This window comes from Nelumbo lutea, chromosome 1 (genome assembly GCF_056320005.1).
Source record: "Nelumbo lutea isolate HS-2025 chromosome 1, American lotus-T2T, whole genome shotgun sequence".
NCBI lineage: Eukaryota > Viridiplantae > Streptophyta > Magnoliopsida > Proteales > Nelumbonaceae > Nelumbo > Nelumbo lutea.
Window position 1 is genome coordinate 126529999 of NC_142684.1, and position 125900 is coordinate 126655898.

General features: G+C 39.6%; 3 protein-coding genes across 7 annotated transcripts in view; 1 reads left to right on the forward strand and 2 right to left on the reverse strand.

Moving 5' to 3' along the window:
• LOC148877407 (LIM domain-containing protein WLIM1-like) overlaps positions 1–919 on the forward strand; it is a 2418-nt gene extending 1499 nt beyond the window's left edge. The window contains exons 3-5 of the mRNA XM_088986634.1: positions 1–7; positions 148–237; positions 361–919. The exon at positions 1–7 is cut by the window's left edge and continues 37 nt beyond it. Coding sequence (XP_088842760.1) covers positions 1–7; positions 148–237; positions 361–555 — 292 coding nt within the window. The 3' untranslated portion in view covers positions 556–919. The remainder of the gene's footprint in view (positions 8–147; positions 238–360) is intronic.
• Positions 920–3084: 2165 nt separating this feature from the next.
• Positions 3085–88282, reverse strand: MEE13 (myosin heavy chain-like protein). The gene is made up of 18 exons (XM_088969874.1): positions 87771–88282; positions 71773–71835; positions 59503–59596; positions 59280–59388; positions 59149–59187; positions 48302–48385; positions 48078–48139; positions 47851–47953; positions 46260–46409; positions 37512–37580; positions 37365–37421; positions 37018–37281; positions 19055–19138; positions 18814–18924; positions 8199–8269; positions 5712–5936; positions 3970–4063; positions 3085–3240 (listed from the first exon to the last, which is right to left on the reverse strand). Exons 2-18 carry the CDS (start codon positions 71831–71833, stop codon positions 3085–3087), a joined length of 1833 nt encoding a protein of 610 aa, XP_088826000.1. The 5' UTR covers positions 71834–71835; positions 87771–88282.
• A 4348-nt stretch (positions 88283–92630) lies between these two features.
• LOC148877409 (telomere repeat-binding factor 1-like) lies at positions 92631–114786 on the reverse strand. 5 transcript variants are annotated; one of them, XM_088986644.1, is made up of 9 exons: positions 114056–114786; positions 113030–113715; positions 112774–112920; positions 111744–111939; positions 111275–111498; positions 103836–103920; positions 101200–101283; positions 96960–97310; positions 92631–92878 (listed from the first exon to the last, which is right to left on the reverse strand). In XM_088986644.1, exons 4-9 carry the CDS (start codon positions 111891–111893, stop codon positions 92861–92863), a joined length of 912 nt encoding a protein of 303 aa, XP_088842770.1. In that variant the 5' UTR covers positions 111894–111939; positions 112774–112920; positions 113030–113715; positions 114056–114786; the 3' UTR covers positions 92631–92860. The 5 variants fall into 5 exon arrangements, with proteins under 5 accessions (XP_088842770.1, XP_088842775.1, XP_088842781.1 ...); XM_088986649.1 differs by lacking the exons at positions 113030–113715; positions 114056–114786 and having other exon boundaries at positions 112774–112987; XM_088986655.1 differs by lacking the exons at positions 113030–113715; positions 114056–114786 and having other exon boundaries at positions 112747–112798.
• Positions 114787–125900: the final 11114 nt, after the last annotated feature.

Here is a 125900-nt window from a genome sequence, read left to right on the forward strand (position 1 = left end):
CAGCCAGGTAATCTACCTACAGTCTAGGGTGCATTATATGTACCAGTTCAACAGATGTTAATTTGTATAGATTTCCACGTTTAGAGTTGATTTGAGATAACAGTTTCCAAGTATCTTGACATATATATATTGGTTTGGCTTGAACAGAGTGTTGGCTCGAATAGGGTTTCAAATATGTTTGGAGGCACCCAAGAAAAATGTGTGGGGTGTAAGAAGACTGTATATCCGCTTGAAAAGGTAAATTAAGATATATAAGATAGTATTCCTTTTACCTTCAAATTAGTTGAAAGAGGTAGATATGACATTGCAATTGCATAGAATAAGAATAAGCAGGGTGTAGTTGTTTAATTCTACATACAGGTAACGGTGGATGGAAATGTCTACCATAAGATCTGTTTCAGATGCGTACGTGGAGGCTGTGTTCTTAGCACATCCAGCTACATTGCACACGAGGGTAAACTCTACTGCAGGCACCATCACACCCAGCTATTCAAGGAGAAAGGCAATTACAGCCAACTTGAAAATGACAAAGGCAATAAGGAGCCAGCAACTTGAAAAGCAACATACAACTTCCGTTGAAGCTAGTCGCTGCTGAATCATCATCTTCTTTTCATTTAAGTCTCATTTTGGTCTCCCTTCTCCATTATTGCTTCACTCACTTAATCCTTTTCTTTCCCTATAGTCAAATGAACTTCAATTCTACGCTTATTTTCCTGTATTTGTTTTTTTTTTCTTTTATGTTTTCTCCTTGGGTTTCTTTCACAGTTTCACATTGTGGAAGCCAAGTTAAGAGATGGGTTTGGCCCATTTTCTTGTCATCATAATATGGAAAGTTTTATTATGAAATATTTCCATTAATTTCTTGACAGGTCTCTAGATTTTTAATAAAGATGAGTGGTCCGAAATGGCTTAATTTGTATAATCTCGTCCCCCCATCTTCTCGGTCTCTTCTATTCATTAGTTTGTTTCTTGGTAAAAAATCAATGACCTGGGTCAATCAAGAACCATTTTTTGTCATTAATTAATACGATCAGAAATGATTTTGTTATCTTTAACTTATAGTAAATGACTAATAGCATAGAGATGAAAGCAAATGAAGGCAGCACAGTTGCTAGCTGATAACTCCCTGTACCAACCTTCAACTCTGCCCTCTATCCAAGGAAAACATCTTATAAGCACCTTAAACTACTTGCGGCTTGTGACTAGTTGGACTCAGTTTGGAAAGAGTACAAATACAAGTACTTATATACAGTGCGTACTGTATATGTTGTATTGTAAACCTTGTATTTGCACTGGGCATGTTTGTATTTGTACTCTTTCCAAATTAAGCCTAGGCTCAATATGAAAAGAGTACAAATACATATAATATAATTCTACTACAAGATTTTGCACTCTACATATTTATATTTATATTCCTTCAAAACTGAGCCTATAGTTACAGTTTATAAACCTACAACAACAAGATGCAACCGCTTTGAAGAATATGGGTATTTAGAATTTAGCTTATCGGAAAGGCTTCTGCTGGAAAACGATGAAGGTTTTATATTAGATGGTCGGAACGTATATCCATATTCGATACACAATTCTATTCGCTAGACTTTGGAATCGAGCTGCGATTAATTTTAGCTAGTCAATAATCTAAATTATATGGAACTTACCATATTGAAACATTATCCTAGTTGAGTCTAATAATTGCCAAGTTTATTGAAAGAATTTTGCTCCTCTTCAAGCTCTATTTTCATTCATGCAAACTTTTCTACTCAATCACCTAAATTCTTTGACAAGTTCTTGGACTTGGAGGATTAGTAAAATGTTGATATTTTTAAAGAAAAAAGAGCCTTGACTTTACTTTTTTTCTTTCTTTTATAAATTTCAGAGAAATCATTATGAAGAAAAGTTTGAAGAGCTTTGATTTTATTATAGGCATAGCTCATGAATCTGATGACCTGACCAATAAGATATTAAGATTTGTGGGCCGCGCATACAACTAACAACTTGATTATATAGAAAATTCATTAGATGGAAATAGAATGGGACAAAGTTTTCCTTGTAGCTATTAATAGAAATGCCTTGTGGCTAAATATGCTTTGCAGTCCAAAATGAACAATTGCAGTTTAGAATTCAAAGACTGAAGAGAAGTTTGAATTATTACTATAGGTCCGAATCTGAAGCCCTGCATGCCCAGGATCCTAGGCCAATTAGACAGAGAGCGTGGGAATTAATGGGACAAATCAGGATCTTTTAACAACCCAGTCATTTTTCGGGTAGCTGAACACTTTTTTCGTCTTGCACTTTTCCCATGCAGCTCTAGGATTTGTATTTCTTATGTTCCGTCAAAGGCAGTATTCTTGATATGGAAAAGATTGAGAAGAAGGGAGCAAAGACACTCCGGATTGTGTGCTATGCTCAACAAGCACAGAGACAGCAAACCATTTGTTTATACATTTCAATTATCTAAAATTTTTGGAATGCAAGTATAGTTAACTGATTTACATGTGGAAGTTTCTTTCTCAGATATGCCGCACTTGTTTGCACTGTATTTGTCGTGCACTTCCATTCAGTCTGTGATAGGTGTGGTCTCAACTCTCATGTAAGGGGGTGCTCTATTTTCTTGTCTGTCCATTCACATGGCTTCAGTTCAGCCTTCAAGGAAATATCACACATTTCCTTTCTCAATTTGATAGTATTTTCGTGAGCTCTTACTCTTGATATATTGTCAGCAATTGAAAATTGAAAATGTCCAGTGCCTCGGTGTGTACGGGTACCGATCCTTCTATGATCACTCTTGGCCACACCATATATAGTAATGAAAATACAATATTTGTTAAAAAATAAATAAAGGTTTTGGAAGGTCCCATGAGCAACTAGAGCTCAGCTAGAGATAGCTGAAGAAAGGAGAATGGGTGGGGGGTCGTAGGGGAGGTCTTCTTCCTCGATGATTTGGGTTTCTCACCGCAATGATGTGGAAGGTCTGCACAAAGCTTCTTTACTTCCTAACTTATTAAAAAATGTTAAAAACTGTTTCTGTACAATAGTAGGGCGTTCTCCAGACTATGAGTCATGACACAGAGCAAGGACACATAATCACGATAATAAATGGGCAAGAGCATAAAGACTTGCAATTTTAACAGGAAGCAATGGCAACTGTGTTTGAATTACATGGCCCCATGAAATGAAAAAACCTGACTCTGCCCCTGCCAAATTATTCCTTCGCTCTTGGAATGTTGCAGGGTCTTTAACCTAAAATGAATTTTGGAGGAACAAAACCTGTTAGTGAGCAGCAGCTTCTAAAGAGAAAATTATTAAAGTATGGCAAATATTTTGATCTCTAGTGAAGGATTAGCTAGTTGCTAGCTTGCAAACAGGGGAGACACCACAATAAAATTTATTCTAAAAACCAAGATGCTATAGTGTTAAGGTAGAACAAACCCAAAACCAAAATCGATTGGCAAATATTAGAGAACACAACTCAAAATAAAGGAACTCAAGAAAAGCACACAGATTTATGTGCTTCAGCTTATAGCCTATGCCCACGGGTGAAGGAGGAACAGAAATCCACCATGAAAACAGCAACAAAGAATACAAAGTTGTGCAAGCACTCTCTCTCTTTCTCTCAAAAACCTAAACCCCTATACACATGAATTCTCTCTAACAGGTTTTTTCCCTCTATTTTCTCATGCAAGCCAGAGAGATAAAAGAGAAAAGCCCCAACAACATAACATAACGTATTTGGGTCAGACTCATGCAGGTTGGGACATGGATCAGGCCACAACAAAGAAATCAAGGTTCAATTCAACGTATAGCAATAGTAATAAAACAAGAGCTTATTGAGAATAATAAAAACACTGAACAGGATCCCGGAACAATGGGTCCTAATAGGAGGATAAAACAATTTTACAATTTAATGAAGGGGAAGTAAAGGACCACTACCACTATCACCGAGTATTCTTACAAAGTGTAGAAGATGACCTTTAAAAGTGAGATACGGAGTCTGTGAATCAAAGAAGTCAGATGATCCATACTTTCTAAGCTTTCTTTAAGGCTTGCATTTTCAACCTTCATCCTGTAACACGGACAACAGAGAATGAGCAAAACTAAGTTTTGCATGGAATTTTTTTTTTTTTTCTTTTGTTTCTTTCCTCCCTCGTAAATAATCAAGGAGTGCATGAAACAAACATATGTTATCCTCATATTAAAAAGGTTGGGCACATTATTGGAGAAACCTTATAAAAAGGAGAGAAGTTAAATGATACAGGAATAATCCATGTTTAAAATGATTTTGGTTCTGAAATTCAGTGCCAAAGAATTGTTAAAAAAATAAAAAGCCTTGAGAAACAAGAAATAACAAAAGATTAGTGAAAAAACAATTTGCCCGAATGAACATAGACAAAAAGAAATGTTTGTACATGTGCTAGGCAACTGCATCAAAACGATCTTTTTTTTTCTTAGTCTGATTATGATACTGGAAAGGCAGAATATCTAAAAAACTGACAACCAATCAACCTGTACCATAGAAGTGGTAAACAATCAGCATGTATGCATCAAAATTCTCCCACGAGGGGGGGAGGGGTCTGATTGGTCAAGTTCTTCCAGTATCATACCATTCTGGCATCATAGAAATTGCCCTAATATTTAATATACATCTTAAAATTTCCCTTTGATCAATCTTCTTTCTACCTCTTCTCTTACCTGCATAAAAGCAATAAGAGGACCTAGTATTGCTGTGGACTAGTGTTGAAAGGAAAACAAGGATATTGGGAAGAAAAGTAACAATGTTAGTATTTGGATTGATCTCACAGTGGTGAGAGTAGCATATTGGGACCATACATAGGAACTTAAGAGTTGATAAATAGATGCAGCTTGCAGGAAGGTGATTCTAGATTGTTTACAACCTGATAATGAAAGATAAAACTAAATTCTGTTGGCTGCTCTTCAGGTAATCCAGGGTCATCTGCTGTGAAAGGTGTATTTTAGAGATTGTAATGGATCCATTGTTACAGTTAACACCAGAGCAATAGGGGATGGAAATTCAGTAAGAGCTAGATCCTTTCTTTATTACAAGGCCTCATACTTGCATCTGTTGCAGAGTGGAATATCTTAGAATTAGAAGGGGCCTTTAAAGTTCTTATTAGATGAATAATAACCAACTCTGAGGCCCCTTGGACCCTATGGCATCAGGAGTGAAAAATAAAAGCCCCAGGTGGCTGGGTATAAACCAACTCTGCGGACTCTATGGCATCACAGAGGTAAGTTTCAAGAACATTCAATGACACAAGGGAAGAGTAGGAAGACAATCCCTCGAGTGGGGCTCCAGGCCATCAAGCCCCAGGTATAACTTTATAAGCCAAAATGCTAGATTTAAAGTTTTCCATTAACTACAAGTCAGCATTTGCTGCTCTAGTTTCAGGTGTTCCCTAATGTTTTTCTTCCATCATTGATAGAATTGTTATGATCTTGTTTAAATAATTAAAAAAAAAATTATGGAATAGGTTAAAGGACTTTTTATCAGATCAAATTCAACTCTCCTATATGAGATTGTTGATATCATCAACTATCAAGGTTTCAACATAGTTTTTATGTTTTGGTTTCAAAGTTCAAAGCTAAAAGAATGTTTTTTGAAAACAAGGAGCTCTACACAAAAATTTGGTAATAATAACAACACATCATGCATTTTCTAGCAGCCATCATAAACCATTGATACTTCCCCAGACCTTGCAAAATCCACAGCTTGGTTAGATCTTTTATTGGTGAAAATGCCTTGATTATTTATGCTATCATCGGCTTCATTTCCACTTGCTTCAAGTCTACCAACCCAACGGCGCAGATATGTTTTCTTCAACAAGTTTCTCAATCTTCCATCTTTTTCATGAGTAGCAATGCTTCTATGCCCAATGTTAGCCAAATGACTTCCCTGATTCATTTCATGACTGATGTTTCTGCATGAATGCATTACACAATAGAAGCATCACAAACAAAAGCAAGAACAGTAAACTCCATAGCTTACAAATGCAATGCTTATCATTCAAAATTTTAATGGAAGAATAAAATCATGAAAAAGAAAGAAAGAAATGGGGGGAAAAAAGAAAAAGTTCAAATATGCGAATAAAGATAGTATCTCAGAATGTAATTCTACCATGCAAGTTGGGGAGATATTTCATGTAAGATAAATAGGAAATGTTTAGAACAAAGAAACAGTTAATTTTGATTCCCACTACAAAGGATGGTATGATGGCAGACAGGGTCTTCTGTGGATTTTATGTTTTTACCAAGTAATTAGAAAGTATTCCTTAGCTTTGATGTCAGAATATGTAATACTTAACCTCCCAAATATAATGAGGAGGTTATCATTGTCATTCTGGTTTTTTGTCATTTCTCGCTCCTTTCTCCTCTCCAACTTCCTTTCAAGTCATCATCTCAGGGCAGGAAAAAAACAGAAGATGCTATCGATACATACAGGGGTGTATGTGCACACGTAGAGATAGAAGGAAGACAGACAGATGTATCAACCAGCTACAGTTTCTCCTTTGTTTTAGGTACTCTACGACATCATGTTTCAAGCTATCTTTTTTTTTTATACATAAAATTCACTTTTATTATCAATGAGAAATAAAAATTACAAGCAACCCATTGAGAGGCACAAGATTCTTCCTCTCCCTACAAGAAAGTTAAAACATTACATTTTAGCCCAATACAAACAAGTCCTAGTCACTCCTTGCTTAACTAAAGTATCCACCATCCCATTAGCTGATCTTCTCATCCATTGTATCCTCAAATTCATCCATCTAGTGAGCCATTTAAACTTTTTCATCTTATTCCTAAAGCACCAAATTATGGATTCTTGTATAAAGTTCATGCATGCATGACAATTTTATACAAAATCAGCAAGAGGTAATGGGCTGGGCCAGGCTGGGCTTTGGGCCTATAACTTCAACTATGAAATATTAAATGTATAATATAAAACATTGATATATTTGAAGTTACAAATAAAGTTTATGTTATACTTTATAATAATATGAAATAACACATACATATATATTATAATAATATAACAATAATTGTGGACCAGATGCCTAGACACAGAACCTAGGCCCAAGCCCAGAAACTTCTGAGTTGAGCTACAAATGATTACCCCTAGCAAGAGGCAATTAGTTGCATCCTGATTTCTCAAGGATAATCTTCCCCATTCAATTTAGTAGGATTTTTTTCTTGATTCTCCCCAATATCTTTGCCCTACAAGAAAATAATATATTAAGTAGCTGATTATCTTCAAAAAAAAATTGTGTTAAAAACTTTCCTTCAAGGTAATTACTACATTTAATGACATTATGTATAATGTTTTCCCATATCCACCCCTTTATTGAACCTTTAATAAGTGTATACTATGATTTAATATATAAATTTTCAAAACAAAAAGGATCCACATGCCGTACTCATGGAGAGCTTAAGATCCACTTGTTAAATTGATCTAATTTGATCTGTGATTATTTCAGTTCCACTTTGAAATTTGAACAGATGAAGGGGAAAAAGTTATAAAATAAATAAAAAAAAACACTGTGGTCATTATGCTTGCAATTAAATAAAAAGGTCAACAGTGTCCCCATTGTGTCAGAAATATTCAGAGCCTTGTATTCAACTAGAAAACACCAAAGCCAATAAACACTTGGGGGAGGAAATCTTTTACGTCCATTTTTTTTTTCACCTGGACTTGATTCAGTGAGAAAATCTCACTTAATCATGATAATGCAATTATTTAAGGAAACTCTCAAATAATCAATAAAATTTTGCTCAAATTTCCAAAAAATGTCATAATTGCAATTCAAAAAAGAAAGTCTCAGGTCTACTTGTCAAAGAAGAAATGAAAGAGAAAGCCTCAATTGAGCTGCATTGACTGTTTATAAGCATCCAAAAACTTGGAGAAGTTGAAGACAAAAATGCAGAGTTTAAAACAGTAGAATGACAAAATCAATCAAGGTAATTTATTCATTGTTTTAAGTTCAATGACACAAATCATCCAAATCATGTTGTTGCTCTCTTCTTATGGTTATCAATTCATTTCAAATTATAACAGAATTTGTCAACACACATCACTTCTAGGAGCCACAAAGTTGTTTTGTTATAAAGATGAAAGGATTACAACTGGCTAATAGAACTAAACACATACAATAGTGTCATATTCCTAAACAGAAAAAGATACATACTCCTGAAGTAGTTGATATTCCTGCCTCAATTGAGCCAACTCCATAAGAGCCTTCACCTTCTCATTAGTCACCTGGATCAATCAATTAGGTGCTCATCAAATAGAAGATCCAGTTAACCAACTGGAAATGGTGGTTCTGTAGGGTTACATTTTTAACATCCAAGGCATAAGCAACAGGCAATTTGAACCTCTGTGCATAAAAATTACATAAATAGCATAAAGCAACTAACATGTTAAATGTGAAAAAGAACAAGACTAAACTTATTCATTTTTTTATTGGTAATTAAAAAGTTTCGTAGGAATGTAGGATAACCATAGGAATGATGAACAAAAAGAGGAAGAATAGTTATTATCTAAGTGATAATGTGATATACGATTTTATGAAATGTGACACAAAAATAAACAAAATATATCAATGCATCACTAGATCCTTCCTCCAACCTGTTGTGCTATCAATTTGAGACCTTGAATAACAGCCAACATTTCTGCTCTCAGAGAATTACCAACACATAAAGCTCCTGAAGAGCTTAGCAGAATGTCTCTTCCCTTGTCCCCACCATCCTTCCCATCTCCGAATCACCTGGGTTGCCCAAACAGCAACCATCAAAGTTGAACTTTTTTCTTCCAGCTTTTGGAGGTAGTCAATTTATGGCCACCAGAGGTTTCCAATTCAATACATTAGCCACAATATGCCACCCCCTTAACAGGTCACCATTTTGAATCCTTGAAACTCCTTACGCACCAACACCTAGTATGCAATTTTCACTTTAATCAGCTCAATTAATATTTCCACCTCAAGTTCTTTATTTTCAAACAACCTTGCATTTATTTGCCCATATTCTCTGTAGCAATGTTTTCAACCCGCCGTTGACCCAGTCGGTCGAACTGTTCGAACCGTCACCCGGTCAAGATTCTGGGTCCGATTCAGTCAAGACCCGCTAGACGGTCAAAAACTATTGACTTGGTCAAGAACCATTCAACCCAGCAGCTTCGACCGTTGACCTGTTCGACCCGATGACCAAGTCACGGGTTGCACACTCAATGCATGCAAACTTTCAGAGGCCATAACTTTGCACTCCAATGTCTAATTGGGGTGATTTTTTTTTTATTTTGGGTAACTTTTCGAAGTCAATGCATCCCAAAGGGCCATAGACGCCTTACCCCACTGTTTTCATGAAAAAAAACCCTTTTTTTACCTCAATTTGCAATTTTAATATTTTTTATAAATAAATAAATTAAAAGCTGAATTAAAAAACATAAATTAAATATAAAATAATACATACAACATATCTAAAACATATTTATACATTATTTATGTCTAAAACATATATTTATACACATATATACATATAATACACATATATATATGTATATAAATATATATACTTAATACATATATGCACTGACGTGGCATGGTCTGAACCATTCGACCTGGATAGTCGAACCATTGACCTGTGACCTGGAGGAAAAAACGATTCGACCTCCAGGTAGGTTTTTAAAACATTGCTTTGTAGAATCGCAGCCTTAGCACTATGCCATATGAAGTCATTTGTAGGAACCTAGGAGTAGATAGGTGATAAAATGAGAGAAAAATAGACTAAGATGAGCTGGTAACGTGCATAGAAGACCATCAATATCACCAGTTAGAAGAAGTGATTTGTTACAAGTTAAAGGGGCTAGAAGGGCTAGGGGTAGACCAAAAAGGACATGGGTATAAATAGTAAGCAATGATTTAAGCACTCATAATTTAACAGTAGATATGGCATTAAATAGAATGGATTGGTGAAACAAGATTCATATAGCCGACCCCAAATAGTTGGGATAAGACATAGATGATGATGATAATGACGATGTTGATCTCAAAAAATCTTGTGAGAAGAGATCCACACCTAGCAAGAAGGGACAAGCTAGAAAAAGATTATTAGAACTTTCTCCACTCTGAAGACAGAACATACACATGCAAGGATAGTACTATGGCTTTATTTTCCTTTGGAGTCTGTCACAAGTATTGGTGATTTGCAAGGAGGCTTCCCAATAGAAAACCTTAACTTTCAAAGGTGAAGTACCAATCCAAATTGCTTACCATGGGAAAAGAAGAAAGAGAAGATTGAGAGTTGGTGAATTCTAGTTGTTTAAGGAATGAAGGAATTGAAAAAAGTGCCACTACGACAAGAAGCCCACAGCTTTTCATAACCCCAAAAAAGAAGGAAAATAGAGCTCAATTTTTGGATAAGGTCCATAGATTCAGATACTTCCCTCTCTTCCAAAACTCTCCTCAACCTAGGGTTCTAAGAAAGATTTCCATCAACTAAGGATACCAAGTCCACAATATATTCATTTTTAAGCAAGGAGAGATTGGACAATCTAGGATAGGATTGGAAAAAAGGTGAGTCTCCCCAATAAAGATCTTCTCAAAACTTCACCTTTCCCATTTGAGGATCATATCTAATGTGCCAAGAGAAAATAGTTAGATGCCCTTGGGAATCTAGAGATACCTAATTCCCAACTATTAGAATTCAAACCATAAATTTTCTTGATAACCAAATGCCACAAAGCAATGTTGGAAGACTTGGACTGAAAACAGAATCAGAAAACTTGGCAGGTCACAAAGTTGAACAGTTTGACCACAACTCATAAATAATATAATAATAAATTTTATGATTTTTACCATGTGTCTAAGAGGTGGTCAAATGGTTAAGGTGTTGTATTTTGATACAACTGCCCAAAAGGCATGTAGGACATTGGTAGTACATTAACTCACATGACCAAGAGGTTTCAAGTTCAAATCTTCCTATTGGCATTTTGAAGTTTGTAACAATTTAGTGACCCAAGCTGGAAAGCTCCTAGGTCTCACAGTTGGACTGACCAGTCCAATCCAAGTCTTACAACACTGCCATAGGTTTTTTTTCCCCTTGGGAGAATCTCATAATTCAATGTACATATGTTGTTATGCTGTCTGCAAGTAATACTTTCTAGTCCCCTATAAAACAGAGAGACCCACAATCCCCACATAGAAGTTAACCCTTCTATGCAACAACTTTCTAGCTTCATTCTTTGCTTGAACTAAAGCACCAATCAGCATTTGCCTCCTCAACAATGGGGGGCGGGGTGATTAGAGGTAAGTTTGCATGCTTCTATAACTTGATAGGTCCAGAAATAGAACCAAGCAATAATGACTTCTGACCAATAACCTTAATCAGCAAGATGGAGGTTGTAGATGCAGCAGCAAAGTACGTTTAGTGGGGAAGATGGAGGTTGCACTGCATGTGAGAAGGATGGGGAAGATGGAGGAAAGAATGAACATGTTGAAGGCGAGCTTGGTTGGAAGAGTGGTTGGGAAAGACATGGAGGTGGTCCAAGCAAAGAAAGTTGGAAAACTGGGTGGTATTGGAGTGGGGGAAGGTAAAAAAATAATGGGGGTTAGGAAGCTGAGTGGAGGTCTACTGTTCATATTTCATAATGGACAATTGGAGTGGGTCTTAGAGTCAGAAACATCAAAGAATAGAGATATCAACCTAAGACTAGACTGGTGGTTCCTAGCAACAGGGGAAATTTCTGCTAGAAGGTGGAGGCATGTGGTTTGGATTGGAGTGGTTGGCATCCCTCTGCACGCATGGAGCATCTTAGCCTTTAAAGAAATTGAAAACCATTGCAATTGATTCCTAAAGTTTGACAAGAAAAACAGGACTTGGGAAAAGTTGGGCCTGGTGAGGATAATGATTGAGGTGGTGGAGACATCTACTACCCAAATGTGATGGTTCTGGTTTTTGCGAGGGAGAAATATATTTGAGGTGGTGGAGACATCTACTTCCTCAATTCCTCAATTTTATCAGGTATGAAGTTTGTTCTGGCAACTCTGTCCATTTTTAGGAGGATATTTGGGTAAGAGACACACCTTTAAAGGATCTGTTCCCTTCGCTATTTTCTGTTTCTTTGTACAAAAAAGAGTTGGTCTCAAAATTTGTCTCACCTTTGGGAACACCCTTAGATCCTACTTGGGATTTTGGGTTTCGTAGAGGACTTAGGATGATGAAATTGAATCTCTTTCTGTTTTGCTTGGTTGTCTTAATCAGGTTTGTTTGGATCCCTCCAAGCCAGATAAGAGGGTTTGGACTCCTAGACCCAATGGAACCTTCACTTGTGCTTCTTTCTTCAAGTCCATCTCTCAACTTTCTACTCACCAACCCTTTTCGTCAAAAGAAATTTGGTGCAGGCTAGTTCCCCAAAAAATTATGGCGTTTTGTTGGGAAGTATTCCATGAGAAAGTAAACACTCTAGATAACCTACAAAAGAGAAGACCTTTCCTCTGTATTTCTCCTAATTGGTGTATCCTCTGTAGAGCTCACGATGAGGATTGTTACCACCTATTAATATCTTGTCCCTTTTCTGCAGACCTTTGGGCTTGGCTACTTTCGTTGTTTGGGAGTAGTTGGAGTCTACCAACAGAAATTTACATGCTCTTCAACCACTCTACCTTTTATTGGCCTACAACAATAGGGAGAATTATGTGGAGATGTGCTCGTGCTGCCTTGATTTGGACTCTTTGGGAAGAAAGGAATATTAGAATTTTTCAAGAAAAGGAAAGGAGCAGTCAGGAATTGAAAGACTGTGTGTTAAATAGGGCAATACCTTGGAAATCTTTCATCAATTCTCCTTTAATGACCTTTGGAGAAATTGGTCAGCAGTAGCGAGGTGTTCATCTCTAAAGGACAAATCAATTACAAGCTGGTCTCCTCCATCCGAAGGCTCACTAAAGTTGAACTTTGATGGAAGTAGCATGGGTAATCCAGGATTATCCGGAATGGGGGGTGCTTTGAGAAATGAGAAGGGAGAGATTTTGTTGCTCTACTCAGGTCCCTTGGGAATTGGGGACTCCATCAGGGCAGAACTTTTAGCTTCTGTACAAGGGGTGCAATTTGCAAACCAGATAGGGGTACAATACCTAACAATCGAGGGGTGGGGAGATCAGCAAATACTTTATCAGATGTGTTAGCTAAGCAAGGGGTAAATAGGGAAGAATTGTTTTGGGCTCAGTTGTGATTCTTGCTTTTCTTTCCTAGTTTACTTGTAAGATTCAAGGAGGGGCTGCAGTTCGCGCCTCTCCCTGGGATGTTGTATGAACTCTCTAAATCTGCTTCTGAATTAATAAATTTATTATCATTCATCAAAAAAATATATTTGAGAATCATAATAGAAGGTGAAGATGGGGCATTTCCCTTTCGAGGAATGGAAGGGAGGATTGGAGTGGAGTCGGAGAAAAGGAGGACGAAGTAATAGGAAAGGAGGCAGTGGAGAGGAAGTCAAATAATTGTTCGATGAAAGAAGAGGGTGAGGTGGCTGTTTTGAAGGGTAGAAAAGCTGACATGGAGGTAATTGGGTACAGTGGGTCAATGGATGGAAGGCATGTGGCAAATGATTTGGGTTTAGATTTGGAAGTTCAAGAGTCGGGTGAAGAGGTGGGGAAAAAAGATAGGGAACAAGTGTTAACCAATGATCTTAAAGAAAAGGGGAGGAGTGGGGTCCACTTTTTTAAGAATTTGTGCAAGGATTTTAAAGCGAGAAACCGATGAAGAAGGTTGTAAGTGGTAAGGGGCATTTTTGGAAAGTTGAAGCAAGGAGTAATGGGATCTAGAGTCCAAAGAGTTAGAAAGTTTCGAAAAAAGAGAGGAAGTTAAGAAGACCAATGGATATGGATTGTAACAAGGTCTGAGAAAGGAAAAAAGATCTGTCATAGAAGAAAGAAGATCGAAGGTCCTTGCAGAGTTGCAGCTGCTTCCCCTCAAAGTGAAGATGTTCATCAGGTTGGAAACACAGACCCTGAGGCGGAGATGAGTTCATGGGCAGTTGACAAGGAAGACCAAAATCAAGAACATAGTAAAGCAATCCAAGGTAGAATGTGAAAGACTTCCGCCTGGTGAAAAATCTCTCGAGATAGTTGCATAGCTGAATTCGTAGGTAAGTCCCAATCCTTCTCTTTCTTTGCCTTCCAACAAGGAGGGGAGGACAGGTGCAGGGGTGATGAAGAGAGCATTTTTTTTTTAAGAATAAAAGTAAAATTTTATCAAAACAAAAACAGTTAACAAGCTGTACATGTGTCAAGATAACACCCTAAATCAAAGCAAACATACATCAAAAACTTCAGTTCAGATTGAACTGATTCACATTACAAGTTTGAATCTCTAAAATGTCCCAAATATTATCAGCAAAGTATGAAGGTCTGGTTTGCTCAAATTCTGGAAGAGAAATGACCCAGCTTGTCATGAGTTTGCCAACTGAAGCCACAATCTCTTCAGTGCTTCTTTCCTTTCTTTCAAACAGCCTCTTGTTTCCCTTTTTTTTTCTCTTTTGATTAGCAACACAAAAAGATTCATTAGATTAATGTGTACAACAAGAAGTTGTGGGTAGACATAAAGTCCACCTAAACCCCACTAATTACAATACAGACCCAAGCTTTAACCCAACAAAGAAATTCATTAGTTACAAACAAGCCCCAAAAGGACCTAAGGGATATCCCACTAGCTACAACATAGCCCAGAACATAGATTGCCTTTGGACTCCTTGCTTAGCTAGACCATCAGCCATGCTATTAGTTGACCTCCTAATCCATCTTATGTGAATTTCCATATCTTTGGAAACCTGCTTAAAGCGCCTGAACTCATTTCTTAATCTCCAGATTGCTCCTTCCTGTTTTTTCAGCCAGTTTACACTGACTTTTGAGTCCCCTTCAATAATCAACCTGTCAATCCCCAACTCTTTAGCTTTCTCAACACCAAACACTGCTGCCTTCAATTTTGAATTCACCACATCACCATGTTGAGTAGGGCCTGAGAACATGGCAATGATATTTCCATTCTCCTACCTTATTACCCCACCAATTCCCAATGGGCCAGGGTTTCCCAAACAGCTCCCATCAAAGTTTAGTTTCTTTCACCCAACATCTGGAGGGGACCAAAATTCAGTTACCTTAGGACTTCTAGAAGCCATATTTGCAATTGTTCCACATGATCTGAAGAAATCTTCTGTCTTAAAATCTGCAAATATTTTTCAAAGTTTTCACTCAATGTGCCACCCTTATAGTTATCACTTCAATCACAGCATCTCTACCTCTTTCCTAATCATCAAATATCCTTAGATTTCTTTCCTCCCAGATTGTCCAGGCCACTGCTGCTCTAGTGCATTTTTCCATCACTTTTCCTCTCCTCTTAGAACACCTGAAAATGTTGGAGCTGAAAAGATCTTCTAGATTAGCAGGAGGATTCCAGCTGCAACCAAACAGAGAGGAAAACCACTCCCAAATAGAATTAGCAAAAGGTAGGAGATAAAGAGGTGAAGAGCAGTCTCACCATTCAGCTTACATAGGGAGCACCAGTTTGGGGACAAGCATCACTTTGGTCTTTTTCTCCGAAGCAAGTCATAAGTATTGATGGAACCATGGAATACTTCCAAACAGAAAGCACTGACTTTAAGAGGAATGGGCCGAAACCAAATCTCCTTAACAGGGAAAGAAGGAGAGGAGGAGGTGGCAACAAGAGAGTTCAAGAAAAATTTGCAAGAAAAAGAACCTCACTCATTGAGGGCCCAAACTCTAGAATCTGAAACACTATCCCCCAAAACTACTGAATTCAACAGGTTAACCAAGGTAGAGACACTAGAGATTTCAGATTCTCTTAGATTTCTAATAAAGCCCAAATTCCAACTCAAGTTTGAAGAGGAAGAAGAAAAGCTGATAAAATCACTAATAGGTTTACCCTTGAGTCTGGAGAGAGCAAAGAGGGAAGGGAAGACCTCTGACAAGGGGGAGTCCCCAATCCAGATGTTCTCCCAGAATCTGATTTTCTGACCCAAGCCAAATCATACCTTATATGGGGAAGAAACAAAGGAAGAACGTCGTGGATGGCCTTCCAGGGTGCAGCCAAGGTAGCTCTCTGCAGGCAGCCCACATTCCAACCATTGCTTGATTGCCCATGGATACTTGGAATAACTCTAGTCCACAATTTCTCATTTTCTTTGGGGAACCTCCAGAACCACTTACTCAACAGAGCCACATTCTTCAGTTTTGCATTTCCAATTCCCAAACCCCCTTCTCCTTTCAATTGCTTCACCTTCTCCCACCTAATCAAATGATCCTTTTTCCCTTCCCCAGGCTCCCACAAAAAATCCCTCATAATTTTCTCAATTCTTCTTACCACAGCTTGGGGCATTCTAAAGACCAATATGTAGTAGACTGGAAGATTTGCCAAGGTGGATTTGATCAAAGTGATTCTCCCTCACAAAGAGATATAATTCCTCATCCAACTTGCCAATCTTTTTTCAAACCTTTCAACTACTGGATCCTAAAAACTGACCGATCGAGGGTTTCCAGCAAGGGGCAATCCCAGATAACACAAAGGCCAATCTCCAGTCTCACACCCCAACAATGCAGTCAAATCTCTCAACTCACTCTCTTCCAAATTGATGCCAACCACTAGACTCTTAGACTAGTTAATTCTCAAGTTGGAGATCCTTTCAAACAAGTTCACAACTAATTTTAGGTTTTCCACATCTTCACTGCTCTCCCCTTCATAGAAAATCAAGGTATCATCTGCAAACTGTAAATGTAAGACCAAAACTCTATCTCTCCCAACTGACCAACCTTTGATCAATTGCATAGAGTTAGCCTTTGAAATCAGTTTACTCAATACCTCAGCTACCAAAGTAAAAAGAAAGGGAGAGAGTGGGTCTCCTTGTCTAAGGTCTCTAGTCCCTTCAATGAAATCAACTCCAGTGCCATTCTTCTTAAAACGGTGCTCCCCTCTCTCATTTCCCAATACCAAGGGGACTTCATCCAAAATAGACAAGTTATTGATCAAATTCTAATTACAAGTGAGTGTTTGGAGGCTCAAAAAAGGTTAAAGAGGAAGGGAGTGGCAATCAAATTGGACTTGGAAAAAGCCTATGATCTTGTAGACTGGGATTTTTTAATCACTATAATGAGAAGGTGTGTCTTTGGGGACTTATGGTGTAAGTGGACCAAAGGATGCCTGTAAACAAGTCACTACTCTGTTTTAGTGAATGGCACTGCAGCTGATTGGAGTTTTGAAGGGACTAGAGGCCTTTGCATGACCAAGATCTGGAGGAATGTGTTCTATTGCTGAACAGATTGGAGCAGACCAAAATTTCTAAGGGGCCTTCGTCCAAGATAGAGTTTTGGTCTATCTTGGAGACCCACTCTCCAAGATTCTAGTCTGCTCCAATCTGTTCAGCAATAGAACACATTCCTCCAGCTCTTGGTCATGCAAAAGTGCTCCAATCTGTTCAGCAATAGAACACATTCCTCTAGCTCTTGGTCATGCAAAAGTCTTCTAAACTTAGGAGTTAGGACTCCAAACCACCTTGTCACCACTAACTTCATAACATTGGGCCACAGAAACCTGATGATCTATCAGCCTAGATGATACGCTTGAGAGATAGCATAAAGTCGAAGAGGAAGACATCTGGCGAAGATGATAAGCTTGAGAGGTAGCATAGAGTTCATAACAAGAAAAGGAGGATTTCAATTCAGGGGAGTGGAGGGGGCTTGACAAGAAGAGGGGGAGAAAATAAGGGAGGAAGGGGAGACGACAAAGGGTCTTGAAGAAGGGGACTTGACAAATAGTGAGCACACTAGTGAGGGGAGAGTGAAAATTAAATAGCTAGTGGATAGGCAGGTGGAAGTTGGGAAATCACTTGGTTTATTTTTCCCGGGTGGGGAGAGGGTGGTTATAAGGGCAATTGAGCACTTTGAAAGGAGCAGGAGGGAAGAATATAATAAGAAGAAAGTTGCAGGGGAAGGGGGAGAGGTGTGGACACTAGTGAGGGGAGAGTGAAAATTGAACAGCTAGTGGATAGGCAGGTGGCGGTTGGGAAATCACTTGGTTTATTTTTCCTAGGTAGGGAGAGACTGGTTAGAAGGGCAATTGAGCACTTTGAAAGCAGCAAGAGGGAAGAATATGATAAGAATAAAAAGTTGCAGGGGAAGGGGAAGAGGTGTGGGAGGAAGGGGAAAGGCAAGAAGAAGCCTAGTAGAGGAGTGAAGGGAGAAGTTCGAAGGTGCAAAGGGGGGGGGGGTCGAATGCGAGGATGAAGTTGCCATCTTGGAACATCGTCAAGGCTTTGAGAGAAGGAAGAAGTTTTGGCTGAGGAATATATTGAGAAAGTTTAATCCATATGTGGTGTTACCACAAGAAATGGAATTGGGATGGAGAGGCTGGTGGCAGTCATTGGCAAAGATTTACCAGATTGGGTCTTGGTTTTGCCAGAACTTGATCAAGTCAATAAAGAGGACTTAGGGGACAGACTTGGGGAAATTGTAGGACTGCAAATTTGTAACTTGGATGATATGTTTTGATTTTCTCCTTGCTTATGTTATGTGTTACGTGTCAATACCTGACAAGATTGTTCCGCTTTTTTCCTTTTAATGAAATTCTTTTTAAATTTACTATAAAAAGTTAAAGTAGTTTAACTAAATAAAAGCATACCAAACCAAATATCTGTTAAAAGATTTTTTATTAGCCAAAAATAAAAATTAAGACAAGAAGATATCCAGTGAGGATCTCTATGGAGTTGAAGTGCATAAGATAACAGTCAAGTGAATTTACTTGTAATAAGTTTCTCTGAAGCTCCTCTATCTTCTTCTGGAGAGCTACATTTACATTCCTCTCCAATAAATGCCTTTCTTCCTGTTGAGATAGAAGCAATAGTGCAGCAACCTGATACAATGGGAATATAAAATCCACTGAAATTGGAATCTTTATATGTGCACAACCAAGCCATATGCATTAATTGTTGAACAAAACCAAGAGATAGCCAAACAGAAGGACAAGGAAAGGCATGTTAAACCTTCTCTCTAAGTGCCTGTGCAAGAGCATCTGAGGTATTAAGTGTCTCATCAGCTACAATGTTTGCTTCAACTAGATCTTTCTTCTGCAAAACACTAAGAATATCTAAAAATAAATAAAATAAAAAAGAAAGCTCAGTTTAAGAGCCAACTGAAGGGGAAAAAGAGTTCAGCTTCCTTCTGAAACAATTCCTCTTGTCAATGCTAGTTCATTGTTAATTTCATAACAGATATTATGAATACAGAATCATAAATGTACATGATAGAGGTATTAGACAATTGACGCAGTTTAAGATTTACTCTTTTATTGCAGTAATAACTGAATAATATCGTGATTGAATTATTTTTTGTAATAAATATGAAAAATTATTAATAGGAGAGACAAAGTACATCAAAAAAGGGTTATGAGAGATCACCAATATACAATCCAAGAACATGAGAAAAAAAGAAACAAAAAATCAGATACAAGACATCAGCTTCTTGAATCCAGATCAAATAGTGATCAAAAACCATTTCCAAATGCTTCTTTTGAAATCCCTTCAAATTCTGGTAAGATGATAATCCAATTGATAATCGTTCTTCCACAAGTCATAGCAATTTGTTCCGTTCCTCTAGCTTTGACTTCAAAAGATTCTTCTTTTTCTCTCCTTCCAGACTTCCCAACAAATGGCAAAAGGTACACAACTCCACACAATCTTTGCCTTGGTATTCCCTCCTAATGTAGGTCAATGAGCAAAAATTCCTCCCAAGGATCTTAGTTCACAAATATCAATATCAAAGAGATGAAAAAAGAATCCCCAAATATACCTTGAGTAGCAACAACTAGACCTATTCATGGGCCAAGTAGCACAACACGCTCACCCGGCTTGGCCCGTTCTTTATCAGGTTTAGACAAAATTTTAGACCCACGAGCTCAGGCTTTCTCAAATAAGCCTGGCCCTTTCTTTTAATGAATTTAACTTATTCTTCAAAAAAAAATAATATTATATATAATAAAAATATATTAATAATATACAATAAATATATAATATTAGTTTTATTAAATTATTACCAAACTAATATATTAGTAGTTTATTAAATTACATCATAGGTGTTTACATTCATCCTTGAAGAGTAGAATAAGAAGAGAAGAAAGGTTTGAAAGAAATGGATGGCTCAATCTAACCAATCCCTCAACTATCTTTTATATTAGGGCATTAAGAAAGAAAATACAATGACAAATCTGCCCTTGATTAGTAGGCAGCGGGCAACATAAGAAATACAAATATAAACCCAAGCCCATTAGGCCAAATAAGGAAGAAATAGAGATAACTAACATAGTATAAACATAAGAGAGCCCAAGCCCATCATAATGTTAGTCTCCACAACATTCCCCCTCAGGCTGAGCATGGATATCTATCATGCCCATCTTGCACAACAGCTCCATAAATCTTGACTTCATAAGCAAGCCCTCTGTAGACCTGTTCATGATCTGGGTAGCCCAACAGGCTGGCCCGATCTAAGTCGGGCTTGGACAGGATTTCAAGCCCATGGGCTAGGGCTCGGGCCTAAAATATCAGGCCTGGCCTTTTTTGGGCCAGGGTCATGCTTTCTCAAAAAAGCCCGGCCCGAGCCCAACTTGATAATGTATTATATAATAAAATATAGGAAATTTGTCTAAAACTCACCATGAGTTTTCAACATTTCTCTTAAACTCACCACAACTTTTCAAAATGTCTAAAACTCACCATGTCAATAAGTTTTTATTTTCCAAAACTCACCTTTCGTGAGTGCACTGTTAATGCTTCTTAACAGAGGAATCCATGTCAGCATAAATAACAATTTTCATGACCAAATTACCCTTGAATGGTAAGTTAGAGGAAAAATGGTCTTTTTCAGTTTTCAATTTTCTTGTTTTCTTTGCATTTTTAGTGTTTTGTTCTAATTTCTATTTTTTTATAATTTTTCTATTTTCTACAATCTATAAATTTTCCTGTATTTGTGTTATTTATTTACAATTTCTATGTTTTTCTATAATTTTTGGTGTTTTTCTACAATCTTTATTTTCTGATTTTGTTTTTTCAATTTCTATAGTTTCTATAATTTGAAAATAATTTTTTATTTTGTTTGCAATTTCTATAAAATTTTATACTTTTTGTAATTTCTATGTTTTTATGTATTTTATATTTGAAAATATTTTTTTGAACTTTTTCCTTTTGTCATGTCTATATATTAAAATGGTAATATATTAACACCTGTTAATTTATTTTGTATATATTTTGTATTTTTCTATGAAGGTTAAAATGGTAATATATTAACACTGTTAGTCTGTTTAACGTCAAATTAGTGACATTGTGAGTTTTAGACATTTTGAAAAGTTGTGGTGAATTTAAGTGAGATGCTGAAAACTCATGGTGAGTTTTAGACAATATCTTTTATATAATAAAAAAGCTATATATATATATACATATATATATAATATTTGTTTCTTTATTTTTCTTCTCTTTTTTCAAGTAATAATGAGATCTTTCATTATTTTTTTAGGTTTTGAGGTCTTTTAATATAAATAAAATAGTTTTTAATTGAATTAAAAAGGAAAAAAATCTTTTTCCCAAATTTCTAGTCGGGCTCAGGCTCGGGCTTAGGCCTGAGCATATTCTATTAGTGTATAGGCAAACCTCGTCTGGCCCGTGAACAGGTCTAGCCCTCTAGTGAAACCATCAACTAGTTGTCTTATTGATGGCACATAAGGGATATAGAGGTCTCTAGAGACAATCCTTTCATGTACAAAGTTTCTATCGATCTCGATATGTTTTGTCCTATTTGTAGTGTTGATTCAAACCTGATTGTCACAATAAATCTTTAGGGTCCAGTTACTTCTATAACCAACTCTCGTAGAAGAATCCTAAGCCAAAGTACTTCAGCAACTCTATGAACCATATCCCTATATTCAGATTCAGCACTTTTGCGAATTTGCCACATCTTTTTTTTTTTCTTTTTCTTCTCCAAGTGACTAAATTACCACCCACAAAAGTGCAATATCTAGATGTAGACCTCCCATCTCCTCAGGAACTTGCCCAATCAACATTAGTGCATGCTTTAACCTCTATTTTGTCATGCTTCATAAACAATAATCCCTTCCCTAGACATGAATTGAGATATCTCAAGATTCTTTATACTGCTTTCATATGTGAAACTTGTGGAACATGCATAAATTGGCTAACCACATGGACAGAATATGCAGTGTCCGGTTTGGTGAGAGATAGATAGAGCAGTTTTCCAACCGGCTACTAATATCTTTCTCTTTCAGGATAAGGCTCTTCATCACCTTCTAGAAATCCGTGTTTTTGTTCTATAGGAATGTCAATAGGTTTGGCCCCTTCTCTGTCTCCTTAAGCAAATCTAGGGCATACTTCCTCTAACAAATATAGATCCATTCTTTGGATCTAGCCACTTCTATTCCCAAAAAGTATCTTAGGGGTCCCAAATCCTTTATTTCAAAATTTGAGGCTAAGAAACCTTTCAACTCCATAATCTCCTTTGCATCATTTCCAATAACCACCATATCATCAACATAAACAATTAATGTTGTCAATTTTTCATCATTTCTTTTATAAAATAAGGTGTGATCAACACTACTCTGTCAGTATCCTATAGCCTTCATTGCTCTGCATAATCTCTCAAACCATGCTCTTGGGGATTGTTTGAATCCATACAAGGCCCTTTTGAGTTTACACATCTTCCCTCTCATGTCGTACCCTAGAGGAAAGTCCATATAAACTTCTCCCTGCAAGTCCCCATTTAGAAAGGCATTATTGGCATCCAATTGATGTAGTTCCCCAAAAAAGTTGGCTGCTAGAGATAGTAACACCCTAATAGTCTCTTTATAAAGCATTGTTTAGAAATCAGGTGGTGCCTAATTCAATCAAAGTTATTTGGGGGAAGCATGTTCTTCCAAGAGTGGAGGCATTTTCTTGGCTGATATCAATGGACTATATTCTCACTCAAGATAATTTGAAGAAAAGGAGCTTTCAATTCCCTAGTAGATGCACATTGTAAAAGGGTGATGAGAACATGCATTTTCTAGTTCAATGTGGCTATGTAAGAGGTATTTGGGCCTACTTCAAGCTCTTCAATATGGCTGGGTGGGTGCCCAATGATTACGAGGAAATCTTTGGAAGCTAGCCAAGAGTGCATGGGAACACCAAAGCAAAAAATTATATGGAGTTATATTCCCTTTGTTGTGTGTTATCTTTGTGGAAAAAATGAAAAGCAATGAAGAGTTAGGCACATTGATCAGCTCAAGGATTATCAGCTGGGTGTTACTTCTAGAATTTGAAGCCCTTAATAAAGAAAATTTTGCAACTGACTTTTGGTGTACTTTGAATGCTTAATATTGGTAGTTGGATTTGTTTTAGTTGTTGGGATACAAATTGTATGTTGGTTGGTGACTCCTGGTCACCTAGTCTATGTACCTTTCTTTCTTTTTCAATGAATTTTCTTTATCTACCTTTGGAAAATAGTATTTACCTTGGCAACTGAAGCAAAAGTTTCCTTGTAGTCAATACCTTCCTTTTGGGTAAACCCCTTCGCAATCAGCCTAGCTTTGTATCTTTCAATCAAACCCATCAGCTTTTTCTTTGATTATATACACCCACTTACACCCCATTGTGTTCTTCCTATCTAATAGACCCACTAGCTCCCAAGTATTTTCTTTCAATAATGCTCTCATTTCTTCATCTATAGCTTCCTTCCATTTGGGGTTAACACCAACCTCTGAGAACCTATGAGTAGAGACAAAAGACAAAGCACAAACAAAAGAGTGATACCACAAAGCAATAACAAGATCCGAATCAAAACTAGAGGTAGTAGGAAAAGCCACACCTTGGTTGGCCTCAGGAGCACCCAATTAGTTGCAGTCATAAACTAACAAGCTTCTCTTTCTTTTCCTTCAATAAACACTAACATCATAACTAGTGATTTAAAAGGTGCGCCTAGGTGCACAAGCGAGGTGCATTTTAGGGTAGGCACCTTGCCCAGGTCCTAGGCCCAACCCTTTCAAAAGGCGCACGCCTGGTGCACCTCAACCCAGGCTCCACTCCGGCTCGCTCGCTCACCTCCGCTTCAACAAGACCCCCCACTTTTAACTAGTGATATGCATCTTCATTCTTCTTAATATAAAATATTTTTATTAAAAATAAAGAAAAATGAGATTCTTCTTCTTCCTATCTAATAGACCCACTAGCTCCCAAGTATTTTCTTTCAATAATGCTCTCATTTCTTCATCTATAGCTTCCTTCCATTTGGGGTTAACACCAACCTCTGAGAACCTAAGAGTAGAGACAAAAGACAAAGCACAAACAAAAGAGTGATACCACAAAGCAATAACAAGATCCGAATCAAAACTAGAGGTAGTAGGAAAAGCCACACCTTGGTTGGCCTCAGGAGCACCCAATTAGTTGCAGTCATAAACTAACAAGCTTCTCTTTCTTTTCCTTCAATAAACACTAACATCATAACTAGTGATTTAAAAGGTGCGCCTAGGTGCACAAGCGAGGTGCATTTTAGGGTAGGCACCTTGCCCAGGTCCTAGGCCCAACCCTTTCAAAAGGCGCACGCCTGGTGCACCTCAACCCAGGCTCCACTCCGGCTCGCTCGCTCACCTCCGCTTCAACAAGACCCCCCACTTTTAACTAGTGATATGCATCTTCATTCTTCTTAATATAAAATATTTTTATTAAAAATAAAGAAAAATGAGATCCTTCTTCTTCCTCCTCATCCCCCCCCCCACCCTCCTTAAGTAGGCTTACGCCTCTTTGTGTTGGGGAGGCTTACGCCTCATGCCTCAAGGTAGTGGAACGCCTCGCATCATGCCTCCGCGTTTTAAAACATTGCTCTCAATTGACAAATGACCCAATATGCCATGCCAAAGATAGTAGCACTAGACTCCTTGCACCGCTATGATTGTTGAAGCTTTAAGAGTTGAATTGATATCTTCATTGAGATAGTAGAGACCGCCAGCCTCAAGACCACTCCTTGAAGTTGTATTCATCTAATTTCACATTTGTGATTTGAAGAATAGGAAAACTAGGGCTCTCCATGTTAAAGAAACCCTCACTTGATTGATTCTCTTTTAGAAGTTAACTGACTAGAATTCGAGGACATGATGCACTCTTGCTGACTTGAAACTCACCCAGGAACGGCAAATACAATCAGTACCTTTCGGCCTATAAGTTGGGAAACCACTCCCAAAAGACAGCTCGAGAATGTGAAGAAAAACTTGGGCCACAAGGCCTGCAACACTAACCAAACACCTAGTCTGCAACTCCTATACTACCAACAGCAATGCACTTCTTGACTTGCAAGTTGCAACCTGTTACAGTTCAGCCTCTAAATACTTTAAGAAATAGGTCAACAAGCAATCCTTCAACTTCAGCCAAATAGAACTCAGCACAGGGGAAAACCCTAGGAAGAAACTAGTTTTGGAGTACAACGAGAAAAACTAGGGTTTCTTTGACAACCCTAAGCAGAAATAATAGAAACAAGAAGGATGAAACTGCAAAAGGATCAGCTTTTGAACCAGTAGAAATTATAGTATCAATGCTCTGGTACCATGTTTACATTCAGCCTTAAAACAAGAAGAAGAAGGTTTGAAGGAAATGGGTGGCTAAATCTAACCAGCCCCTCAACTATCTTTTATATATTAGGGCATTAAGAAAGAAAATACAATGACAAATCTACCCTTGATTAGTAGGCAGCAAGAAACTTAAGAAATACCCAGGCCCATTAGGCCCAATAAGGAAAACATAAGAGGGCCCAAGCCCAACATAATGTTAGGATCCACAACAGTAAGTAGGACTTTTTATGTCCAGACTAGGCTTCAAGATCGAGCTCAAGATCTAGGCCCAATGGTTGGCCGGGCTTGGGTTCAGGCCTGGACATTTTCTGTTAATAAAGAGGCAAAGCCCAACCTGGCCCTACCTGTGAATAAGTCTAGCAGCAATCAAAGCAAAGATAACTCTCCACCTCTGTTTCCACCTACTTGTAGAGAAGACAGGGAGTCTCCACCTCCATTTCTGCCTCATAGAGAAGATAGGGAGCTTCGGAATCGAAAAAGAAGAGCATAGGAGCTCAACCATCAACTCTCTCTCTCTCTCTTTCTCTCTCATACACACACACATTAACTCTCACTCTCACTCTCACTCTCACACACACCTCTCTTGCACATGCACTGCCCTCATACAGCCATTACACCTAATCCAAATGAAACAAGTCTGATTTGAAATCAAATAAGCTGATATCCATTCAATAGCGAAAGATGGCTCTCACTTACACAACTACTGCTGTCATTGGTCAAATCTGCACAAAACCTAGCCAGGCCCCTCATCTCCAAATGCCATGTCGGACTAGCTGGATTAGATCCAACAATTGAATGTTGGGATTGAAGCTTGAACTCCCTTGACTCCCCACCCAACACTATGTTCACACCATCTACAGCAGCACCAATCTCAAATACACCACCGTTTCATTGGCCCCAACATATTAGTCACATCAATGGAAAACGAGGGAGGCAACAAGGAAGAGGCTGTGTTTTGGCTACCCCATGTCTTGGAATTTCAGCCGATGTTCCATTTCCTGCCCCTGAAATTTGGTCTATAAGATCTGCTCAACAAGGTGTTGTTACTTTTGGAGCCCCACCACAACTTGACTTTCAGTAATGACCACAATGATGGTGTCATCAACATATGCTTGTGATCATGATGTTAGAATGCTCTATCAGTTTCTATATTTTTCTACAAATTTTGTTATTTTTTGGGTGCAACTTTTTTCTTTTTGAAATTTTTATGAAGTTTCCTTTTTTGCATTTTTTATTTCTCTAGCTGATATATATATATCATTTTATGTGTTCTATGCAATTTGTGCTATTTTCGGCTGTGATATATAATTTTCTTTTTTAGAATTTCTATCATTTTTTTCTGCATTTTCTATTTTTGTCTGAAATATATATTTTTGCAAAATTTATTATTTTCTGTGTTGGGTGCAAATTCAGCTATTTTCTGGCTGTAATATATATTTTTCTTTTGAAAATTTACGTTCTTCTACAATTTCTGTTTTTTGGATGAAACATATAGAAAGTTTGTATCCTTTTCTATGTTTTTCACAATATCTTTTTTATATGAAATATATAAATTTATTTATTTTTTAATCAATTTCTATGCTTTTCTGCAACTTTTGCTTTTTCTTTTTCTGAAATACGAATAATTTTGACTTTTTATCAATTCCTATGTTGGTCAATTTCGGGTTACAGGTTGACCCAACCCGGTTTTGCAACATGGCAGCCAGAAAAAGGGACAAAAAGCTTGTTCTCTCAAATCAGAATTTTTTGTGTAGAGAGACTGGGTCGATTGGGCCCCAGTGCATTATTACCTTGTTATTAGTGCTTCTTACATGTTTTGTTTGATAATGAGCATTTTCTTTATGGGCCTGTTAATCTTTTTTTATTTCCTTGAAGTATGTTAATAAGCTGGCTGCCCACATAAGGGCAGACTTGAAATTAGTTCAGGTTAAGTGAGATTAATAAAAAGATAGAGAGGTAGGAAAGAAGTCATTGGACTCTCTTCTCCTCCTTCATCTTCTTCTTCCATTTCTGTTGTTTTCTTCTTCTCCTTTTCTCTTTTACTTGCTATAATCAGAGATTATTCGTCAGATTTGGTGTACTGAATCACATCTTTTTGGTATATGACTTGACAGAACCTGTCTGGTTATGGCATTTGAAATAAAAAAAAAAGTAAAAAAATGTTGAGTGTGGGTAAGAGGGTCAAAATGGGTAGAGTGGGTTCCAACCCACTAATATGCAATTTGTCTGGATTGCAAATGGGTGTGGGTCATTAACAATGTTTAGAAACAGAACTAGACCGGCCAGTTGTGCGTGACCTGAGACATGGCCACTTTGGCCATGCCCTAGAAACCAAAATTGATAGAAAACCGGTCTAAACCAGCTGAGCGGCCGGTTAAATCAAAGAACAGTGAACTGGTCCCGGTTTCATAAAACCACCCGGTCACTAAATGAGATGAAATTTCAAAATGGCAATGGCAAGACTTGAACCCATGATCTTTTAGTCATTGTATTGCCTTGTCACTTTTGATCCATTTCTTCATTTGTGTTCATTTATGCTTCTTTAATGGATATATTGCTTTCATTCACACATATTTTAAAAAAATGTAAGTGGAGAGGCTTGAACCCTAATCATTTGCTTTAAAAATTAAGGAATTAGCCATCTATCTAATATCATTTGCAAAATTATTTATATAGAGTATTCATGTGACCTACAAAATATACATGTATATGCCATATCACCACGGTTGAACCTCTCCCTTTTCCAATTCTATGCCTGGTCCAGTTCTCTAACATTGGTCATTAATGGGTGGATTGGTACTCAACCCGCACCCAACCCAACCCACCCATTTGCCACCCCAATTGTGTTTAATTAACTATCACAAAGAAATAAAACAAAGGCTGGAAAAGAAAAAGAAAATACAAGAAACAGCAAAAAAAAACATGGCGAAGACACCACAAACAAAAATCCTAAGTCCTAATAACCTTTATGCCTTATCTAATTAAGCCTAATACCCAAGAGCTGACCAACCACATCAAGACACCCAACCATAACCCCCCAAACCAAGGGAGCTAACCAGAAATACTGCAAAAAGATTCAAATAAACGTCTCTAGGTCCCAAACATTTATAGAAAGAAATTTCCTTCTAGTAATTTGTCCCTAGGTTCCTTTTATTTGCCTAGGGGAGCATAATGGTGGAAAAACTAATGATTTGATTCATAAAGAACATAACTCATAATGTCAGAGGGAGACTCTCAGATTGCCATTAACTGGATACAATATTTTGAAAGGCATTCACAGGCAAAGCTCATTCTGTAAGATGCACCTTTCCTGAACTTAGTGCACCTCAACTGCCTTGTTGCTATTTTTTGATGAACTAACCTTGCATCTGATATTGAATAAATAATTTATTACAATGCAGATACTATGACACTTGGAGTTTAAACTTTAAACAAAATAGCCTATGTAGGACTAGAATGTACCTTTGTGTTCACAACATGACACTTTAACCAATTGAGCTAATGGGCTTTTTGAAGTTCTTTCTTCAGAGTATAGATGCACATATTCTTGTATGTTAAGTTTTTTGATCAATAAGAGAATGTAAGTTTTTCATATTCTCTTTTTTTTTTCAAAGTAGTGTCTCACTTCTTTCATCCGTGCACCTTGCACATTAGGTTCTGGTTCTGGTTCTGGGAACCCCTTTTCACATCTAAAAGACTGTCTGAATAGGAAGTTCTTCTTCTAAAGATCCTTGGATATCAGGTCATACATCAGAGAGGCTAGATTTGCATATTCTTGTATGTTAAGTTTTTTATATTCTCTTTTTTTTTTTTTCTAAGTGGTTCCTCACTTTTTTTCAGTCATGCATCTTGCCTTGCACCTTGCACCTTAGGCTCTAGGAACCCCTTACACTTTAGTTGCTCTCTTCGCTTTTAAAAGAATGGCTGAATAGGTTCTTCTTCTAATGATCCTTCGATATCAGCTCACCACATCAGAGAGGCTAGATACTTTAGCTTCAGGATTGAACATCTCAAGCAGATGGATTCCAAGGTTGAACAACTTAGTGGATGATTGCCTCACTAGATGTGATTTTTCAAAGAAAGTTTGCTTGGGATCTTATCTTATTAGTCTAAAGTATGCAATTTATATTTGATTTCAGAAGACAACATCAAGGTATCAGTTTTCCACCATGCCTAAAACAAACTAAAACAAGAAAGTAAATGCATGCATAATACATCAAAAAGGTAACAATCATCTAGACAGCCATGTTTGATTATGTGAATAAACCCTAGTTGATTCTAGGTCAAAGTAGAGAAGAAGAAAGAAGAAAGAAAAGAGAAAGAAGAAGAAGGAGAGAAGAAGTGTTCGGCCAGACTAGAGAGAATGTGAAAAAATCACTCTCCTAGCCGACCCACTTGAATTTTATTCATAAAACTTAGAGTTACAAGAAAGACAATTTTGTCCCTCATAGAAGATGGGACACATAACTTAAACTCAGAGACAATAGACCTTTCACTTTCAAGAAGATACACCAGAATGACCAAAATACCCCTGACTCCAGCATTCTAGCACTCTCCCTGAAGCTGGAGAGTATATATCATATAGTCCCAGCTTGTTACAAATGTAATCTATTCTTCCCCGAGACAATCATTTTGTGAAGAGATCTACCCACTAATTTCCTGAGCTCACATGAGATGTAGTTATTACCCCACTTATCACTTTCTCTCTCACAAAGTGACAATCCACTTCAATATGTTTAGTTCTTTCATGAAAGACGGGATTGGATGAGATGTGAACAGTAGCTTGGTTATCACAGTATAGTTTCATGGGTTTGTCAATTGAGAAACCCATCTCCTGTAGGAAGTTCTTCAGCCATACTAGTTCACATGTGGTATGGGCCATAGTCCTGTACTCTGCTTTTGCACTACTTCTTGCCACCACTGTTTGCTTCTTGCTCTTCCAAGTTACAAGATTGCCACCCAGGAAGGTACAATACCCTGTGGTTGACCTCCTGTCTGATATAGAGCCAGCCCAATCAGCATCTATGTACCCTACTATCTCAAGAGTTCCTCCCTTTTGGTATAACAAACCACGACCTGGAGCACCCTTTAGGTACCTAACAATTCTCAGAACAACTTCCCAGTGAGGAACCCGGGGATGTTGCATAAATTGACTCACCACACTCACAGCAAATAATATATCTGGTCGGGTAATGGTCAGGTAGTTCAACTTTCCCACCAACCTTCTGTATCTTCCAGGATCATCAAACTCTTCACCTGCATCCACACTTAACTTGGCATTGAGTTCCATAGGAGTCTCTGCTGGTTTAGCACCTAACAACCCTGTTTCTTCAAGTAAATCAAGAACATATTTTCTCTGACAGGTTGATCCTCTGTTTTGACCTCGCAACCTCTATTCCTAGGAAATACTTTAGCTTCCCCAGATCTTTCGTATTGAAGTGGTCCTGTAAGAATTTTTTCAGCCTGTCAATTCCATTGTTGTCACTTCCAGTTATGACAATATCATCCACATACACGACTAGCAAGATTTTCCCATCCTTTGAGTTATAGCTTAACACAAAATGATCAACCTGACACTGTTTCATCCCAAAGGCCTTCACCACTTCACTGAACCTGCCAAACCATGCACGTGGAGATTGTTTCAGTTCATAGATTGCCTTTTTGAGCCTGCACACCTTACCAGCCTCCCCCTGAGCAACAAACCCTGGTGGTTGCTCCATATACACCTCCTCAACAAGATCACCATGTAGGAAGGCATTTTTTATGTCAAGTTGTACAAGAGGCCAATCATACATAGCAGCTAATGAGATCAACACCCGAACTAAACCAATTTTAGCCACAGGAGAGAATGTCACCATATAGTCCACACCATATAACTGAGAATAGCCCTTGGCCACTAACCGTGCCTTCAATCGTTCCACACTGCCATCAGGAAGATGCTTCACTGTATAGACCCATTTACACCCAATAGTGTGCTTACCAGGAGGAAGGGTGGTGAGTTCCCACGTGTGATTATATTGTAGAGCAGAGAGTTCTTCTTCCATGGCTTGCCGCCAACCTGGGGAGGTAAGGGCTTCCTGTACAGTCTTGGGAATGGGAACCGATGAGAGTAATGATATAAACTTGCAATGAGAAGCAAAAAGGTGAGCAGTGGAAACATAGTCCGAAATGGGATGAGAAGTACAAGTACGTTTACCTTTCCGCAAAGCAATAGGGAGATCAAGATCTGAGGGAGAATGAGCGGTAGCAGGATCTGTCGACAGGTGCTGAAGTGGAGGAGGGGCCGAAGCACTTCTGTGGGTATACACTTGAGTAATTGGCGGCCTCTCTGTAGTAACAGGCATATGATGTGCATCTGCAGTAGGAATTGGAGCTACGGGAAGAGGGTCCACAACCGGTACAGGAAGAGGAACCACAGAGGGAGAAGAAGAGGCCCCGACATTTGAGAAAAATGGAACTGATTCAAAGAAGGTGACATCAGAGCACACAAACGATTTATGAAATTTTGGGTTATAACACATACCCTTTCTGAGTCCTCGAGTAGCCAAGAAAAATACACTTCGTAACTCGAGCATCTAGCTTGTCTACTCCAGGCCCCAAGTGTTGAACAAAACAAACACAGCGAAAGACTCTTGGGGTGAGAGGAAATGGAGACAAAGTGGGAAACAACACGGAGAAGGAGATTGACTTCCAAGGATTGACATGGGCATCCAATTTATCAGAAAACAAGATGTAAGAACAGCATCACTCCAAAAATGCTTTGGGACATGCATATTGATCATCAAGGACTGAGTAGTTTCAAGAAGATGTCTATTTTTCCGTTCAGCTACACCGTTTTGTTGCGGGGTGTAGGCACAAGAAGTTTGATGAATTATTCCATGATGTTCTAGGTATTGCTGAAATGGTGAGGAGATGTATTCTTTGGCATTATCGGAGCAAAGTATTTTCATATGAACACCAAATTGAGTGCGTATTTCAGCATGAAATTTCTGAAAAATAGAGAACAACTCACTACGGTCTTTCATAAGATAGATCCATGTCATCCTTGAAAAGTCATCAACAAAGATTACAAAATACTTAAACCCATTGTATGACACCACTTTAACTGGACCCCATACATCAGAATGAACTAAAGCAAAAGGACTTGAGACACGACTATCAATTCTTGGACTAAATGAGACTCAATGATGTTTTCCCAACTGACATGACTCACAATCTAATGATGAAAGATGACTCAAGGAATGAACTAGTAGCTTCAAAGCCTTGAGGGATGACCAAGTTTGCAGTGCCATTGGAGAGGAGTAAGAGATGACTGAAAAGCCACTGGGGGGCCACCACCATCAAGGTAATACAAACCACCTGCTTCATGCCCTCCACCAATCTTCTTCCTCGTCTTGAGATCGTGAAACACACAAGAAGAAGGATAGAAGGTTACAGAACAATTAAGGGACTTGGTTAATCTGCTAACAGACATAAGGTTAAAAGGGAACTTAGGAACATATAAAACAGATGCTAAAGACAAGGAGGAGAGATCAACATCACCAACACCACAAATAGGAGATGTAGAACCATTAGCAAGTGTAACTGTTTGAGATGTGGAGGAGCGAGAAAGGAAAGAAAATACATCAAGAGTCCCAGACATATGGTCCGAGGCTCCAGAATCAATGATCCAGGGTGAGGCTTTGGAAGCTAAGCAAGTCATACCTGAATGGGCAAGTGTAGTTGTGTTATGTTGAGATGTTTGAAGGAACTACTCATATACTGCCCATGGTACACTCATCATTTCCTGCCCGGAAGCACACGCGGGTGTGGAGGAGGTTGGGGCAGTTTGCTGGCTTTCAGTAATTGTGCTACTACTCTTAGATGTAGCATGGTTAGCCCAAGTGTTGGGTGGACCACGCAAATCATAGCAGAAATTAACTGTGTGCCCCTCTAAGCCACAATGTGTACATTTTCACTGAGCAGTACTCCTTCCTTTTCCACGGCCTCCCCCTGACTCTCGGCCTCCAGTCCGGCCACTAGCCCGGTTAAATATGTGTCCACCACGGTTGCTTGAAGGGCCACTGCTGCCACCACCATTTCTACTTCCACGGCCACTTCCTTTAGTCACTACCAAACCAGATCTATCAGAGAAGGAAGAATGTTCCACCGGCTCAATGGATGTCCTCTTAAGACGGGCAAAAACTTCTTCAAGTGAGGGGAGAGCTGATCCCCACAATATCTGTGCTCTGACAGGCTCATACTTAGCCTTCAAGCCCACAAGAAACCTAGTCACATCAAGTTGTTCACGTTGCTTTTGTTGCATCTGGACATCTGATGTTAGAGGGTGATACACATTGAGCTCATTACGAATGTTCCTCAAACTTGCATAGTACTCTTCCAAGCTTTGACTCCCTTGCTTCAATTGAAGTACTCTTAGTATAACTGATACACCCTAGTTGTATTGTCTTGTCCAAAGTACAACTTCTTAGCATGATCCCAGATTTCCTTAGTTGTATCTAGGAACATGAAGTTCACACTAATCTTTGGTTCCATGCTGTTCTAGAGCCATGTCATTATCTGTGCATCTTCTTGTTCCCAGTCACAAAAACCAAGGGGAATCAGAGGAAGGTTTCTCCTCTCTTACATGTTTTACCTTCCTCTTGGCCTTCAAGAACACCTCCACAGATTTTGCCCATGGTACATAATTCTCACCATTCAACTTGATGGATGTCATTTGAACACTTAGATAGTCTGGAGAAAGCATGACACCTGTCTTGTTATCATTCCCATTTTCAAATGAAGCCATCTTAATTATTTCACCTTCAAATATACAACACAACCTCACACTCTTTCACAAGGCTTATCTCACTTATAACACCACTAACTCCAGCTTCTTTAAATACACATTACACACCACACACTAAGGCTGAAATCACTCAGTCTTCACATCAAACACCTGGGCTGCACACTGCAGAACCATTCACCATCAACACACTAAGACGGAAATCACACAGTCTTCACATCAAACACTTGGACTGCACACTGCAGAACTGATTACACACAAGGTCCAGGAGATCAATTTTTAAATATTTAGAAACATAGATACACCAATCACCATGACACAACCACCACCAATCTACTGCTATTGTGAACTTCAGCAGTCGACAACTCTTCTTTCAGCATACATATGAAGAGAAATGCAGAGGAACACGACTGAAATGCATATCAGTCACACCGAGCATCACCACAACCAACTTTTGAAGCAAAAAGAAAACATTCAGTCCCTTACTTGGACAAGCAACAGTAGTGCTCATACCTGTCCACATTAAGCCCTCTTCGATACTGAATAGAGGGTTTAATATACCACTCCAACGACCACCACAGCAACGACCGGAGGCATTCTCACCTCCAGGCCCACAAAACGACAGCTCCTTTTCAGCCCCTTATCGAACCTCCACTCAGGTTAGTCGGAAAAGAAGAAGATGACTGTGAAGGTTGGCGGCGAACCCAGAAAGAGAACAGCAGCAAGAAAGAAGTGAGGATACAACCTTACAGCTCTGATACCATGTGAATAAACCCTAGTTGATTCTAGGTCAAAGTAGAGAAGAAGAAAGAAGAAAGAAAAGAGAAAGAAGAAGAAGAAGGAGAGAAGAAGAGTGTTCGGCCAGACTAGAGAGAATGTGAAAAAATCACTCTCCTAGCCGACCCACTTGAATTTTATTCATAAAACTTAGAGTTACAAGAAAAACAATTTTATCCCTCATAGAAGATGGGACACATAACTTAAACTCAGATACAATAGACCTTTCACTTTCAAGAAGATAACCAGAATGACCAAAATACCCCTGACTCGAGCATTCTAACAGATTACATACCACCAATCATCTTATATCTAAGGGGACACCATTAGACCACCTGTATTATTTTATTTATGTGGTTTAGAGAGCGAATTCAAAATTTATTGATTCATTACAGTTTTATTTTTTATATTTGGATCCATTTTCTTCAGCTATTCAAACAGAACTTGGTGGTTTCCAAAAATCCTCCTAATCAAATTTCATCATGGACAGTAAGTGGTTTTTCCCAGCAAGGAAGAATCCCATGGAATCTGCTGCATTTGCACTAGAGTGGTCAATATGGACGGAACAGAACAGCAGAATTTTTTATAGAAAACAAGCTACAAAGGAAGCTGTTATAGGGAAATTAAAGGAACCCTGCCATGGGTTAGCATTCTCAAACAATTTTCTGGTTTCAAACAGGATGGCTTTAAAAGGCACTGGGAACAGATTTTTTTTTCTTCCTTTGCTGCATAAAGGTCATGTTCTTGTATTGATAAATCTTGGTTATAGATGGCATCCCTGTTGATTTTCATGCTTTAGTTGTAGGGAACCTCTCCCTCTTTTTTTGATCAATATATTTTTTATCAATAGAATCTCTCCCTCTTTTATTAATACAAATTTCATTTATCAAAAAAATACATAAAAAGTAGCAATATCTGCATGCTATATAATTTTTTAATGTCCTCTAAAAAATCTGCTAATTAAATATTTTTATATGTTTTAGACTACTATTAGTTATAATAGTAGACATTTCTACATTTAAAGAGCTACATGCATATGCTGAAACATAGGAAAAGCACAATTTTCAGAATCATCTAATACTCTTCAAATCAACAATTACCCACTATTAGTACACTCAAGTCTTTTTATGCTGCCATGATTAGATGCCAGATCAAGGAAACTGATATTAACAGTTTGTGGGGAGATAGGATCATGGACGAGTCTTCATGATCAAAAATAGACATATAAGTTCTGAGGAAACTCACAAATCATAGATTTGCTTCAGGACCTTTCTTTTCTATGAGTTTTGATCAAGTTCAGAAGAATGTTAATTCCTAGATTGTTCTGATGGCTTTATCCCAGCTAAGCCCTCCAAAACCTGATCAACACTTGATATTTGTTATCCAATCATTTGTACCACACTATCTATCATTTCATGCACATATAGTGTGCAAAATCATCCAACTTTAGATGTTGAATCACTTGGAACTTCCTTTTTTCACTTGCCTATATGTTTAAGTTCAAGGAAGAAATAAGTTAACTTAAACTGTTCTCAAAGCATCAATTGATTGATTAAAGGTCTGTTTTTCTCTTTTGTTGCTCATTCATCTTAAGATGATCAGAGGACACATGATATTGTCCCAGAGGATCAAATACAACCTTCTGTTTGAGGATGTCCCTCCACAATTATATAATAATGTTTCTCTTGAGAAAAAGGATAGATAAAGTAAAATTATCAAATTTGCAACCAAAAGGAAAAAATGGATAAACAAGAAAAATTAGCAATGTGGGGCCTGTTCTAACAAACCTCAGCCACAACATTGGGGTGAGCATCATTAGTTATATGAACATCTCGATATTCAATGTCATCGAACCTTTCATCTCTCCTGGGAGACTCAAAAGTTTGAATGCTGCTCATGTGAAATTGGCTCAGCTCTGCTTTTACCATATCAATCACTGAAGTAAACTGAGCATTTTCTTTCTCAAGTAAATTCTTAATGTCAAATCGGTGCAGAGTGTAAAAATGGCGCAACTCTGATATTCTTTTCATAATCACGTCATCCGAAAGAATCTGCATTCAAGTAAACAAGACACAAGATTAAGCAAAAGAAAGAGAGATTCAATTATAAACTTAAGATACCATTATGTTCTTACCCTCTTCTTTTCCAATTTGTGGATTTTCTTCTTTAGGTGATCTTCAATCTCCAATCCCTAAATACCAGTTATATTATCTTAGTATTGATAAGCCAGCCCATGAAAAAGAAATTATCACCCATGTTCTTTTGAAGAATAGATCCATACCACTCGAAGCTTGTTTTGAAGATTATCCACTGAGCATCTTAATCTTTCCAGCTCTTCTTCTAAAGCACCCTGCATTGCAAGTCACTTTAAGTGCAGACAGAAAATAACAGAATGAAAGAGCTGCTTCATCATCACTTACAATGTCTCCTTTTCTTCATCAGTGCCAAATTCATTACAATCAGAAAAGAGTTTAACGTTAGTTGTGAACAAAAAGGTTTTGTTAGGACAAGTCCTTGATAGTGTGGAATAGCAAGAGAGGATCTATGTGGATAACCTCAAATAGTTTGGCTAAGGCAACAGTTAGTTGAGTTGCGCACAGAAGGAGAAATCATACATATAAGTAACTTTTATAATCTCAAAATGCTGAGTGCATTACCAAATATTAATAGCAAACAAACCTAAAAACAATACCATGGTAAAAGCAATAAAACAACATATGACAAAAACTTATTGTATATAAGTTGACTGGCTTCAGAAAGAGGAGAGGGGATGGTGGGCTTTCATGAATGAGAAAAGGAAATTTAGATACTTGATGCAAGGAATGGATGTCAAGCTGAATTGGGTTAAGAGAGATGCCAACTCCATGGCTGATGCTTAAGCTAAACAAAGGGTGGGAAGAAACTCTAATTTTTTGGCTATATTGTAATTCATTTTATGGCTTCTATATGGGGGAGTTAAGAGAGTTTTTCTCCTCCTTTTTGTATCTTCCTTTGGCTTAATAATTAATGAACTTCAGTTATTGATCTATATATATAGACCAAGAAAGACATGGACTAATGTATTAAGAAATTATTTAAGTACTCATAGTCTAACAATAGATATGGTACTAAAGTCTAAACATAATAAAATGGTGAAACAGGACTCATGTAGCCAAATCCATATAGTTGAGACAAGGCTTAGATGATAATGAGGAGGATGAGGATATAATATATCTTTAAATGAAAGAAAGAGCATCCACACATCCTATAAAGAAATTATGCTTTTTTCAAATTTCCATTTTATACAATTATCTCTCTCCAAAATATGATAGGATATGGATGCACTTATTGGGACAAAGGACATTGATGTGATAACCAATTACTAGCTTGACACAGTAATACTTGTATCATTGTGCTCAATTCTAGACGCTCCAATATGATGACATATTGTACAGGAGATGGGCCGAATGGCCCAGAGACTGACATTTCACGTTATGTTATGTTTCTCTCTGTTATGGGCCTTATTCTGGGCCCATACTCTGTAATGATCTGTTTTTTGTATTTTCCTGCCCACTCAAGGGCCTCTCTGTAATTTGTCAAAGATTAACTTCTTAATAAGATGTTTAGAGTGTTAGAGAGAGGTTATGTTTGAACCTCTTACTCTCTAACACTCATTGCCGCCAGCTCTCTCTTCTCTTCTTCTCTTGTTTGTTTATTTTCTGGTTTGCATCTAATCTCAAACAGTTCCATACATCAAGTGGACTGTTTTTCAACTTGGTATCAGAGCGGGCCATTGCTTGGCGTGTCCCTCATGTGGTTCTAGTTCAGCCAACTGCATGAGGAGGTTCTAGGGCTGAAAGTTTACAGTCATCCACCTGGTTCTTGGAGGTCATTGGAGGATGCCCAAGTTTCTACACACTTGGAGAAGGGTTCGGTGACCAGGAAGAATCAGAGAGCAAGGTGTTCGGCCTGATTTGAAATCAGAGAAAAGGATTTCGAAGTTATCTCAGAGAACAAGTGTTCGGCCTAGTTTGAAGTTCAAACCAGAGACTCTCTTACTGTAAGTTTTTTCTCAGTCCTTTGCTGGGTTGTTTTTTGTTGTTTGGGAGGACTGTTAAAGCATTCAAAGCCCACCTCCATTCGGCCCAATGTTGCTGGACTGATTCTACTCAGAAATTTCTGGGTTATTTTGGAAGTGCTATTCAGCTGATTATTGGACTGCCAAGCTGCTGAAACTGATCTAAACTAAGTGGTACTAGTCTCATCTTCATCCCAGCCTCTTCTTGGACCTATACTGAACACTTTGAAGTGGTTTCTTCTAGTTAACAGTAGGTTGTTAACTACTGCACACTGAGTGTTCGACAAAAGGTCTCTTAAGGACTATGGCCTTTTTTTTCTTCTCTTTGAGACAACAGTTGTTGGGAACCTGAAATACCTTGTGATTGGAGGTTTGCTGGGTGTCCTTTGAAGGCTGAAAAAGTATAGAAAGAGCTACCACCGAGCTGGACTGTCACAGTTATCAAGATTGAACTGATTCTGTGAGCTAATTGTTGTTGCCTATTCAGCTCAAACTAAGCTCATCAAGACCCCCAGTACTTTGGGAAACCTATTAAAATCCTAATTGGAGCCTTTACATGATGGATTTCTCAAACCTTGAAAACAAGAATGTTGTTGAATATGGACAGATTTTGGGAACCCCAGCCGATTCTATGCTGGTTGTAACTACAGTTAAACTTCATGGGACCAACTACTTGGCTTGGTCACAATCAGTGAAAATCCATATTTGTAGCAAAGGAAAATGGGGTTTTATTTCTGAGAGCAAGAAAGCTCCTTCAGAGGATGATCCATCTTATGAGAGATGGGTGCAAGAAAACTACACAGTGATTGGGTGGCTTGTGAACTCAATGCAGCCACAGATTAGTCAGCATTAAAGCTCCTTCAGAGGATGATCCATCTTATGAGAGATGGGTGCAAGAAAACTACACAGTGATTGGGTGGCTTGTGAACTCAATGCAGCCACAGATTAGTCAGCATTATCTGTGGATGAACTCGACTAAAGAAATCTGGGATAGTGTTGCAGAAACTTACTCCCAAAAGTTGAATGTTGCCAGAGCTTACAAACTGAGAAGTGATGTGAAGAATCTAAGACAGGGGGAGGTCACTTGCAGCATACTTCTCAACCCTAAAATCTTTATGGCAAGAGATTGATTTGATAGAGGCTGTGACATGGGATACCCCTAAGGATGCTGACACATATAGAAAATTGGTTGAAAGGAATAGGGTCTTTGAGTTCTTGACAGGGTTGAATTCTGAATATGACATTACAAAGCAAAACATCTTGTCTAAGGAAGATGTTTCATTGTCTCAAGCATATGCTTTGGTCAGCAGTGAAGAAAGTAGGAGGCAAGTGTAGGTTCAAGGAGTCAGTATCAATGATCATTTTGCAAATATGGGAATTAAACCCAAAGGGGTTACAGGAGCTCCCAGTGGCACAAGAAAGAAGGAGGTGGTGTGTGAATATTGCAAGAAGCCGAAACACACCAAGGACAAGTGCTGGAAATTGCATCCCAGTCTTGTCCCTATCCGATTCCAGAAGAAGAATGATAGTAGAAAGACAAGAAGTGCACATGTAGCCAAAAATACAGATACAGAGGTTGAGACAGCCAGTGCACAATTGGCAGCCATGAAAACTGAATATGAGAAGTTTGGAAAGATGATCAGCTAGCTTGAAGGTGTAACTTCATCATCCAACCCTTTTGGAAGTCCAGCCACCACCGCATTTGCTCACTCAGGTATAAGGGCTTCTGCTAACCATGCATCCACCTCAGGTAATCCCAAGACCCCTTGGATCATAGACTCAGGTGCTTCTGATCACATGACCAACCTCTCCACTTTGTTTGTTTCATATGATTTGCTTCCTGGTCGTGACAAAATCACCTTAGCTGATGGTTCTCTTGCCCCTATTTCTAGCAAGGGAACTGTCAAGCCTACAGACTCCTTACTCTTATCTTCCACTCTTCATGTACCTAAATTAAATACTAACTTATTATCTGTAAGTAGCTTGACCAAGTCATTGAATTGTTGTGCAACATTTTTCCCTTCTCACTGTGTGTTTCAGGACCTGAAGTCTCGGAAGGTAATTGGGAGTGGCCATGAAGCGAATGGAATATACTTGCTCGACACCCCTAGCCAATGCTTTGATCATCCCAAGAATGTTGCTTTTGGTTCTACTTCTTTAGAGTCTGTCAGTCAAATTATGTTGAGTCATTGTCGGTTGGGTCATTTACCTTTTTCTGCTTTAAGTCATTTGCTTCCCAAACTGTTTAAGGGAGTCAGTGTGTCCAGTCTCAATTGTGAGTCATGTCAGTTGTCAAAGCATTGTAGAAACAATTACCCTATGAGCAATAAAAGATCTTCTTTTCCTTTTCATATTGTACACTCTGATGTGTGGGGGCCTTACCACTTATCCTCTATGGAGGGTTACAGATATTTTATCTTGTTTATTGATGACTTTTCTAGATTCACTTGGATATACTTAATGAAATCTCGGGATGAAGTCCCGAGACTTGTGAGGCAATTTCATGAGCTTGTTTTAACTCAATTTGATACCAGAATTAAGGTTTTCAGATCTGACAATGCAAAAGAGTATTTTGATAAGAGTTTATCCTTGTATCTCTCTGACATGGGGGTTATTCACCAAAGCTCCTGTGTTAGAACCCCTGAACAAAATGGAGTTGCTGAGAGGAAAAAAAGACATATTGTTGAAGTTGCAAAGAGCCTTTTGTTTGCCTCACATGTTCCCACAAGATTTTGGGGTGATGTTGTACTTACTGCTACCTATCTCATAAACAGTATGCCATCCAGGGTTTTAGAGTTTAAATCCCCCTTCAGTCTTCTTCATCCAGACAAGGATCTCTTCCCAATTCCTCTTCATGTGTTTGGTTGTACCTGTTATGTTCACATTCCAAGTGTACAGAGACATAAGTTTGAACCAAAAGCCCACAAATGCATCTTCCTTGGTTACTCCCCCACACAAAAGGGTTATTGTTGTTTTGATCCAAAGACTGGCACCCGACATGTCTCTATGGATGTTACCTTTGATGAACTTTCTCCTTTTTATGGTTCCTCTCAAGAAGGACATTGTCAACAGGGGGAGAGTCTGCCACAAGTCTTTGCTCTTCCTCTTCCTGTCCTAGTTGAGTCTCTTGACAAACATGTATCCTCACCAAATGAATCAAAGGAGGATCAGCCACTTCATTCCTCTTGTCCTAGTGCCACTATTTCTTTACCTCCTCGTCCTACCCATAATCCCAAAGTGTATCAAAGGCAGAGATCCAGGAATGAGCAAGTAGTTTCCCTTACAACAGATGAAGCTCATACATTCCCAATCACAGATGAGATAACAAGTACTGCTTCAGCTCCCTTGGAATCATCCTTCCCAGATCTTGATGTCCCCATTGCTGTTAGGAAAGGAAAGCGGAAATGTACTACACACTGCATTTCCAAACACCTTTCTTATGACCTACTTTCTCCTTCATACTATGCCTACCTCTCTTCAGTTGCTTCTAACCCCATTCCTAGGTCTGTATCAGAAGCTCTTGGGATTCCATAATGAAGAGATGCCATGCATACTGAAATGGATGCTCTACATGAAAATGGTACTTGGGAGGTGGTGGATTTGCCTGAAGGGAAGGATCCAGTTGGGTGCAAGTGGGTTTTTACCCTTAAATACAGGGCTGATGGGACTATTGAGAAGTACAAGGCCAGACTTGTTGCAAAAGGCTACACACAGACATATGGGATTGACTACCTGGAGACTTTTGCCCCTGTTGCTAAGATGACATCTGTAAGGGTTCTTTTATCCCTGGCAGCTCACTTTGATTGGCCTCTCTATCAGTTAGATGTAAAGAATGCATTTCTGAATGGTGACTTACATGAGGAGGTCTACATATGTCTTCCTCCAGGAATGTATGGGAAAGATATGCAAGGAAAGGTATGTAAACTGAAGAAATCTCTTTATGGCCTCAAACAATCTCCTAGAGCCTGGTTTGAGAGATTTAGAGCTGCACTTGTTAAATTCGGCTATGTTCAGACAAAGTCAGATCATACTCTTTTTGTGAAGAAAAGTGGATCTCTAGCAGTGTATCTCATTGTGTATGTTGATGACATTATAGTGACTAGTGATGATGCCTCAAGCATTCTGGCCCTTAAGTCTTTCCTCCGTACAAAATTTGAGATTAAGGATCTGGGGGAGTTGAGATACTTCCTTGGCATAGAAGTTGCCAGATCCAAGGATGGGATTCTTATTTCCCAGAGGAAATATGTCCTTGATTTGTTGTCTGAAACTGGAAAAATGGGTGCAATACCAGCTGCAACTCCTATTGATATGAGTCACAAACTTTCAGCTTCAGATGGAACTTTGTTGGAAGACAAAGGGGTCTTTCAGAGACTTCTTGGGAAGCTTCTGTACCTATGCATGACTAGGCCAGATATTGCGTATGCTGTCAGTTGCATTAGCCAGTTCATGCATGCTCCTAGAGATACCCATATGGCAGCAGCAGAACAGATTTTGTGCTATTTGAAAGGCTCTCCAGGAAAAGGAATTCTATTTACCAAGCATGGTCATCTGAAACTTGAAGCCTATATTAATGTTGATTGGGCTGGAAATATTGATGATAGAAGATCTACTTCAGGGTATTGTAGTCTGGTGGCTGGTAATGTTGTCTCTTGGAGGAGTAAGAAACAATCAGTTGTGGCCCGATCCTCCGCAGAAGCAGAATATAGAGCCATGGCACATGGAGTCTCAGAATTGTTGTGGCTAAGGTCCTTAATGGAAGAACTTGGGATTGATCATGACAAACCCATGATGTTGTACTGTGATAAGCAGGCTGCCATCAACATTGCTCACAACCCGGTACAACATGATAGAACCAAACATATTGAGAATGATAGACACTTTATTCGAGAAAGTGTCTCCTCCGGTGAAGTGTGTCTTCCATTCATTACTTCTGAAGGACAATTGGTAGATTTCCTCACCAAGGGCATTTCCAAGGCAAGGCTTCAACATGACACTGGCAAGCTGGGCATGATTAACATCTATGCTCAGCTTGAGGGGGAGTGTAGAGGAGATGGGCCGAATGGCCCATAGACTGTCATTTCATGTTATGTTATGTTTCTCTCTGTTATGGGCCTTGTTTTGGGCCCATACTCTGTAATGTTCTGTTTTTTGTATTTTCCTGCCCAGTCAAGGGCCTCTCTGTAATTTGTCAAAGATTAACTTCTTAATAAGATGTTTAGAGTGTTAGAGAGAAGTTATGTTCGAACCTCTTACTCTCTAACACTCATTGCCGCCAGTTCTCTCTTCTCTTCCTCTCTTGTTTGTTTATTTTCTGGTTTGCATCTAATCTCAAACAGTTCCATACATCAAGTGGACTGTTTTTCAACTCATATCAACCTTGGGTTCAAGTTCAATGGAATTCCAGTAATTCATCCATTATCACATAAGAACCACCCTCAACCTCCACTTTCACAATCTCAAAGGAGAAAAGAATTGAGGCCATAAAGGAGGGGCATGTGCTTTGCAAGAATACAATCACTATGCCAAATCAGACCAAAATGTACCACGACAATTCTCTCTTTAAGGTGTGCTTCTTGCAACTTGAAGATTTTTACTGTGGATTGAAGTTGAGATTGGATAACATGTTATCATACTTCAGAGAATGATGGATCTTACTTCCTTTAAGTGGGCTTAGAAAGCTTGATCAAAAGAAGAACCTTGTAAAACTCCAAAGAGTTTTGTAGATTTTCTTGAGAGAATGATGTGTATTTCTCTCTTGGCCAAAAGCCTTTTTTCCTTCACCAAGTCTTCTGACCAAAGTCCAAGGTTCAAAGTATCAATACCATACACCCCATATTGGGCATATCACACCATATCTTTGGGTTACTGATACACTAAATTGAGGGAATTAGGACATATGGCCAGCTTTAGAGGTTAATACCCCTCTTAGAGATGTCTTGACTCAATCCTTGAACCTTGGTTATTTTTCCAAGTATTTTTGGCTATTTGAAACTCCGAGCATATCAATACTTTGAACCATGCAAAAGTCCCCTACCTCTTGACAGGAGCATGCATTTATAGATTGTATGGTCCAACCTTTTCATGCCCTTGATTGGAGATTTTATTAGCCCTTGTTGCATCTTCTAGAGAATAGGGTGTTGGCCAATTACCATTTATAGGGAGAATAACATTTCATCAAATATTCTCTTGTCAATCATTAACTAAATGTGAGATATGTCTTAGTTGATTGGAGATTTGATTAGTTCTAGTTACCTTTTGTAGGGAGGAGAATGTTGGCAATTTTCCATTTATGGAGAAAATAATATCACATCAATTATTCTCTTTTTCCATCATTGATTAGTTGGATTTAATTCCATAATCCATTAGAGACTTGAAATTTGAATCGTACTAAGGTCCCATGTGGGCCCCCTTTCAGTGCCAATGGATTTCTAGGGTGGGTCCCAAATAAAAATGAATCATACTAAGGTCCATTTGTGAATTTGAGCTTATGGGACAGGGCCTTTAAATCCCATGAAAATTTTAATGTCTACACAGCCATCAAAACCAAGTTCAGTGGCTCCTTTGAAAAGCATGGAAGAACACTACAAATGAACTGTCTTCATATCCTTGAGCCAACAATAACTAACTACAATTAATACCAAAGAATTTGGAACTAATATTCTGTAAGATCTCTCTAGAAATTTAATTATAAAAAAATGCCATATCCATGATTTACTGATCTTGTGAATTTTAAGTTATTAAGTTTCAATTGCTTCAGAGGTTTTAAACATATCTGGTCACCAAATGCATTTGATTCAACAAATACCACATTGCACACCCTATCAATTTTGAAAGTGTATAATTCTACACTGTTTAAAACTTTACAAGGATTTAGATGTAGAAAAATTATAAGCTGGGTTCTTATAAAACACAACACCAAGAAGTGAAAGACTATAATAAGATAAAGCAAAGACAATAGGTTTCCAAACTCACGATATATTTAGAGGTGGAAGCTATCCTACTATCATCAAAACTCCACATTTCTGTAGGATCTTGTAAAAGACAAGCACATTTGTCATCCCAATTCCTATCCTCATAGCCACCCAAAGTGCTTTCTCTGATCTCATAGAACTTATTAATAACCTGAAAACATAAATTAGTCCACAATAACTTACAGAAGATGGATGCTCAGCATGAACATATCAGAAAAAAAAGTTCAGGTCCTTCAGGAAGATAAAGGATCTCATTAATTGGTGTCTATACTAAATCAGCTACATTATATCTGAAATAATAATGAGAAGGTAATGTAAGAAAAAGAAGATTTACACAACTGACCTCATCTTTTCCTTCTTTGCTACAATAAAGTGAATACATTTTCATACAAGTGCTTTGGGAGTTCTGAGCCCTTCCTAGCATTGGAGGAGTCTTTAGAAATGAGGAGTGAAAAATCATTGTGATCTATTCAGGCCCAATTGGAGTATGTGATTCATTGAGGCTGAAATTCTGGCAGTCTTGGAAGGGATTCAAGGAATTGAATATCCAAAAGTTGTCAATTGAAGGAGACTCAAAGCTGGTGATAAATTGGATTTGAAAGGATGAGGAAGATGGATGGTGGTGCTACATCTATGAGAAAAGGAAAGTTATGAGGTTATTACGGGGGGTGGAGGTGACTTTTAATTGAGTGAGAAGAGAAGCCAATGCATTTGCTGACACACTTACTAAACAAGGGGTGGAAGGAACAATTTCTTTTGGGCTATGTTGTAATTTGGATCTTCCTTGGGGAGGGCTAAGAGAGCTTTTCCCTCCCTTCTTTGTACTTAATTGTTCATTATTAATGAAATTGCTTTTGTTATTGATAAAAAAAAAAAAAAAAAAAAAAAAAGATCTAAGCCCTTCCTAAGAAAGGGTGATGTAGGCATGAAAGCAAGGGAAGAATCCATGGAGAAAGAAACCAGTCTTCTCCCAATTCCTCATCAAATGGAAATTTTGTAATTTTTAGGTGCTTTGGAATTCAATATTCTTGAGCCATTGCAGAGGGAAGATGGACCCCTTTGAGGTGGAGGCAAAGGAGCTGGTTTTTGTGGTTTTTGTTTCCTGTAATGTTTATCTTGGAATGGCACTAGTTCTGGAAACAACTAATATGTAACATTAACTAACAGTGAGTGAGGGGAGTGAAAATAAATCTGCAACCAATATACCACGAAAGAATATAGTCATAAGTCATAACAGGCTTCCAGTTTGTGATAGTCATGGTTACGTTACATGCCAGGTCTTGATAAGAATACCACAAAAAATTTAACCAAAAAAAAGCACATGCAATAGGAAAAAGAGATGCAATTTCATGACTTAAAGATGAATTCAAACAAAGAGTTATAAATACAGAGTAACATAAATTGATTGTTAGAACTTAAAGCATCCAATTGGAAGTAGAAACATAATTTACACTTACAGTGATTAGAAGTAGAAACAAATTAGCCAAGACCCATATAATTATGAATGTTTAAATATATAGGTATATATATTAAAATAAATGAGAATTTTGGAAAGATAAATCATTAAGTATAAGATGGATTCATGCATGTACCTTTTTGAAATTTTCATTCTGGTCCTTTAGCATTGCTAAATCCACCTGTAATGTAGAACTAAGTTTTCTTTCTTCAAGGCATTCTGAAGTAAGCTCCTCTAACCTGCCACAAGTACAAATTCACAAGAAAAATCAGATACTTCACAATGGACATGTCTTTTCACTCTTATAGACATCAAAGCAGGAATCAAATTGACAAGAAAAGAGTTGCAATGCTGTCAAACAACCTTCTCTGGAAATCATTTAATTTCTGTGACATAAGCTCCTCGTTTTCCTTAGCCTTCTCAGCCTATCATAGACCACAAGAAAGCTTCTATAACCTTTCATGAAATGAGTGCATGGATTCATCACTTCTTTTATTTTAAATGTAATATAAGTACTTATAAGTTACACTCATAAACACCATGGGCTCTATTACGTAATACATAGAAATTACATAAAAGTGTTATACCTCCACCAGAGAATGGTCCCTCTCAGCAAATGCAGCAGCAACACAACCTTGAAAAAATTTAACCTGCTTTTCTGCTTCCATATTCTGAAATGAAAGGATGAAACCAATAACTGACTATGGGCAAACTACTTAACTGAAGCTTAATGAAAGGCTAACAATGAATGGAAACATAATTTCTCCATCAAATACCATGAACTAGAAAATCTATTGAGTCAGATATCTTAGGTGTTAAGTAAAGAACCATAATTTAACACTACACATCCACATGAAATAATTAAATTTTTTTTTGAGCTGCTTTCCTTTTGTATGTTGAGCATTTTGAAAGAAGGAATTAGTTGGGCAGCTGCACCTTCTTGGGGGTCTGCTGGAGGCATAGTGATTATGTGGAAAAGTGATGTGTTAGAAGGATTGGAATAGCTAATAGGCCAGTTCTCAGTGTCTCTGAAATTTAAGCAGGTGGAGGATGGTTTTGAATGGGCTTTAACAAATGTTTACGGCCCTAATGATTACAGGGAGAGGAGGAAACTGTGGGCAGAGTTGGGTGACATTAGGGGTTTGTGGGAAGGACCTTTGTGTCTAGGAGGTGATTTCAATGTAATCAGATTCTTGAAAGAAACAAATAGTCCTAGACAGAGGGTGACCACAAGCATGAGGAATTTCAATCGGCTTGTACATGCCTTCGAACTGAAAGAGATCCCTTTGGCTCATAGTAACTTTACCTGGTCTAATCTCCAAGTGAACCCCATTTTCTCCAAGCTGGATATATTCCTTTTTTCAGCTGACTAGGAAGAACATTGGGAGAGCTTGACTTTGAGAGCCCTCACAAAGGTGGCTTGTGATCATTGGACTATCATGATTAGTAAAGAAAAGTTGGAAAATGCTGGGCCTGCTCCACTCAGATTTTAAAACATGTAGCTGCACCATCCTGGGTTTATTAAGAAAGTTAGAGATTGGTGATTGCAAAGCAATCCAACAATGAACTGGAAGGGTATGAGGTTCCATAAGGAACTTCAATACCTAAAGAACAAAATTAAGGAATGGAACCTCATAGAGTTCGGAAAACTTGAAGAAAGGAAGCAAAATGTGATTCATCAGTTGGAGGATGTAGACTTGAAAGAATTAAGGGGGTGTCTTGAAGAGGGGGATAAGGAGCAAAGGTGGAGATTGAGAAAACGGATGGAGGATTGCTTACACAAGGAGGAAATTAATTAGCAACATAAGTCTAGATGTAAATGGCTAAAGGAGGGAAATAGGAATACTAAGTTCTTTCATGTTGTAGCAAATGGCAGAAGGAGAAAAATTTTCATCTCCAAATTAGAAGTTGAGGTCAACCTTATCCCATCAAAATGAGATTGTTGGGGCTTTTGTGAATCATTTTAAATCTATCTTTACAAGTTCCCTAAGTGAGAGGGTATGGATTGAAGCTTTGGAATGGCCAAGGTTAAGGGTAGAGGATAAGGAGTGGTTGGAGAGAAGGTTTGAGTTGGAAGAAGTGGTGTTTTCTATGGATAGATCAAAAGCACCATGTCCAAATGGTTTTGTGATGGTTTTTTATCATGATTGTTGGGAGATTTTGAAGGACTTAATGTCAATGTTTGAAGAGTTTCACAAAAGAGGAGTGATTAACCCAGGACTGATCTCCACTTTCTTAGCTTTGATTCCCAAGAAGAGAGAATCTAATCACCCGAGAGACTATAGACCAATCAGCTTGGTGAATAGTTTGTACAAGATTATTGCGAAGGTGTTGTCTTTAAGGATTAGACAGGTGCTCCCTTTTATTATAGCTCACAACAAAGGAGCTTTTGTGAGGGAAAGGCAGATAACTGATCAGATTCTTATAGCTAATGAGTGTGGAGGACCTTAAGAAATCAGAAAAAAAGGGGTTGGTCTGCAAATTAGATCTTGAAAAAGCTTATGACCTGGTAGATTGGTCCTTTTTGTTGGAGGTGACGATAAGCTTTGGGTTTGAAGATAAATAGTGCAAATGGGTGTTGGGGTGTGTTTGGACCTGCCACTACTCGATTCTAGTTAATGGGACAGGGTAGATTTTTTTCCAAATTCAAGAGGTATAAGACAAGGAGACCCCCTTTCTCCTTTCCTGTTTACTTCGATTGTGGAGGGCCTGGGGAGTTTGATCTCTAGAGCAAATTCTAGGAATTTAATAAGAGGGTGGATGGTAGGTAGGGAGGACATACCCCTTACATGAAATTTGTAGATGATACGATTTTATGTGAAGGAGGGGATTGGAATTGGGTTAGGAATTTGAAGCTTATTATACAACTTTTTGAGCAATTGTCTAATTTGAAACTTGAAAGTTAACTTTGAGAAAAGTTGTATAGTGGGAGTCAATATGAAGGAAAGGGAGATACTTGAATATGCAGACATTATGAAGTGTGTAGTGCCTGATTGGCCTTTGAATTGCCTAAATTTGCTTCTAGAGGACAATCCTTAGAAAGAAAGCTTTTGGGACCCAGTAGTGGAGAGAGTTGAGAAGAGACTTGCCTCTTGGAAGAAGAATTACTTATCTCTTGGAGGAATAATCACCCTAATTAGGTCTACACTTGCTAACTTGCCTGTTTATTATCTGTCGGTTTTCAAGATCCCAATTGTAGTGGCTAGTAAGTTGGAAAAGCTAATGAAAGACTTTTTATGGGAACCGGGGGAGGAGAAAAAAGACCATAGGGTTGGAGGGAGGTAGTGAATAGAGGTAAGAAGTATGGTGGTCTTGGCATTGGGAATATCAGGAAGAGGAACTTGGCTCTCTTAGGGAGGAAATGGTTGTGGAGATTCCCCATTGAGAAAGAGAAATTGTGGGCTAAGATTGTAGCTAGTATCCATGGGCTTGTGGATAATGGCTGGATGTTGGGACTCTAGCTAGGAGCACAAGAGCTTCACCTTGGAAAGCAATTCGGGCTATCTTGCCTCTGTTCTCTCCCTGGATCAGGTATGATTTACATTCACGTAACATCATCAAATTTAAGGAACAGGTTTGGGTTGGAGATTCTCCTTTGAAAGACCAATTTCCAACTTTATTTGCTATTTCTTCTTTTAAAAATGAACCTATTTCTACTTTTCTTGTGCCTTCTAAATCGATTTCAGGCTATGAGTGGAACTTGAGTTTAAGAAGAGCTATTAAAGACACAGAGTTGGACAGTATTATGGCTCTCTTGGGCATCCTTGATGGGATTTGTCTAGACCTCTCACAGTTAGATAGTAGAATTTGGACCCCATCTCCCGCAGGATCCTTCACTTGTGCCTCCTTTTTTAAGACACTTACTCAACCAGTTGACATTTCTGGTTTGTCTTTCCCTGTTAAGGAAGTCTGGTGTCAGCTTATTCCTCCAAATGTTGAGAGTTTCTGTTGGGAAGCGTTTCTAGAAAGAATCACATCCAAATGTTGAGAGTTTCTGTTGGGAAGCGTTTCTAGAAAGAATCACAGGTGATTTGCTTCAAAGAAAGAGACCTAATAGGCGTTTATCTCCTCATTGGTGTGCTCTCTATAAGGCTGATGGTGAGTCCAGTTACCGCTTATTAATTTCCTGTCAATTTGCAAAAAGTATTTGGGAATGGTTCACTTCTTTATTTGGGTGCAGTTGGAATTCCCTTCTGAATGTGCAAAGCCTATTTACTTCTTCTTCCTTCAGCTGGCCAACAAAAAGATGAAAGGTTATGTTGAGATGTGTTAGGGATGCTGTATGCTGGTCTATTTGGGAGGAAAGAAACTTAAGATTTTTTTCTGATAAGGAGAGAAGTCTATAAAGTGTCATAGAAGATCCACATAAGGGCAATACACTGGCTGAAATCTTTGCAGTTGCTCACAGACTTCTCAGTGAATGATCTGCTAGGAAATTGGAAGGAAGTTGCGAAGTCAGTCCCATTTAAGTTGACTTCAAGTCCATCATGGAATCCCCCCCCCCCTCATGGTTTCATCAAACTGAATTTCGATGGTAGCAGTTTGGGAAATCCAGGGCCATCTGGCATTGGGGGAGTGTTAAGGAATGAACAAGAGAAGATAATAGCCATGTTTTCTGGCCCCAATTGGAGTAGGAGACTCCCTTAGGGCCGAGGTAATGGCAATCATGGAAGGGGTACAAAGAGCAAGGGACCTGAATATCAATAAGCTGGTCATAGAAGGTGATTCTGAGATGGTAGTGGGCTGGTTAAAGGAAGACAAGATTGGGCTTTGGAACTACAACAATGAGAAGAGGAAGTTTAAGTGGCTGACTAAGGACATTGATGTAAAGTGTATTTGGGTAAAGAGAAGTGCCAATTCATTTGCCAATGGATTAGCTAGGCAAGGGGTGCAAAGGGATGTTATTTTCTCGGCTCATTTGTAACTGTTTTTCTCTCCTTGATTGCTTATTCTGAAAACTAGGAGAGCTAAGATGTTTTATCTCCCCTAATATGTATTCTAATCTCTTATTTTAAGGAAATGCTTCCTATTATTGACCAAAAAAAGAAGGAATAGAAGAATTTTTTATGGAAAATGAAAAATAATTAAAGGTTTCATGACCACATGATGTGGGAAAACATGAGTTACAAATGAACCCAGAACTTTTTTAAAGCATTGTATTAGAGAGAAAAAATAACAACACTCAAGTTCAACAAGAGACTGTACATTGGGGAATTTATAAAAAGTATCACTGTAATCAGTAATCTAGTTACAGAATAAAAAAAAACCTGAATTAAAAAAGGAGTTGCAAGATCTTCCTCTGAACAAGCAATGTAAGGCCAGCCATTACAAGAACATTCCTTTAATCTTCTTTTTTATTATCATTAATAAACAAAACTTTTATTAATTAATCATAACATACACAGATTACGATGATGAGATCAGCAGCTAGCCTCAGCTAACCACCCGTGAAACCCTTTGGTCACATCAGGATACATAACCCCAAAAAATCTGTTCTTTTGTTGCCCCTTGTTTTTTTTGATAAATGATTAATAATTTAGTGATATCAAGAGCTTAAATCAGTACAAGCATCCCTTTGAGAGGCACGAGTTGTGACCTACCCCAAATTTAGAAGAAAAGAAACAGATTAAAAGCATATTACAGCTGAGCCCAATATAGAGTATCCCTGCTTGTCCCTTGTTTAGCAAGACAATCAGCTAAAGAATTTGCTGATCTTCTGACCGTGTATGCATACATTCATGTCCCTCATACACCATTTTAATTTTTAATTTCATCTCTGTAGTACCAAGGAACAGAATCCGGGTTTTGTAGCCATCCCACCACCACACCACCTTGGAATCTCCTTCTATTATCAAATTTACTATGCTAAACTGGTGAGCAATCTGAATTCCTTGTAATGCAGCAAGCAGTTCTGCCCTAGCAGACTCTCCTTCCCCCACCAGGTCCTGAGAAAAGTGCCAAGATGTTCCCATCCTTGTTCCTCACCACCCCACCTACACCGGACCGGCCTGGATTCCTTGACTGCTTCCATCAAAATTCAGTTTTAAGCACTCTTCTGGAGGTGGTGTCCAATCTAAATGTGTTCTAACCTTCTGAGAACTGCTATTTGCCATCTCCCTCCAGTTTCTCCAAAAATCAGCAAAGGAAAACTGATGAAAATGGTCCACAATTTTTAACCATCTGCTAAACAGTTAGACTTATGCACCCAAAAAGCCTTAGCCCCCAATTCTTGCATTGGAGTTCTAGTTTCCCTCAACATATGTTTTTACTTCCACAATCCTTCTTGCCCTGTTCGCAGCCAGCCTATTACAACCCTCAAATCCCCTTCTATAATTATGTTCCTGTGGTCCAATTGCTTCACTTTTTGAAGTCCAATTGCTTTAAGCTCATACAATAGCCCTTGGTGAGGCACGAGCTGCAGCCTCTCCCAACTGATTACAAGGAAATTAGAAAGAAGAAAGAACAAGCATTACAGCTGAGCCCAAAACAAGACTTCCCTCTTTGGAGTCCCCTTCAATCAGTAGCTGCCCTACACCCAGTTGATTTGCAAATTGCACTCCTTGTAGGATGCTAGTAATTCTGCCCTGACTGAACCCCTAAATCCCAAAAGACCTGAGTGTTAGACAGTTGTATGCCCTTAGCTCCAATCAGAATAATGTACATTATGAATTTATTGTAAATGAATAAAGTACATATTTGATTCATGTTCCTGTGGTGTGTTTCTGTGTAATACCCTTAAATTGGACACTTATGAGACTCGTGTTAGTTTAGAATGTTCACAGTCGTTGGATAAGTCTGGGGAGATTTATCCTACCAAGGCTGACACTGGTGTGCTGCCAAATGTTGGGGTGGCCTGTCTCAGCCGCCAGGGTGAAACCCAAGGCACATGCAGTGTAGGATTAATTGAATCTTTGAACCGGACCAGATTTCCAGTATTGCCCTGGACCTTGGAGATTGATGAGCAAAACTAGAAAGTTACACCTGACCCATAGATTCGATTATGATACTGCACTAGATGTCGGATTGGGCTGTCTTTGATATGCCAACCAGTGAGATCCTTAGCAGGGGTCAAAACCTGGGTATGTTGGGACAGTCTGAGAATTCATCTGAGTGGGTGATCATAGTGACAGGATCAGCCCCTTTGTCGGACAAAGGTAATGATCGAGGATGCACTCTCTCTGATGGAAACCAAGACTGTCGGCAGCCGATTTCAATCGTTGAGATTTGTTTTGCAAAATATATTTTATAATATAAAAGTATATATATTATGGTTTCCAAACATTTGCAAAAGGATTTAATTCCCGGGATCCATGTGAGTAGAGAGTGCAACAATGTTCCTTGCAGCCGAGGGAGAGGTCCTCTCTTGTCGGGTAGTGTTTGATCATTATGGGCTGAGAGGTTAAGTGTAAGACCATTGAGGGTAATACCTGATGGGCTAATCTTGCATCTTCCCACAGTCCCTGGTAGGGCTGTTCATAAGAATGCCCAACCCAACCAAACCAACAAACCCGGACCGACCCAACCCGAGTCAGCCGGGTTTACATTCGTGTTGATCGGTTTCGGGTTGGGCACATACAAAAACCGATATCTCGGGTCGGTTTCGGTTTTCACATAAGAAAACCGAAACTAACCCGACCCGAACCGAACTAGTCTTTCTTCTACTAGTTTGGTAGTTCCTACTTCCTAGTTTGAATAGTTTCCTAATTCATACTAGTCTTCTAGACTTCTACTAGAAATAGAGGGCCCATTAGGCAATTACAATTAGAATTCAATTAATTAGGTGTCCTTTTTTAGTTTTTTACCTAGATTAGGCAATTACAATTAGAATTCAATTAATTAGGTGTCCATTTTTAGTTTTTTACCTAGATTAGGCAAGTACAATTAGAATCCCTACTAGAACTAGAAGGTCCATTAGGCAATTACAATTAAAATTCCTAGTTTCCTACTAGTCTTCTAATTCCACTTTTGTCTTCTCTTAAAATCTTCTATTCTCTAACTTAACTTGGTTGGTCTGCCCCCCTCAACTCAAGTCCTCAACTCAAGTCCTCAACTCAAGTTCTCAACTAATTCAAAGTTTATTCGGCTTTGTACAGGAGCAAAACCGAAACCGACCCAACCCGACTCAAACCGACCAGGTCGGTTTGGCCTATCAGTGGGTCGGTTTCGATTCCCACCTCTGGTAAGCCGACTAGGTCGGGTCGGTTGGGAAAATCCCATGAAACCGACCCAACCCGACCCGTGAACACCCCTAGTCCCTGGGTGTTACAAGGTGGCTTGGCCCAGGGACCACTTAGGGTAAGTGTTGGGCCCATAGAGCCCATGTGATGGGTTTCAGGGGGTGCATTGTCCATAACAGTGTATTCGGCCAGGCCTTGTAACAAACGTTGGGCCGAACCCATGTGGCTGATGTGTAGATCAATGTTTGGGTCCCACGCCATACAAGGAAGCCCAACTGGGCAGCAGTTTGGAAGGCTAAGTGAGCGCATAACCCTTTTGGGCCTAAAGCCCATTTCGAACTGGGCTGATTAGATCAGTTAAATGAGGGGCGAATTCTGATATTAGATTAGCAGATAGGATTGGGTCTTAACCCTATCCACTCAGAGAGTCCAGATCTGAATCACATTCAGATCTAGAAACCTCCTAATAGGATTAGGAGGGGGCTGATCTAATCTGCAGATAAGATAAGGGTTTACTCTTATCACTTAAAGGGAATTCTGATCCAAATATGATTTGGATCAGCAACTCCGAATGGGATTAGGAGCTGATCCCTTTAAGGTTATAAAAGGAGGAGGGGGCGGCAGCCTTTAGAAGATATTCAGATATTCACATTGTCTTCAGAGCTGAAATCACAGAAGAGAGTATTCAGCATCACTGCGCTGAATCTCTCTTGCCGCCTCCTTCCTGTCGCCGCCATATCTGCCAGTTCGATCTCCTCTTGTCAATAGGAGTGATCAAGATTGGATCTTGATATCAGTCCTTTGTGAAAGGGCTGATTGGAAAAGTGCTCACGTACCGTCCAGCTGATACTTGCGAAGGATCTAGTTCTTTTTGAAGAACGCTACGGATTCTGCTCCATCCTGCACTGCGCCATCTTCAGTGGGAGCAGTCTTTGGTTCCTTCCTTGGGCGTGAACACCTCCATTGGGAGATACTATTTCTCTGTATCAGGTATATCCCTCTCCTACTGCTTTTGTTCAGATCTGGTTCGTTTCTTGGTTCAAGATTGATCCTTGAAAAATATGATTTTCCTAAAACAGGGAATACGATTCCCAGTAGGATGGAGAGAAATTTTTTAAATTCGCCCATTCTATTCCGCAAGATTCGGGTGTCCATACGATGGATCTCTCCTCCCTTCACTGAGTAGAGGAGTACAATCTCTCCAAGCTCGTTTCCCAACACGCCCCCCATTCCAGAGCGTCCTGGATTACCTTGGCTGCTCCCATCAAAATTCAGCTTCAGTGAGCTTTCATGCAGTGGGATTCATCTTGTAGTTTCCCTAGCCTTACTGGATGAACACCTTGCACTGCTAACCAATTTCTCCATAAATCTGTAAAGGAAAATTGATGGAATGGTTCCATGGTCTTTAACAAACGTATTGCCCTATTCAACACACAATCCTTTAAATCCTGACTATTCCTCTCCTTCTCTTGAACTTTCACACACCCAAATTCTTTTCCCCCTCTAATTTCTTTTCAAGTTGGCATTGTGAAGTGTCTGCAACATCCCTGCTAATGATTCCACTTGCCAATCTTCCAGAATTTTTGAAAGTACATTGATCCTCTGGTTGGGGTGTTATATCATCACCCCTTCCCCTATTTTATAATTTGTACTGTCATTTTATCTTAGTGAAACTTATTTGCATTTACCATCAAAAAAGAAAGAAATATGAGAAAACAAATTGATCTAACAGATCCATTTCTAGGATGAAGGCCCTAGAATTCTAACACAAAATTTCACCTGACAATAGGCATATTATTGTAGTGCGCCATTGCCCTGCCAGTCACATTTACTATAGAATCCCCCCTCCAAGTTTAACTACTAAGTTAAACTTTGATTGATGATCAAGGTTACTTGGACCTTTGTAGAGCAATGGAAAGTTTTTTTTTTTTTGATAATCAAGGGAAAGATAAATTTTACAAATTAAAAGTACATCTAAGGCTGTGCTTCAGAGTCATATTAAGCACTTATTGGGCTTACTGCTTATTACTTATTATAAGCCAAAAGCACCCAAAAAATTATGAATTAGCGTTTGGTAAAATAAAGCCCAAAAAGCACTTTTCACATCAAAGATCCTGTCTAGAAAGCCAAAAATTTTGGGCTTTTGCCTTCTTACATTTTGGAGAAGCCCTTTTATAAAGAACAAGCCCATTTAATACATCACACCAAATGTTCAAATGTGCTTATCTAAATAAGCACTTATTCAAAAAGTTCTTCTTTAAAAGCCCATTTAGAAAGGGAAAGCATTCCCAAACACAGCCTAAGAAGGTGATGAGATGTTCAAATGCGCTTATCTAAATAAGCACTTATTCAAAAAGTGCTTCTTTAAAAGCCCATTTAGAAAGGGAAAGCAGTCCAAACACAGCCTAAGAAGGTGATGAGATGCCACCCTCATACATTACCCCAAAAACAAAAATTGAGCATCCTAAACATCATCGACAATAACAACCAAAAATTTTGGGCTTTGGGCTTCTTACACATTGGAGAAGCCCTTTTATAAAGAACAAGCCCATTTAGAACATCACACCAAATGTTCAAATGAGTTTATCTAAATAAGCACTTATTCAAAAAGTGCTTCTTTAAAAGCCCATTTAGAAAGGGAAAGCATTCCCAAACACAGCCTAAGAAGGTATTGAGATGCCACCCTCATACATTACCCCAAAAGCAAAAATTCAGTATCCTAAACATCATCAACAATAACATGAAAAAGAGACCAACATTTGCTCCAAATGATGCCCAATTAACACCCTCAAATCATAAATGTGCCTAAAGCAAGTCCATAGTGAAATAACCAATATCAGCTACCATTCTTCTACCATTATTTTTTTTCTGTCAAAAGTTTTCCTACTTCTTTCCATCCAATACAGGCTGCAAAGACACAATGCTCCAACACATCTTTGCTTCCTTTCCACCAGAAAAATGAGGCCACTTAGAAAAGATTTCACATAGATGAATGGGTCTAAACATAGGTTTCTAAATAGATCACTTTTCTAATTGCACACGTTCTGCTTTTATTTTTGGTATTCCTTGGCACATATTAACATTTGATGAAATAAGATGAAGCATGATAAAATTTTGCTTACTAATAAAGAACTAAAGAAGTCAAAAAAATAATCACTAAATGCACTAATTCACTTTTCACTACTTCGGAGAAAAGGTGCAGGGCATTGTGGATAACTCAAACCTTTACTTAATAGAAATCAAAGAGAAGCAATTACCTTTGAGACCTCTGCACTATGTAAATCTGCTAGCTGGCTCTGAAGACAGCAAAGCAAACAAAATGAAATGTCCAAAAAAGAGAAATAGGGAAAGGGCTTATATAATGTGAACAATGGAGTCAAAACCTCACCTTGATACGATATGCTTCTGATAGCTCCTCTTGAAGGTTTAGATTATCTCTTGTAGCAGCAGCCAACTTCTTCTTCAAGTTCTCAATCTCCTGCTCCAAGGCAGATGTCCTAATAGGGATTTAATTTGACTATAAAAATGCTTTGTGGTTCATTCAAAAGGGGAAAAAAGATGAAATTGAAAAGATTACAACACTGAAACTTATGAACAAGCAAATCAGAAACCTTTGAAAATGCATCTTAGTAGCAATAACGAGGTAGCTGGGTCCAGCTTGCTGCAGGCACAATTGTTCAATATCTTTACGCAATTCATCACGCTCTGCAAGATAGACGTAATATTTTGATAAGCATTGTTATTGAATTATAGCCATGAAATCGCAGTGCATGGCATCTAGGGAGTGCTACTTGTCTTTTTGCATCATAGCCTTGTGCATATATAGGAAATAGCAACAGTTAGTTATTTTCTGTGGTAATGCTGTCCAGTTTTGGGAAGACGATTGGATCGAAAACAACCCTCTAAAGGAACTTTTCCCTTTGTTATTTTCTGTTTCATTGTATAAAAAAAGAGGTGGTCTAAATTTATCTCATCTTCAAGAACACCGATCACTCCTACTTGGGATTTCAGTTATCGTAGGGGATTAAGGGATGAGGAAATTGACTCCCTCTCTGACATGCTTTGTTTTCTTAATCAGGTTTTGTTTAGATCCTTCCAAGCCAGACAAAAGGGTGTAGGCTCCTAGACCCAAAGGGACCTTTACTTGTGCTTCTTACTTCAAATCCACTTCTCATTCCTCTGTCCAACAGCCTTTTACCTCAAAGGAAATTTGGTGCAGGTCGGTTCCCCCAAACGTTATGGCTTTTTGTTGGGAAGTGTATTATGGAAAAGTAAACACTCTAGATAACCTACAAAAGCATAGACCCTTCCTTTGTATTTCTCCCAACTGGTGTACCCTCTGTAGAGCTCATAGGGAGGATTGTTATCATCTACTTGTCCATTCTCTGCAAATTTATGGGCTTGGCTACTCTCGTTTTTTGGCGGTAATTGGAGCTTGCCAACAGAAATCTGCATGATCTTTTTTTTATCAGTGAAATCTGCATGATCTTTGAATGGTCTAGTTTCCCTTGGCCTACAAAAAGAGGGAGAATTATGCGGAGATGTGCTCGAGCTGCATTGATTTGGACTTTATGGAAAGAAAGGAATGGTGGAATATTTCAAGAGAAGGAAAGGAGAAAGCAGGAACTGAAGGACTATGTGTTGAATAGGACAATGCTGTGGCTGAAGACTTCGGAAAGTTTCCATCAATTCTCATATGATGACCTTTGGAAAAACTGGGCAGCAGTAGCCTGGTGTTCTTCCATTAAAAATAAGACTCTTACAAGATGGTCTCCTCCGTCTGAAGGCTCATTAAAACTGAACTTCGATGGAAGTAGCTTGGGCAATCCAGGGTTATCTAGAATGGGGGGCGTCCTGAGGAATGAGTTTGGAGAGGTGGTACTGCTCTACTCGGGTCCTTTAGGAGTTGGAAATTCTATTAGGGCAGAGCTATTAGCTGCTGTACAAGGGGTGCAATTTGCAAACCAATTGGGGGTAGAGCAATTAATCATTGAAGGGGAATCCAAGGTGGTGGTGGGCTGGCTGAAAAACCCCGAGGATACTATATGGTGTTACGAGAATGAAATTAAGTGTTTGTGCTGTTCAGCCGAACTGAGAAAAGAGGAATGTTTGTTCTGTAGCTACAGTAGTTCGAACCAGGAGAAAAGAATAAGAAGAAGAAGAAGAAGAAGATGAAGAGAACAGTCAAACATGATATGATAAACCCTATCAATCGACCCTTAATATGGATTAGCCTCTAATTAGTAGTACAAAGACTAAACTGCCCCCACTTAAGTATGGGACAGGAAGTCACTATTAAGACTGTCACATAAGCATATAACTTAATAGAAATAAAATGACTAATCTACCCTTATTCGGCTAGCTCTAACACTCCCCCTCAAGCTGGATAATATATGTCATATAATACCAGCTTGTTACATATATAGTTCACTCTCCCTAAGCTTAAGCCTTTTGTAAACAAATCTGCCCACTAATCACCTGAGCCCACATGTTCTGTGCTTATCTCTCCAGTAAGGACCTTCTCCCTCACAAAGTGGCAATCAATCTCTCTGTGCTTTGTTCTCTCATGAAAAACAGGGTTGGATGAGATGTGGAGTGCAGCTTGATTGTCACAGTACAATTTCATAGGTCTATCCATGGAGAACCCGATTTCTTGTAGGAGATTCCTCAGCCATACTAATTCACATGTAGTGTGTACCATGGCTCTGTATTCGGCTTCAACACTGCTCCTTGCCGCAACCGTCTGCTTCTTACTCTTCCATGTCACAAGATTTCCTCCAAGAAATGTGCAATAACCTATAGTATATCTTCTATCAAACACAGAGCCTGCCCAATCTGCATCTGTATACCCAATTACTTCAAGTTTTACTCCTGGTTTGTACAACAACCCACGGCCTAGAGCTCCCTTCAGGTACCTTACAATTCTAAGAACTGCATCCCAGTGAGGTATCCGAGGGTTCAGCATAAATTGGCTCACCACACTGACTGCAAAGGAGATGTCTGGTCTCGTGATAGTCAAATAGTTCAGCTTCCCCACTAGTCGTCTATACCTTCCAGGATCATCAAATATTTCCCTTGTATCACTGCTCAACTTAGCATTTGGTTCCATGGGAGTTTCAGTTGGTTTTGCACCTAACAGTCATGTTTCATCCAGCAAATCAAGAACATATTTTCTTTGGCACAGGTTTACACCTTGTCTTGATCTAGCAACTTCTATACCCAAGAAATACTTCAATGTCCCAAGGTCTTTTGTTTGAAAATGATTTTGCAGAAAGACCTCTAGTTTATCGATCCCCAATTTGTCACTACTAGTTATGACAATATCATCCACATAGATCACTAATAAAATCTTTCCGGCTTCTGAATCATAGCTAAACACCAAGTGGTCAACCTGGCATTGTTTCATTCCAAAGTTCTTCACCACTTCACTAAACTTCCCAAACCAAGCACGAGGCGATTGTTTCAACCCATAAATTGCCTTTTTCAATTTGCACACCTTACCATCCTCCCCTTGAGCAACAAACCCAGGTGGTTGCTCCATATATACCTCCTCCATAAGGTCACCATGAAGGAAGGAATTTTTAATGTCACGTTGAAACAAGGGCCAATCATACATAACTACCAGGGAAATTAAGACATGGACAGAGCCAATCTTAGCCACTGGAGAGAAGGTCTCCATATAGCCCACTCCATACAATTGTGAATAACCTTTAGCAACAAGTTTGGCCTTCAAACGCTCCACACTACCATCTGGCAAGTATTTAACAGTATACACCCATTTACAACCCACAACATGCTTACCAGGTGGAAGAGTAGTGAGCTCCCACGTGTGAGTATGCTGAAGGGCAGAGAGTTCCTCCTCCAATGCCTGCCGCCACCCAGATGAGCTAAGAGCCTCTCGAACATTCTTAGGTATAGAAATAGATGACAATAGTGAAACAAACAAGCGATGTGAAGCGGAAAGGCAAGATACTGAAACAAAATTGGAAATGGGATGGAGGGTACAACTACGTTTACCTTTTCGTAAAGCAATGGGAAGATCAAGTCCTGAAGGTTCAGGGACAGGAGCAACAACAAGATCCGCAAACAAGGTAGAAGCTGGAGGAGAAGCCGGTGTCTGTCGACGAGTATACAGGTGTCGGATCGGTGGTCGTTCAGTAGGGAGCTGCACAGGAGGAGGTGAAGGGTCAACCCCAACTAGAACACCCGGAACAGGATCACTGACTGGAAGAGGAAGAGGAAGCAAAGGTGGAAACACGGATACATCAGGTCCCGAGAAGAAGGGGACAGACTCAAAAAATGTGACATCAGGACAAACATAACACTTCCGAGTAATGGGATTGTAACACTTGTACCCTCTTTCTGAGTCCGAGAGTAGCCAAGAAAACACACTTAATAGAGCGTGCATCCAGCTTGTCTATTCCAAAACTCAGATTGTGAACAAAGCACACACAGCCAAAGATACGAGGTGTTAATGGAAAGGGAGACAAGGTGGGGAACAAGATAGAGAAGGGAGACCGACCATGAAGAATGAAGGAGGGCACCCAATTAATAAGAAAACACGCAGTAAGTACAGCATCACTCCAAAATCGTTTAGGAACACTCATATGATGAAGAATAGATCGAGCGGTTTCAAGGAGATGACGATTTTTTCTTTCAGCCACCCCATTTTGTTGAGGAGTGGATGCACATGAAGTTTGATGAATGATGCCATGTTGTTCTAAATACTGTTGAAAGGAAGTAAGAAAGTATTCACAACCGTTATCTGAACGAAGAACTTTGATTGGAACACCAAATTGTGTACGTATTTCAGCATGGAATTTTTGAAAAATGGAAAATAATTCACTCTTTTCTTTCATTAAATAAATCCATGTCATCCTTGAACAATCATCAATAAAAGTGACAAAATACTTGTAACCATTATAAGACTATTTTAATCGGGCCCCAAACATCTGAATGGACCAAAGCAAAACGACTCAACATACAACTCTCAACTCTAGGACTGAAGGGAACACGACGATGTTTCCCATACTGACATGACTCGCACTGTAAAGACAACAAATGACTCAAAGACGGGAAAAATATCTTGAGTGCCTTGAGAGATGGATGTCCTAGTCGACAATGCCACTGTAGAGGAGTGAGTGAAGTCTGAAGTGCAACTGACGATCCACCACCGTCAAGGTAATACAATCCACCAGCCTCATGCCCCCCACCAATCTTCTTCCCCGTCTTGAGATCCTGAAAAACACAAAAGGAAGGGAAAAATGTAATAGAGCAATTAAGAGTCTTGGTTAATTTACTAACAAACATAAGATTGAATGGAAACTTAGGGACATATAGAACAGATGATAAAGAAAGAGAAGTTGTGTCAACATTACCAACACCACAGATGGAAGAAGAGGAACCGTTGGCAAGGGTAACAGTTTGAGATGTGGAAGTTTCAAAGAGGGAAGAGAACACACCTGGAGTCCCGGTCATGTGATCAGAGGCTCCAGAGTCAATAATCTAGGGAGAGGGTTTGGATGACAGACAAGCTATTCCTGAGTGGGCAAGGGTGGCAGTATTATGCTGTGAAGTAGTCTGGAGGAACCACTCATACTCATCACGCGGTACACTCACCATCTCCTTCCCGGAAACAAATGTAGATGTGGAAGGAGTTAGATCTGCCTGTTGGTTATCACTGACATCAACCCCACCAGCTACTGCATGATTGGCCCATGTAGAAGGAGGGCCATGGAAATCATAAGAGAAATTCACCGAATGTTCGTCCCTACTACAATGGGTACACTTTCTTGTAGAGTTACTTTTTCCTTTACCACGGCCTCCCCCTAAGTCACGACCTCCTCGGGAGGCATGTCCTCCCCCTTTAGTACCATGTCCACCTCCTCTGACTATCACAAATGTTGATCTGTCAGACTGTGTGGGATTCTCTGTAGGCCCCAAATAAATCCTACGAAGTCGTGCAAACACTTCCTCAAGTGTAGGAAGAGTAGAGCCCCCTAATATTTGGGCCCTAACTGGTTCATATTCTGATTTCAACCCCACTAAAAACCTAGTGACATCTAGTTGTTCCCTCTGTTGTTGCTGAACCTTAACATCTGGAGTGAGAGGATGATAGACATTGAGTTCATTTCTGAGGTTCTTCATAATGGCATAGTACTCTTCTAGGGTTTTATTCCCTTGCTGCAAATCGAAATACTCCTAATAGAGCTGACATACCCTTGTAGTATTATCCTGCCCAGAATAAAGCTTCTTGGCATGTTCCCATATGTCCTTAGTTGTATCTAAGAACATAAAGTTGGCACCTATTTTGGGTTCCATACTATTCCATAACCATGTCATGATTTGGGCATCTTCTTGTTCCCAGTCATCAAACCCTGAAGAGTTAGCAGGTGGTTTATCTTCCTTCACATGCTTCACTTTCCTCTTTGCCTTGAGAAGAACTTCCACTGACTTGGCCCATGGTACATAGTTCTCACCATTAAGTTTAATGGAGGTCATTTGGACATTTAAAAAATCAAAGGAAATCATGACACTCAATTTCTGGTCACCACTCACATCTCCCATCGAAGCCATTCCAGTCTACAAAGTTGGTTCTGCCCATCACACAAAAAAAAAACAGTTCCAACCACTGCACTACAGTTCGTTAGCTACCACACAAGCACACTTGTAATCACCAAGTACTGGCCTTAGCATGCATTCGGCCACTTCAACCACCACTGTACTGCTAACATGCAGATTTAAAACCACAAAGAATCCCTCTTGAAACTACTCATTAGAGGGTTCAAACCACCACCACTGCACCTACTCAACCACCACAGTTGTCACACCCATGGTAACAGCACTCTACACGAAAAAAAAAAAAAAAAACTTTTCTTTCTGGTCACTCGACTGTTGTTCTCTTTCCCTGTCACAGAAGTCCAACCTCTGAACCCTAGAAGTTGCCACAGGAATCTGGGTAGTGCCGCAGTCTGCTACCCCAGATTACTCGCACCAGAGAAAAACGAAAAAAAAAAAAAGAACTGAGAAATATATGTTGAGGAAGTTGTAATCGACTGCTGCCAACCTAGCTCTGATACCATGTTTGTGCTGTTCAGCCGAACTAAGAAAAGATGAATGTTTGTTCTGTAGCTACAGTAGTTCGAACCAGGAGAAAAGAAGAAGATGAAGAGAACAGTCAAACATGATAGGATAAACCCTATCAGTCGACCCTTAATATGGATTAGCCTCTAATTAGTAGTACAAAGACTAAACTGCCCCCACTTAAGTATGGGATAGGAAGTCACTATTAAAACTGCCACATAAACATATAACTTAACAGAAATAAAATGACTAATCTACCCTTATTCGGCTAGCTCTAACATTAAGAAATTTAATTGGCTGACAAGGAATATGCTGGTTTCCATATAGTGGGTGGGGAGATCAGCAAATGCTATGGCTGATGTGTTAGCCAAACAAGGGGCAAATATGGAAGAATTATTTTGGGCTCAGCTGTGATTTATGTACTTTATTACTAGCTTACTTGTGTACTATTGGGAGAGGTTGTAGCTCACACCTCTCCATGGGATGTTTTATGAAATTACAATTCTAAAGCAGTTTCTGAATTAATAAAACTTCTATTATTCATCAAAAAAAAAATAGCAACAATTAGTTCAATTGGCTGAACAAGGCTTTGCATTATATTTTATAATTCTTTATCACTGATCAGAGGTTGTCAGTAATACTTGTGATTTGCTTCAGAGGAAAAGACCAAACTGGTGTTTGTCCCCAAGTTGGTGCTTCTTATGTAAGTTATTTGGTGAGACTGTTTTTCACCTCTTAGTTTCCTGTCCTTTTGCTCTCTCTATTTGGGAGTGGTTTTCTTCTCTCTTTGGTTGTAGATGGGACCCCCTGATAGCTTGGAGGGACTATTTATCTCTCCTGCTTTTACGTGTTCTAAAAGAAGAGGTAGGATTTTGGGGAGATGCACTAGGGCAGCAGTGGTTTGGACAGTTCAGGAAGAAAGGAATCTAAAAATCTTTGAAGAGAAGGAAAGAAGGAAGCTGTAATAGAGATAATAACCCAAAGGGTGGCTCATTGGGTCAAAACCTTCAAGCTCTTTGCAGATTTTAAAGTTGAAGACTTTCTCAATTCATGGGGTTCAATTGCTGTTTCATCCCCTAGAAAACAAAGAATAACTGAGGTCTGGTCACGCCCCATGTGATGGTAGTTGTATTGGCAATCCTGGCCCATCGGGTATCAGTGGGGTAATTAGAGAAGAAAATGGAAGCATCCTAGCATTGTATTTAGGTCCAGTTCAGAAAGGTGATGTAGTGAGATCAGAATAATTGGCAACAGTTTATGGGGTGAAGAAGGCTAAAGAAATGGGGATTGAGAGACTAATCATTGAAGGGGATTCAAAAGTAGTTGTTGGGCTGGCTGAAAAAGGAGGAAGGAGTAATTTGGCAGCTAAGGATGAATTTTTTTGGATCAACTCAGCTAAGGAATGAATTCAGGCACTTCAAACAAGTTTCTAGAAATATGCTTATCCAAATAAGATGGATTAGAAGATCTGCAAACAGCATGGAAGATGGCCTAGCTAAACAAGGAAGTCAGAGACAAACCATGTTTTGGGCTCATCTGTAAATTTGGGATGGCTTTTTGGGTTTGATGTTTTTTCAGAACCTCTTGTTGTATACTTCTCTAATTTAACGAATTAATTTTTCTGTTGCTGATCAAAAAAAAAATCCAAGTATTCATTATATTTTTCATATGTTGATACAGTACAAACCACAGAGTAACAATATTTATTTATCCAACCAAAATTGTGCATTGGCTGGATGCAAGTTAGCTTTCAGCTACCAAGTACACTAAACTTTCCACCTGACTTTTTGAGTTAAAGAAACTTTGTGTATGTGCCCCTAGGGTAGCTATCAAGGTGCACTGAGCTATCAGACTGTACCTCCAAGATAGGTATTTGGTCAGTTAATATAAACTACTGGTTGTGCCATATCAGGTGGGAAATCTAATATCCTACAAAAGGTTAAGGCACCATCAAGTCCTACCTCAACTCTGAAATATCAATGAATGTGTCATGAAAGAAAATTCACTCTTCAAGGAATGCCTACACCTAACACCCATTCTGCAAGAAGGAATGAAAACTCTAAAATATATTTCAATGCTTTGTGAAAAAAATATATAAATTCATGTCATTTAGAATACCTAGAGCTAAGGGCTGTTGGATGAGGGCAACCAAAACACCAACCAACAGAGTCCAACATTTTTGGTTGAGCTTGCATGACATTTTGATTTTTTTTACAGTAAAAGTATACCTTTTTACACAGTTTCTGTTGGATATATGTGTATGTGTGTGTGTGTTTTTCATAAGCACATACCTCTTTCAGAAATCAATGAAGTGATAAATTATTGAGTAATTTGCCTCATAACCCTTGAGTGATTCTAAGTGTTCATTGATTGATTTTAGGATTCTTCTCTCCTCTTTCTATTGTCTACATTTGTGATCACAAGTTGCAACCACTGAAGTGTCAAGTAAAAGAAAAGAGAATAATAAATCAAAAAGAAAATAGGAAGAAGAAATAGAGAAAAACACCAAGATTTAACGTGGTTTGGCTTGGTAGCCTCCACCCATAGAAAGATAGGAAAAATATCCACGACGAGAACAAGAGATACATGACTAACTGATGCAGTAGGGCTGGAACTAACTAACACAAGACAGAAAGAGAGAGGAAGGGAGAGTAGAAAGGGTAGAGAAAGAGAAATCCCAAGGAATCACAAGGGGTCCTAGAATCTCTAGGGTTTGTAGGAATCACTCCATACAGCAAGAGAGCTCTTGAAATCTTCATTCATTTATTCATTAGCTTCAAAAGGAAGAGTGTACATCTATTTATAGAGTGACTTGTGTGGCCCGGAACACTGTTCACTATAATTACAAAAAGTACCACTCTTTGTCTTGTGCATCAAGAAACACAATAACTTTCTATCTACAAATGCAAATAAACTGAAAATTGAAAGATAAGCCCTACTAAACTAGAGGAACAAGATGTTATAGCCCAGGCCCCACACAGAACTAGTTAAAATTGCGAAAATACCCATATTGTCCAAGTATACAAAACTATAGAAAATTTAAGAAAATTCCAAATTTCATTCTTCATCTCCTGCATTACTAACCTCTCTACAGACTCACAACAAGATATCCTCTCACTAAACCCTAATCCCACACAACCAATGGCTTAAATAAGCAAAAGACCCAATTATATCAGAATTTCACACAGGCCCCTCTTCCTCTCATAAATACATGCAAGCCCCCAAAATTTACCAACATTACAAATATACCCATGTAACCTCCAATATGAAGATTATCAAATTCTGAAGTTCAAAACATGTTTGAACAATCTCTAAAGGCTCAATCTAGCAAAGATTAGTTTCCTTCAGATTCTCCAACTCCCCCACCAACTTTTCTCGATCTTACCAATGAGAGAAACCTGTTACTCTCCATCACCCATCCTAGTGTGGGTGGAAACCCATTCTAAACCAGTCATCCTCTATTATTTATCACCTCAAAACCCGTCTATGTGCTAGATTCAAGGCGGATACGTGCCCGCCTCTCCCCCATTCCCCTGTATTCTCCCATCTCCACCATTGTCGATGCAAATGACTACAAACGTAGCCAACGGGACAATTCCATCAGTTGATGTTATGAATCACAGAGATTTGAATCGACTGATGTTAATGGGTAAAATAGTATTTTCATCTTTTCATTAACGGATGTTAATGGCAAGGGAGGTTTTAGACAATTGTTAGAAAGAGTAGGGATACTCTAAGACAATATGTAAACAATAAGAGTAGAGTTAGGGGCCCTTTGGCAAGTCTTTTTGGGAAGATCTTTTGGTAGCTCTGACATTCAAAAGACACATTGAGCTTTTGCATTAAGATCTGAGCAGCCTGAAACCCGTTGGTTAAGGCATGTCTTTTTGCGCGTCTTTCCACATGAAGACGAATAGAAAAAAAATGCAAAAGCTCCAATTGGAGCTTCCCGAAAATCGCCCGTTTTGGGCTTCTCACGTCTTTTCGGCGCATCGGCTTTTGGCAGCTATATCTACCACGAACTAAACGGGAAAAGACCGAAACGCGGTCTGATAGGATAGCAAATAGCCGACAGGCCACGTGGAAAGATGCATCAAACAGGGCCTTAGTCAATTAGCTAAACCATAAGGGTAGTTTAAGAAATTTACCCTAAAATTAATCTTTCATTGCTGATCAAAGAAAAGACAAGAAGGTCAAACTATGAGAGACAAGGAGGGTTGGAGGGGACCAAGGACCATATATTTTATATAATATATAATATGTAACATTTAATATAATGACTTCACAAGAATATTATGGTAAAATGCCCCACACCACTTATAATATGCCCCACTTATTGTGTTTTAGTGCTTTGTTTCTGCATAAACATAACTATGGTAATATGCCCCACACCACTTATAATATGCCCCACTTATTTTAAAATCGACAAACCAATTTGGCTAGACAAAGTGAATTTTCAAAGTTTGAGTCCTACCCTCTAACCATGGAACCTAGTTCCAGAATCCCCTAATAGATGATGCATCCAGCCTATCATTTGTTTCCTAAAGTAAAACAAGGAAAAACTTGTTTGCAGCTGACACTCTTCTGCTCCTGCACCACTACACCCATCCCCCATGTAACTAAACAATGGATCAGGATTTCATGGGTTCTCTAAACCATCATATATTGACCTCTCTTGCTGATCACAGTTAATTGCTCAAAACCCCATGGTAAAGTGGAATAACACTAATACACACATATGCACGTCTTCTTGGACATTATTTCTCATGGGTGTATAAGGTAGTCAATTCGATCCACTAAAGCAATGTTTTAAAATTTTTTAACAATAATATTTTCACTGTTTCATTTTTATCATGAAAGAAGGCGTATAAAATTTCCAGCCTCAATCCACATGAAATTGCTATATTAATATAAATACATATATATATAGATGTAAATAAGATAGTAGATGCTTGATCAAATTAATAGAACCTAGTATATTAACTGGCCAAATTTATCAAGTCCTTTGGCTTTCTGGTTACCTAGGCAATCCAAATGTCTACCTATTGCCTAATTGACAGACTACACAGGTCACTAGACCTTGTTTGCCACCCTGGGCTTCTTCCAGTCCCTTAAGTTTTTCTTTTTCTTTTTTCTTTTTTGTGCTGAAAGAAGAAAAGTAACTGACATCATTTTAAAATCGACAAACCAATTTGGCTAGACAAAGTTAATTTTCAAAGTTTGAGTCTTACCCTCTAACCATGGAACCTAGTTCCAGAATCCCCTAATAGATGATGCATCCAACCTATCATTTGTTTCCTAAAGTAAAACAAGGAAAAACTTGTTTGCAGCTGACACTCTTCTGCTCCTGCACCACTACACCCATCCCCCATGTAACTAAACAATGGATCAGGATTTCATGGGTTCTCTAAACCATCATATATTGACTTCTCTTGCTGATCACAGTTAATTGCTCATAACCCCATGGTAAAGTGGAATAACACTAATACACACATATGCACGTCTTCTTGGACATTATTTCTCATGGGTGTATAAGGTAGTCAATTCGATCCACTAAAGCAATGTTTTAAAATTTTTTAACAATAATATTTTCACTGTTTCATTTTTATCATGAAAGAAGGCATATAAAATTTCCAGCCTCAATCCACATGAAATTGCTATATTAATACAAATACATATATATATATAGATGTAAATAAGATAGTAGATGCTTGATCAAATTAATAGAACCTAGTATACTTCATATCAAACACATTAAAGCAACGTAAAGTTTTGCACACAAATAATAAGATTCTTACCATGTTCCAACTGTTGAATACGGCCAATCAAGGATTCACTGTTGTCCACATTTTCATCCATGCCTGAAGAAGAAAATGTAAGCCTAAGAAAAAGGCAAAAACTAATTTTTAAAAATGAAGTATTGTGTTACATCAAATTCCTCTAGATAGAAATGCATTTCTGAATTTAATTCAAATAATAGCACATCGCCATACTGATCACTGGTTTATAAAAAACACACAAAATACCAGTTACAAATCCAAAAGAAATCAAAAGCAGCAATCACCAGCCATACATCAAAACAATCTGCATAGATAACTCATGAATGGACAATGATGATCACGCTTGATCACCTTCTAGGAAATATTCAATGAGTAAAATTCAACTATTCAAGGTTAGGCTGGAACGACTCAGACAGATATGTTGAAAACAACCTCAAACTGAATGGGAACTAAGTTTCTCCTTTGTCCTTCCAAGTTCCAACTCCTCCAACAAGTACAGTGCCAAGCCAAAATCTAACAAAATTTGTTGGAATTTTCAAAAAAAAAATGATAGGAATTTCTATACGTTGTAAACCATAAAATTTTATCGATCGCATTTATTAGCAAACCAAGAAAGAGGAGGTTGAAAGATATTAACCATCCCAAATTTACGTAAAATTAAAACAGAAAATGAATTTAACTGAAGATAGGGAACAGAGTCAAAAAGCTTTCTGCATCGGGAAGCAATCGAGCAATTCGTATTAGAGAGCGTAAAAGAACCCTAGAATTTGATTCCAATGAAGTACTGATTCAGCCAAAAGAAAATAACAACGAAATAGATCTCCAAACGATAGAATTCGATTACTAAGTTTCAGAATAAACGTGCAAACCTGAAACGAGTTTGGAACCCTAGTAAAACCAAACCGAAACAACTAACAAAAGAGACGGATGGAGGCATTATCGTTCTGGAGATTATTTTTTGTGAAGGCGACTTCAGTGTTTATAGATGACAAAGCCATCGTGACGACCGCCTTTATCTCCGGCTTCGATTCCCGCGAGAGAACTCAAATAACCGGAGCGAACTTGCTGAAAGGAGGTTAGGTTTTTTAACTGCCAATCGTATATGGGCAATTCACATTCAATAATGTGGCCATGTGGGCCCACTAACTTACGTTACTTTGAACTCCTCGAGGGAAAATTCGATTGGGTCTAGTGCCATTTTGGTTCCCAAACTTTAAAATGTGACAATTTATTATACAAATTTTTAAAATGCGGCAATCTAGTCGTTAATTAATGGTTAATCAGTCGTTAAGTGGTATTTGAAAAAGACATAAATGCCCTTTAAGTATTATCTAATTTTCTTTATCAACCATCCAAATATTGACAAAAAATTAACAATCTCAAATCCTTGTCTCTTCTATTCAAGAAAGTTGGGGTCACCAGAATGCCCACACAAACGTAACCCCAACTCTAAGGGCATTTGTGTCTTGAATGGAATAGGCAAGGATTTGGGACTATTATTTTTTTTCTTGTCTGCTTAGATGGTTGATAAAGAAAATTAAATAACACTTGAAGGGCATTTGTGTCTTTTTTATATGTCATTTAACGATAGGTTAACATTTGATTAACGACAAGTACTGGATTGTCATGTTTTGAAAGTTTAGGTACTAAATTATTGTATTTTAAAGTTCGGGGACCAAAGTGGCACTAGGCCCAAAGTACATGGTACTAATGGAGAATTTTCCCTATCTATAATACTATCCAATTTGTGTCTTTAATGGAACAGGTAAGGATTTGGGACTGTAACTTTTTTTTTTTTGTCTGTTTAGATGGTTGATAGAGAAAATTAAATAACACTTGAAGGGCATTTATATCTTTTTCAAATGTCACTTAACGGTAGGTTAACATCTGATTAACGACAGGTACTGGATTGTCACGTTTTAAAATTTCAGGTACTAAATTATTGCATTTTAAAGTTCAAAGACCAAAGTGGCACTAGGCCCAAAGTACATGTACTAATGGGGAATTTTCCCTATCTATTATCAATGGTTAAGGGTGGATTCGAGTCGAGCCGAGCCGAATAGTACGAGGCTTGCACTCGGCTCAAACTCGAGCTCGAGCTCGGTTCGAGCCATAACCTTGAGCTCGAGCTCGGCTCGAGTCAAAAATTCATAAGCTCGAGCTCGATTTTGAGAAAAGAATATTTTATAAAAATAAAAATTATATATAAAAATATTTTTTATTTGAGATTTAAAAATTAAGAATTATAATATATATTTATTTTCTATAATATATATATATTATTTTCTATTTTATATATATATATATATTATTTTCTATAATATATATATATAGATATATATATTCGAGCCAGCTCGCGAGCCTCACGAGCTAAACTCTAATAGGCTTGAGCTCGACTCGTTTATTGATCGAGCCAGTGAATTGGGCTCGAGTTCGAACAACTCGTAAAAAGCTCGACTCGTTGCCACCCCTATCTGTGGTAGTATAATATATCTATATTAGTATAATACTATCAAATTGTGAGGCCACAAAATATATTCTGAATTCTCGTTTTTTATCCCATTTAATTTTTATGTTCAATTATTAATTTACATGGCTTAACGATTAATTTCTACTCTGACAAATCACAGTTCTTTATTTTGATTTTGATTATTAATAGATGTCCACCCAAACCATAAACAACTTAAAACAAAAGGGTAAATTTCTTAAATTACCCTTATGGTGTAACTAATTGGTTAAATGTACTCTTATTATTTGAAAATTGATTGATGTTATCTATATTATTTTTGACAATTGTCTAGCTCTACTATTAGTTCGTTAATATTCCATTAAAACAAGTACACATGTAACACCACGTGGCCGTTTAAACTTTTTTAAAATCCAATATTACCCTTGTCCCCGTCCTCCTCCGACCTCTCTTTATCTTCCTCGACTGTCTTTCAAACCTCACAAACTGAAAAGTGCTTCAGAGAGACAGTGGTGGTCGTCGTTGTTGTTGCCCGCGATTTCTTCAACAGGTCACCTCCTTGTATTATTTCTGATCTGAACCCAGATCTAAGATTGGTTCGTTTTTCTCCTCAAGGTAGGTGGCTTGTGCAGTGGAGGGAAGGCAGGCAGTGATTTCTTCAACCGCCACTGCAATCTCTCTCATCTGGTTTCCTCTCTCACTATTGAACCAGTAGTGACTTGAAATGCTCGGGACCCAACTAGCGGTGACCTGCGACTATTCTAGTAGTACGAGTAAAAGTCTCTGAGATGCCATTCATCTTAAGATGTCTCCTTCGTCTCCATTTTTGCTTAGACATTCCTCAAAACTCCCCCACCAAAATAGAACAAAACTTGGTTTTTATGAATTTCTCAGTTTTCAACAACGATGTTGAAGCTCGAGATCCAAATCAAATGTTATAAAATAGAAAGAGAGAACTGACATAGAACTCTTTTAAGCAAAAATCATGAGATTCAACCCAATCAAAAAAATCACGAGCATTAGTTGAATAGAAGATGAACTACCCAATTTTGCAGCCGCTTGAGACGAAAAGGGAAAAACCTTACCAAATCTGGAAATTCAGACGAAGATTTAAATATTTCTGTTGAATTTTGATCTCATAAAAGATTAAATCCAATGGGTTTGATTGGTCAATTACATGAGAAATTGCACATGCACACTTGATTGAATAATCAGTTTTTTCTCTTAGAAAAAACCCAGTTTTGAACTTGTCCCACATTAGAAAATTATAAGTTTTGTTTTCATTATTTCAATAGGAGCTGATTTACACTCCTTAGAATTATTAGAGGAGAGTATGGAGATTCGATACCGCAACGCACGCGCACGCGTGTGTGCAGCGCAATGAAGCACTTTAGAGGCGCACTTTGCTCGCACTTGGTTTTGGTGCGTTGCTAACCGTTGATCACCGTTGATGAGATCAACAGTCATGATTCGATCGGGTGTGATCAAGAGGCACAATTCAAAGTTAACAGTCACTAACTGTTAACTACTTTTTAAACAGTCACAATGTTTGAAATTGTGACTGTTCAAGGTGCCTTCTCTAAACCAGCACCTACATTTTCTTCCTACATTTTCTTCATACCTCTTCACAAATTATTTAAGAAGCATGAATCAGACTCCAAAACACACAATTTCGAAATTCACTCTCTCTCTCTCTCTTTCCCAGTCCGGTCTGCTACAGTCTCACAGAATGTTTCTTTGGAGACTTTTCAACTTTGCTGGTTGCAGATTCTCGCCCAAGGCTCTGTTGTATTATGGGAACGAATTTGCCTGTAACCCAACAGCAAACTCAGTAAAACTGAGTGGGGACAAATAACGTTCTAAAGATAGTGTCTTCAGACGCGCCTCAGAGCTTCTCCTCCAAAATTACAGTGACCCCATTTTCTTCAATAATTTCCAATAAAAAGGAATAAAAGAACATTTTTGACCTAATTTCGTTGGACAACAAATGTAAACCCTTTCAAGTTCAAGAGAAATTTAAATGAAGAATTCAACACACAAGAAGAAGCCAATTTAATTGGAGAGAGAGATTGGTATCGACAACAAGAGAATTAGAGTTCTAATCAGAGAGAGAGAGAGAGGAGGGGGAGGAAATGAGTTCGGACAAACTTGTACAGCTAACATCTCCGGCCCTACTCACTCCCTATTCCAGTATAATCAGCATCGCATAAGGAAGACGGTCGAACAAACTTGTTTCTTTGGATAAGATTGGTAACGGTGACACTTTGATCTATCACCCTAGAATGCAAGTTGATTCCTATCAAGCAGTTCTCCTTGAATCATATGACTCCTAGAACGACTCCTTGACCTTGCCCTTGACGGATACCTCGAGGGAGACCTGTTGTCCCTGCTATAAGGTGAATGGGAGTGGGAATACCTTGATTATTTGGAGCACGACATCATAGTGCAGAATCAAATAGTTTAGTTTTAGTCCCAGAAAAGATAGCTTTCCTGACGGGCAAGAAGGGACGTAGCGATGGCGACAGTGAAAAGAGAGAATGAGAGAGAGACAGAGGAGAGAGAACTGTTTGGATTTAATGGAAGGGTAAAATTGAGATTTCAGCCATTTTTTTAATATTTAATTGTAATGATAATTTTTTGAAATAGTAGGGGTAGTGTTAGACAATAGTCAAATAGTAGGGGTATACTTAGTCAATTAGCTAAACCATAAGGGCAGTTTAAGAAATTTATCCACTAAACATAAACCCTAATAGAATACACAAACGAACCTTGATTTATTGGTGACTTATATTATATCTTCACCCAAATAGCACTCTATATTCAACACCTAAAAAACTTCATCTGAGACTTGTTAAGCTTTCTCTGGTTGGTAAAATGATATCTATGATTTGTCACAATGATGTCTTCATTTCTTCATCTCTATTAGATTATACTTGGGTTCATGAATGATTCGATAATGCCCTCATTTCTTTTTCATCAAATCCTCAATCAACTCCTATCCCTATTTTCAAGTCAAGTTGGGTTACATTAGCTTTGGATTCAAGAATAATTTAGAAATGCCTTCATTCTTTTAATGTTAATTGGATCCCCAATCAACTCTACTTATCCCTATTTTTCATGCCAGGTTGGGTTAGATTAGCTTTGGGTTCCTCTCATTAACATCCATAAAACTTTAAGTATGTTGATAGGTTTATCTTCCTTTAGTACTAGCTTAACCCAACTAGATGTGATTCAATCCAATAAAAGAACAATAAATATTTCAGATTATAAGAGAAAAGAAGAAGAATAAGAAGAAAAGGATGGAGAAGAAGGGAGAAAGGAGGAGTTCGAATAATCTCCTCTCTCTCCACACTAATTCTTTTATTAATCTTCATTAACTAGGCTAATTATAAGTTTGCCCTTAAGTGAGCGGCCAGCTAAGCAAGAACTTAAAAGAACTTATAAAAGAGGTTAACATACAAAATAAATAACATACTACTTAAACATAAAAATAGATACTAGGGCCCATTCGGCCTAGTCTCTCTACACTACCCCTCAAGCTAAGCATAAATGTCAATTATGTCCAACTTGCTTATATAGTGTGTCAGCTTCCCTTTGTTAAACAGTGTGTTTCTGTGTAATATCTTTAAACTGGACACATATGAGACTCGTGTTAGTTTAGAATCTTCACAGCCGTTGGATAGATCTAGGGAGATTTATCCTACCAAGGTTGACACTGATGTACCACCAAGTTGGTTGGTGGCTTGTCTCAGCTGCCAGGGTGAGACCTGAGGTACATGCAGTGTGGGTTTTCTTGAAACCCTGAACCGGACTAAAATTCCAGTATTGCTCTGGACCTTGGATATAGATGGGCAAAACTGGAATGTTACACCTGACCCCTAGACTCGATTATGATACCACACTAGATGTTGGATTGGGCTGTCTTTGATATGTCAATCAGTGAGATCCTTAGAGGGGGTCAAAACCTGGGTATGATACCTTGGAGATAGATGGGCAAAACTGGAATGTTACACCTGACCCCTAGACTCGATTATGATACCACACTAGGTGTTGGATTGGGTTGTCTTTGATATGTCAATCAGTGAGATCCTTAGAGGGGGTCAAAACCTGGGTATGATACCTTGGAGATAGATGGGCAAAACTGGAATGTTACACCTGACCCCTAGACTCGATTATGATACCACACTAGGTGTTGGATTTGGCTGTCTTTGATATGTCAATCAGTGAGATCCTTAGAGGGGGTCAAAACCTGGGTATGTTGGGACAGTTCGAGAATTCATCTGAGTGGGTGATCATAGTGACATGATCAGCCCCTTTGTCGGACAAAGTGAATGATCGGGGATGCACTCTCTTTGATGGAAACCAAAACTACCGGCAGTCGATTTCAACCATTGAAATTTGTTTTGCAAAATATATTTAGATATATATATTATGATTTCAAAATGTTTGCAAAAGGTTTTAATTCCCGGGATCCATGTGAGTAGAGAGTGCAACACTGTACCTTGCAGCCGATGGAGATGTCATCTCTTGTCGGGCAGTGTTTGATCATTATGGGTAGAGATGTTAAGTGTAAAATCATTGAGGATAATACCTGATGGGCTAATCTTGCATCTCCTCACAGTCCTTGGGTTTTTATAAGGTGGCTTGACCCAATGACCATTTAGTGTAAATGTTGGGCCCATTAAGAGCCCATGGTGATGGACTCGGGTTCACTGTCTCCTATAGTGAATTCGGCCAGGCCTTGTAACAGAGGTTGGGCTGAACCCATGTGGCTGATGTGTAGATCAATATTTCGGTCCCACACAATACAAGGATATCCAACTGGGCAGCAATTTGGAGGGTAAGTGAGCACATAGACTTAATAGGCCTAAAGCCCAATTTGAACTGGTTTAATGAGATTAATTAAAGAGGGGCAGTTCTGGGATTTAGATCAACAGATAGGATAAGGGATTGTCCCTATCCACTCAGAGAGTCCAGATCTAAATAATGATTTGGATCAGGAAACTCCTAATTAGATTAGGAGGGCTAATTTTTATCTGTAGATAATATAAGGGATTATCCTTATCTCTTAAAGAGAGTCCAGATCCAAATACAAGATTTGGATTAGAAAACTCCTAATGGGATTAGGAGAACCTCTCTTTAAGGCTATAAATAGAGGAGCTGGGCGAACCTCCAGTTCATCCATCAGTCTACTGATTTAAGAGAGATGACAACATACAGTTTGACTACTTCTGTCTTCTGCTCTTGCTCTCTCCTGCTCCTGCCGCCATACCAGTTCGATCTCCACCTGTGGAAGCGATCAAGAAGTGTTTTGATATTACCTTTTGGTAGAAAAGGTAATTTGAAGTCGTGTCCACTAGCCCTCCATCAGGTTCTTGCTGAAGAGCCATCCTGCTGATTCTGCTTCATCCTGCACCGTATCATCTTCAGTGGAAGTAGTCTTTGGATCTATACTTGGGCGTGAACACCTTCATTGGAGGTAATTGTTACTTCGTATCAAGTATAACCTTCCACTCTCTTTTGGTTTCAGATCTGGTCTGGTTTAGGTTCAAGATTAATCATTGAAAATGCAGTTTTCTAAAATAGGGAATGTGATTCCCACGTGGGAGAGATAAATTTTTGAAATTTCGCCCAACCTTCCTATAGGGTTCGGCCATCCATATGATGGATCTCTCATCCCTTCACCCTTTTGGAAAACCTTTGGTCAAAACATCAGCCAAATGCTCTTCTAAAGAGATAAATGGTAAGCAAGCCTCCCCTGAAGCAACTCTCTCCCGTATAAAATGTCTTGTCAGCCTCTATGTGCTTAGTTCTGTCATGTTAAACAGGATTATGTGCAATGTTGATAGCTGCCTAGTTGTCACAGTAGAGCATCATTGGCTTCTCATAGTCAATACTTAACTCTTCCAAAAGAGATCTCTACCACAGTAATTCTAATACTCTATGTCCAATTGCCCTGTACTCTACTTCAACTGAGGAAATAACACTCACTGCATAGGAAATATCTAGCCGAGTCATGTAGAGATATAACAACATCCCTATCACTCTCTAAAGCACTCCCATATCAGACAACAGTTCACCATCAATTGCAGAGAGCTTATGATTGAGGTGTATATGGGTGGAAGCCAGTTTAGCACCAAGTTTACCAATCTCTACAAGGAGGTCAAAAACGCACTTACGTTGAGAAATAAAGATACCATCCTTAGATCTAATAACTTCAATTCCCAAGAAATATTTGAGATCCCCCATATCCTTGATATCAAATTTAGAGTTAAGAAATATTTTGAGCTTAATCACCTCCTAGGTGTCATTACCCATAACCACAATGTCATCAACATAAACAATCAGAAAAGTTACCAAGGAGTTACTTCTTTTCAAAAACAAAGTATGGTCATATTGAGTTTGTATGTAACCAAAAGAGACAATGGCAACTCTGAATCTCTCAAATCATGCCCAATGAGACTGTTTGAGACCATAAATGGATTTTTGCAATTTACACACCTTCCCTTGCATTTCCTTTTCATACACCTCTGGAGGCAAAGACATATAGACCTCTTCATGTAGGTCTCCATTCAAGAAGGTATTTTTAACATCAAAATAGTGGAGGGGCCAATCAAAAGTAGTAGATAGAGACAACAAGATTCGAACTGAAGTCATCTTAGCCACAGGAGCAAAAGTCTCAAGATAATCAATACCATACATCTGAGTGTAGCCTTTAGCAACCAATCTAGCCTTAAATCTCTCAATAGTGCCATTTAAATGATACTTAATAGTGAAAACATATTTAGAATCCACCGATTACTTCCCTTCAGGTAAATCCACAATATCCTAAGTATGGTTCTTATGCAAAGCATCTAGTTCAACCATCATAGCATCCCTCCATTCAGGTTTGGATGGGGATTCTAGCATAAACATGGAAATCACATGGGTAGAAATAGAGGCAAGAAAATAGTAATATGTAGGGGATAGAAGGCTATAAGACAGGTTTTTGGAGATATAATGTGTTGTACACTTTCACTTGCCTTTTCAAAGGGCAATAGAAAGGTTAAGGTTTGGGAAGGTAGAAGAAGGGTCAGATGAAGGCTGACTTGTTACCCCAGAAGTGATGGAAGGTGCTAGAGGTTTAGTTGAAGAAGTGGAAACAACATGCCAATGTCGGAATTTTTGTCTTTGGTATCACCTTTGGACAATAGGATGTGAGGGAAACCTAGGAGGATGATCTAGAGGAGGAGGAGGAGGAAGAACAGGAACATGAGAGGTAGACCTAGTGGAAGGAGAATCAACAGAAGAAGATGGCTCAACAAAAGACTCAAAAGGAACAGGAAGAGGAACAACTGGGAACATAGCAAATGGCCTCTCAGAATGCCGCCCCCCCCCCCCCCCCCCTTAAGAGAAACACCAAAGAAAGGACTAGACTCAACAAATGTGACATCCCTAGAGACAAAACGGGTGCCACGAACCAGATCAAAACAACAATATCCCTTCTATGTAGAGGCATATCCTAAGAACACACAATTATGTGCCTTAAGCTCAAATTTGTCTTTGATGATTATGAACATGTACATAGCAAGTGCATCCAAAAACTCGGAGAGGAAGAGAAAAAAAATCCTCATCCAAAAAGAGAAGCCTAAATGGGGTTTTAAAACCCAAAACCCCAAAAGGCATATGGTTAATCAAATATGTGGCAGTAAGAACATCCCCCTAGAATTTGATAGGAACATGTGATGCAAACAAGAGGTATCTAACAACCGTAACTACATGGCGGTTCTTCATTTTTTCGACTCCATTCTGTTGTGGAGTATAGGAACAAGAACTCTGATGAATAACCCCAAAGGTCTCAAAGTATGATGAAAGGTTTTTCTCAAAATATTTCTTAAAATTATCAGAGCGAAATATTTTAACCCGGGTATTAAACCGAGTAAGAACAAGTTCATGAAACATTTGCACAATGGCAAGAACTCTTTATCATGAGATTTCATGAGGTAAATCCAAGTATAACAAGAATAATCGTCAATAAAGAAGATAAAATACTTGTAACCCCCATAGTAGATAGATGATATGGCCCACACACATCGAAGTGCACAATATGAAAAAGAAGAAATAAATCTTTTATTGCTTATTGAATAAGAATGTCTACAATGCTTTGCGAGTTCACATGATTCATAATGAAGACTTGATAGAGACATTCCCTTGAACATATCGGGAAACAAATGACTCAAAGTAGAAAAAGATAAATGACCAAACCGTAAATGGCATAACATGATTCTATTAAAAGACTAACGAAACAAACTCCAAGGCTACTCCATTAGGTGGTCCATGACTCCTATCAGGTGTGTCTAGCAAGTATATTCCATTCGTTTCATGGCCACTCCCAATTGTCCTCTGACATGTTAGGTCCCGAAAAACACAATGGGTAAAAAAAAATGTTATGCTATAGTTCATAGATTTAATCAAGCTACTAACAAATAAAATATTAGTATTAAGTTTGGGGAAATGAAGAACAGAGGATAAGACAATGGTGTCAGAGGCCTTGGTATCCCCTTTGCCAGAGATGGGAGCAAGAGACCTAATAGCAAAGGATATCTTCTTTCTACCACAGAAGATTTGATATGAACAAAAGATGTTAGATAAACTAGCCATATGGTTTGATGCACTAGAATCAATAATCTAAGGGATTTTATGATTATTTGAATTAGTAGCATGATTTGTAGAAGCACAAGTACCTGAGTGAGCAAATACGGATGAAGAGGTGTTGCTGGAAGGGTTGGATGCTAAGATAGTGGTTTCCAAGTGATTCAAAAATCTCCCATACTTTTCAAACTCTACCTTTACTGTTGTTAGTTACTCTATAGCTAATTTTTCTTCACTTTCCCTATTTCCTCCTTTAGGCACTGTGGCAACATTATCATTCTTAGGCTTTTTAGTTTGACCATTTTTTTTTAAATTAATGTTATTGTTGTTATTCTGAAACTTGTCTGGGAGAAGATCTGTTCTAACAAGTGTCCTTAGTATGCCTTGGTTTCTTGTAGTATTCACATATCATTTCTTTCTTCTCAGTTGAACCCTTTGGCTTTATTTTAGCACGAGCAAAGTGTTCTATAGGTGGACTCTATAACTGTACCCGTTGCCTACTTTCCTCACTACTTACCATAGCATATGCCTAAGCAAGAGTGACCTCATCCTTGGCCAGGGTTGAGTCCTGTAAGATACTCAAACACCCTATTTCGTTCCACGAATTTTCTGAATGTCTCTGCATTCTTGGTGCTCTCTCATACCACTGTTTCCATAACATCAATCTCCTACCATAGGGACTTCAACATTAAGTAGTAGACAATTGTTCTCTCTTCTCCCCCTGTTTCAATTTTCACATCATTCTTTAGCTTGTAGGCCCTTGCAACATTCAACTTCTGAGAATATGTTTTTATAACACTATCCCAAATCTCCTTAGTTGAAGTCATCCAAAGATAATGTTGACTTAGGTGAGGCTGCATAGAATTAACTAACCATCCAATCACTGTGTAATTCTCTTGCATTCACTTCTCATATGTAGGATCGATCTGTCGATTTTTCCTTACTGCCTATGAGAAACCTCAGTTTACCTCTACTACAGACATAAATCTTTATAGATCGTGCCCAGGCCAAATAATTGGTTCCATCCAGTTTGATTGTAGTCACTCTTGTCAAAAGGGAATCTACTAGACCAACCCCGACACCAAGATATGCCTCATATCACTTCCAAACTGCTCCATTGACTAAACCAAAATAAAAAAACAATGTTTTCAATCTTTATACACCTAACTGAGGTCAGTTAAACACCTAAATGACCCAAAACTAAGGTTTCATTGCACCAACTTCCAGGGAGAGAGAGAAGAAGCAACCACTCCTACCAAAGCTTCCCAAACCTCTTTCAATTGTAATTGCCCACTTCTAGAGATCAAAAGGAGTCCTCCAAGCCTTGACCGCCACAACCAAACAATCTCTTTGACATGTAACTGGAAACTCTTTAGTCGACTAGGGTTTTGGGCAAAAAATCAGCAACCCCACTTTCTTGGCAATCTATAACCATACTCTAATTCTCCAAACTCTCTGCCAACTAGGCAAAAAAGTTCTCTGAATAATCAACAATTTATCTCTCCATAAACTCTTCTAAATGAATGGTGCATGAGAAAAGAAAAGAAAACCAAAAGAGGAAGAAGGCCTGCTCTAATACCAAGATGTGATTCAATCCAATAAAAGAATAGTAAAATATTTCAGATTATAAGAGAAGAAGAAGAAGAAAATGATGGATAAGGGAGAAAGGAGGAGTTCGAATAATTTCCTCTCTCCCCACACTAATTCTTTTATTAATCTTCATTAACTAGGTTAATTACAAGTTTGCCCTTAAGTGGGCGGCTAGCTAGGCAAGAACTTAAAAGAACTTATAAAAGAGGTTAACAAACCCATTAACATACAAAATAAATAGCATACTACTTAAACATAAAAACGGATACTAGGGCCCATTCGGCCAGTCTCTCTACACAACTATTTGGGGTTGGCTCTAATTAAGTGGTCTTCCCTAACTTTTTATGACCATTAATGAGGCCATTTCCTTCTTGTGGATTGCTAATTATTTTGAATATTCTCTTTATTATGAAAACCAAATTAGTTTCAATTTTGATTAAGCATTGTAGTACTCTACATGAATGTTGGGAATAAAGCATTCATAAAAGCCATAGTACTTCATATACAACATCAAATTTCTATATAAGATAAAGAGTTTATCTTAATATATATATATATATATATATATATATATATATATATATATATATATATATATATATATATTAATACGATTGGTGTGCTCTCTCCTTGCAGCAAATAGAATCTACTTGTGCGATTAGATTGAAAGTTGCACGTGAGAGCAATCCAATCGTGTTAAGACTTATGTTCCTTTCGAATCACACGTGATTTCCCTTTCGAGTTTTCCTGTTTTGACCTTCCCTTGGTCTCGTGCTTTTGCCGTTTTTTCCTCTGTCGTCGCTGTCGGAATGAGAGCCCGCCATTGCCAAGGAGAACGAAGGAGGTCTTCCCGTTTTTCTCTCTTCCTCATGAAAGCAAATCCAGTTCTCTCTGTCGTTTTTTTTTTTTTTTGGGAGGGGGGGGGGGAGGGGGAGGGGGAAGGTTTCAGCCTGAAACCACATGCAAAAGATTTGGTGTTTGCTGTTTTTTCCTCTGACGCTACTGTTGGATGGCCGAACCCTGCAGGAAGGTTGGGCGAATTTTCAAAATTTTTTCTCCTATTTGGGAATCGCATTCCCTTATTTTAGAAAACTGCCTTTTCAATTATCATTTTGAACCAAACCGGACCAGATCTGAAACCAAAAGGAATGAGAGGGATATACCTGATACAGAGTAACAGTAACTCCCAAAGAAGGTGTTCACGCCCAAGGAGAAGACTAAAAACTGTTTCCTCTAAAGATAACATAGTGTGAGGTGAAACAGAACCAATAGGACAACTCTTCAACAAGAACCAGATTCTTCAGCAAGAATGGGATAGAGGGCTGATGAGCATGAATTCAGATTGCTTCTTCTACCAAGAAGCAATATCAAGAACAATTCTTGATCACTCCCATAAGTGGAAATTGAACTGGGTAGGGGCTGCAAGAACATGGAAGAACCTTGCAGATTGTTGTATCTTGTCTGATGTCTTTTTCATGTTCGCCCTGCTCTCTTATTTATAGCCTTAAAGAGACAACCTCCTAATCTGATTAGGAGTTTCCTTATCCAAATCTTTATTTGGATCTGGACTCTTTAAGTGATAAGGATAATCCATTATCTTATCTGCAGTTTAAGATCAGTTTGATCCTAATCAAATTAGGAGTTTCCTGATCCAAACCTTTATTTGGATCTGGACTCTTTAAGTGGATAAGACTTATCCTCTTATCCTTATTTGCTGATTCAAACCCAAACTTGCCCCTATTTAATTAATCTAATTAACCCAGTTTGAAATTGAGCTTTAGGCCCATTAAGTTTATGTACTCACTTAACCTCTTAACCTGTTGGACAGTTGGCTCTCCTTGTATGGCGTGAGACCCAAACATTGATTTACACATAAGCCATATGGGTTCAATTCAGTCCTTGTTACAAGGCTTGACCAAATTCACTATAGGAGACAGTGAATCCCTGAGTCCATCACCATGGGCTCTTAATGGGCCCAACATTTACACTAAATGGTCCTTGTGTCCAACCACCTTACGAAAATCCAAGGACTGTTGACAGATGCAAGATTAGCCCATCAAACATTACCCTAAATGGTCTTACACTTAACCTCTCAATCCATAATGATCAAACACTGCACGACAAGAGATGACATCTCCCTTTTACAGACATTTTGAAACCATAATATATGTGTATGTATATCTTTATATAAACATATTTTGCAAAAACAAATTTCAACGATTGAAATCAACTGGCGACAGTTTATGTTTCCATCAGAGAGAGTGCATCCCCGACCATTCACTTTGTTCGACAAAGGGGCTGATCATGTCACTATGATCACCCACTCAGATGAATTCTCGGACTGTCTCAACATACCCAGGTTTTGACCCCCCTCCAAGGATCTCACTGATTGACATATCAAAACAGTCTAATCCGACACCTAGTCCAATACCATAATCTAGTCTAGGGGTCAGGTGTAACATTCCAGTTTTGCCCATTTATCTCTAAGGTCTAGAGTAATACTAGAATTTCATACCAGTTCAGGGCTTCAAGAAAACTTACACTGCATGTACCTCAGGTCTCACCCTAACAGGTGAAACAAGCCACCCCAACCAACTTGGCGGTACATCAGTGTCAACCTTAACAGGATAAATCTCCCAAGATCTATCCAACAATTATAAAGATTCTAAACTAACACGAGTCTCATAAGTGTCTAGCTTAAGGGTATTCACAGAAACACACACCACAATAACATAAATCAATTATGTACTTTATTCATTTACAATAAATGTGAAAAGGTACATCAATCTGATTGGAGCTAAAGGCATAACTATCTAACAGCAAATTCAACACCTCAGACGTCTCCAAAAGTGATGATTTGGGTGTGTGAGTAGATTGAGAGTCGCATGTGACAGCAATCCAATCGTGTTAAGACTTAAGTTCCTTTCGAATCGCTTGTGCTTTCCAGAGCCCGCTATTGCCAAGGAGAACGAAGGAGGTCTTCCCGTTTTTCTCTCTTCCTCATGAAAGCAAATCTAAGTTCTCTCTCCTGTTTCTGTTTTTTTTTTTTTTTGAGGGGGGGAGGGGAGGAGGTTTCAGCCTGAAACCACATGCAAAAGATTTGTTGTTTGACATTTTTCCCTCTGACGCTACTGTTGGAAGGAGAGCCCTCCATTGCAAAGAACGAAGGAGGCCTTCCCATTTTGCCCTCTTCGTCATGAAAGCAAATCTCGATTCTCTCTGTTGTTTCTGGTTTTTTTGGGGTTTCAGCCTGAAACCACATGCAAAATATTTGATGTTTACAATAGATCGCAAAAAGGAAAAAAAATGAAGAAAAGAAAAAGCTTACTGGCAAATTCAACACCTCAGACGTCTCCAGAAGTGATGATTTGGGTGTTCACTATTGTTCTCTTTCTTCTCCATCAACCGATCAAAACGAGAGATCTTTCATTTCTTTCTATGGTTTCTTGGTTGCTACTGTCCCTTCTGCTGTTAGTTGATTTTTCTCCCCCCTCTGTCCCTTTGCGTCTGTGTTCTTTGTCTTGCGTAGTAAGATAGGAAAAGAGAGAAAGAAAAGAGCTACCTAGATTTGTTACTGGCAAATTCAACACCTCAGACGTCTCCGGAAGTGATGATTTGGGTGTTCTCCTTTGTTCTCTTTCTTCTCAATCAACCGATCAAAACGAGAGATCTTTCATTTCTTTCTCTGGTTGCTTGGTTGCCATTGTCCCTTTTGCTGTTAGTTGATTTCTCTCCCCCCTGTCCCTTTGTGTTTGTGTTCTCTGTCTTGCGCAATAAGATAGGAAAAGAGAGAGAAAAGAGCTATCTAGATTTGTGTGAACATGAAGAGAGGGGTTCGAGGGAGAAGAGAACAAGTTGGCTAGGTTCTTTAAAATAGTTAACCGGCGATCAACGGTTAACAGTACATACGGAACATCCAATGGCTAGTGGCAATGAATGCAGGAGCCAGGTGGCGACGACTTGGTCCAACAATCCAATCGACGCTTTCATACATACGCAGGGTTGAACTGTTTTTTAACCATTGAACCGGATCGGTTCGAAGCATGAAGTATGAACGCTCCCCAACTGGTTCCAATAATCCGGTTACACATGGGTTTGATCATGGCGTAAAATTGGAAAAATGAGTCTCACTCGTGTGCATGTGATTCCTTATTTCCTTTCCTCCATGATCAACCTATTTGAAGATTTTCATTTTTCATTTTCTTTTACCTTCCACTTTCCCCTACAACCTTTCTGCTAGTATATGCACTGTTATGATTAATGGTGTATCATGGTTATTATAACGTTTTCTTATTATAAACCATTTTATCAATGGTTGACTTCATTAATTAACATTATAAAAGCTTAATTATCCTTCTTTTCATTCAAGCTTTGAACCAAGAATGCTTGATAAAAAGATGGACGACTAAACAAACATATTTTTTATTTCAATGTTGTCCATCATGTGTTATAACTTAAGAACAATGTTTTAACTAGATAACTGAATTGAAATGGTGTTCTCATATGTAATAACCTTGTTTAGAAACAACTTTTGAACTATATTCTACTAATGTGTATGGTTATTCATTACATATCATATTTAACCTCCTCTTAATCGTACCTGATGTGCAATGCCATAACTGAATAAATGCAATAATATTTTGCAAAGACATGCCTCGGCCACCACAAAATAGGAGTAAATAGAAGCAATTGGTTGTGGTTGCTATCTCTATTTACTATTATATGTTAGTGGAATTATTTTTTTAGTTGTCTTGATTATTCATGTCATTGCAACTAGGAGTAGGAGGATGAAAACTAGGGTATTAAGCATTGACAGTGAGGATGATATTGAGATTGAGTCAATCAAACCATAAGACTATGGTCATGGTTTTCGACCACGCATGTGTACACTATACAAGAATAAATAAAAACAATATTAGGTTATGTGATTTGCTTAAAAGTATACGAAAGTTAATGAGCACTAAAAAAATGGGAGTAGAGGAAATGGTTTTGCATGCTTCCTAAACATTTTGGCACATGACTTCAAGAACAGAAAGTAGCGATGGAACTTTAGAAAAGTCTAGGTTGTTTATAAGCAAGTACATCAAGATGGTGTTAAATGTTGTATTAGTTTGCATGGAGTGCTGCTTAAAAATCCAAAACCTATGCATATTGTGGAAAATCGACTTGGAGTGAGGACGGTTTAAAATATGGAGTGGAGTCACCACCTAAAATTTTCAGAAATGGGAATTTAGGAAAACTCAGAATTTTGCAAGAAAAACATTTTTTTTTCTTGGTGACTCGTAACCAGTTGAAGACAAAATTCTTAGGGTCCGGGGACCAAGGTGGGTGTGAGAAGGTGTTAGGCACCCCACACATGCCTAGTTAAACCAGTCTCTACTTTACCAATGTACCAAGAATGATTTTACAACTTTGGGCTTAAAACAAGCAGTTATTTTATCTATCAAGAGAAAAGTCAAACTCTAAGTCCAGGTTGAAATCTCCTATCACTGCTATAGGGGTATTTCCATTATTAAATTCAACAAAATAATCTTTTAGGGATTTCCAAAATTTAGATCTTATGCTCTTTTGAGGTTTTCCATAAATAAAACAAAGGAACCAGAGAGTTTCTGGGAGAAAAGAATTGACACTAATGAACATGTACCTATGGGACTTCTTGAGGATTTGGATATCTAGGTTTCCTTTCCAGAACAGGGCCAGCCCCCCAGCTAGACCTGAAGCATCCATTAAACAGGCATTTGGGTAATTTGTTCTCTTTTGCAAATATTCCATTTTTCCAGATTGGACTTTAGTTTCAGAAAGGAATAACATATCAGGGGAACTATTCTTAACAAAGTTCAAGAAATTTAAGTTAAAAGATTTCCTACAGATACCACAACAGTTCCAACACAAAAGCAGACATGCCAGTGTTTTTGGTGTTGAAATGGATTACCTCTTTGGAGTCCTCTCGAGAGTTTGCATTGGAACGCCTTCCATGATTATGGATTTAATGGTATGAGGGCTTCTTGAGTGATGGGGGTGTCATGATTCAAAGCCGCCAAATGAGGGCTTCTTGGGCCTAGACTCATAGAGTTGGTAGATCCTGACTACCGCCAACTCTCGTTCTTGTCAAGGTCCCAGGCCCTAAGGTTTCTCCCCTCTCCTAGTGACGGTTACCCCAATCATCTCGCATGGGGTTTCTCCCTCTTCTTCTATCTTCCTCCTCTTGCCGGTGATGAGCTTGTTCATGCTGGATAAACTCACCAAAGTCCGGAAGACGCCAGTCAGCTCTCAAGGATGTTTCAACCTTAATCCAGGGCCCTGAGATGGGAAATTCATGGGCCGCAAAACGAAAAAATTTTCATGGTTGGCCGGGTGATAGCTTGCATGGGTGCAACGGCAATGGCCATGATCAACACGACCACAGAGGTAACAAACACCAGGGAGACTCATAACGATAAATGGCCCATATTGTTGGAGTAACAAAACCACCAACCTTTCAGACAGAGGTAGTTGTCATGGATCTCCACAGCTTTACAATCAAGATAAGCAACACCTATCTGTTGAGCTCTTTCTATGTTTATCATTTCAAAGGGGAGACCATGGACTTGCATCCAAACCTCAGCCTTTGTGACGACCGAATCCCTCTGGTCTCTTCTTTCCCTCCATTCGTCTAGCATGAGCCATTGGCCAAAAACATACCAGAGTCCATTATTCCTAACATTATCGTAGTCGTCCTGGTATCTGAACGTAAACCTGTAGTAGCCTCTACTTAAGGGTTGCACCATTAGACTACTTTCATTTACCCCCCAACTTCCGTGAACTCTATTGATGAGGTCATGCATGGGTATGGTGGCTCTAGGAAAAACTCTCCCTATCATGCACAAATGCCAGATGCTTCTGGTTTCCTCTGTTATACTTCTGGAAAAGTCAAAGATGTCTACATTCTGGCTATCATTGCATTGGAGGAGTTGAGAAAAGGCAGCATCAAGATTCTGATAGTCCTCATTTCCTCCCTCCTCATTATGTTTTTGGTTCTCTGGATTCATCCTAAAGGGTGAGAAGAAGGTTAGAAAAACTTTTAAGAAGAGAAACAAAACCCTCAAAAGAGGTAAGAAAACCCAAAATGGGTAGAGATGACAAATCTGATGAAGACGAACAACAACAAACGAGAAAGAGAGGGAAGAGAGAACTTCCTACAAACTTCCTATCAATATAGGCCATGTTCTAGAGTGAAGGTTAGGAACTAAACAAAGGCAGTGGCGTTGGAAGAAATTTAATTTTTTTACAATTGCCCGGTTGCCCCCAGTCAAATGAAATAGCAAGGGGTCAAATAAAATTTGATTTCTTAAATTAGGCCCTTTTGTTTTCATGATTCTAAAAGGCCTAAACTAAAGGTGTGCCCCCACTGATCAAATGTCATTGATCTGCCACTGAACAAAGGGAGATGGTTGACATGCATTTAATACATGGTTTTCGGACTAAAATCTAGGGCAAGATACGTCATTATTACCACCTAAGGGCTAAAAACTGACAGGGAAAAGAATTAAAAGGAACCTACGTAAAACTTAAAAGCCATCAGAGATGAGAAATGCAGAAGATCAGGAGGATACTCGCTTTCCTGGTTCTGAATTTCTGATTGCTCCGAGGAATCATTGCTTGAATGCTTCCAGAAACGTGCACCTTTTACATCAGCTTGTTTGCAACGATCTCTTGCATTCCAGAAGCTGCTGTCATTCACCTTCTGGACGAGCGTCGACAAGAACTCTTAAGAAGCAGTCTGAAGAAGCATCTCTCAATCACCTTTTTTACACTCATTCTACCTTGGCTCTGCTAAATAGAGCATCTCTCATTCCCACTAACGAGGTTGAAAATCATAAGTGGGTTCTGGCCTTCTTGGGTTTAGTAAATGTCATACCTTACCTGGGTGGCTGGGTCATTTTACAGCGTAAAAGAACGCGGGAAGCACACTTACCCGGGCAAGTGTAGTCCCCAATTTATATGGAGAGAGAATAATTGATTCTTAAGCCCTCTTACAAACCCAACCCATAATCCAAATATTAGGCATTTAGGCAATAGGGCTCAGGTTAGCCAGATTTCATCTACGCTGTACCCCAATTAATTTCAGATTCAATAGACGTATCAGTTTAAAACAAAGCCCCCCTCCTCCTGGCCCAGAGAGTGAGAGAGATGTTAGAAACATGGACTGTTTGTCAAAGAAAATGATTTAGATATTTTTGTTTCATCACCATAGACAAATTCTGAATACTTACTAACCATTATACAAGCAAACTGCATGCTACCATTACAAAATCAAGCCTTACATATTTACATACATGTTTACAGAAACATAGAGAAATGTTGATGTCGGTCCAAGTCAAGATGTTCTCCAAGCTTGGATGGATTTTCATGAATTCCTGATAGCCGATTTGTGAGGTTTCAGTATGCAGAGATCGTCTACAAAAGGAGAATACATATGGAGTTAAAAGACAGAAAAATAATGACATGGAGATAATAACAAGAGAATTGCTACTTCCATGTTGAAATCTACAACAACAATCAGGTAGCATGATATTTTTCATTATGTCAATGATAAGGCAACCCTGTCTACCAAATAGAAACTACATGGTACTCAGATTGTCTGGAAGCAAAACTGATGCGACCGGTTCCGGTCACATCATTTTTTTCGTGATGTGTCAATTTTTTGGCTAAGTACCTCGTCATCTTGTATGCTCCCAGTGGCCTGTGACTTAGGGGCAGAAGTGGAGCTCCCTGGTGGCGAGCTACCTTGATGAGCTGCTTGGAGGTGAGCTACCTTGATGAGCTGCCTGGTGGTGAGCCACCTTGATGAGCTGCTTGGAGGTGAGCTACCTTGAGCTCTATTGCTCTTTTAGAGGCCTGCAAGGAACCAGATGTCAGAGGACCCGGGGTGGCTAACCTAGCGAGGTCACTCTGATGGCTAAGTTAACACTTAGTAAAGAGCTTGAAGAATTATATTAGAGAATGAGAGAGCTAGAGAGCAGGGGTTACCACCTCTTCCTTCAGCCTCTTTTCGCATACCTTTGCCCCTGGGGGGTGAGGTCTTTATATACTGGAATCCTCGTGGGCTAGGTGGAGCAGTTCTTGGACCCCAATTGTGATGGGATTGGCTTGCGTGTCAGGTGGGTGAAATGCCATCAAACGGTAAAATTGTCCCTTCTCGTCAAAACCGGGGAGTGGGTGAGCTAATATTCTGTTACAAGTCACAATCCCGTAAAATGTGGGGTACGGTGGTGAGCTCCTCGAGGTTGTCAGGTTGGCGCTTGTGTCAGGCCGCCAGGTCGCGTCAGGGCCAGGCTGCCAGCTCGTGCCAGGGCCAGGCCGCCAGCTCGTGCCAGGGCCAAGCTGCCAGCTCGTGCCAAGGCCAGGCCGCGCCAGGGGCCAAGCTGCCAGCTTGCGCCTGTGCCAGGTTGCCTGGTGGGACACCATCAACTTAGCAAAGTCAAGTTGTCGTCCGGGTGTCACCTAGTTGTTCTGAGGTGCCAAGCTACACGATGGCGAGCTGCCTGTGTGTTGCATGTGGCGAGCTGCCTGTGAGTGTTGCATGATGGCGATTTGCCTAGTGGCAAGCTGCCTGTGAGTGCTACACTTAGTTGGCATGAGGTGCCAGGTGTCACAATGTCATTGGAGGGCCAAATCCGCCCTCATCATTTGCCCCCCACTCCCGAGATGAAAGCAACTCGGCGAAGGGAGTAGATTTCTCGTTTTGGCCCGTAATTCAACGAGCTCATAAGCGTTGATTCAGTTTCTTAGGTTCTGGGAGCTGCTTGGAAGCGAGCTGCCCGTAAGGTGCTGAGGTCTCTGCCAGTTCAGTACTTTAGCCCTTAGGCTTTGGGAGAGACTTGTAGTCCACTCTCCTTGACTTTGCCCATGCCAACGAGGCGGTTGGGTCTTGTACAGTATTGTTGCCCATGCCGTAGAGGCGACTGGGTCTTTCAGCAGTAGTGTGGTCCTTAGGCTTCGGGAAGCGACTCGTAGTCCACTCTTGAACTTTGCCCATGCCGTAGAGGCAACTGGGTCTTAAACAATAGTGTTGCCCATGCCGTAGAGGCGACTGGGTCTTTCAGCAGTAGTGTGGCCCTTAGGCTTTGGGAGGGACCCGTAGTCCACTCTTGTACTTTGCCCATGCCAGAGAGGCGACTGGGTCTTTCAGCAGTATTGTGGCCCTTAGGCTTTGGGAAGGACCCGTAGTCCACTCGTACTTTGCCCATGCCGGAGAGGCAACTGGGTCTTTCAGCAGTATTGTGGCCCTTAGGTTTTGGGAGGGACCCGTAGTCCACTCTTGAGCTTTGCCCATGCCGTAGAGGCGAGTGGGTCTTATTGTAGCGCCGAGGTCTCTGCCTGTGAGGTGCCGAGCTGGATTGATGAGCTTTGTTGCTCTTTAGAGACCTGCAAGGAACTAAATGTAGAGGACCCGGGGTGGCTAACCCGACAAGGTCACTCCGATGGCTAAGTTAGTACTCTCATAGTAGACTGTGAGCTAGAAATCACAATCTGAGAGCTAGAGCTTGTTTACTTGTTTCTGAGGCCGGTGCCTTTTTAGTTCGTAAGTTCGCGCCTGGGCCAGGCCGCCAGGTCGACGCTCGTGCCAGGTCGCGCCAGGCCGCGCGCAGGTCGCACCAGGCCGTCGGGTGGGCGTCTTAGAGCTACTTAGTTTGTTAGCTCCCTGCACGGTCTTTGAGTTCATAAAAAATGGAAATTATAAAAGCGAGAGCTTCAGTTTCAAAAAAGGTGAGGACTTAGCTTTTTGGGAGAAGAGGACTTAGCTTTTTGTAAGATAAGAACTTAGCTTTTGTAGGATGAGAACTTGGCTTTTCGTAGTGTGTTCCCACAGACGACGCCAAATGATGCGACCGTTTTTGGTCACGTATCATTTTTTTCGTGATGTGTCAATTTTTTGGCTAAGTACCTCGTCATCTCGTCTGCTCCCAGTGGCCAGTGACTCAGGGGCTGAAGTGGAGTTCCCTGGTGACGAGCCGCCTGGTGGCGAGCTACCTTGATGAGCTGCTTGGAGGTGAGCTACCTTGATGAGTTGCCTGGTGGTGAGCCACCTTGATGAGCTGCTTGGAGGTGAGCTACCTTGAGCTCTGTTGCTCTTTTAGAGGCCTGCAAGGAACCAAATGTCAGAGGACCCGGGGTGGCTAACCCGACGAGGTCACTCCGATGGCTAAGTTAGCACTTAGTAAAGAGACCTTGAAGAATGATATTAGAGAATGAGAAAGCTAGAGAGCAGGGGTTACCACCTCTTCCTTCAGCCTCTTTTCGCATACCTTTGCCCTTGGGGGGTGAGGTCTTTATATACTGGAGTCCTCGTGGGTTAGGTGGGTGAAATGCTATCAAACGGTAAAACTGTCCCTTCTTGTCAAAACCGGGGAGTGGGTGAGCTAAATATAACCGTTACAAGTCACAATCCCGTAAAATGCGGGGTACGGTGGTGAGCTCCTCGAGGTTGTCAGGTTGGTGCCTGTGTTAGGCCGCCAGGTCGCGTCAGGGCCAGGCTGCCAGCTCGTGCTAGGGCCAGGTCGCGCCAGTGCCAGGCCACGCCTGTGCCAGGCTGCCTGATGGGACACCATCAACTTACCAAAGGCAAGTTGTCGTCCGGGCATCACCTAGTTGTTCTGAGGTGCCAGACTACACGATGGCGAGCTGCCTAGTGGTGAGCTGCCTGTGTGTTGCATGTGGCGAACTGCCTGTGGCGAGCTGCCTAGTGGCGAGCTGCCTGTGAGTGTTGCATGATGGCGAGCTGCCTGCGAAGTGCTGCATGGTGGCGAGCTGCTTGTGAGTGCTGCACTTAGTTGGCATGAGGTGTCAAGTGTCACAATGTAATTGGAGGGCCAAATCCGCCCTCATCAAAAACTATTAAAAATTTTGATGCAACAGCCATCTAAGGCCATGTTTGGTTTGAAGGAAAAGGTAGGGAAAGGAAGGGAAAGGTAGGAAATAGTGATCATAAGCTGGCTGAAGCAAGAGGACAAGATCCCGTGACAGTTCAAAAATGAGTTTAGAAAATTCAAAAGATTTTCAAAAACACGCTGATGGTTTGGCAGTGGGTACCCAGATCAGCAAACTGCATTGCTGATCATTTAGCCAAGCAAGGGGTTAATAGAGGGAATAGCTTTGGGGCTTCTTTGTAATATAAGACTACTCTCTGATGCTGTTCTTGTCTTCTGGGGTAGCGGAGGCTATTCAAGTTGTAATTTTATTATCTAATCAATAAAGCTTTGTTCTTGTTGCTGATAAAAAAAGGTAGGAAAAACCATACAATCCTTGTACGGGTTTGTACAGCATACAAGCCAGCCATGGTTAAATATGTCCTCTAATGATACTATTTATCACCTCAAAAAGGACAGAACAAAAAAACGTTTGGTTTTAAACAGGCAAGAAATCTCATAAATGATAAAATAAGTTTGTGTAGAAGGACCAACATTGTAAGTACATGCAATTACAGAGAAAAAAGACCACTCAGCATGCATGCTTATGTAGATGGAGACAGTCTTACCATCTTTGAAGCATTTCTGCCTTTCAATGTCATCATTGCTGCATCAGCAAAAGCTTGGGCTGCTTCTGCATCGGCTTCTGCTGCCTCTGCCTCCCTTGCTGCCTCCTCAGCTTCTGCAATGGCCGCCTCTGCTTCTGCAACAGCTCGAGCTGCAGCTATAGCAGCCTCCTCTGCTGTCATACTTCTCATCTTAGATAGATCTGCATCAATTTGGGATTTGGAAAATAATTTGATATCATCCTTTTCATCTCTTGAAGAATCCCTCTGCCTTCCCTCCAGGAGTAGCACCCCGGAGCTTCTTCTTCTGTCTGAGAAAGCTGACCTTGGAGCAATCCTGTACTTACGCTTTACCTATCACGACAATAGCAACTCTTGGGTTATGAATTCCATCCCACTGCTTTTCTGAAAGCAATACTTTTAAAAAGGGTGGACACATGAAGCAGGTGTTAGGATCTTCTAACATGAAAGGCATAAGCCTCAAGATCTGAGATTTAAACCAAATTACATCTAAACCTTTCAAGAAAACATGAAAATAAATGACAAAGTATAAAACTATGCACAAAAGTACCATATTAAAAAAAATCTGAAAACATTTTTGAAAATCCGTCAAAATTATAGATCTTAATGAAAAAGAAAAAAAAAAAAAAAAAAAACACTGTTAAAATATACTGAAGATATAAACAAATTACAAATATCCCCTCACCCCAAGGGAAAAACTTAGAATTAGTCCCCTGAGAGTCAGCAGACAGCAGATCAAAAGAGAACCATGATCCATAATATTATCTACTGGAAAGGCAAATGCTATCCTTGCCAAAAGAAAACGAAAAGAATTTTCCGAATTTCCCATCAAACAAACTAATGGGACAACCAAGGAACAAGTGATACCACAAATTCCTATGACTTTTGGATTAGAATGCCTCCATTATTTAGTTGGTTGATTGTGAAAATTTTATATTCCTAACAACCCCAAATACAATCAGCATCCATAGAACTCTGAAGCCCCCTATCCAGAGCCATATAGAAAGATTGCAAGACAAAAAGGTTCCTTCCAATGATCTCATTTCTTTAATCAGGCCAATGATCTCACAATCTCTCTATAAAAAGTGGTCTTGTAAAAAGTGAGGGGCCAAAAAAAATTCTGCTTCTTTGGAAGAAAAATCATTATTAGCCTCCCAACTTGAGAGAAGGCTTTGTAAAATAGGGGAAAAGAAGGCTGAACCCAAACCACTCCAATTATTCTCCTAGAATTTAAGTGTTTGGCTATCTCCCTCTTTGAAGCCTGTAAGAGTAGCATATTCTTTATACTTTTTCATGCTACCTATCAAAAGGGGCAATTGCTTGATGTAATAATAAAACTCAGGCTGACAAACATGAGCATCCAGTTTAAAGTCTGAGAGCAGCCACCAAGAACACAGATAGCTGGGACTAACATTGGGTAATGGCCTTTGTTTATGATGCCTCTTGAAACTAACACGATAGGATAAAGAAACAGGTTCTGAAGTCCAAACACAGTTTTGCCATATCTGGCAAGAATGGTCCTCCCCCATAAAGCCTTCTTTTCTCTATGGAATCTTCAAAGCCATTTCCCTAGAAGAGCCTTTTATTCATAAGATCCATCATTCTCAAGCCCAAACCACAAAGAGGCCTAAGGCGACAAACCCACTTCCACTTAAAGGGCCAATATCCAATGTTGATTCCGGACAACCAGGGTCTTGGGAGAGGTGGACTGGATAAGAACCTAACCTCCAACATTTTTTGCATGAAGTGGCTGCTCTCAGACTTGAGCCCTCATTCTCTGACAAACCCACTTCCACTGAACCAGAGAAAATCATCTTTTATCCCCTCTACCATTCCTCAAGACTATATTTTTTTACAACCTCTTAGCAACTGAGGCCATGTGACCATATATCTTGAACTTGGCAAAAGGTGAGAGAGAGAGTGATGCAAAGGAACTCACATCATAGATGACTTTGTACTATGTGACTGTATATCTTGAGCTGCTTCTCATGAATTCCCCCAGTGGTTAAGCGGAATGCAAAATCTAAAAGAAGTAAATAGGATTCTTTTTTATACAATCAGATTTGTCTCTGCTATATGAAAGAATGATGCAGTGAATAATAGCCATCTGTTGGATGGGAAGCCCTCAGGTTCAACTGTTAAATCCCCTAGTCCATATCAGTCCTATAACCTACCTTGAATTGGTATTTCTCTGAGTGACGTAAGTTGCTTGAAACTAGGAATTTTCTACATACCTAACTGCTTGGAAAAGGGAGAAACATTAGGGATCATGCATAGGTTCTTAAGCTAAAAATCAAGGGTTGAGAAATAAAAAGTGCAAGTCCTTTGGGTCCCAACCATGTTCTCACATGGAAGATTCTTGGATCAAATTTCTGACTGTATAACATAAACGGAAAAGCCTATAGCACTTCTGCCGATCTCTATGATAGTACATGATAGAACATTTGGTAGGATTTGTCTGTTCTGATTATTGGGAAAAAATGATGATTGAGGGAGGGGCCAGCTCTATGGAGCTGGTGGTTGTATCTCTTAAATTAACTTCTTTTAATTTAATAAAATGTTTTGTAGCCAGTCTGGTCCAGGTTTCTTCTTTTCAAAGTATCTCTTAACATGGAAGCTAATTTGTCCAAACCACACCATCCATCAGATTAGTAACCCTTTGATTCACCATGTAGACAGTGCCCTTGTTATGTTATGCCTATATCCTATCATGTACAGTACTTTGGTCTGTAAGTGGAACACAACAATACCTTTTTTCTATAAAAGAAACTAGTTAAACAGTTCCACTCTCTTTAGCTGATTGGCTTGGGCTTCTAATGTTAAATTGTTCCATATAAAGCAAACATAAGGAGGCAAAATGCATGGTCCACTTGGACCTTTCTCTCCCAGACAAAAAGTTTGGGCTCACTATTCAACAATCTAGCAGCACATTTTAGTGAAGGCTTTTTCTTTCTTCAACATGTGGGGTGGGAAATGCACATGCACCAAATAATGCTAAACCAACTCTAATTGGAGATTGTTTTAAATTTTAATGAGGTGGTTTTCCAGTGTTTTCCATCCTTAAAAATTGAGAAAAAATTGATGCCTCTAGCAAGTATACTTCCTCACATTAATTGCCCATCAAGATGCTTGAAGGGGTGCTTCCAGCATCTGGTTGATGTTTCATGGTCACTATTATCCTCACCTCTTAGGCACCCCTTTAAACTTTTTACAAAAAAAAGGTCCTCAGAATTTCATTGTCATTTTAAGGCTTTCAACTAATCTTCCCAATAAAGCAGTCACTGTTTTCAATGAACATGATGGGATACTGCCCACCACAGAGGTCCCTTCAAGGGGGACCTAACCTCCTAAAGAAAGGGGATAAGGAAGAAGATAATGAATGAGACTAATCTCTTATTGCATGCTATTTATAGCTTATATAAGGATCCACGTATGGCATGCATGGTCGATGTTCACAACTGACGTGGCTTCCTAGTGTATAATTGTGTATATAGCGAATTGGAGGGCAACCAGCTTCATGTCCATGGCCAGCTGATGCTGGCAGGGGCTGGACACTAACTCGGGCAGTATTTGGAGTGCAGGCTGAGGTATGGGCTAGAGGCCTATCAGAACAAGACAGACCATATCAACCAGCATGTTTTATCATGTTTAGGTTGACCCCCTCTTTCCAATAATGTCATTGTTTCTAATGTTATCCTTCCTATTCTTGCCACTCCACAGCATCTTAACTCACCTATGCCCATTCTATGTGCCTGTCTTGATTGCCCAATGTTCTGTCCCACAGCAAGTAGCTGATCTGATCTTATGGTGCTCCATGAAATTCTCCCATCAGTTTGAAAACTACTCGCACATTACACAACAGATCAACATATTAAAAGTTAAAAAGAAACTGGGCAACATTTGGGATTTGTACAATTTATATCTTTTCTCCATATAGTTAGCAAAAACATGTCAGGTGAACAGTACACATATTAACATACATGGAATTGCTGTTGCTTAGAACCAGCTCAAACCAAGGGTTGTTGTATTTGATTGACAATCAAGATACTGTATAACTTTTCACGTACATTCACAAATCACAAGAAACTAATTCTGAGACTGCATTGCTGTCAACCATCTAAAGAAGCCCCAGAGTTAAAATAGTGCCCAAGCAAACATTTCCCCACTCATGATGGCCAATCAATTTCACTAGAATCACTCAGAATTCTGGTGCCTTAATTACCTTAATCAATTTCCCACTTGCTGTCAAAAACTTCAATTTCGCTGACAATAGCCTTTTGAAGTTTGGAGGTGCCCAGCACTGGTCCTATGTAAGGAAAAACAAGAAAAGTTAGAAATACCAAACATAATGAAGATGATAAGCAACATTTCATCTTTTCAAAGAACTAGAAAATGTGCATGTGCTTTGCATGTGGCGGTTTTAGATGATGATGATGATAATAACTAGTAAGAATATGTGTCCAAGTTTTTCCACAATTTTGTATATTTCTGTGTATAAAAGTATTTCTTATTTATCACACTCATTTTTGTTTAATATGATGAATATATAATATTAGCAACGTGCCCAAATGTTTTCTACAAGGTTTCTGTACTTTTCATTTGTTTTTGTATTTTTATCTTTTTAATTTTTATTATTTAATTATGACATCAAGGGTTAACACATTTGACCGAAAATGTTGAATTATTGATCTGCCACTCAAACAGAATAAAACAATTTCATTTTTGGGTCGGTTTTAAATTTTGTATTTCATTTCCAATGTCAATATTCAACAAAAACAATTATTGGTTATCACACTTATTTTTCTTTAATATGATTAATATAAAATATTAGAGATGTGTCCAAACATTTTCTACAAAAGTTCTGTATTTTTTTATTTTTTATGTTTGTATCTTTTCTTTTATTTTTATTATATAATTATGCATAAATTGTTAACACATTTGACCCAAAAGGTTGAATTACTGCCTTTCACTGAACAGGAAAACAATTTCATTTTTGGGTCGCTTTTAAATTTTGTATTTCATTTCCATCAACAATAAAAGTAATTCTTGTTTATCACACTTATTTTTCTTTAATATGGTTAATAAAAATATGTTGAATGTGCCCAAATTTTTCTATAGTTTCTTTTTTATTTTTTCAATTTTTGTATTTATTTCTAAAAAGTCTTGTTATTTAACTATGACATCATGGGTTGACCCATTTGACCCAGATGGTTGAATTTCTTACCCACTACCTGGATGGAAGAATAGTTTTGTTCTTGGGTCAGTTTTAAAAAACATGCATTTTAAAACCTAACTTTTTTACTTGCTCCTCCTTCTTTACTTGCTAGTTTTGTTCTTGGCCTCTTTACTTTCTCCTCCTTTAAACACCTAGCTTCTTCTAACACTCAAGGAGTGAACTTCCTAGTGAAATAAATTTGGAGTAAGCCTATCCCTTCTAAAATTCAAGCTTTCTACTGGCAAATTGTTCTTGGTAAGGTAAATACTTGTGATTTGTGGCAGAAAAGAAAGCTGTCTGCCTGCCTTTCTCCTCACTTGTGCTTCTTGTGTAGGGGCAGTGGTAAGATCCTTTCTCATTTACTAATCTCTTGTTCCTTTGTGACTAAAATCTGGGAATTCTTCAGTTCTTTAACTTCTTTCTTTGGGTGCAGGTGGGACTCCCCTCATGATGTGGTGGGTCTGTTCAATCCTAATTTCTTGAGGCAATCAAAGAAAAGGGGAAAACGTTGTGGAAAGCCACAAAGGCAGCAGTTTGTTGGGTGGTGTGGGAAGAGAGAAATAATAGAATATTCTTGGAGAAGAGCAGGACTCTAGAGGAAGTGATTGATGGTATAAAGATAAAGGAAACCTTTTGGGTTAAGACTTTAGACATCTTCAACTCCTCAATAACTGACTTTTCAAGGGCTTGGGCTGAAACAGCACAATCTTCAAGAGTACAGAACAGAGTCAGATTGGATTGGAAACCCCCAACAGACAATAGAGTAAAATTGAATTTTGATGGGAGCTCCCTTGGCAACCCGGGTATGGCTGGAATAGGAGGGGTCTTCAGAGATTCAGAGAAGAAAATTATGGCAATGTTCTCAGGGCCAATTGGGTGGGGAAATTCCTTGAAGGCTGAACTGATGGCCCTATTGCAAGTTCTTAGACTAGCTAAACAGTTGGGACTCAGAATGATTGAGGCAGAAGGAGACTCATAGGTTGTTACATCTTGGGCAAAATTCAACAGGCATATTCCTTGGACCCTTCAGCATCTGCTGAAAGAAGCGAAAAAGATTGCAAGAGAAATAAAGGTTGAATTCAAATGGGTTAGGAGTGCAAACGGGTTAGCTGACTCATTAGCCAAACAAGGGGTTATGAGACAGCATTTATTTTGGGCATCCTTGTAACTTGGGCTTGCAAGAGGGGATTGACACTTCGCTGATAAAAAAACATGCATTTTATATAGTATTGAATTTAGATTTTGTTAGTAGAATTTATTGGTTAGAAAAAAAACCATAAATATAGGATTTAATGGGAGAGAGTGGGAGTTAATACCTAAATATAAAACTTAATGAGAGAGAATTGAATGAGGTGAAAAGTAGTAGTTCAAATGCCCTCAAAATCAGAGAGGGGCCAAATTCAAAGATAGGGGTATTTTAATCCAAAAGAAAATTGTCACATCATTTGTACTTTAATAATAGAACATTGGTTATGGCCCTCCTGAGATGGGGATCCATAGTAAGCTTGACCAAATGCTAAAATGAAAAAGAAAGAGGGGGAGACTGATTTACATGTAATGTGAAAATATCAGCAGTTTGACTAGTTCAACATTTATTTCCGCAGAAAATTTTAGATTTTCAAGTTACATATTCACAGAAGTACCTCAATATATAAAGCAATAGAAGTCTTGTTAGAACCACTAGGCTCCTTCAAATTGGTTATAGCTTCCAATATAAGATTGTCCAACCTACAATCACGAAAGGGAAGTCTAACATATCAAGCGCTGACTCGAATGCATACAAGTTACAAAATGCATTTGAACAATGAAGAATCATGTGGTATGGCAAAATTATTTATCATAGATAAATATAACATTCTTCACAAAAATCAACATTAAATGGATAATGTGGGAAAGATGTCCTATATAACACATCAAGTGACCATGAATCCATACAAGTCAAAGAAATGTGTACAAGAAGTAACCACCATGAGTAGACTCATAACTGAAATAGATAAAATTGATTGTACCATAGCATCCTCTTAATATTCACAGTAATGTGAACATTAATACTAAAACATACACCTTGAATAGGAAAAAAGAAAAATGGTATGCATAATTTATAGTGAAGCAGTAGCCTGTATGATGACGTACAATGAATGTAATCCTGCAACACTTCCAAGTAAATCTAGAACTGCAAACAGAATGCATGAAAAGAATCTATTGCAGGTATTGTTCATTATTTTACTAAAGGAAAGGTGTAAAAAAGAAGTCAGAGAATCATAAGAACATTATTGGATGTCTTCTTCCTACCCTTTTCTTTATGGGTAAAATTGTTTTTGGGAGTAATTAGGGTGCTTTAAGCAGTGCTTTCTCTGTGCTTTCTTTTGGCATCTCCTTATTCTCTCTCTTCTTTTGATATTCTAATGTCACTTTTGCCCCCCACAGGGGCAGGGTGCTATATGCTAGACCTAGTTAGCGGGTTAGCAGTGTTAGTGACAGGGTGCACATGGACCTCACTGGCAATGTGGAGAACCTGCCTATCTGCAGGTTAAAACCAGCACCTCCTTGTTATGATAGATGCCCTACAACCAACACAACCATAAGTGGATTAGCTCCTTACACAGTTTCTCACTGTAAGTTCTTTCATGCTGTGGCCAATGGGAGAAGGAAGAATTTGATAGCTAAGTTGGAGATTGATGGAGTGGAAGTAAACTCTCAAGATGAGATAGCTAGTTGCTTTGTTGTTCACTTCAAATCGATTTTGCAAAGGCCACTAGATAGTCGAGTGAGAGTGGATGATTTGGATTGGCAAAGATTGAATGAAACAGATTTGGCTTGGCTAGAAAGGAATTTTGATGGAGTGGAAGTAAACTCTCAAGATGAGATAGCTAGTTGCTTTGTTGTTCACTTCAAATCGATTTTGCAAAGGCCACTAGATAGTCGAGTGAGAGTGGATGATTTGGATTGGCCAAGATTGAATGAAACAGATTTGGCTTGGTTAGAAAGGAATTTTGAGGAAGAGGGAGATCAGAAGAGCTATTTTTTCTATGGATAGATCTAAGGCTCCAGGACTTGATGGCTTCACTATGGATTTTTATCAAGATTGTTGGGATATAATTAAGGAAGAACTAATAGAACTCTTTAGAGAATTTGAGGACAATCATGTGATTAGTCTTGGAGTGAATACCACTCTTATAGCTCTGGTTCCCAAAAAGGTTGATGCTAAACATCCCAAAGATTTTAGGTCGACCAGTTTGGTGACTAGTATCTATAAGATCTTGGAAAAAATGCTCTCTTTGAGGATCAAAGCAGTTCTTTCTCCTCTTATCAGTCAAGCCCAAGGAGCCTTTGTACAAGGTAGACATATTATAGATCATATCCTTATTGCAAATGAATGCGTGGAGAAGATGAGGAGATCAGGTAATCGGGGTTTCATATGCAAATTGGATCTGAAAAATGCTTACGATTTAGTGGATTGGAGCTTCCTACTAGAGGTCTTAAGGAAATGTGGTTTTGGGGATAAATGGTGTAATTCGGTAAGTGGCTACCTAAAATCTTGTCACTACTCAGTTTTAGTCAATGGAGTGGTAAAAGATTTCTTTCCAGCTGGTAGAGGCCTAAGACAAGGTGATCCACTCTCACCCTTCCTCTTTACCTGTGTTGTAGACGTGCTTAGTAGATTGATCACAATAGCAGATGGGGAAGATTTAATAAGGGGTTGGAGATTAGGCAGAAGGAGCATTCCAATGACCCACCTCCAATTTGCTGATGATATAATAATCTTTTGTGAAGGGAATGAATTGAGAAGGGTAAGGAACCTTAAGAATCTAATAAACCTCTTTGAAAGTGTCAAATTTGAAGATCAATTTTGGAAAAAGTTGTGTCGTTGGATTAAATTTGGAGGATAGGGAGGTAGTCTATTGAAGGTTGCATAGATTGTTCCACATTTGAGTGGCCTTTGACCTATTTAGGTCTTCCCCTAGGTGCTAACCCTAAAGAGAGTCGGTTTTGGGTTCCTATTATGGAAAAATTTGAAAAACGGTTGGCGGCTTGGAAAAAGAATTACATCTCTATAGGGGGCAGAGTGACTTTGATTAGGGCTACTCTTGCAAACCTTCCAGCCTACTTCCTATCAGTCTTTAGGATTCCTACAAGGGAGGCTAAGAAATTAGAAAAGGCAATGATAAATTTCTTGTGGGCACCGGGGGGAGTGAAAAAGGACCACTTGATTAGATGGGAAGTAGTTAGTCGAAGCAAGGAAGAAGGGGGCCTGGGGATAGGGAACTTAGTTCGTAGGGATGAAGCTCTACTAGGACAGCAGTTGTGGAGATGGCCCTTGGAGAGGGAGATGTTATGGCATGAGGTGGTGGCTAGCATTCATGGTTGCTCAGAGGATGGTTGGGATGCTGGCCTGCTGGGGTATCTCGTCAAGCAACTCTCTCAACACCTTGGAAGGTTATACACAACATTCTCCCCGGTTTCCTCAGTTTGGTCAGGTATGAAGCTTGCTCTGGTTCTTTAGTTCTTTTTTGGGAAGACACTTGGGTGGGTAACCAACCCTCAAAGATCTCTTACCCTCTCTCTACTCTCTTTCACTTTACAAAAAAGAGACAGTAGCTGAGTTTCTTCCTAACCCGGTTTCTCCTTTATCTTTGTCTTGGGATTTTGGCTTTCGTAGGGGGTTAAGGGATGAAGAATCCTCTTGTGTTTCTGAGCTACTAATATTACTTGAGTCTATTTGCCTGGATCCTACTAAACCTGACAGAAGAATTTGGACCCCTATTCCAAAAGGCTCCTTTACTTGTGCCTCTTTCTTCAAATCCCTTTGCTTCAATTCTACCCCTAGGGAATTTCCTGTTAAAGAAATTTGGGCTAGGCTGATCCCCCCTAAAATTGCTATCTATTGTTGGGAAGTGTACCATGGTAAGATCAATACTTTGGAAAATCTGCAAAAGAAGAAACCTTACTTATGTCTTTCTCCTAACTGGTGTTTTCTTTGTAAATCTCAAAATGAGGATTGTTACCACTTACTAATATCTTGTCCTTTTTCTATAGCTTTATGGAATTGGACTTTTGGTTTGTTTGGATGTAGGTGGAACCTGCCATCTGATGTAAGTTTGTTGTTTAATTCTTCTTATTTCGGGTGGCACACACGAAGAGGGAGAATTATGTGAGAATGTATCAGAGCAGCTCTTGTGTGAACTATTTGGGAAGAAAAGAATACAAGAATATTCCTAGAAAAGGAAAGGAATCTCCCTGAAGTGCAGAATTGCATATTGACAAAGGCAATCCATTGGCTTAAAACTTTGGACTTCTTTGTTGATTTTTCCTTTGATGATATTTGCAGGAATTGGCTAACAGTGGCTAATACTTCTTCTAGGAGGCTTAGAAGAGTGGTAGAATGGACACCTCCTTCAAAGGGTGTCATTAAGCTGAACTTTGATGGGAGTAGTCAGGGTAATCTAGGACCTTCAGGTATAGGAGGGGTCCTAAGAAATAAGGATAGCAATGAGGACCAGTGGGAGTAGGTGACTCCATAAGAGCAGAGATACTAGCTGCTGTACAAGGGATTCAGATTGCAAACCAGATTGGGGTGGATCATCTTTTAATTGAAGGTAACTCACAGGTGGTGGTGGGATGGCTCCTGAACCCACATTCTGCCATTTGGAGTTATAGAGACCTTAAAAAAGTGAATTGGCTGACTAGCAACATGACTGTTAGTGTCCAATGGGTGAGCAGATCGGCAAATGCTATAGCTGATTCATTAGCCAAACAAGGGGTTTCTCGGGACAGTCTTTTATGGACTACCTTGTAGCTTTTTCAAAATATTTTTAAGAATCTTCTTTTGGCTTTTCTGAAGAGGTCGCACCTCGTGCCTCTTCTTGGGTCGCTTGTATCTCCTATGTTCTGTGATTAATAAATTTCTTCATTTATAAAAAAAAAAAAAAAAAAAAAAAGATTTATAGTACTATTTAAGCCTCTTCAGCCACCTTGGTGGTGCCCTATTTTTGTTTTAATAAAATACCTTCTTTCAAAAAATTCATTGGATCATGTTTACTATAAATTGAAAGAGGAGAACATTATCAGGCTTAATACCATTCCTTCAGCTGGAAGGTTCCAATGTTGGTCCAAATTGACAAGTCATGGTATGGGGAAATAAAAACTCTACCAGTGGATTAGAATATTGTCAAAATCCAGAAGGTTGTGTTTGTAATTGTAGATTTCAGGGTGGGATTCAAAGAGGAGAATTTTGACGACAACTTTTGTTTGTTGATATTAGATAGAGGGGTGGAATAAAAAACTGATTAATTTTCAAGGTCCAAATTCCACCAATTTGAGAATAATATGAAATCATTAAGAGTGTGGAGGGAGGGAAAACACAATTATTTTGGTATCTGTTTTTTGGCAGTTTCGAAATTTTTAAAGAGTAACCATTATGGAATCCTTATCATGAAAGGAGCACATAAATTTGTATTATTTCCAGATATTCTCATGCTGCACAAAGAATCCTTCCCCTCCCACCCACCCCCCTTCCGTATTGCAATTCATGCAGGTATAAGTTCTCACCTTTGATGTCTAGATATCCCCTTGCAAAGGGCCATGAATAAAGGGACAAAAAGATTCACTCAATACAAGCACATGAGACTCATGGAAACCAATAAGAAATACTGGTAGGACATCAATTAGGAAAATAAAAGAAAACCCAACCAAAATTTTACTATTTATGTCCCAAAAATAAGACAAAAATATCAATGATGTTGAGAGGTGTGAATAGAAACCTAAGGAGCAATGAAATATAATCCAACAGGTGAAGTGAACCAGAGGCAAGGGAAAGAGAAATCAGACCTTTTACCACTAAGAATGAGAAGCCTGGTTTCCAGATATGACATAAGACACATTCTAACTTTGAAAAGGGTAAACATTCTTTTAAACAAATGCTGAAATAATGTTCACAACGTGAACCTTGCCTTATAACCATGTCACTAGGTCAAAACTCAAAACAAAGGCTGGTCATGGCTGAGAATTATTACATTTTTAAGAGTCCCAAGCCCAAGGCATAGCCTCATGCAGTTGAGAAAATCAGGGCTGAACTGTTTGTTGGGGGCCCAAATGTTAGCCCCCTACACATCATGCCACTACCCTGCAGTAGGAAACAGTTGACATTGTGTAAATTTTTAATCAGTATTAGCAATATATAATAATGTAAACTGAGAGGAAGATGTAGTAGAGAAGCAAGGAATAGGTAAATTATTTTAATAAATTGTATCAAGGTGAAGCCTATTACAGTGCCTGCATGGCAAGGCACTTTCTGAGGGTGCCCTTATATCATGCCACTTTTGCATACATGTTTGGTGCCCTCTTAGGCAAGGAAAAGGGCAAAGTGGATAGCTTATCATATGTTATATACTATGTTGCATTTTACTTGTGCTCTATGATACATAAAATCATATAGTACATATGTTAGTATGCTGTTTATTACTTATTTGCTTAGATTCTTGCTGCAATACTTCTTGTATGGATGCTATTATTTCTTTAATTGCTTCAATTCAGTGTATTGTGCTTAGGTTAATCATGTGTAGTTGTTGCTTTGCTTATTTGTTTGGATTGTTGCCATTTGAAAATTCAAGATTTTCATGTCTTTGCTTTGCTGAATGGAATTGATTATATTGTGTATATAATGTTAATATGTATGATTAAAAATGACATTTGTGTAGTCAGCCATGCACAACCCTTGCACAATGATGCACGGCATAGGGCACCATCTGCAGTCAGGTGTGCATGTCCCTTGCACCATGACACAAGACATGGACACTGTGTGCAGTCAGGTGTGCACAACATGGGGCACCATGTGCACAAAGTATCTAGATATGCAAATTCCATTATTGGTAGCATGTCAACATGGATCACATCCAATAAATTATAGTTTTTTTATAAAAAATTACCACCTAATCTGCTCCTTGGCGCTTGCCTAAGTACTTGAATGAAGCTTAGATGACAAGGCAGTATCCTATTGCCTAATATCACTTTGCAGCCTTGATACCATCAAGATTCTAATGATTAACTAACCCTCTCAAGTCTTCCAAAATTATTGTGTTAACATTTCCAGTGAAAATTTGGTGAAAAAGAAGCAAACTGTTCAAGTTGCATTTCATAACGAACTTGCATGATCAAGAAAGGGGGTTTATGAAAGGTTCAAAATTTCGTATCGGGCGTATCGTATCACATCTTTTGGGTCCCGATACGCCTGTTTCCAGGTGTTTCGGGACCCTACTCTTTTTCAATAAAAAAACATGTTTTTAACTCCCAAAAACTAAATTTTGAAAAAAAAAAAGCTAAAAAAAAAGTGCTTCCATGTGTTTCTAAGTTCCGATACGTCTCTGCCAATACACAGAGGCATATCGAAATTTTAAACCTTAGGTTTATCATGGCTATGAAGGAAAAAAAAGGAAAAAAGAAAGGGGTTATCCAATGCATCCTCATACATCAAGGTCAGTCTTATAAATAATTCATATTTTAAGGATGGATGGAGAATAATGCAGATACCTACCTCAACTAAACTAAAGTCAACTCAGTCAATATGAGGTTGGCTTGCAAATGCCTACCTCAAAAACCAAAATGCAGAAGAAGGTATAAGAAACAAAATCTAGCTTAGACTTGGTATAGGAAAAATGCAGCATAAAACAAACCAAATGACTTCCCATGTCCAATAGATCTAAATATGCCATGCAGTTCATCAACTCACACAAATGATACAATTTCTAAGCTACTTTTGGTATAGGAGTTAGAACCTTTCTTGAGTCTTTATATTCTTTTGGATTCATTTATGTAATTTCACTATTCCTCTAAGCACCAAACTTTTTTTTGTTTGAGTCAAAATCAACCCAATCCTTCATGATTACATTTTTTTATTGGTAACACTTCATGATTACATTACCCAAAATTTTAGGAATACCAATGAATTGAGTTTAATAAAGATCAAATATAATGACCATCAACATTTATGTAGAACTGCATGAAAATGCCAACATCTAAAATTGATGGACAAAATACCATTCAGAAATAAGGTCACAATACCAAATAATGAGAAGTATATCCGTACCTTGATGATGCAGATTTTTTCAGGCCAGCAATCTGCAATGTGTCACTACCAGAGATTGCAAGAGGTTTAGCATCAACAATTTCTTCATCACTCTGAACTACTGTACTGAGTGCCATTGGGTTACGATCGTGTTTTGGGATCTGTTGGCTCCTTTTGAGTGCTAATCTAGCCTTCTCCCTGGATCCCCACCCATTTGCCATGACACACATATTCCTCCACTTGTCCTATGCAATATCAAACAAGAGATATTAACCAATGCTATAAAATCCAAATAAAGGTGGGTGGAACATATACACTAAATGCATTAACTCATTTCAATATGAAACTTATGTTTTTGCTATGTTGTACTATCAAAATGTCTAGAAACTCCACATAACCTAATCATGCACTATGTTATCAAATTAGAAATACATTGAGTGCCCTTTATGGGTGCACTAGCTTCACTGTTTAGGGTGAAAATGATAAATACCTTCAGATCCACATTTGAACGCAAAGCCAATACGCCACTGAATTCTGGGTCTTTCAGTATTGTGCGCCATTTGCCTGCTCCATGTTTCTTAATCCCAGCCTTAAGAGCAGCTTCTTCTTCTGAGGTCCACTTCTGCTTTGGAGCACCCATCAAGAGGAGCCCCAAAGTCTTCCAAGAAGAATTTAAGGAGCTAAACCTAGATGTGTCGTAAGACACAAACAAGAAATAATAAGAAAGTGGCAGAATAGCAACATATAGTTCATCCCAAAACCTCCACAAAGTAAATGATTCTATGAAATCAACAAACATGAATCGAGCATGATCGAGATCAATTTTAAACTTCTAACCAGAAAATCTAGTAAAAGAGAAAAGGCATAAAAATAACACGACGATAACGACAATGTCATTAAAGCAGATTTTAAGCGCATATATTTTTATAGTAAAAAATTATTAAAAAGAAAAGATAGAAAAGGATTACAAAGCCAGGTGGATAAGATGTCACCCCCAAACAAAAAAGATCACTCCCTATACCCATACTCCTAACAAAACATGATTCTACTAAAAGCATCCCCAATTAACTGATTGGCAAAAACCAAAATGGAATTCTGTACCGAGAACACAAAACAAAGAACCAGGACCTTCAATTAAGATGCAAATACAACCTCCTCTCTTCTCAGCATCGATCACTTCAAAGGCAAACACATCCCTCATACAATTAATACTTGACGTTCTCAAAATGAGAGAGAAAGAGGGAGGGCGGGGGAAGGAGGGAGATATAGAATGCGTCGAAGGGGGGAGGTATGAAAAACAAGTTAGAGATGAAGATGGACTGATGGCCGAAAACTCGAAAGAAGATTTCGGAAATCTGCCGGTATAGAAACCTTCAAACAATCAAAATAAAACAATATAAAATCTTCTGTAACAGAATGTTAATCGCCAAAAAAATAATAAATAACAAATAGCCAAACCAATGAAAATACAAATTAAATAAGGGATAAAATACCAGAAAGCTATATCCAGAAATAATCACCTGACTCAAGAGGATGCGGAGCTCCTCTGCTATATTCCTTTTTATCTTGAATAAATCTTTCTGAGAGAGGGACGTCCAGTAACAGGTTCCACGATGTAATAATAACGACAACTTAGATTGGGAATTCTCTCTCCTCCCATTTCTCTCCTTCCACCCATTGTTTCAGCGGATTAAGATAAAAAGAAAATAAAAGAGTGAGAGACATAATTTTACCAGGCATCCATCGTCTATCATCCAACAGATATGAAGTACTCACATGAACTGTCACGTGCCCAAGCTAAAATATAGTTTTTTTGAAGGATAGTGTTCCGCCAACTGTCAAGTTAAATTATGGCTGCTCTCTCTCCTCCCGTTGGTCCACCGGCTTGCCTTTGAAGTTTGAACCTTGGCCTGTGAAGATTTCCTGTCTTCTGCTGGTATTACCTTTCGTTTTCTTATTCCATGCAAACATCTTAAACATCTTTCCAAACCTTACCGTCCTCTTGTTCTCTTCAACCACCATGTAAGCTTACCGTGTTAACCTGGTTTTCCGCATATTCTCTGGTCCCCTTTTTTTCTCCATTTCGTCTTTCTTGCTTTCTTTTTCTGGTGGTCTGGTTCCTTGTCTCGACATGCATGGAGCAAGACAACGACGGAATCATGGAGTAATATTGGATAAACTCATAGACACGCCCTCCATCGTATGTATATCTTTTCCCGAAAGCCTGTCAACCATAATAGTCTCAAGAATATGCTCAGACAAACCTGGAATCGTTCAGGCATGCATACCAGTGACGAAATAGATGATCGTTTTCTTATCTTGACAAGGAGATGGAGCTACGACGGTTTCATGAAGCCATGAAGGAAATCCGGCGGCCCGTTAAGATGGGGCGAGTTTTGGGTCCAACTTCATCAATGGTACAGGCACACTTTTACGAAAAATTAAATTCATAGCGGTGCAACCTGCGCGGGACCAGCCCGAAATTTTACACGGGCGTTTGGGTTAATAGCATATAAGGGCAATTTTTGTAAAAAATTAGAAAACAGGTTAACTTTTTAAAAATAAATCTAAATGTTGTAGTTACATGAACCAACGACAATAATGAAAAATAAGGACTTCAAGAACTGACATTTTCAATTTGTTTGATAAATCTAAATGTTGTAATTATATGAACCAATGACAATAATGAAAAATAAGGACTTCAAGAACTGACATTTTCAATTTGTTTGATAAATCTAAATGTTGTAATTATATGAACCAATGACAATAATGAAAAAGAAGGACTTCAATAGTAAACATTACATTTATAGATTCCCTAGTTGCTCTTGTCAAGTTCCTCTCCTCCGATTTTTCTCCTATTCGAATTATCACTTCTCCCTTGCTTTCCTCTTTGAATAATGATTCCTCTAGTTGCTCTGTTGAAGTTGTGCGTACTCAAAGGGAATCACAACATCCATTTATATACATTTCCAAATGTAACTGAACTCCCCAATCGTGACTGAAGAACCTTCGAGGTTATGGGAATAAAAACCTTCTTTCGTTGGAGTTAATGGGAGGTGAATTTGTGCAAAAGCATAAATGGATTAGATATAGGGCGGAGTGGGAGATGAATTCGTGCAAAATATTGATTAGGTTTAGAGCAAAGTGGGAGATGAATTCCTAAAAAATGCAAAAGTGGATTAGATTTAGGGCAAAGTGGAAGATGAATTTGTAGAAATCGATTAAATTCTAAGTTTTCTTTCTCAAATGAAACAGATTAGTGGGAGACTTTGTGGGAGATAGGGTCTTCTTTTTCAGTTCCGAGAGAGAAACTGAATGGGTGAGGGTTTGAGGGAGAAAGAGCTATAGCGATATTCGGAAGTAGTGGGAGACAAGGTCTTCTTTCTGGGTTTTGAGAGAGAAACCGATTGGGTGAGGGTCTAAGGGAAAAAGATCTACAGTGATATTCGGAAGTAGTGGGAGACAAGGTCTTCTTTCTCGGTTCTGAGAGAGAAACTGATTGAGTGAGGGTCTGGAGAAACAACTACACTGATATTCAAAAATTTATAAATTTTCCCTTAAATTGCTAACTACGTGGTTAGACAAATATGGGTAATACAGGTCCAATTAAAATTCCAGAAAATGGGGCTATTCGCTCTTTTATTAGTATATATATTAAAGGGAAAGGGGTGGTCTTCCCTTTCACCAAATGGTAGTATTTTCCTTTTATATATAAAAGATTCTTCATTGAAACATAAGGTTTAACCATTATAGTCACTGATTTTTGGGTTAATGGTTCGACTGCTTAGTTCAAACGGATAGCCCATTCTGACAACAAAACTTAAAGAAAAAAAAGACGACAAAAAACCATTGAACAAGTCAACGGGTCGACTGTTCGACCGCTTGGATCAATGGGTCGTTGATCGATTCAACAGTTTTGGCCAAGGACCGGGGTTGGGATAAAACAAAACCGGTTACCTAGACAGTTCTCAATTAAAAAAATAAAAAAATGCCAAAAAACTTTGAACGGGTCAATGGGTCGTTGACCGATTCAACCCATTTTGGCCAGGGACCGGAATTGGGGTAAAATGGAACCGGTTGCCAGGACGGTTCCTGTGCTGAAATGTTTGTCCGTCCGGGTCAACAGCGGTTCGAAAACCATGGTTTTTATGTTTTTGGATTTTCACTATTCAAATGTTTCTTTTATTGTGGGCTTTATTCGAGCATGTGTGGTATGATCCTTTTTTTTCATTTTCTGTTTTTTTTTTTTTTTTTTGTGTTTGGTCTTCTTCTTCAAGATCCTCCAAAACAGTCCAGGGTTTACCACCATTTTATTTCTTCCTTTTTGTTTTTCATTGGGTTTTCTTGTGCAATGTTTTTTTTCTATTTTCTTACAAGATGATCTGCTTTGCCTCTTTCTTTGGTTGCATGTGTGTTTACCTCCATGTCAAAGCTGAACTTTGAACTCGGTTTTTCGATTTTTTTCCTTGGTTTTTTCAGCTTGGTGGATTTACTGCCAAATTTTTTCTATGCTTAAGGTCACTTTGGATTTATCTTTCAAGGTTTTGGAATCCCTTGCAATGTCCACCCTTCCCATGACTATGACTACAAAGTTATTTCGTCTAATTATTGACATCTAAAAAAAATGACTTAGAAACGGAACCGTTCTGCACACCAGTTTCTAGGTCAATGGTTCAACTGTTCGGTTTGAACGGATGGACCATTCTGACAACAAAAATAAATAAAAAAATGGCCAAAACTGTTGAATGGGTCGACGATTCGACAACTTGGGCCAACGGGTCATTGATTGATTCAACGATTTTTGGCTAGAGACCGGGTTTGGGGTAAAATGGAACCAGTTGCCTGGACGGTTCCCAAGCTGAACAGTCCTACCATTCGGATCAAGTAGGAGTTCTTGATGTGAAACAATGGACAACTATGAAGTAGAACTCAGAACTATCACTGTATGATCATGTTCTTTTGTATGAGATGCTTTGCTAAAGCAATATTTAAAAAAATGAACACATGATGATCTCTTCTAAGTCTTTATATGAGTTTTAAGACTTGAGTATTTATAATTGCAAGTTTCTTATTAAGAAACCATTGTCTTAATGTAGCAAATAGCAATATGACAATTCCATTTGAGCACCTACGAAGCAGGGGCCCGTCTGCTAGTATAATATTGATAAGAATGAAGGAGATTGTTACACGACACTTTCCTCTTCTCTTTTCATGTTCTTCTGTTTGAAGTAAAAAAAAAAAAAAAAACAAATAAATACTCTTTCATCCATTAAATATGTTATCATGGAGGAGGGAGGACAAGTTCAATTTAGGGTGAGACCATGATTCCTTGTGATGAGGAACTACAGACATGTATAGCACCATCACCTACTGAGGTTACAACCTACCTTAAGTTCCATTGTCCTTCAAATAACAATTGTTGATGCTTTTTTCCCTAAAGCTCAGTTTGGATGGAGTACAATTACAAATATGCAGAGTGCAAAACCTTGTATTTTGTATTATTTTATGTGTTTGTACTCTACATAATTTGTATTTGTACTCCTTCCAAACTGAGCTTAAGTTCTATTTGTTTGAAGTGTAAATTCAAATTTTACATGATGGAAAATGTGAATCGGTTTAATGATCAATGAAAATTGGGACTGGTTGATTTTGCAAATTTACACCAACCATGTTTGGTTGTCCAACGTATAAATTAGATGGAATTATTTGTCATAAATGGAAGCTGGTTTTGGGAATGTAATGCTTGAAAGGGAGAATGAAAAGAATGTCTAAATCTCTGGGGTGACGGAGAAGCGGAGTGATGTTTGAGATGGAGCAATGTCCAAGCCACATTGGGCATTACATTCCAAACATTATAAGATTGATAAAATATCACTAGATCTATACGTTGAACCTCTGTTTAGATGATTTATCAACAGATTTGTGATGGATTGGCAACATGCACTCAGATCTGGTGACAAACGTATAGATTTAGCTTCATTTAGTTGGAATAGTGTTTACACCTTGTTCGTCACGGGACAGTGACAATAATGCGCAATGTCTTCTATATGAGCAAACCTTTGAACCTGCAAGAAAGAGTAGAGAGAGAAAGAGAAATATCTCGTACCAGATGTTCGATGAAGAAGTAGTGAACCGGTGAGAGAGAAAAAGGCAGTTGAAATGGAGTAGATGGAAAACACAGGAGAGAGACAAGAGGGTGAGAGGAGTTTTACTTCGATGATAGCGGCTGATAAGTTTTACATCGATAATTTTGATGTATATTTTACACCGATTATTAGTGTAAAAAGAATTCAAAGTGGAGTGTTACACCGATTTGCAAGGTAAAATTACACTCTTTCCAAACACATGTAAAATTGAATCTGATGTAACCGTTTTTGATCACGTACCATTTTTTGTGATGTATAATTTTTTTTGGTTAAGTACCTCGTTATTTGACCCGGTGGTGACGTGCCTTGGTGATGAACTACTAGGTGGCGAACTCCCTGGTGGAGAACTGCCTGGTGGAGAACTCCCTGGTGGCGAACTGCTTGGTGGTGAGCTCCCTGGTGGCGAACTGCCTGGTGGCGAACTACCTGGTGGCAAGCTGCCTGGTGGCAAGCTGCCTGGTGCCGAACTGCCTGGTGGCGAACTGCCTGGTGACGAGCTGCCTGGTGGCGAACTGCCTGGTGGCGAGCTCCCTAGTGGCGAACTCCCCGGGGGAGAACTGCCTGGTGGATACGTCATTTGACTTGCTCCTAGGCGGCCTGCAACTCAGAGGATGATGGAGCTCCCTGGTGCAACGCAACCCGACTGCCCTCTGCATGAGGTGATTTCCTCTCCTTTGTAGGCAGCGGGAGCTGAGAAACCTGCAAGAACTGAATCAGAGCACCCGGGGGTATTTTCCCGATGGGGACTCTCCGATGCCTAAGTTAGCATTATGATTACAGAGAGCTTGGAGAGAAATGAGAGAGCTAGAGAGCAGGGGTTACCATCTTTTTTTTCTCCATCCCCCTCCCCTTTGGGGGGTGAGGTCTTTATATACCAGAGTCCTCGCGGGTTAGGTGGGTGAAAAGCCTCCAAACGGTAAGACTCGTCACATCCGTCAGAACCGGGGTACGGTGGTGAACTCCTCGAGGTCGTCAGGATGGCGCTTGTGTCAGGCGGCCAGGTCGGCGCCTGCGTCAGTCGGCGGGTCAGTGTCTGGGCTAGGTTGTCAGGTCGATGCCTGTGCCAGTCGGCGGGTCGGTGTCTAGGCTAGGTTGTCAGGTCGACGCCTGTGTCAGTCCGCGGGTCGGTGTCTAGGTCAGGTTGTTAGGCAGGAGGTCTTCCTGCGATACGCCAAACTACTCCTGTACCGAGCTACCCAACAAGTGGCGAGCTGCCCCGGGGGAGCTATGCAAAGCTGCTTGTGGCGAGCTCTACCGAGCTGCCTGGCTCCTTGGCGAGCTCTTTGGTGAGCTACCGAGCTCCTTGGTGAGATACCGAGCTCGTGGGGTATGCATGCCGAGTTTATCGGTGGGCGTCTTATGGGCGGCTAGGTCGGCCAGGTCGGATCATGTGCCAGGCTGATACATGTCGGCCAGGTCACGCAGGCCGTGCAGGCCGCCCGTATGCCGCGTGCAGGTCACGCCAGGTCAGCCAGACCGGTGCCCGGGTGGGACACCAACTTGGTAAGTTGTTGCCTGGGTGTTTGCCTAGTTGCCACGAGGTGCCACGTGTCGCAATTTCACTAGAGGGCCAAATCTGCCCTCATCAATTGCCCCCCACTCCCGAGCTGAGAGTAACTCGGCAAAGGGAGTAGATTTCTTTTGGCCCGTAAGTCGACGAGCTTTGGGAGCTGCCTGTATGTGGCGAGCTGCCAGTAAGGCAAGGGGGTCTCCGCCAGTTCAGTAGTGTAGCCATTAGGCTCTGGGGCAACTTATAGTCCACTTTTGCAGATTTTGCTCCTGCTGAGGAAGCGACTCGATATTTAGCAATAGGGTGGCTCGTAGGCTTTGGGAGTGACTCGTAATCTACTCTTCTTTCACTTTTGCCTGTGCTGGAGAGGCGACCGAATCTTAAGCAGTAATGTGGCCCGTAAGCTTTGGGAGTGACTCGTAGTCTACTCTTTTTTGACTTTGTCGTGCCGGAGAGGCGACCGGGTCTTAAGCAGTAATGTGGCCCGTAGGCTTTGGGAGTGACTCATAGTCTACTCTTTTTTGACTTTGCCTGTGCCGGAGAGGCGATCGGGTCTTAAGCAGTAATGTGGCCTGTAGGATTTGCCTGTGAGGTGTCGAGCTATGATTGTGCTACATCAGCTTCGTAATGCCGGTCACCCACTCCTACAAGAAGCTACTAGGATCTCGACCTTCGGGGGCATCACTACTAACTTTAGGTCTTCAACTCACATGGGAGCCTTGGAAGGCTCGACCGGTAAGGGCGCCTATGTAGTCTGTTGGCCGCCAACTCCCGCGGAAGCCACGAAGAGCTCATCTTTGTAGGGGGGACCTTGCAGAGAGGACTGATGAGGCATTATATAAATTGAAAGTAAGGTTGGTAGAGCTACTTAGTCTGTTGTCTCCCTCCATAGTCTTTGAGTTCATAAAAAATATAAACTATAAAGCGATAGCTTGGTGGTGAGCTACTTGGTGGCGAACCGCCTGGTGGCAAACTGCTTGGTGGTGAGCTCCCTGGTGGCGAACTGCCTGGTGGCGAGCTCCCTGGGGGCGAACTGCTTGGTAGCAAACTGCCTGGTGGCGAACTGCCTGGTGGCGAGCTGCCTGATGGTGAACTGCCTGGTGGCGAGCTGCCTGATGGCGAACTGCCTGGTGGCGAGCTCCCTGGTGGCAAACTCCCCAGGGGAGAACTGCCTGGTGGACTCGTCATTTGACTTGCTCCTAGGCGGCCTGCAACTCAGAGGATGATGGAACTCCCTGGTGTAGCGCAACCCGACAACCCTCTGCATGAGGTGATTTCCTCTCCTTTGTAGGCAGCGGGAGCTGAGTGCCTGGCTCCTTGGCGAGCTCTTTGGTGAGCTACCGAGCTCGTGGGGTATGCATGCCGAGTTTTTCGGTGGGTGTCTTATGGGCGGCTAGGTCGGCCTGAACGGATCATGTGCCAGGCTGATCCAGGTCGGCCAGGTCGCGCAGGCCACGCCATGCCATGCATAGGCCACGCCAGGTCGCGCGGAGGCCGCGCAAGGTCGCATGCAGGTCATGCCAGGTCGGGCGCAGGCCGCGCCTGGCCGTCCAGACCAGTGCCCGGGTGGGACACCAACTTGGTAAGTTGTTTCCTAGGTGTTTGCCTATTTGTCATGAGGTGCCACGTGTCGCAATTTCACTAGAGGGCCAAATCTGCCCTCATCAATTGTCCCCCACTCCCGAGCTGAGAGTAACTCAGCAAAGGGAGTAGATTTCTTTTGGTCCGTAAGTCGACGAGCTAGTAAGTGTTGATCCAATTTCTTTAGCTTTGGGAGCTGCCTGTATGTGGCGAGCTGTCAGTAAGGCGAGGGGGTCTCCGCCAGTTCAGTAGTGTAGCCCTTAGGCTCTGGGCAACTTATAGTTCACTTTTGCAGATTTTGCTCATGTTGAAGAAGCGACTGGATATTTAGCAATAGTGTGGCTCGTAGGCTTTGGGAGTGACTCGTAGTCTACTCTTCTTTGATTTTTGCCCGTGCCGGAGAGGCGACCGGGTCTTAAGCAGTAATGTGGCCCGTAGGCTTTGGGAGTGACTCGTAGTCTACTCTTTTTTGACTTTGCCTGTGCCAGAGAGGCGACCGGGTCTTAAGCAGTAATGTGGCCCGTAGGCTTTGGGAGTGACTCGTAGTCTACTCTTTTTTGACTTTGCCAGTGCCGGAGAGGCGATCGGGTCTTAAGAAGTAATGTGGCCCGTAGGCTTTGCCTGTGAGGTGTCGAGATATGATTGTGTTGCATCAGCTTCGTAATGCCGGTCACCCACTCCTACAAGAAGTTACTAGGAGCTCGACCTTCGGGGGTAGCACTACTAATTTTAGGTCGTCAGCTCACACGGGAGCCTTGGAAAGCTCGACCGGTAAGGGCGCCTATGTAGTCTGTTGTCTGCCAACTCCCGTGGAAGCAACGAAGAGCTCATCTTTGTAGGGGGGACCTTGCCGAAAGGACTGAAGAAGGATTATATGAATTGAAATTAACGTTGGTAGAGCTACTTAGTCTGTTAGCTCCCTGGTGGCAAACTGCTTTGTAGTGAGCTCCCTGGTGGCGAACTGCCTGGTGGCGAACTGCCTGGTGGTGAGCTGCCTGGTGGTGAACTGCCTGGTGGCGAGCTCCCTGGTGGCGAACTCCCCAGGGGAGAACTGCCTAGTGAACTCGTCATTTTACTTGCTCCTAGGCGGCCTGCAACTCAGAGGATGATGGAGCTCCCTAGTGCAGCACAACCCGACTGCCCTCTGCATGAGGTGATTTCCTCTCCTTTGTAGGCAGTGGGAGCTGAGGAACCTACGAGAACTGAATCAGAGGACCCAAGGGTATTTTCCTGGCGAGGACTCTCCGATGCCTAAGTTATCATTCTGATTACAGAGAGCTAGGAGAGAAATGAGAGAGTTAGAGAGCAGGGGTTCCCATCTTTTTTTTTCTTCATCCCCCTCCCCTTTAGGGGGTGAGTCTTTATATACCGGAGTCCTCGCGGGTTAGGTGGGTGAAAAGCCTCCAAACGGTAAGACTCGTCACATCCCGTCAGAACCGAGGTACGATGGTGAACTCCTCAAGGTCGTTAGGATGGCGCTTGTTAGGGCGGCGGGTCGGTGTCTGGGCCATGTTGTCAGGTCAACGCCTGTGTCAGTTGGCGGGTCGATGTGTAGGCCAGGTTGTCAGGTCGGCGCCTGTGTCAGTCGGCGGGTCAGTGTCTAGGCCAGGTTGTTAGGCAAGAGATCTTCCTGCGATATGCCAAACTACTCCTATACTAAGCTACCCTACAAGTGGCGAGCTACCCGGGGGAGCAATGCCGAGCTGCTTGTGGTGAGCTCTCCCGAGCTGCCTAGCTCCTTGGCGAGCTCTTTGGTGAGCTACCGAGCTCCTTGGTGAGATATCGAGCTCGTGGGGTCTGCATGCCGAGTTTATCGGTCGGCGTCTTATGGGCGGCTAGGTCAGCCAGGTTGGATCATGTGCCAGGATGATCCAGGTCGGCCGCGTCAGGCCGTGCACAGGTCGTGCCAGGCCGCGCCAGGTTGCTTGCAAGCCTCGCTAGGTCGCGCCAGGCCGCGTGTAGGTCACGCCAGTCCGGCCAGACCGGTGCCCGGGTGGGACACCAACTTGGTAAGTTGTTGCCTGGGTGTTTGCCTAGTTGTCACAAGGTGCCATGTGTCACAATTTCACTGGAGCCAAATTTGTGCTCATCAATTGCCCCCCACTCTCGAGTTGAGAGTAACTCAGCGAAGGGAGTAGATTTCTTTTGGCCCATAAGTCGACGAGCTAGTAAGTGCTGATCCAATTCCTTAGGCTTTGGAGCTTCCTGTATGTGGCGAGTTGCCAGTAAGGCGAGGGGGTCTCCGCTAGTTCAGTAGTGTAGCCCTTAGGCTCTGGGCAACTTATAGTTGACTTTTGCAGATTTTGCTCCTGCTGAGGAAGCGACTGGATATTTTGCAATAGTGTTGCCCGTAGGCTTTGGGAGTGACTTGTAGTCTACTCTTCTTTGACTTTTGCTCATGTCGAAGAGGCGACCGGGTCTTAAGCAGTAATGTGGCCCGTAGGCTTTGGGAGTGACTCGTAGTCTACTCTTTTTTGACTTTGCCCGTGCCGGAGAGGCGACCGGGTCTTAAGCAGTCATGTGGCCCGTAGACTTTGGGAGTGACTCGTAGTCTACTCTGTTTTGACTTTTCTCGTGCCGGAGAGGCGACCGGGTCTTAAGCAGTAATGTGGCCCGTAGGCTTTGCTTGTGAGTTGCTGAGCTATGATTGTGCTGCATCAGCTTCGTAATGGTGGTCACCCACTCCTACAAGAAGTTACTAGGAGCTCGACCTTCGGAGGCAGCACTACTAAATTTAAGTCGCCAGCTCCCACGGGATCCTTGGAAGGCTCGACTGGTAAGGGCGCCTATGTAGTCTGTTGGCCGCCAACTCTCGCGGAAGCCACAAAGAGCTCATCTTTGTAGGGGGGACCTTGCGGAGAGGACTGATGAGGCATTATCTGAATTGAAAGTAAGGTTGGTAGAGCTACTTAGTCTGTTAGCTCCCTGCATAGTCTTTGAGTTCATAAAAAAGCCTCCAAACGGAAGGACTCGTCACATCCCGTCAGAATCGGGGTACGGTGGTGAACTCCTCAAGGTCGTCAGGATGGCGCTTGTGTCAGGCGGCCAAGTCGGCACCTGGGCCAGGTTGTCAGGGCGGCACCTGCGTCAGTTGGCGGGTCGGTGTCTGGGCCAGGTTGTTAGGTGGCCAATTCGTAATCTACCCTACAAGTGGCGAGCTACCCGGGGGAGCTATGCCGAGCTGCTTGTCGCGAGCTCTACCGAGCTGCCTGGCTCCTTGGCGAGCTCTTTGGTGAGCTACCGAGCTCTTTGGCGTGCTCCTTGGTGAGATATTGAGCTCGTGGGGTATACATGCCGAGTTTATTAGTGGGCGTCTTATGGGCGGCTAGGTCGGCCAGGTCGAATCATGTGCCAGGTCGATCCAGGTCAGCCAGGTCGCGCAGGCCGCGCGCAGGTTGCACGCAGGCCGCGCCAGGCCACGTGCAGGTCACGCCAGGCCGGCCAGACCGGTGCTCGGGTGGGACACCAACTTGGTAAGTTGTTGCCTGGGAGTTTGCCTAGTTGTCACGAGGTTCCACATGTCACAATTTCACTGGAGGGCCAAATCTGCCCTCATCAGAATCGGAGTATAAAGTTTATACTTGTATGATTTTCCACCTCAGACAAACGTGGCCTAAAGAAGAATCTTGGGACAGGAAACAAATAGCTAGTCAAGTGTGAGCATTAATAAGAATGAGGTGAAAAAGAGTTTTCTACATGACTGACATGGCAAATCAATGTAGTTGATTTGATGCAAGGTTCAAAGTGTCGACACGTATTGGCTCATATCGGTTGATACGTATCGTTCCGGGACTCCTCTGATATGCCCTTACAATGGGTGTATCAGGGGTCTAACCAGTTCAGGGTGTGGAGGAGGACTAAACCGGCTCCCCTTAACCAGTTGCGAAAAAAAAAAAAGTACCAAAAGCTATATCGATTCGCCCAATATGCCCACACCACCACATCGTACGTATCAATATTTTGAACCTTGATTTGGCACTAGCTGGATTATCCATGTGCAATTGTGCATAATATTTATTTTTTCCGATCCTTTAAAATACTAATATTATTCTGCATCATAATCACTCTTTTTTTTCCATTATTACTTTGGAAATTATAGTTTGTGAAAATCATATGATATGAGAATGAATTGTGATCACACAACTCCCATTCCATTGGAATGGTTATAACCCCATGTCCCAATTTATGACCTCAGCTCTTGAGGTTTTTCTATAGCATACTATATGATTCTTGGGCTAGTATAACACTTATTCCGTTCATTAAGCACGTGAAAGGAATAGTACATTTAGTACAAATGAATTATGGCATATTATGCTTAAATTATGAGTTGTATGTCCAAATCACATGTGATATGTCGAAAGTCAGCAGTTTAGCACGCGTGGTGGTCACATTAACCCGTGGTCATAGCAATTCATTGAAGGTTGTGATTTTACCGTTTTAGCCCAAGAGGCCAAGACTCAAACCGAGTTATATATAAAAGGGTTATTAACTTATTATGTAAAACTCAAGTTTTCTTTATTTCTCAAGAATTTGTCCTTACTTTTCAAAACCTCTTTAGACCCCTTGTGAAATAAATTTTGTTATTTGAAACTCACCTTCTCTTAAAAAGGTGTCGAGTGTCAACTAGCTTGTTGGTCAACTCTCTAGTATCTGGTTGTAGTATAGACATGAGATAGAGTCCTGCCTTAATTAACCAAGGTTGGGAGGGGGGGTTACGGGTTTGGGGAGGGCTTGTGCAACCTGTTTGTCTACAAAAAATCATAAAAGAAGAAATGCAAAAAAAAAAAAAAAGAAAAAAGAAAAAAATTTTGGGCTCATTTAATTCAAAAGAATAGGGGTTTATAATCAAAATTAGACCAATTATTTGGTTGGGCAAAATTAGAATCTCACTCCTATTCCTGATGGAATGGTCATTCCCTCACCTTCCTTTTCTCTGGGAAATGAAATCTCAGGTGATTCCAATTTCCATTCTGATTAACGTTTTAAAAAATGATCCAAAAACGAAATGTTTTAAAAAATACTAAAGAGTGGTAATAGAACGAAATGCACATGAGGCCCATTGGAATGACAGCTAGATGACCAGTTCAATTATTACGCCAACGGCGTGTTGAGTCCGTGTTTATATGTCTCATTCTCCAAAAGTCAAATTACAGTCATAATAAGGAATCGATGGTTTAATGAAATGAATAAGAAAAGTTGTTGTATAGCTATAAAATTCTAAATGGATTAAATAAACTGGTGTTAAGTGTTTATTCGTGATATTATATGATGATTTTTCTATTGGCAAATGACATCATTCATGTGTCTACCCAAAAAAAATGCCTTCATTCATGTAAAAGCAATAAAAAAAGGAGATAATGCAGAATTCTTTTTTATTTTTATTCGTGAGAAGATGTCTATTTTAAAATAT

Coding starts and splice junctions, on each gene's coding strand:
- LOC148877409 (XM_088986644.1), bottom strand. CDS start 111,893: ATGGGTGCTCCAAAGCAGAAGTGGACCTCAGAAGAAGAAGCTGCTCTT. Junction 103,921..111,274: donor AAAAAATCTGCATCATCAAG/GTACGGATATAC, acceptor TCGTGATTGTAG/GTTGGACAATCTTATATTGG. Junction 101,284..103,835: donor CTATTGCTTTATATATTGAG/GTACTTCTGTGA, acceptor TTCCTTACATAG/GACCAGTGCTGGGCACCTCC.
- MEE13 (XM_088969874.1), bottom strand. CDS start 71,833: ATGGATGAAAATGTGGACAACAGTGAATCCTTGATTGGCCGTATTCAA. Junction 59,389..59,502: donor ACTAAGATGCATTTTCAAAG/GTTTCTGATTTG, acceptor AATCCCTATTAG/GACATCTGCCTTGGAGCAGG. Junction 8,270..18,813: donor TTCAGAGAAACTTATTACAA/GTAAATTCACTT, acceptor TGATTGATCCAG/GTGACTAATGAGAAGGTGAA.